At 43.6% G+C, this 143,852-nt stretch overlaps 1 protein-coding gene across 5 annotated transcripts; it reads left to right on the forward strand.

Moving 5' to 3' along the window:
* Positions 1 to 1,954: 1,954 nt before the first annotated feature.
* CDK5RAP2 (CDK5 regulatory subunit associated protein 2) lies at positions 1,955 to 71,032 on the forward strand. 5 transcript variants are annotated; one of them, XM_014256299.2, is made up of 39 exons: positions 1,955 to 2,102; positions 2,242 to 2,309; positions 2,951 to 3,018; positions 7,005 to 7,115; positions 7,923 to 7,999; positions 8,720 to 8,840; positions 9,744 to 9,895; positions 10,775 to 10,937; positions 12,252 to 12,305; positions 12,711 to 12,830; positions 13,423 to 13,515; positions 14,817 to 15,035; positions 20,429 to 20,599; positions 21,278 to 21,451; positions 26,223 to 26,320; positions 29,207 to 29,337; positions 30,913 to 31,028; positions 32,480 to 32,608; positions 36,667 to 36,762; positions 37,353 to 37,400; positions 38,001 to 38,188; positions 40,389 to 40,851; positions 43,495 to 43,759; positions 45,103 to 45,219; positions 47,354 to 47,930; positions 49,817 to 50,049; positions 52,149 to 52,197; positions 52,946 to 53,130; positions 54,255 to 54,380; positions 58,026 to 58,142; positions 58,410 to 58,599; positions 58,820 to 58,941; positions 60,321 to 60,569; positions 61,558 to 61,647; positions 61,747 to 62,006; positions 64,241 to 64,387; positions 66,310 to 66,448; positions 69,376 to 69,422; positions 70,388 to 71,032. In XM_014256299.2, the coding sequence occupies exons 1-39, from the start codon at positions 2,050 to 2,052 to the stop codon at positions 70,445 to 70,447; spliced, it is 5,886 nt and encodes a 1,961-aa protein (XP_014111774.1). In that variant the 5' UTR covers positions 1,955 to 2,049; the 3' UTR covers positions 70,448 to 71,032. The 5 variants fall into 5 exon arrangements, with proteins under 5 accessions (XP_014111774.1, XP_087921786.1, XP_087921788.1 ...); XM_088065660.1 differs by lacking the exon at positions 70,388 to 71,032 and adding an exon at positions 69,693 to 70,348; XM_088065662.1 differs by lacking the exons at positions 1,955 to 2,102; positions 2,242 to 2,309; positions 70,388 to 71,032 and adding exons at positions 2,390 to 2,460; positions 69,693 to 70,348.
* Positions 71,033 to 143,852: the final 72,820 nt, after the last annotated feature.

A 143,852-nucleotide genomic window follows, 5' to 3' on the forward strand; every position in this document is an offset into this window, starting at 1 on the left:
CATAAAGCTGAAAGAATTAAGCAGGGATGGGAAGCCCACCACGACTGTGGACATCCAGAGCTGGAGTGACTGCTCCCAGCAGTCTGGGGCATTTGACAGGGGAGTGTCAATCTAAACAGTGAGCTGGTGCAGGTGAATGGAGGAAATGGAGTTCACAGGGCACCAGGCCAACTGGGAACAATAAACTCACAGAACTGGGAATAATCTCACTGAATTCGTGACCTGTGGTCAGCCCTTATCTGTGGCCTAATTCCTGGCCAGGAAAGAGTCCCCTTGGGACAGCCTAGAGGAAAGTGAATGAAACCTGACCTGAGTTGGTACCAAAGAGGAAACCAAATCCAAAGGAGGAAACCAAATCTAATGCACAGGGTCACTCCCGTGGGTGAGCCAGGTGAGTGTCCTGCTGGGATGGAGCTTCTTTGTGTTACAGAGAATGGTGAGAGCAAGTCCCAGCATGAGGCACCACTTGATGCCCAATGCACTCTGGGGGCAGAGTGGCTGGAAGGCAGCCCAGTGGAAAATGACCTGGGAGTTGACAGTGGCTGAACATGTGCCTGAGAAGGCCAATGGCTCCTGGCTTGTACCAACAAGAGTGTGGCCACAGGACTAGGGCAGTGACTGTCCCCTGTGCTGAGCATGGGTGAGGCACCTCAAGTGCTGTGTCCAGTTCTGGGCCCCTTGTGACCAGAAGGACTTTGAGGAGCTGGAGCGTGTCCAGGGAAAGGAATGGAGCTGGGGAAGGGGCTGGAGCACCAGAAGCAGATGAGGGAGCTGGGAAAGGGGCTCAGCCTGGAGAAAAAGAGGCCTGGGGAGACCTCCTGGCTCTGCACAGCTCCTGACAGGAGGGGACAGCCAGGGGGTATTGGGCTCTGCTCCCAGGGAACAAGAAAAAGAACAACAGGGAATTGCCTCAAGCTGTACCAGGGAGGTTCAGGCTGGACATCAGGAGAAATTTCTTCACAAAATGGGTGATTTGACATTAGGAAGGGGCTGCCCAGGGAGGTGATAGAGTCACTGCCCTTGGAGGTGTCCAAGGAACCACTGGACATGACCCTCAGTGCACCGGGCTGGGTGATGAGGCGGGGATTGGTCAAAGGTTGGATTCCATATCTGAGAAGTCTTTTCCAACCTAAATAATTCAGTGACTCCGTGATGATGTAAATATTGCAAGGAGGTATTTCAGTCCTGCACACAGGTTCTAAATGAATTAAAGGAAGGCAAGGATGCTCAGCAAGGAAGGGTCTGGAGCTCCAGCTGTGACCGGCACTATTCCCCCGGCCATGGCCCTTGTTGAGGGGCCACAGCAGCAGCATCTAATCCAGCTCAGCTTCTCCTGCTGTCGGTGTTCTGAAATGTCCAATGCAACTGCATTTTCTTCCATAAAAAGGAGAGCCGACACGCTTACAACTTTGCTTTACAAAAAAACCCTCCCAGATTCATTCAAAATCCGCCTGCGTGGATGACAGCAGCTGCCTTCACCCCCGGCCCTTAGGGTGAGCAGTGACCAGAATGTGGAACTGAGACGCGTTTATTTCTCCTGCCAAGCCCAGAGACGGCTTTGCGCTGCGGGGAACATGGTAAACATCAGCTCCAGCGGCTCTGTCAGGCTCGGCAGGAGCTGGGGGCCTACTGTATCCCTGCAAAAGCCTGTCCCAAACGGGAGCAGGGCCCGGGGAGCGGCGGCGACCGCCCTGTCCCCGCTGCCCCCTCAGGCGCCCCGTGCCCTGGGGCGGTCAGCGCCGGGCTCCTTCCCTCACTCGAGATGGCGCCCGGCCGCTCTGTCCCCCTCGCCCGGCTGGCACCGCCCCGCTCTGCCCTCATCAAACATGGCGGCTGCCCTCCCGCGCGGGCCCGCTGCCCTCATCAAACAGGGCGGCTCCCATTCGCTTCCCACTGCGCCCGCCCCCCGCGCGCCCCACGGCGGCTTCAGCGGCTTCAGCGCGCCCGACGCAAAGATGGCGGAAGCGATTGCGGGCGGGTGGATTCCAGGGAAGCCGCCAAATCTGCGCACAAAGGCGCCGGGGGCCGCGGGAGCCGCGCGGCCGATCCATGGATTCGCTGCCGGGGGAGGACCCGACGCTGCCGCTGGCGTTGGAGGGCAGGTACGGGGAGCTGCGGGGCGGGCGGCGCTCAGGCAGCGCGGGCGCGTGTGGCGGGGCCGGGCCCGCCGGCCGCGGCCGGGGCAGGGGACGAGCCCCCGGCTGTTGTGCTCTCAGCGCTCTCCTCCTCCTTCTCCCCCAGCGTCAGCGGCCTCCAGCTGCCGGACACCTCCCGCGGGGACCCCCAGCCCGGCCCGCCCGGCGGACAAGGTGAGGCTGGATCGCGTCCGCAGCCCGCACATCCCTGCCCCGGCTCGGTGCTTCGCGCTGCTCCCCAGACCTGCGGAAAAATCCTCAAACTTGCGGCAAAAAGGCAAAAAAAAAAAAAAGCAAAAGCTTTTAAGTGATGCGCTTTTTTTAGGTAATTTAAGTGTTTTTAAGAGCACAGAGCGCCAGCAGCTGCTGCCGTCACTGCCCTGTGGTCATTAGGGCTCAGCCTTATATAAGGTGATCAGCGGTTTTGTGCAGCGTGTACTTAAAATACTTGGAATATCCAGTGAGGCTGTGCTGCCTGTTCATATTCTGCTCAGAGTTAGGGAACTTGCACGCTGTGCATCATCCAGTTCTTGCTCAGAGGATTTGTTTTTGACAGCACACCTCACAGCCTAATTCCAGCGTACATTGTAATTTAAATGGGTGATGGAATTTGGGAATTTAAGTGATAGACAGCTTGCTGTGATCAGAAAGGAATGTAGATACTAACGTGTAATGTAAACAGGGGGCCAAGCAGTGCCTCTCTCACTTCCTAAAAGGTTTTGTTATGTTTAGATTGGTGTAGACCTTTGCCAGATTGAAGCCCTACTTAGAGAGATTCTGCTGTCTGAACTTGTTCTGTCTTCTTAAATGTCTAGTGGTACCAGATGTGGCAGAAGACACAGTCTCACCAACTCGAGCTCGGACCATGAAGGACTATGAAAATGTAAGCAGAACTTTTAATGTAAGATTCGGTGACAGATTTATGGCCAAGATATTTCCAGCGTGCTGGATGAAGTGTTGACTCTGAGTTTGTGTCACACACAAACCTTTTGGAGGTGTGACCAGATGAATGTCCCTGTCCATGCTTTAAACCTCCACTTCTTAAGTGTTGCTTTCAAAAACTGAGGGAGGAATTTGCTGTTCAGAGCAGCCAACTCTTGTACTGAAGTTGTGAAATAAAATTGGCACCCTCTGCTCAAAAGTTCCTGCCAGAAACATCACAACTTGGTTTGCACATCTGCTGTTGATTTATTTCAGGGAAGCATCAAGTTTATTTTCATTTAGGTTAGTGTGGGATTTGGCTTTTTAATTCATTGACTACACTGTGATGCCTTTTAACTTTATAGTATGAGTGTGCTTGGAATGCTTGTGTTGTAGAAGTGTACTATCATTGTGACAATTTTGTAGACAGAAGTATTTTGGCACTTACTAGAATATAAAAGAAAACATTAGATTTTAAAAATATGTTAACTGTATTGGCTTTTTGAATTGAACCTCGGGAGAACCCCAGGAATCCCAGGGGAACCTGGGGAGCTTCGGGAGAACCTCGGGGGAACTCAGGAGAACCTCTGGAACCTCTGGAACCTCTGGAACCTCCGGAACCTCTAGAACCTCCGGAACCTCTAGAACCTCGAGAACCTCCGGAACCTCGGGAGCTTCGGGGGAGCCTCGGGAGAGCCCCAGGAGAACCTCGGGGGAACCTCGGGAGAGCCCTGGGAACTTCAGGGCAGCTTCAGGGGAGCCTTGGGGGAACCTCTGGAGCCTCGGGAGAACCTCAGAGGAACCTCAGGAGCACCTCGGGAGCCTCGGGGGAGCTTTGGGAGAACCTTGGGAGCTTCGGGGGAGCCCTGGGGGAACCTCGGGAGCCTCGGGAGCTTCAGGGAGAGCTGTCTCAGCCCAGGAGAACAGGGAAAATAACAATAACAGGAAAAATAGAAATAAATATCAATAGAAGTAACAGTAAAATTTAAAATATAAATAGCAGTAAAAATAAAAATAGCAGTAAAAATAAAATTAAAAATATAAATAACAGAAATATAATTAATATAATATAATTAGCAGTAAAAATAAAAAATTAAAATAACAGTAAAAATAAATTTCAAAATATAAATAGCAGTAAATATATAAATATATAAATATGAATATAACTATAAACAAGGTTCTCGAGGTTCGGGTGTGTTGCAGGACAGCTTCCCCGTTAAGGACTAGAGTGAAAAACTTAAGTTATTTGTTTGTGAAGAAGCTGTAGAGGGGAAAATGATCTAAAATCTCTGAGATGATTGCTGCAGATAAAGGCTGTGGCTGCTGCCTTTGGTCTGTGCCAAGTATCTGCAGTTTCAGTGCACTGCTGCTGTTACCTTTTGTGGTAATGCTGTGTGTGAAATGAATGTTTCTTACAAACTTTCAGTTTTTTGTGGCCTTATATCCCCCCTGAGGCGAAAGCTCTGCCATTTGCTCAGTATTCAAAGCTTGTTTTGGAAAGCCTGTGGTGAAGGATGTTGTTTGTAGTCTGTGTCTCTTTCCCTTTCTCTCTTGTTTCGGTGTGTCACTGGGGTAGACAGACTGCCTTGGCATTGGGATGTGCTTAAAATCTCTTCCTGTGATGTGTGCCAAAGACCTCAGTCCAGAATATACATTTTTCTAGTGGTTTGCTATCTGCAGAGTTCCTGGGCACAGGAAAAAAAGTTGCAGAAGGGAGGAAAAATCTTGCTGTTTGTCCTGTGTGATGATGAACAGGGGCCTCCCCACAGGTCTGCTGTTTCTGAGCATCCTGGTATGCTCAGACCCCCATGTTAAACTGAGCTGCAAAACTTCCCATGGGATGAGAACTTTTATGGATGCCAGCAGTGTAATGAAGCTCAAAGACCCATTAACATGAAGGAAGAAGAATATACATTAAACACCATTAAACTTACTTCTAAAACTCTGTAATTCTACAGGCTACAAGAAGGATGTAATGAAAAGAACGTGCTCTGGCCTTGTAGCTCAGAAGGAACAGGATGGATGTAATTCCCTTAAGTGGGCTAAAAGGTGGATCCATGTATGAAAGGTTCTTTAATGTTTGTACCTGGAGAAGGTGCTGAGCTGGATAATGCTGGAGGTGCAGATTTTTGAATTATTTATGGTGTCCCACTTTGTTGCAATATAGGGGTAACCATTCTATTATAGAAAACATGATTACATGGGCAAAGTGAAAAGCATCTCTAAGGAGGACCTTATGGGTAATGAGATGTTCATGAACAGAAAGGGCAATGGGTATCAAGTAAAGGAGCTGAACAATAATATTTGTGGGTTTCTTTCTTGTCTCTCCAAACCCACTTTGAGTTTTGCTGTAAATCTAAAACAGTCTTTATAGTTGAAAACTTGTGCTGTGAAACCACAGCCACTGCTGACAGATCCCTTTGAACAAAACTGGCTCCATGCAGACTTGGAAAGAAGCTAATCTGAGCTAAGATTTGTTCATGCTGTGGAATATTCTGTGCAGTATGTATATCATTGTCTTGGTTTTCATTATTTTTGTTTAAATACAGAAATCAAAATGCATAAAGGAATTAAGACTGAGTTTTCAAATGCAAAGTTCAGAGGGTTGCCATTAAAATCTTTTTGCAGTGTGAACTCTCACGTTTTACACGTTTCCTTTCATTAACCAATAACTTTTAAATTGTCTGTCTGCTCTTTCGTCCAAGAAGCTGAACATCAGAGATGACATTTGTTTCACTTCTTGGTTTATGATTGCATAGTCTGTTTCATTTGCCTTTTCAAAATATTACCCTTAAGCACTTTGGTTTATCTCTGTTGCCACTGAAATACATGTAGCAAGAGTTGTAAGATGCTGAATTCTTTCGAAATTGTTTTTTCCCTGTGACTCAGAAATATATTGAATGTATGGAGACTAATTAGAAGTTCAGCTGGTACAACTTCAGAGTGTTTTTGTTACTTGGATTTTTTTCTGAATGAGCAGGGACTGCTGGGGATGATTTACTGACAGGTTACTTCAGGGTGTGGGAATGAGCCACTAAGTTTATGTAGGATTTTCAATTGCTCAGGTGATTTTCACTTTTGTGAATAATGACGAGGCAGCTTGCTGAGCAGGGATTATTAAACTGAAGAATTGTTTGCAGATGCAGGTTTTGAGTGCAGTTACAGAAAATAATCTTGGGTTTCACAAGCCAAATATTTTGGAAATTGTATTGCTAATAATTTTTACAAATAGCACTGTAGTGTTCTGGAAAAGCCTACATAAATATTTTATTAGTAGCTCTGTTACATATTAGGTTTCCATTTGCTGAAAGCACCTGGCAGGGGACATGAGTCTTACTTGAATGAATGTTTTATGTTTAGTCTCTTAAAAAAATTTAGAGGGAGACTCCTTTCTCTAATGAAACCATCAACTAAGTTACAGCTTCTACAAGAAAGGTTAAAAGTGATAAGCAATTTTTCCCCAAAGAATTGCACTGTGAATTATGGGATGGGATAAAGGTTTTATTGGTGTTTGATTGGGCTCACTTGTGGTTTTTCTTGCTATGAATAAAGTTACCTGGATCCTGTTAATGAATCTGCCTTCCAAGGCTTTTGCTTAGCAAATATTTCTGTTTCAACGTGGTGTCTTGTATTTTGTTCAAGTTCTGTCATTTGGAAGAATGACTTAATGCTGTTAGATTCAAAAATCTCTTTTGAATTCTTACTGTGTCAAGTCAGTCAGTGTTTTTTTTTACTTTAGGGAATAGTTCAAAGGACACAAGGCTATGTATTAAATATTTAATTAACACCTTCACAATTGAATGTGTGTGTGACCCATGTGTATGTTCAAGATGAACTCGAATTATGTCGAGTGGGTGGAATTCTGGTCTTTCACCAAGCAAAACTGTTGCAGGTTAGGATTTTTCCTTTTTTGTTTTTCTTTTTCTCATTGTCTTTCTTCTTTCACAGCAAATCACTGATCTGAAAAAAGAAAACTTCAACCTGAAACTTCGTATTTATTTTCTGGAGGAGCGAATGCAGCAGAAGTTTGATGGTCCCACTGAAGAAATCTACAAAATTGTAAGCATTTTGAATCACTTCCTGAAGCTGTGTCTCTTTTTGAAGAGTTTGTTTTGTGGAAAGTTTGCTTGTCACGCTTGACTTTTAAGTCTCTTTTTGTTATTGGAAATTTTGGTGTGATTGTTTTATTCTGACTTTTTCCTTTTCCGTAATAACTAAGTTAAAGTGACCTAAACAGGTGCTTTCCGCAGGTCTCTTCTCCATAATGACATGGAAACCTGAGTCTCTCTTGATGCATTTTTCAGTAGTTAAGAACATAAATCAATGTTTGGGTAGATGACAGTTGCAGCTGAATATTGCTGCCTGGTCTTCTCCACTGGTGACTTGTTTGTAATTGCTGATGTGTTGAAATGGTGTTTGTCAGCTTCCTGGCCAAGGAGTTCTTTGTACAATTACATCCTTAGAAGTTTCCTCAGGCTATAACAAAATAATTCTAAAATTACTAAAAACCTCTGTAGTTGATAAAATGAGGTTTTGAAAAGAAAAGAAAATATTTACTATCTTAAAGAAAAATATGCTTGGAAACCCTAAAAATTCCCAAACTGAAGTGCAGTACTCCTTACTGGAGCAGTTAAGTGTGTGTGCAGGGGATTTGTATTGCTTGATTGCAATAGTCCTTAATGCTATTGATACTTCTGGAAGGCTTGAACCTTGCAAAATATGTCTTTTACAGCTAAATGTCCATTCTTATCCCAGGGACACTTTATATTTGCTGCTCCAAGCAAAAAGTAATCTACACACTGCCAATAACTTTTGGGGTGGGTGATCTTCCAGTTCTTTGCAGACGTTTTCATTCTTTTGTCACAGAACATTGAGCTGAAAGTTGAGATAGAAAGTCTGAAGCGCGAACTGCAGGAGAGGGAGAAGCTACTCATCAAGGCCTAGTAAGCACCATTTTATTTATTGATGTCCATTACTTGGGATTCGTTTCTATGTGTTTTTTTCCTAATGCTTTAGGAATTGGAAGGTCTAAAGAGCACTTATTTAACAATGTCTGGTTCAAAACTAATCCAGGCTGGCAGCTGTTGATTGCCCCCGGGCCTCGATTGCAATGGAATTTTCTTTGTTTGCCTGAGGACCAGATGAATTTTGCTTGATCTCTCCAGGTTGCCCAGAGGGTATTGCTGTGCTTTGATGGGAACCTTGCACATGCTAGGAAGCAAAATTTAGGTGGCAGTCATGAACAAGTGTTCATCTGGTGTTAAGTAAGGAGACACTGGCTGTTCTTTTCTCACAAGATGTTAACAAACACTGAAAAGGCAAATGGAGACATCTCAGCAGTTCCATGTCTTCAGTGCTGCTTCCTGTAGAAAGCACAGCTCTGCTGAAGGCTTTATAGTCTATTTGGAAGCTTTAGAAATAGAAAGGAAATTTTTCACTTTCTCGTCATACATCTAAAATGCTTCTTTATCCACTGTGCCAAGGCTTGTACATGGAACTCACGGACTCCACCCAAATTGCTGCATAATCTGTAGTTTGTATCTAACCTGAAAGTGATAAGCAGGTACAGAGAAGGTGGAAAATGCTTGAGCATAATCCATCAGCCACTGGCACTGAAATGTCTTCCACACTGGTATGCACTGGGATTTATGTCTGTTTTTCAGTAAGGCAGTTGAAAGCTTGGCTCAGGGTGGTGATGCTGAAGTGCAGCATGGGAAAGAGGCACAAAAGAAGATGCAAGAGATGGAGGAAATGCTGACTGGCAGAATTAACCTTCTGGAAGAGGTGAGTGACCAGAGCTGAAGGAATATTAAGGAATCACTGCTGTCTTTATACTTCTATCTGAGATTTGATACTGTGGTCAACCTATATTTTTTTCATGTCTTTTTTCATTCCTCACTATCTGTGCTTGAGACAGTTTATTCCTGTATTTGTTGTTGAGTTTTGGTTACTTTACAGGGGTATTGTAGTGTAAAGGGAAGGGACCCACAGGGATGATTGAAGTCCATTTAAGGTGAATTCCTTCAGGGAGGAGGAAAGGGGAAGCTTGCTATGGAAAAATGAAGATCAAAACAAATTTGATGTAGTATGTGGCAAGCTGTTTTCTGTATTTTTTTATTGGCATTCTCCGTCTCTGTGAGTTGGGTGACCCAGAGGAAGTTGACTGAAATCTCTGGCTGTTATCTCCATTTCTTTTGCTGTTCAAGAGAAAAATGTCTGATTCATACTTTATCAATTCCTGCATAATATTATAAATGATGTTGGAAAGAGTTCCAATTAGCTACAGTGAGCTTGGGAATATTAATTTTATTGAACAAAAAAGCCCTTCTTTAACATCTTTCCTTTAAGTGTAGCTATTTATTATGATAGTGGGAGGGCAGTGGGACAAAACTATGTTATAATTGCTATGTCTAAAACCATAGCATAGGGGCACTTTTGTTTCCAGTTCTGCTATGAGTTAGGGTATTTTTTATTTTTTTGAAACAAATTTCTCTTCTTTCTGCACCACTAAAAGTGGATTAATCTTGAAAATGCAGACACAGAGTTCAGAAGCATATACAAAGAACTTGAAATACTTGGTAAAAGTTCTTAAATTAAACATCCTGACATATGTTGGGTAGAAGAGTGGAAAAAAATTCATGAGCATTTAGTTCTTAGAGGCATCAGGATTGTGTGTTTTAATTTCAGAATCTTCAAGCTGCCCAAGAAGAGGTGGAAAAAGCCCTTGCAATGACAGAGAAGGAGAAAGCTCTGAGAATCGCTGCTGAGCAGAAACTTGCTTCAATTATGAATGCCCCTGCAAAGGATGTGGACAAGGTTACAGAAGCTGAGAAAGACAGGTCAGAACTGTTGCCAGTAATGTTTCTAACTGCTGGAATTCTTTATTGTTTAAGTGTGGAGAGTCAGCACAGGTTTGGGTCTGATTAGTTTGGTCCTACCTTTAGCTGCAGGGGAGTTACTGGCCATCCATGGAGTGAATGGCAACACAGCAGCCAGTTTAGTGCTTTGTGGAGCAAAGCCATTTTAAAAGTTCTCTGAAAGCCTAAAAGGGACAGGATGTGTGAAACCTAAGCTCATAGGTCAGGCTGGTAAATTTAATGGGAAGAGAAAGACTGTTAGAAATACTTTTACAATCCGGGTTGCAAAACACGAGGAATCAGGGATGGCATCTTGTGCTGTAAAGTTTTCATGTGTAACACTCAGATCTGTCAGAAAATGTCATTATTTTTCTTGGAATACTGGAAGTGTGAAGATGTGTATTGACAAAAGGCAACAGTACCCACCTGACTTGTTTTTAGTACTTTTTTTTTTGTTTTATGTGAAATGAGAACCGCTTAGATACAAATGTAGGTGAAACTGAATACTTGAGAGACACTTGATGAAGGCACATAAGGATGTGGTGTGTGGGCTAAGAAAGGAAATAGATTAATAAGGGTTTTGTGTGTGCTGTGAAGGACAGTGTGAGTAAAATATTGATATTTGAAGTGGTATTGGAGGAAAATAAGAATGAGCACTTTGCAGATTGCTCAACCCTGTTTGCTTATGTTAAAGTTACAGCACTTTTTCAGGTTTTTCAGGGTTATGAAAGTCCTTCGTTAAGTTCTGTAAGGATTGTCTTGAGTCTTCACTTAGGAGAGTTGTCTGCAAGATTTGCTGCAATGACTGGAGAATTGGTGGTAGATGGTGCAAGATTAATACTTAAAATCTTGTGATTTTAGACTTATAGAGCAACTGAATCTATCACTGAAAAGTAAAGAAGCTCTAATCCAACATCTTGAAAAGGAGAAGTCTCGAAGTGGATCTTCCGACGGGAACTTGCCAGCAGAACAAATCAGAGAACTTACCATTGCTTTGAGGCTTGAAAAGGATAGTGAGGTAGAGGTGAGGAAACTACCTGCTGAATTGTTTTTATGAATCTCATGCCTGGGGTAGGATTTTAAAGGTTTTGTGCATGACACTATGTGACTGACATCTGCCATTTTTTAAAAACATTATTTCCTCCTCCGTTTTCCAGTTCTTTTACCGTTCATGGGTTATATTGTGGCTTGGTGGGCAATATCCTTATTTATCCATTCCTTCAGTGAGAGGTTGTGTTTCCCACTGACTTGCTGCCTGTGGAATACAGTGCAATTCCTTTACAGAAGTATATGTTAGAGAAATCCTAGATATTAATAGATCCCTCACTGGATGACATAACTGCTATAAAAGTTAAGGATGTGACTTGAGAATTCATTCTTGGGAAGTGTCTCTGCAGTTATGGTTTGAAAAAAAAGCTGTGGTAAGGGAGGTAGGCATAAAAACACCATGAAATAAAGTGAAAATTTACCCTTTAGCTTACGAAATATACAAGAATTAGTCTTTTATTTCACTTGGCTCCTAAATAGGAAGACAGAGATCCTGAAAGCTGGAATGTAGAAACAGGTCCTGAGGCTTGTCGTCTTTTTTTTCTTTTTTTTTCCCTATTGGTTATTCAAAGACAAAATTAATGCTGGCAGAATTAAGAAAGTTAATTATGGAGGGTGTCAGGCATCTGAGAATTTTTCTTCCCTTTTGTTTTGGAACTTAATATTGCTCAGCTCAGTACAGACACACTTTTTTTTGCCTATGTCAATAATCTTTTATGATTGGATTGATTAGAGGTGGTAAAAGTTTTCAGTTCTGGGTGATCTTGCAATTAAATCAGTCTGTGCCAAGAAAAACCACCCTGGTTTCAAAAGAATATTTGTGTGTCAAGGTGAAAACAGCATCATCTTTAATCATTGCACAGGAGGTGGACAGAGTGCATATGATCATTTAGGGTGCAGCATTGGAGAAAAAAATCTGATTAATACCTTTGCACAACTCTTTTATGTTTTTATGGTTTTATGTATGATTACTTTTTTAGAACAAATAATTCTGTAACCTCCCCAGGGAAAAGTGCTAATTAAAATCTCTCTTGATGAAAGCATCTTGCTGACAATGATAAATGTCACATAAAAATGCACCTCTATTAACTCAGCAAGTACAGTTGTTCTTTCTCATGGAGGAACCATGTTTTGAGGGTTTTTGTTCTATTTTCTTTTTTTTTACCTTCTTAATTTGGATTGGTTTATTTCATGTCCAGTGTTTTTAAGCTCATTTTGCTTCACTTTAATGCTTAATTAATGTATTTGTGTTGAGAATGAATTGACCATAACAACTATTTTGTTCTTGTAGGCTCTTAGAATGGACCTTAAAAATGAGAGAAATTCCTTTGAAAAAAAAATTCAGGTAAGTTCCAGTTTTGCTTCTGTTTCCTTGACCCCTTACAGTGTGTGCTGGGCTCCCTCTGTTATCCTTAGGCACAGGAGACCTTGAATCCAAAGGAAGCAGAGCAGGTCCTCTGTTAAATTCTCTTTTATATGGGATGACAGGAAGACCCCTCCTGTTTTTGAAGCAGTTTTCAGTAAAGCTGATAGACATTCATCAAATATTGAAGCTGATGCTCGTGGCCTGCCCCCTTATACAATATTCCAGGCACATCTTTAAGATGCTGCCTCTCATTTTGGGGACTGTATTTTATGTTGGTAATCTGAGTAATAAGCTTGAAGAACTCTGAGGGAATGTACTTATTAATGTGCAGTTACAGTATCTCTTAGTGGGAAGTTAATGCAACTTTCACATAACCTAATTTAGTCACTCCAAGAAGAGCTACAAGAGAGAGAAAATGAGCTTGCTGTTGAAAAGAAGAATGGTTTGAAAAGGGACAAAACTATCCAAGGACTAACTGTTGCCTTAAAAGCAAAGGAAAAAGAGGTAAGGGTGATTGTGAGCTTGGTGGTTTGTTGAAGTACCATGGAGGGAGGTGGTGTGTGTGTGTGGCAGGGTCTGATCTCACTGTAGCCATGAGGAGGCTTAGAGTGGGTCCCTGTCACTGCTGTCACCTCTCTGAGCAGTTCTGCTTGTCTGCAGTTTGGGCTCTTGGACTGGAGGAGAGAGGAAAAAGTATCAGTTAAATATCTTCCTCCCTTAAGATCTTGAAAGAAAAATGTTTTCAGTTGCATACTGATTTTTATCAGCTCTGAGCACCACTTAGAAGATCCGAGGTGTATTTTATGTTGTTGAGTAAGTGGAGCTGTCAAAGGCAGCTAAAATGAGAGAGGTCAACATCAGCTGAAATTCAGATTGTGTGGAAGAGTGGGAAATACTTCAGTTGAGTGATAGGCAGTCTAGTGAGTGTATAAGAGCAAGAATTTCTTTATATAAGATTTACTGTGATGCATTTGGTGTTCTTGAAAGTGTGTTGTGTAGTTGGATGAACGTTTAATGATATGGGGTAGAAATTACTGCATCACCATCCATTGGAAATAACTCTTCCTACATTGCATTCATTTTACTTTATTTAAAGAATGAGGAGCTGGGTTCTGAAATTGAAGAGTTAAATGCTTCGTTGGCTAAGGCAAGAGAGGCAACTCACAAGGCACATGTCCAAAAATTCAAGGTAAGAACAAGCAATTTGTTGTGATTTCCCCCATTCCTGCTCCTCCCTTCTCTGATTCCTTACAACAGGCAGTACTTGCTATTGAAAGCAGAGGAATGGAAATTAGTTTAAAATGTTGTTTGAAAATTACTAATTTTTACTTACTTTGAAAAAAATGTCCTAAATCAAATTATTTGAAAAATAGAATGTTAAAATGTCACATAACTTACCTTGTTTCTCCTTCTTGTTTTTTGGGTTTTTTTGAATCTAAACCAACTGAGAATATTTAAGAGAGAAACATTTAATATCAGAATAAGTTAAAAATAAAGACAAAAGTTTCTTGGGGGGGCTGAGGTTATCTTGAGGTTTTTTTTTTTTCCAAAAGTATGGAGCCAGCACAGGCTTCCTATTAGCAGAGTTGAACTGGGTGTAAGACACCTGCTTGGATTTATTTATATAATAAATGTGAAACCACTATTTATAAAACAGTGGAACGTTATTTGTGAAAATGTGATTTAGTAATGCTTTTTGTGTGTGTGTGAAGCAGAAAAGGGACTTAATGATTTCTGAGACTTTTTAAAAGTTCTAAATTGAAAAAGTGTTCAACTGATTCCTCCTGTCCACAGAGTCCAGAGTGCCGAGCAAGTCCTTCTCCTCAGGACTCTGCTCCTTAGCCACAGCCTTGAGTTGAAGGCAGTTCTCTGTGAGTAAATGGTGCTGCAGAGCTCCTGACACCTCTGCTCTCAGCTCCAGGGCCTGTGCCAAGGGGAAAGGTGGAGTCACCATCCCTGGAAGTGTTCCAAAAGCGTGCAGCTTTGGCACTTGAGGATATGGGTTGGTGGTGAACACGGTGCTGGGGCTGGGTTGGCAGCTGAACTGCATCTTAAAGGTCTTTTCCAACCTTAATTCTGTGATTCCATGAAAGACTCAGTAACTTCCAGCCCTAGCCCAGATTAAAACTCTCCAAAAGTAAAGTTTAATGTAATTAAAGCTTTGTGAATCAATAATCCTGCCATGACCTTGTTTGCACTGTGGACTCCTTTGCACATCAATCTTTCTCTCATTCTTTGCTACCTCAGACTTCCTTGGCCTGCACTGGATGTCATGGAAAGTTTTGTTACATCAGTAAAGTAGCATTACATCACTAAAAATTGTTACACTTTCCTTGTTTTGTCATTTCACTGTTTCCTTGCACCCCAATTCTGAAATACTGGGCAGGAGGGGCTGGATTATGGCAGTGGGAGTAAAGACTCCCAAAAAAGTAAAGAGTAAAGGCTCTACAAAACCCCCTTCTGGAGCCTGAATGTTGTTTTGTGTTTCAGGGGGCTGCAGATTATCAGGCTCTGCTGATGGAAAAGGAGACCCTGCTGGCAGAGCTGCGCTCGGAGAACCTCACAAAGGATGCTGAGAATCGCAGGCTACAAAGGATAATTAAAGTTACTGGTCAAGAGCTGAGTGATCTGAATTTAGAAAGAGAGAAAATGGAGAAGGAGCTGGATGAAGCACAACTGCAGAAGAGCAGAAGTGACAAAACCATTAATGTTATTATCACGTTTTTGCTTTATTTCCTAAAGTCTAGAAATAATTCAGTGCTTTAGCAAGTCCTTTTCTAACAAAATTGGGTTTTTAATTTAAGTAACTTCTGGGAAGGAATTGCCTGGCACTGTTTAATGCTGTGTATGAAGATTCAGGAAAATTCTGGTACATAATCTGCACAGAATAATATTTTAAATATAATTTTGGTAGTTAGGTCCTAGGAAAAAAAATTGACCTTTAAAAGTGGTAAATGGTTACTGTTAATTCCAGTTTTTCTGATGGGAGAATCTGAACATGCATAATGATATGTTTACATTTCTGCCATATTTTTCTTGTTGCATGTCTGTAGATTATCTTAAATTTCACTACTTAAACTTTCTTCTAATTGTGACCTGGAGCCAAACCTCAGCCTGCTCTCTGCTCTCTTAGCACTGTAAAGGCTGTATATTAAATAACTTGTGCTTGTAAAAGACCCAAGATACAGCATTAATTGATCACAGTTTAACATAAATATGAGGTGCTGTTCATTAATTCTGCTGCTTCATGGTCTCTTGAGAGTTTTTACCTTGCTGTGGTCATTCAGATAAGCTTTCCTGCTCCCAGCACTCACAGCTAATGCAACAAAATGAATGACCAGGTTTTTCCTTTTTTTCCTTTAAAAAGGGATGCACCTTCTGCTGAGGCTTTGACACAAAATGCTTCTCACCTGAATGCTGTGTCATGTGGATTTTGCTAAAGACTTCCCACCATTGCTTCCACGAGGGCAGCATTTGCATAATGAGGAGAGACCTGCTTGCATCCAGAGTCTGATCCTCCTCAGTTAGGGATTAGTCTCCTGCTATATTAAATTACATAAAAGATTTAATGAGCATGTCTTTATTCACTAGATGTTTTGGTTCTATTATTAAATAAGGACCTTAATAAAGCAGGGAGATGTGGAAATTGCTGCTCCTGCACTATTCCTTAAAACCAGCAGAGGGGTCTCTTTACCTACAAATAAATTAAGTTCCTCTCCCCCTCCTACTCCAAATTTAACGCATTTTTGTTTGATTGTCAACTGTGGTTTGGCTGCCGTCACAAAATCTCTATCTTTGGTGTGCTTTGAGATTTCTTCAGGGTGTTGAGGTTAAGGAGAGTGAGAACAGATCGCTGCTGTCAGTGAACAGCCACAAAGAACATTTATTGATTTGAAGTATTTTATATTTAACTGTCTGCTCTATTCAGATTTTTTTTTTCATCTTTCAGGGCAGCTAGAATATAACTGTAGAGGAAAGACAGGAAAAATAGGACTGAGTAGGGAGTTGCCAGGGATTTGAAGTTAGCTGGATTACAGAAGCCCTGTTTGACTCCATTATGTCCAAGTTTTTCATGTAAATGATGAGCTCCTTGGGAAAAAGCATTCCTGCCAAAAGATGAGCAGTCTTATAAAAATTATATCCCTAACCTATTTTCTACTCCTTGCAGAACAGCTGCTTCAATTTCAGAGCTGCAAGTACATTGGATAGAGCCACATTGCCTGTGAAGTGTTGCCCATTAAGTAGTAGATATGTGGGAGTTAGACAATATGCTGTGAGATTTTGCTCTTTGACAAATAGGAAACTGCTTCGGTGATCTGCTGCAAACTTTTTATGAGACAGCCTTAAAAACTCAGTTCTATTTATGCTCCAAGATGCCTATTTATCAATATTTCTGTTTTGTTAGAATAAAGTTAGCAAAAAAGTGTATAAACTGTAGTAAATGCCCTCGATATCTGTAATGAATTGCTGCCCTAGCTCTTCACTCATTCACAGGGAAATTTGCAGTGACTTTCCATATACTGTAATTGGTGTAATGCTAACTTTTCCATATATTCATTAAAAAAAACCCCAAACACCCCAAAAAACAACCTCCCTAAAATGTATTTCTTGGCCTACTATAAATCCAGTTTGCCTGGGCATGAATTGGGCATTACTGTCCTGGAAGGGAAGAAGGTGAAACTAAATCAAACAAGATTGTTACACGTGAGCTGATCATCCAGTTCACAGCCTTTGTCCAGGATTAGGAGTTTCCTGGATTACTGGGTTTAGATGTTATTGAACCATGCTCCTGCCTTAGGGTGGGCAACTTTAAAAGGTATCTGAAAGAGCTTTTAAAAGCTCTTTGAGTTCTGTACTTTCCAAAAGATGTTGTTAAGCATCACTGTCAAGATGCTATTAAACATCACTTAAAGCTCTTTGAACAAGAAACTTTGGAGTTTTATTTTTACACACTCTTGGTCAGGAATAAACATCTTGTCCTTGATGTTCATGGCTATCATGTTACTGTGCCTGTAATAGGGATGGAGTGCTTCTTCCTTGAGAAGTCTGTTCACATTTACATGATTAAACACTTAACATATCCATTCTCTCTCCAGGCCTAAATGTAGAGTTAACATGTATTTACTAGATATTCATATTTGATCAGTTGGTTGGGGAAATGCACAATAACTCATTAGGCAGAATTTATTATTTTGTCTTCCTACCTGTAGTTTAGCCTGAGAGGAAGGTTTTGGAGCTTCACAACTTAATTATTCACCAAACTGGTTTTCATCTGACAAGGAGGGGGAGGCATCTGCTCCAGTCTTCTATATTATAATGGTTCACGTTCATTTTTCTTAGTTCAGCTATCATTAATCATAGGAAAGTCTCTTGGGGAAAAGGTTGGCAAAGAGAATTGCAAAGTTTATGCTCTGAGAGCTGTAGGTACTATATTACCCTTGCAAGTCAATGTATAGAAACCAATAGATTTTTCTCCCAGACAATTTGAGTGGTCAATGAGTTCAAGCAACCTGCTACAGTGATGGATAGTTTGGTGTGTTACAGAATTCCAGCTCATGCAAAGAAGGTAATTTTCAGTCTCACCTTTAGCTTGCCTTGGGAAGGATTCAGAGAGTTCTGGGGGCAGAAAAAGTAGAGGCAAAGTCATGTGCAAATTGCAAATCTCACGTGGGCTGTTTTACTTTTTCCACAATTGCATCCCTTGTCAGCCCAGCTCTTTCCATAAACCTGGCCATTACAGTTTTGCTGTTTTAAGGCAGAAACCTGGTTTCTGCACCTGGCAGGTGTTGTGCACCAGGAAGACTGAGATAACAGGTGCAGTACAGTTGTTCCAGCAGCATCTTTCTAACTGCACATCTGTCATCTTTAAGCTGCTCATGGTTTTCATGAGGAGTCACAGTGTTGGTCACTCGAAGTTGCAGGCCAGATGAAAAGCCCTCTGAAATTTAATTACAGGTGACCTGTCAGTTAAAGCCTGTCAGTAATGTGATAGTATAAAAATAACATTAAAAAAAGCCAAGGAGTGAGTGGCCTTTGCAGCACAGGGAATGTGATAACACTGCTGTTGATCCTTTGCTTCCAATTCCAGTGCTGTGTGGGAATAGGCTTAACCTGACCCACTTGAAGAGCTGCACAACTTGGAGCCAAAAGCCTTTGCAATTATCAGAGCTTGCACTACTTCCCACTGCAGTTTGTATTTATAGGCAGCAGTTAGGGAAAAACAGGAACATATTGGAGAGTTTGGGTATCTAGACAAAACTTGGACCTGATTCTGCTGTTCTTCAGTTTTCTCAGTCAAGCAAGTAGTTCTTTTGCTCCTGAAAAAAAATAGTTCTAGAACTGAAGGTCGGGGCGGAGTCATTCTTTGAATAACATTTGAGGGGGTTTTGGGAGCTGTTAGGTGTTTCTTAGCTGGATCCTGGGGATGGAACTAAAATGAAGAAAGTAAACCAAAAGGCTTTGTAAATTATATTTTGCATTTAATGTGCAAAATAAACAGAAATAAAAGACTGAAGTAATAAAGTAATGTTAAGGATTTGCTGTGAACCTGCATGAAGCAAGGTAATTAAGTCAAGAAAAGGACATAAAACAGTTTGTAAAGAGACTGCAATTAAAATGTCACTAGTGCTATTTCTTTGGACTTAGAATAAGAAACAACTATTACATTTTGAATCCCAGTGGAGGTAAAAGTAAAATTTATAAGTGATTACCATATGTGCAAACTATTTAAAGGGCTTATACTACTTCACAAATGGGCCCTTTTGGGGAATAATTAGAAAACATTTATTTGAAGATGTAGGCTGTGTTACCCGGTTCTTTGGGTTTGAACAGAAGTTTAGATAGTATAAAGTCTCCTGTAAGTTTTAATTGTTTAATTTTAGGCAACTGCTCCTATGTTACAAGTCTTTACCTCTCTTTTTTCCACACAATTTGTGCAGTAGAGGTGGAGGAGAAGTTTTTAAGATGAGGCTGGTGTCTATGCAAGCTTTGCCCCCTTCAGCTGACAGTGTTGAAACTTCCCAAGAAAGCAGCAAAAATGTTGGAAGTGACACAGAACAAGTGGTGGTGGGAGAGAAGGTGGAAGGACAGAGAAGCCACATTGGAAATTTTTCTACTGCCTTGTGCTCTTAAATATTTTCTACTCTTAACTGTGCGCTGACTATAAATTCCATGCTAATAATCTCATATATTCACACAGATGTAGTGACTGTCCTGTTCCTAGCAGAATGAAAGGAATAGGAATTGTTTGATGTTACTCAGAACCCAAGGCTTTGTCAGGGGGCCAGATTTTGAAGCCCCACGGAGAACTGTGTTTTAGAGGTGGATTTTCAGCTGGAGCAGGGCAGGATCTGTAGGGTTGCAGAGGAGAACTGTGGCTGTGGTGCAGCCCAGGAGCTGCTGCTCTTCCATGGCAACATTCCATGTTGGATCTAACAGATCTCAGAGTCCTTGGGAATTGCTGCAGTGTAGAAGCTGTTGAAAGAAATCGGTTTAGGAGCAGAATGGACAGGGAGCACACATCTCTCTGATGGGAAGCTAAGATGTGGAGGTAATGCAGCTAATCTTGGAGCTGCAGGAAGTAATTTACGGAGCCAGAGTCAAGATCAAGTTCTGTTCATCCCTTCTGATCGTGAGGCTGACCTGATTGGTCATTTGAAGTTTGTGTTCTTGTCAAAAGAAAAAAAGTTTTAACATTTCTGACCTTTGTTTGATTCCAAAGTAACCAGTGTGCAACAGTTTTTCTGGTGTGATGAGAAAAAAGGCAAATGACAAACTGAATCACCTGTAAGCAATTTTCTCCTATTCCTAGCCAGGGAGTGAATTGACTCAGAAGTGAATGTTCATTTTGACAACTTCTATGTGCATAATATTCCCAACAGCCTTGGAGTCTAGCCATTCTGTATGAAAAGCATTTAAACAACAACCTAGATTTTTGGAAGAAAATGCTGACATCTTATCTGAAAGTTGTTCTTTCTTTAATTGTATTCATTGATGCCAAGAGAAAGCAGCTTCAGTATGTTTTTCAGTGGTAGTGTGGGTTGTTAGTCTTAAACTTTCTTTAAAATTGATTTGCTGCATATTCAGTTTCATTTGTTTTGTAGGACCTTAGAAATCAACTAGAGAAATTACATGGTGAAATGACTGAGAAAGAAAAAGCAGTTGAACACCATTACAATATTCTTTTGAGTGAAAGCAATCAGAAGCTGCAGAGCCAAGAACTTGTTATAAGGCAGCTGACAGACAGTGTCAATCACAAAGATCTGCTGCTTAAGGTAGGTATACTTACTCTGAAATCAAAAATGGAACGTTATCATTTGATTTTGTATGGGGAATTATTACAAAATCACGTTTGTATTTGGAGTTATTGTTGATTTTGATGATAATCCTTCACTTCTCATAATACTGTATTTGCAGAACAGACCTGTAATTACAGAGTGTGTGGCATTCACCAGGATTTCTTGTTAGGATTTTGTGAAGCGTGTGGACAGAGGGGGGAGAAAGCTTTACTAATACTTATGTAGGATTGTCACTGTTGTAAAAGCTCTGAAGTGCTCATGATTTTCAGTTTATTGTGCAGAAATTGGAAGTTGAGGAATAGGTACAAGTAGTGAAATGTTTTATCTTCTTTTCTGGGAATGGGAACAGGTCCCCGCTCAGTGTTCACACAGAGTAAAAAAAGTAGTGATGGTATTCACCAGCAGTGCAGAGTCAGAGTTAAGGTTGCTTTGGAGACAAAGGTGCATGCCTTGACTTCATTTTTTAATACTGAAAAGGTTTCATAGGTGGGAAAGCTTCTGTGTATCTTCTGCTGTCTTAAATTGAGCTCTTTTTGCAAGGTGTAGAACATGTTCAGGTCATCCTTGGATATTCTCCTGAATTTTGTTAGGTTTTGTATTTTGCAGTTTAAAATTAGAGTAAATAATGTAAAACTGCCTGTCTTCTTTTGTTAGAGGCTTGATGGAACAGTCAAAGAAAAGGATGCAGAACTGGAGGAGCTCCAGAATAAGTGCAAGAACCTTCTAAGAGCTAATGAAGAACTTGAACTGAAAAATGAGGGCTTAGTAAAGGAGAAATGTGCTGCACAGACTCAACAGTCAATTATCAAGATAGTCAGAGAGCTGGAGGTGAGTTTTGCATAAGTGTTCATTTGCAGGTAAGTACCTGACTTCAGATTGAAGAGAATTTTGACTTTGGTTTCAGAGCTGTGACCTGGTACACATTCACCATGTCTTGTGCTGTGATGAATTTCTATGGCATCACTAAATTCCCTACTTTGAGAAAGCGTGAAAGATGTTTTTCCTCCACAAAGAGGTAGAGGTTTTTTGGTTGTTAGGGCAGACATAATTCACTGAGTGGGAGGGTATCTGCATTTCTGCAGAGAAGAGTCTGTGTACTTTGGATACATAAGGGGAAAGATTGCACAGAGCTGGTGACCACAGGAGGTAAATAGAATGTGAGGGTAAATACAGGTAGGAGTGAAAATATGTCCAGAGCAAGAAGAAAATTGCTTTAAAGCAAATAAGAACTTTTTTATATATGTATTATATATATATATTATATATATATAAAAGAATGAGCAATATATGCCCATTATTTTATCTGATGCCATGAATTGAAGACTTGTACTTGAAGTGAGAGGTCAAAATTCAAAATTTTAGTTTTAGAAGTACTTTCTCCTCTTTTTACCCTCCATTCTGTTCTAGCATAAAGAAACCAGGTACCATTAGATTTTTGAATCACTGCCTGACTCCATCAGTGCATCATGGTGTACAGATTATTGAACAAATAAGCTGCTTTTGAAGGCACATTTCTTGTCTCTTTTTGTGTTGTTTGCAGCCTGGTGTGTCAAGTTTTCTAAAAGCATCAGGCAAAGTAAAAATAATTAGACTGGTACACAGTAATGGTAGAAAAAGCTTTTTCATTTCTTTAGTAATATGTCAGTCATTAATGAGACTTCTCAAGGAGGTTCAAAATAAAGGGAGCCAATGGCAAAGGAGCCTTAAGTGCAGTGTTTTGGGTCACAGTCTGAGCATGGTGGTGAGATGATGGGTGTGATGGGCACTATAATTAACCACGGGAGAGACAAGACCGTGTGCAGTCCTGCTGGTGTGACCAGCCCAGAGAAAAGCAGCTGCAGCCCTGCTTGCCTGGGTAGCAGTGAGGGTTTATCCCAGGATATGTGAGATATGAGAGAAAATGGTCTGGGAAGGGCCAGGGAGAGATTCCACTTCTGCACAACAAACTGCAGTGCATGCATGTAACTTCTGTCACAAGGGGACTTGGGATGGCAAATGAGAGGGAATTAATGGAAATCAAACACTGACTTGGCTGTGTAGCCCTCACTGGGTTCAGGTGGATAACCAGGGGAGGAGCAGTGGCAGCAGTGCACGGTAATCACCCAGACCCACCTCTAATCACAGCCCATTCTCTGCCGCTGGTGCACTGAGTGACTGAACAATAGCTAATCACAGCCCATTGTCCTCTCAGCACAACCTCTGTGTCACCTATCTCCTGTAAGGACCCACTCTGGCATATTAATCATCAGTTTTTGGACACAGATTATCCGGAGCTCTGCTCTCATTGGCTGCCTCTCATTGGCACTCTTGGGTGGCTTTGTGGTGCTGCACCGACTCTCAACAAACGCACAGCTGGATCCTCCCCACCAGAGGAGATAGAAACCAGGCTCTTCATCCTCACTGATCTTTTAAAGTTGAAGAAATTGATTGGAGAGATACAGAACTTTTCTCTCTTTCAGCATATCTTTGTACTTTATTTTAATGTAATGATAAATTTTAAAGCAGCCAACACCCAAAGCTCTGCTGGGTGCCTTGGCCAGGAAAGATGAATTATAAGTTCTAATTTTGGAGTCTGGATTTTTGAGCCACTGTCATGGTCTAGAGAGAGTGAACCAGGACATTGATAATTAGGGGAGTCTGGGAACTTCTGACTCTGATATCTCTGAAGTCTCATATTAAATGTGTTACACAGACAAGGAATTTAGAAGTTACGAGAAATTCTAGTGATGGATGCATGCGTGGATCAGTGAGGAGGTATAGCTAATATCCTTCTCTCAGTCATTTGTCCTTTAACCTTCAGAGATTTTGAAATGATCCTGAGGGTTGTTGGAAGCATGAGAACATTCAGTGAGGCAGCTGGATATTCTTGTGACATTGCCAATAAGTTATTTATTGTGGAGGTATAAACCTTTTTCTTTCATTGCTTACAATCTAAGGAACCTTTAATGAAAATAAGTTATGTTTTCCACTACTGCTGCTTAGCAATAGTATTTCAGACTCAAATATAGACTTTAACGTATTAGATTGCCTCCTTTCATGGGAATATAAATCATTCACTGCAATATGGTCCTGGATGTCTTGCAGCTATCTCCTCTAACACATTTTCCCTCACACCATGTGTCAAGGGGTTTAATGTTTCATTAACTCCCACAGCATTACAGTCTATTTAAGTTACAGAGCTGCCTTATGTTTTGTGTACCGTCGGGGAGTTGGTTGAAATAATTCACTCCTACACGTTATTTAGAAATGACAGTAATAATGTACAAAAAAAAAAGGGATGTTCATGCTGCATCTTCTCATCCTTATTATTCATGAAAGATTCTGAAAAAATCAGGAATACTTCCTCATGATTTTGCTAACCTTTACCTAGGTAGTTGAATTTAGAATTTAGTAATTTGCGTATAGCCTGTGACATTTGGAATTAAGAAACAGCTCGTGTCTGCTGTTACACAGAAAGAGTTGGGAGGATTTCATGAGCTTACCGAGATTTTGGTACAAATGGAGAACTCAACATGTGAATCCTAAAAGGAACAGGGGAGTGGAACAGGTTTTGTGTGTGGCATTGCTTTGTTCATGCAGCAGCCATAGACCCCGAGCCACGGGTGAAATTCCTTCCCTCATTTGTGCTCCCTAACTCTGCACAATGACAGTGCTCTGCCAGGGCTTCAGAAAGAGCTTTAATTAGGAGAGAGTTGTGTAGTGTCTTCAGTAATAATTGCAAGGTTTGTGTCAGACATATGGAGCAGTTCACTAGAACTTTCAACAGACTGTGAAACAACTAAATTAAGTGAAAGGATTAATTTTTTCCTATTGCTTTCTACGTCATTGGTCAGTCATTTGTGATCACACTTTTCCAACTTAAATTACAAGCCATGTATTTCATGTTTAATGACTTTTCTGGAAAGGCTGAGATTCCAGCACACTGATAAGACTCTTTAATTCAGGCTACAAGATGTACTTTTTAACATTTTTTTTCATGAGATTATTTTATTACAGGCCTCTGGATCACCCACCTCCATCTGTTTTTGTGTTTCTCCGTGCTCAGTCAGCAGCTTTGCTGGGAGCTCCTCCACTGCTCATCTAGATAATCAATTTGATGTGAAGCTCAGGATTTTGCACTTTGATGCAGAATAGTATTTAATGTCTAAATTGCACTGGAACCTGGAAATGTCTCTTAGATGCAGCCTTTAGATGGCAGCTGGACATGGTTCATGTGTCCAAAGGCAAGGCCACTTCTTCAGAGACTCTGGAGCATCAGTGGTAGAAGCTGCAGCAGGACCTGCCATGCAGGTTACCTTAACTGGAATCATCTGATCACAGCTTGATTACACTTGCAAAGTATTATTTAACATATTTGCTGGCATATTGTGAAATTTACGGGTGTAAATAATTAAAAGTAAACACCGGTTGTCCTTGCTTTTGTGCTGTTTACTTTGCAGCACACTGAATTGTTCAAATTAGCAGTCTTTGCATCTTTAGGGTGAATTAATGAGATTCTGTTGTAGCTGAATTTTTTTTGCTTCCAATTTCCTCCTTAGGAATTGCAGTTGGAATAATAACAGCTGCTTAAAACTCCTGGGTGTAGGTTTCTTCCTTGTTAATGATCTGTTCACTAATGATTTAGTATCTCTTAAGAGTTCCCTTAGCTCAAGTTCTCCCTTAGCTGTGGCACCTTTTTTGTTCCTCCTTTCAGTTTTCAGTCAAAATAGAAAACTGAGAGAACCAAAAATTCTTTAACAGGGGCAGAATTTGTGCTTGATATTAATACATCTAAATTTGCCATACTATTTCAGTCATTTTCTCTTTGGAAATGACTGATAGCTTAGATACTTTAACATAGTAAGTTCTAGAAAATACTCCATTAAATAGCTGCATTTTTTGCTTCCTGCTGAAAAAGTGACTGGTTGTTTTGGAGTGAAAAAAGTCTGGGGAAATTAGTGGATCCTTACTGAGAATGTACCATAAGTGTTTGTGTTTATTCTTATAATAATAATATCATCCTTTCTGTGAGCAAGACTGCAGAAAAAACATTTTCTTTTCTTCAAACATGTGAAACAGCAGCTTGTAGTGTGCAGAAAACTGACTTGTGGAGTGTCTGATATGTTCATCCTTTATGTGGAGCTCAATATAGTCCTTCTTGTTCAGAGATGGAACAGAACTTGCTGGATCTTCTCACCCCCAAAAAGCCAATTTTATCCAGAACACAAAAAGAACTGTTTGTAAAATGTGTGCTTGGAGCTTTGGCTTGTTTGCTGTCCCTTCCTCTCCTCTGGAACAGCTGCCTGCCAGGTTGTTCCTGGTTGTTGGAGCTTTGGAAATGAGGATGCTTTCATTGGGGATGGGAGAAGCTTCTGAGGCTGTGAGAAAAATGCTGAAGCACTGCTCAGGTGTGTGATTCACTCCTGGAAGGTGAAACAGCTTTTACCTCCTTCAATAAGAGCTGAATTTAAGGACAGTTCTCAGATCCATGTTGGGCTTTGTTGATCCTGTTCACAAAACTGAGATTTCAGCTTTTTCACAAATGCTTCAGGACACATGAGCATAGGCATGAAACTTAAAAATTACGTTGTAAGTGCAGTATATTCTTCTTTTAATTTAGGAAAATAAAGAAGCTGAATATGAGAAGCTGATCCTTGCTTTAAGGAAAGAACAGAATATTTATTCTACCCTAGTGAAGACCTTCAAGGAGTCAGATAGGTAAGTGCTTCTGTTTTGGGGGATAATCTGAACTCAAAGGACAACAGTCAGAAGTTGTGAAAAAAAATGTGCAGCTTTACTGGAGATTAGTTTGTCCTGGGCAGTTGTTTGTGAGCTCTCTGTAGTAGTTTCTAAAGAGAAATATTTATATGAGTGAGTTTCTATTATCTAAATTACTTAAATGTTTCTGCAAATGTTTCTTTTTAGATTGGAATCTCGAATGAGCTCTGTTTCCATTTAGGTACCAAAGTAAGGAGCTGGATTTTCCATTCTTAGGTCTTGTGTTTTGGCATATAGGAATAAAACCAAATTGCAGTGAACTTTTGGGCACTGGACAATTTGTCATTGTTTACTCCTAAAGTACAGATAATGCTTATCTTAAAAGTGACACTGTGAGAATTTTGATGAAAATATAAATATGCAAGATTTGGGAGAAGGTTAAACAAAACAGAATAATTGAAGTTTGCATAGTACACTTTCAGTGTAAAGCATTGAAAAGGGTGGCAGGAGCAACTGGTTTTTAACCTTTTAAAATCAAGGAACACAACAATTTGGAAAGAAATCTGCAGCCTACTCTGTATCCTGTTATTGCTTGGCAGCTGAGGAGGAGATGTTATGATAAAGAAAATTCTTAGTCTGTAGACAAATGAAATTTAAATGTTTTATAAAAAAATTTACTGTTATAATTGCAAATTTCTTAATGAAGTATTTAAAGCATTTGAGAGCCAGCTCCCGAAAGCAATGGCTTACACCTGGCAGCTTTGGAAGAATGTTTATTTATATTTTGCAATTGGTTTATAGACCACTGTAGTTTGGAAAGCATAAAGAGAAGTAGCATTAGAGTAGATGAGATCTGTGTGTGAGTTAAGCACTTAGCAGCAATGCCAGCTTGTGCTTGGCCGCAGCTCAGGACCTGCTTTAGCTACTAGAAAAAATACTTACGAAAAATAATGCTAGCAGTGAAATTATGGAGATTATTCTGATTTCAAATGAAGAGTGGCACCTGGCAGTGACTCCTGTGGTCGAGGAGAGGCTCCACGTCCTGTACAGGAATGACAACAAAGCAGTGAGCCTCTGAAACTGGATTGTCTTAGAATGCCTTTCAAATAAGGGAACTCAGACTGCAGGGGTGATCACTGGGCTTTTGCACTGAACTTCTGTAGGATCAGGATCATTAGTCCTGCTTCCCTGATGTGGAATTTTGGAATGATAGAGCAGCCAATGCCTGTTGTGCCACAATAGCAGAGGATGCACAATGAGTTAGGGCTTGGAGCTGCTCTTATTCCTCCGTCTCCCAGTTTTGAGGGCTGAAATGTGCTGGAAACTTCATCAACACTAGAATCCCAAGCTTCTGGGGAATGGGTAAACAAGCCCTGCAGATCCACAGATGAGGAAGCTGGGTTTAATTGCCATCAGCAGTGACATGGATCTTGGGCAAACATCTGTTTTCTTCCTGACATCTTGTTTTAGGCATTATTTATTTTAAGCAACCTGGGTGGTTATTTTTCAAAATGAGCTACTGGATGTCAGGACCAAGTTATTCATTCTCTCTCCAAGAGAGGAATCAGTGCTTGTTCTTATAAAATCTTTAACTCAGGAAAAGGAGAAAATGTGCTTACTTGGCTTCTAATCATGCGTTGGTCTGGTTTTACTCTTAATCTTTTTTTGCTGAGCATTTAAGAGAGCTCTCTCTTCAAAGAAGCTCTTGTATGAGGAAGAATTGGTTAAAGCAGTATTTTCTTGTGCTGGAACCCCTGACAACAGCACACTTGTCAGGAGGCAGAATGAGAGGCTTTTCATACGGGTAGCCTTTTAATTAATGTGCATCTGCAATACTCTGTTATTCTCATGCAAGTATGATGTGCTCTGTGTTCCTGTAGAGTCTCCCATCAGGTGGATTGAAATTTTTTTAAAGATCCCTGAATTCTCTGGCATTTAGTGCAGTGGCTTGGAAATTCTGCAGCAGCTTAATTTATCTTAAAACGCTAAGTGAAGTAAATGCAAAAATAAATAACACAAAGAGTTCAGTAACACCCTCTTATTTATATTTTATTTAATCAAATTTATTTCATTTTATTGCAATTTCAGGTTGGTTTATTTTCAGCACTTAAATCTTTTTGCAGATTGATCAGAACTGCCTTGTTGAGGTAGTTGAAGGGTGTTCAGGGGGGAAGATGGAGCAAGGGGCAGCTGATTCTGGGGCCTGAGGGGCAGCTGATGCTGAAGAGCTTCAGTAGCAAAATTGCTTAAAAATTAATTCACCTCAACAAATGATAAATTTTAAGTTGGGACATTTATGCCCCATTGTGGTAATTGATACAATTGAGACAATTTAGAACTCAAACGATCTTTTTACAGACTGTGGATAAATGAAGAAATAAAACACTTAGTTGTGTCTGGGTTCTATTTTCAATGAAACAGGGTCTTTTGATATTTTTCCTAAGTGCAGCATTAGATTATCTGCTGTAGCTCTGTGACAAGGGAACAAAGTTTCCATGGTCACCGCATAATGGAATACACAAAGCCATCAGCATTATGTGACAATGATATTTTTCTGGCATACTTTTTAGAAGTTAGTAATTTAGATTTTCCTTAAAAAGAACTGTTCAGAAAGAGGCTGGTAGAAGAGCTCTGTCATGGGGAAGCTGACTTAGGCAGCACAGCTCAAAAAAGCAGGAAAATGCTGTGTATGTAAACATTTAATCTCCTCTTTCTATGCAGGGATTTGTTTGTGCTTATGCATCAGAATGATGGAAGTGTGGGATGAAACCCAGCCATGGGGAAAGGGAAATGGGCTCTTGGTGCAAACCTGGGTGGAGGAAACACCAATGCACACCAAAATGTTTTGAATTGAATCTCAGAGATTTATTTATCCCTTTTTTCCAGTATAAATAGCTTGCAAGTGGAACTGAACAACATTTTCATGTTGAGAAAACAGCTGGAAGAAGATGTTTTAGGTAACAGGAATCTCCAGAAGATCTTACAAGATCAGATTAAGGACATGAAAAACCACCAAGGTTTGTATCCATGCCCAGCCCAACCCTCCTCTTTCACAAAAGGAAGATGGTTTTATTACAGTCAGTTTGCTCGTGTGGAGAAAAAATATTTGACAGTAAAATGGTGTGAAAAGATTTCTTTTTGACTTTTTATACTGCAAATGATTTGGTGGATTTGTAGCAGAATGTCTTGGAGCAATCAGGGCACATACAGAGGGACACAGTTTCTCTCTTTCCATGCTGCAAATGTTAGAAATTCTGTGGCAGTTCTGCTGCCAAGGATCATTTCATGCTGCCTGCAGCTTTGTACCCACAGAATTTGCTGTTTCCCACAAAAGTCAGAGATTTGTGATGTGGAATCAGTCAGTGGCCATGGGATCACTTTCTGACCATGGGGTGTAATTACTTCCCAAAGAGCTTGTGGCTCAGGCACTGGTAACCTCCTCCTAGCAGAGGTTTCCTATTTCCAGAGGAAGGAAAAATCCCCAGAAGTTTTGTTACTTAGTAATTCAGAAAAAGTAGAGCTTTTAAATATAGCTTAGCTTCTGGCTTTTTTGCTGTATGTCTTGGGAGGTGTTTTTAGTATATTCTTAGATATAGAAAAGAATAATATAAGTGGGTATCATTAAATAGTTTACTGCATACGTACAAGATGTTTCTTTTTTATCCCATAGGGGATATATAAATAACAGTAAAGCCTGTTCACTTCCCCTTTCAACTTAGATTTTCAATTTTAGCATCACTTGACAGCTCTGATAAGTGACAAAAGGTAAACTTCAGCTGTTTCAGAGTTTCCAACCTCGCAAGCCCTCGGATAATCAACAACCAGGGTGGGCCAAAGGGTCTTGTGGATACTCCAGGGTTCTCAGGAGCTGTTGTGTTGAGAGTGAGGCTGGTAGGAATAAAGGCTGAAAAATTAGTAATGATTTTTGGGTCCTTGCAGCAGCCACAGGATCAGTGTCAGAACTGGGAGTAGGATTTGCATGTCTCTTTTTTGTCCTAATTTAGTTATGCTTTCTCCCTGTCTAATGAGATTTATTTATAGAATTGTCTGTCATTTATATTGTAAATAAACAGGTGTTTATTGAAACATAAATAATTCCTGCAGTTATAGAGGCAGTGAATAAATAACTATTTTCAATCCAATTACTGCATTCTTTTGACCCAAAAGCAAAATAAGTTCATTAATTTTGTCTAACCTGGCTTTTTGCCTTGAGACCTTGAGTTCCTGCTCATAAAACTATAGTTAAATAGAATAACTATTCATGCCTAACTTATCCTTTCTGAAAATTATTTCTAATTGTAATGCTAAATACGTAGATTATAATTCAGAATTACATTCATAACTCGTGCTGATAACCACAGAAAATACAGCCACAGAAAATGAAGCATGTCTGTGTGACAGAAGCACAAAGAAATAAGAGGACAAAATTTTTTTCAATTAAACAGAAAGCTTATTTTGGGACTGAAACATTCTAACTGGCCTCCCACAGACTTACTGGAAGCTCCTTATTGGAAAAGTCCTGTGTGTTCTGTGCTGTGATTTCCTGCAAATGGAGTTTCTGAAATAATGTCTGTCCTTGGCTGTTTTGGCAGATGAAACACTATCTTTCTGTGGAGATCAAACATCTTATATGAGTATCTGTTTAGGAGAACAAGACCATTTAAGCCTTCAGATAGACCATCTGTCTCTGGAAGAACTTAAAAAAAAGGTATTGATCTTTTTTATTATTTACTCTTCCTAATGGCTTAATTTGTTTATAGTTTCTGTGTCTCTGACAGAAACATTTATTTAGGTACAGTTGAGTAGTTCTGAAAGGATTTGAAGCTCCCATCTCTGTGGTTTGTGACCCATCTTTTATGAACTATTTAGACTTTGTTACACCACATGGGCTTCAGAATCAGCTGAAAGCTGAGTGATTTGCAGCCAGGGTTTTGTGGTATTGGACACCTGGACTCAAGGTTTTGACTCAGTACCATGTTTCAGACATCATCTACATCAGCTCCCAAGAAAGGTTTTGCACTGAGCAGCCCACAATGTGTATTTCATGCCCTTTCATTAATCATGGAGGTGGTGGTGTCTATATTCTGTATAGCACACTCCATCCCAGGATTTGCAAATCTTTTGGTAAATAGGGCATGTTAAAAAATAACCCTGAGGTGAGTTCTCTGTTCTGCCTAAGGGGAGCTGAAATTCACAGAGATGAAATGTGCAGACCAAACAATAAATCAGCATTGGAGTTGAGAAACTTCTTCTCTTTCTCCTGATCCTGTGCAGTGACATCTGATCCATGCACCAGTTTATGACAATGAATAATTTTGAATATGGTTGGTTGGGAGTGAGCGTAAGTGAAGATTTCCTTTCTCAGGGACAGCTGAATTGTAGGCAGGTGCTCATGCCCTGGGGGTGGGTAATCTGAAGGAGGGAAGTTTGTTTTACTTGGAACAGGTGTCCCTAAAAAAAACCCCAGATTGTGTCCCAGTGCCATTCTGGGGTTTTACCACTTTTATCTCTGAGCATGTTCTCTTCAGAAGGCTCAGGGACACTCATTAGAAAAATATATTTATAAGTAATTTCTTACTGGAAAAAGGGTGTGACTCTAAGCTGACCTGGTTTTCCAAGTATATAAATTGGTCTGATAAAAAAAATTTACTCTTTTTCTCCAAACATTGCCTTCTTGATACACTTCATGGCTTTGTGGCTGTCAGAGTTTTGAGCCCAGGTGCCCAATAAGATTCTGTGTCTGTGAAACTGCTCAGAATGAGAGTGCCTTTTAAAGGGGGCTGGAGAGAGAACAGCTTGCTCCTGAATGCTGCTACTTTCCAGTAATGCTGTCTTTTCTTACATTAAATGTTTCTTCTCCAATCAGCTGTTCCTGTGAGGTGCCCTCAGGTTTGTTCTTGCTACTGAGTTGTGAAACTTGTTACCTGAAGTTAAAAACTGCCCCTGAACTACAGTGTTCCAAATGAAGGTGCCTTGAGCACTAATTCACAAATACAGAAGCATGTTTCCAAACCTAGGGAGATGAACACAGGAGCAGATACACAAACCCAGGCTTCCAACTCTGCAGTTTGTGTCCAGCTGGAGATTTATCTGTCATCATTTGTTTTCCTACTAGTTTGGATGTTACCAGTTCTGCTTGTTCTTCCTTTGGTTATTTAGGTTACTGACCTGCTCCTGATGGTCAAAGAGCTGCAGTCAATTAATCAAGAACTTAAGGCAAGACAGTGTGGATGCTGTACAAAGGATTCTCAAGGGAAGGAAGCACTGAAAATATCAAACCACAGAGAGGTAGGTTTTCTGTTTTAAAGTAGTGAGTCTTGCTCTCATATCTCATCTGCCTTGTGGAGTCATTTACATCAGTGCAGAAAGAGTGCAAACCCCAGGGGCTGAGGTTGCTAATTCCTTATAATAACTTTTTAAATTAATGATGTAAACAACTTCAACATGTTAGCACGACACAGAAGCAGCTCAATGCAAGTGTTCAGTGATGTGTCAAGTTGATTTTAGGGAAGCAACATACTCATTTAAATATTAATTGGGTCTGTGATCTATTTGTTTTGTCAATTGAAAGGGAAGGAAGTAGTTAATTTTACAAAGAAAGCAATATCTTAGAAAACATTTTAGTTATTCCTGAAAATATGTTTGGTGTTGTATAGTCATTCTCAAGCTGTCTAATTATTTAAGAGTTTCCTTCAGATCTCTGATGTGTCTTCAAAATATGAGGGTTCAATGTAGCCAAAAACCAGGGTATAGAACTTCAGGTCACCTAAACACGCAACTGTTTCTTCACACAGAATAGAGAAGTGCATGAAGAAGGGGCCAGCACTGCAGTGGGTTGCTGAAGGTGCAAGGAAATAATCCTTGCTGCGTGTTTCAGTCATTTCCCCAAAGCTGGGGCTGTTCTCAGCTGTGGGGAAGGAGAGGCCTTGGCAGAATACTTGCACTGAGAGAATTTTGGGTGCTGGGTCCCCACGTGTGTGTGAGTGGTGAGGGAGGTTCTGGGTGACCCTTTTAGCTTGGAAAGTGTTACTTGGAATGTGGCTGGTAGTGCTTGTCTTCATGCTCCTTTGTGGCTTTTGCTTTCAGTTCCATCGTTGTGCAGAGTGTCTTGAAGAGGAAGGAAAAAATATAAAAGGAATGATGATGGTGTTGATATTTTGTGTCTTTAATTTCTGAATTAAACTCAAAAGAACAAGATTAGAAATAGTTTGAATCAGTTACATGCAGAAATGGCTGATTCAAGAAGTAGGACTGTGGAGTTAATGCTTTTTCTGCAAGACTCAGGAAAAGAGCTCTTGTCTTTTCCTGGATGTGCTGCAGGTATACTGGGACAGTCACAAAATATTTTTGCTTCTTCAGTTTTAAGACATAGCCATGCTGTCTTTAATTGAAGTATATTTCAAATTAGCAACAGACCTTTAGGTGTGCCACAGTTTTATTGAAATGGTGAATTAATGTGTCACTGAGAGGTCTGGCAAAAACTGCTGGGTGATCCCTCTCTGGGTACCTGCACTTTCCCCAGTTAAGATTTTTAGCACTTGGTCTCGTCTCGTCATCCTGCAGAGGGCTCTGCATCCCCGTGGATGCCACAGTGAATTCCAAAGGAATTCCTGTGCCAGGATTATCCTGACAGGATGCCGTGTGCTCCTTCTTGTCTTGACATGACAGGGACGTACAGGGCTGCTCAGTGAAGAAGCTGCAGAATCAGATGGGGAATGACAAAGAGTGAAGCTTTAAAAACACAAACGAACCTCAGCATTTTGGGAAAAGAAATAGGAAAGTTAAATTTGGATTTTAACCAGTGCCAGAATGACTGTAGTACTGTGGAGTTCAAAAATGAAAAGCTCTTAAGTCAGAAGTTTTAGTTCAAAAGCTATATTTTTGATCAGGTGTGGCAATTAATGACAACCTGGATATTGGCTTATGGGTGTGACAAAAGTGTGTTTTACATATTAACCACCACTCTCAAAAAGCCCCTACATTATTTCTTCGCTTTTTTTTTTGAGCTAGAGCTTGTTGGCAGGTAGTGCTGGGATGATACTGACATCTGTGTTATAAGAGAGATTTGGATATACATGGGAAGAGAAATCTTCCTCAGGTTCTTAAAATGCTCCCATCCTGCTTTTCTTTCCCAGAGGCAGAGCACAGATCAGATGAATGTGCACACTGGTGCCTCTGCAGGGTCTGACAGCCCCTTGTCCTCTGCTCCTTGGCATCCTGATCGTGCTGGGAGGGAGAAGGAGGAGAGGAAAAGGTTGTTTTTGTGCTGTCCTCTGAACATCTGCCTTCTCAGAGAGGAGCAGCCTCAGTGATTTCAGCCTTCAGGGCTCTGGGGAGTTTTGCAAACCAACCACATCAGTGCTTCATTTAGGAAAAACATTCTCCTGGTTTTCAGTCTCCACAGAAATACTTTAAAACAGGCAGCTTATTTTTGGTACACTTACCTTTCTGGCCTTAAGACACGTATTTTCTTTTAATATTTTGTTGTACATTAGGTCATATTCCTTGGAGTACAGGACATGTCAGCCTCTCAGACACAGGACCATAGGATCAGGCTCAGCCTGCAGTGATTTATTGTCACAGTGTATTTATAACCTGTTGGTCTTACACAGTAATTTCGTTAATGAATCCTCACTTATTAAACCAAATACTGGCCTGGGAAAAGCAGATACTAAATAATGTTGACCCATAAAAGGTAGTTGCATTGCATGGATAAGTTATGTGTGCAAATAAGTTTATTTTTTATACACAAATGTAGGGTTTGTCCTTGAACATGGAAGATTCAACCTAAGTAGTTTTTTTTTTAAATATAAAATAATATTCAAATTATTGGACTTTTGGCATCCCATGATTACAACAGAAATTTTTTTTTGTGATGCATGCCCTTGCTGTATGCCCTAACCCCCTCTGTGTCTTTCACCAGCTTTCAAGTTGTTGTTACTCTGTGTTGTTCTAGAAAAAACAAGTCTGAGTGAAAGTACCAAGATAACCCAAACATGGCTTGGAAATCAGTTTTTCATATAGAATTCTAATTGTAAAAGGCAGATATATTAATACTCTGCACCATCCAGTTTCTGCCTTTTAAAATTCATACCTAAAACCATTCAACTTGCTTATACTGCAAGGGGGTGGGAGATAAAATGTGTTTTCTTGTTAATTATATATATATATATATTTATGTATACATACATTGAATGCATACTCAATTAAAAAATCAAAATCAAATCCCACACATACATTCAATTCCTGGTGTTCTGAGGAGGCAGAATTAACTCTGTCCCATGCAGGTTGGGATCCTCTGTGTCAGGGCTGTATCCCACCTCTGGGTTAGGATAATGAGGCTTTCCAGAGGAGGCCACAGAGATGCTCCAAGGGCTGGAGCCCCTCTGGAGCCAGGCTGGGAGAGCTGGGGGTGCTCACCTGGAGAGGAGAAGCTCCAGGGAGAGCTCAGAGCCCCTTCCAGAGCCTAAAGGGGCTTCGGGAGAGTTGGAGAGGGACTGGGGACAGGGGATGGAGGGACAGGACACAGGGAATGGCCTTAAGATGAAGGAAGACAGGTTTAGATGGGATATTGGGAAGGAATTCTTCCCTGTGAGGGTGGGGGGCCCTGGCACAGAGAAGCTGTGGCTGCCCCTGGATCCCTGGAAATGCTCAACAGCATCCAGCAAAGCAAAGGGATTCTGCTCCTGCTCTCAGTGATGCTGATGTCAGGGACTTGTGTGCTGCTCCTAAAAAAAGCTGAGCCTTCCTCCTCCTCTTTGCTCAGGCAATGAGAGATGGGTTGGGTTCTGTGGGAAACAGGGAGTAAAAGATGATTTGGCAGCATTTGCTACAAATGGGCAAATTTAGGCATAGACACAGCAGACTGTAACCTTTAGTGGCAGAGTAAATCTTTCTGGTGTACAGCAAGCCACATGTGCTTAGTTTTAAAAGCATCTATTTCTTGAATGCTGGAGAAGAGCCTAAATTATGTAGCAAATAAAAATAAATTCTGGAAATTGGAAAATAAAATAGGCAGAATGGGGACATGACTGAAGATACAGAGCTCCTTTGCCACAAGAGGTTAAATGGTTTTTAAATGTTCTATAAATTCTGAGGAGAAAGGGTTAAATAAAAATGAAGGAATGCATAAGATAAAGTTTCACTTTATTTGATATGATTCATTCCTGGGGTTTGTATTAATTTTCTTTGATCTTATTGAAGGAATCTAATTCAGTGTTTGTTACTTTGTATTACAGGCTTTTTTATTTTTCTTTTAAGACATATCACTGACTTATTTATGCATGTTTCATATCACAGTATTTTTTTTTGTGCTACATTTTCACATCATTCCATACTTTGTGTAGTGTCTTGAAACAACAGAGAAGCCTGTGATGCAGCCTGAAGATGGTGACAATGACAGGAAGGTGCAGAACAGTCAGTTTTGTGAGAGGGTCAGTCAGGTAGGAACATTATGAGCTCTCTTCTCCGTATGTCTTTAAAGTGTCTTCATTTTCTTAGAGCATAAAGTCTTTTGCAAACAAAACATGCTTTTCTTGGTATTGGATTTTGCTTTCAACTAACTGTTACCCTAAAGATCTTCTGGAAGCTTTTTCCTGTATTTCTTGGCTGGTTTTGCATTCAAGATTGCTTTCATTGTGGATCTTGTTTTCTGTGTTTGAGTACTCATAGTCACCCTGAATGGGGGTGACAGAGAGTCCCTTGAAATTGTGTTTCTTTCCATCCACACAGGTTGATCTCCTGCCCCCCTTGCAGTCAGGTCTGGAGTATAAATTGTGTGAGATTCACTTGCTGTGATTGAGGGAAAAATCCTGGAGCTCCTTCTTTAGGGTTGAAATGCTTGATAGCTTGGTAAATTGTAAACTGCATTTTCATACAAAGAGGAATCTGCTGTCCTCTCAATCTAATCAGTGTAAGATTAAGCATCATGGAATCATGAAATAACTCAGGTTGCAAATTGGTTTGTAATGTTGAAGAAGGATGATATTTTACTCTATGAAATCTGTAATTTCTGTGTTTCTCTGTTTACCAGGTGTGCCTTCAAGTATCTTTGGATTTTCCTTGTGAGGTGGATAAACGGGTAAGTGACGTATTTTAAAAACTCCCTTGGCTCTTGTTGCTGATGGGAATTGTACCCAAATGGGCCCAGAATTCTCATGTGATTGCTGCAGATTTTGGTTGTTTAACTGGGGTTTGAATGACTGTAGAGAGCCCAGGTAGAAATTCCCTTAGACACATCCATGATGTTTTATACAGAAAGTTGTCAGCTTGTAAATGCTTCCAAGTTCTGTCCTGTCCCAGCCATCAGGGCTTAAATTTGGAGATCCCAGGACAGAATCTGTACTGTAAATACACATGATTCAAAGCTGAGCTAATAAAATTGTTATCTTCAGCCTGCAGGCAACATTCCAGAAGTTTCATGCCTCTTGTTAGATAAAGACCTTCAGGGAAATCTTCTTACTCCTTACTAAACAACTGATCCCTATGAATTAATCATATGAAATAGATGTTAATTAGTTTTTCTATTAATAAATAGTCAGCAAAATGTCTGTGGGTGCTTCTTAATGTAGATAAAGAGCATCAGGAATTACAGAACCTGATTACAGAAAGATTACAGCCCTGAATTTAATAGAACATTACATACCTGTGTAATAAGACAATGTTTGCAATTTTTTAACAGATAACTCCATCAGGCTATTCAGAGAATTTCTGCAAAGACAGACATTATAGGAGTCCAATTAAGCCTCAATTTGAGCGTGATACAACTGACAAACACTTGGGCAGAACAGGAATGAGTGAAGATGACACAGAAGAGAGCTTGCTCACATCTCTTAGAAGAGAAAATAGAACATCTGTGCTGGAATCTACGTAAGTATGAGGGATATGCACTGCTTTAAACAGCATTTCTATTTGAGAAGAGAATAAGGTAATTTTGCTAAAGTGAATTTAGATAATTGCACTGTCTAATTTACCTGAGAGATTGGCAAGGCACCTTCAGAGCCATTTTAGTCTATCATGCAATTAAGTAATTAGGAAACATACTATCAGGAGAAATCCTTAAAAAAAAAACCCCATTGCAAGAAAGAAAGTCTCCAAAGTTACTGATCCACAGAGCTTTACTTCAGGGACTGATTGTTTCCAGGATGAGGTCTAACAGAGTCAGAGGGTTTAGTTGACTGTAGCTGGTATTTTTCTTGAGAAAACCAAAATATCTGAGAGGACAGGCCAGTGAAGGGTGATGTGGTGGAAGGGACAACACTTTACTGCTGTAAAAACAGTGTGTAAAAGAATCTAAGGATGGAGGAATTTGAGTTACAGTGACTTTTTACAGGGATAATTTTGAATGGATGGTGCTGCACACTGGGTGCCCTTCACCATTTCACCTGGACTGCCTGGACAGGGCTTTGCTGCCTTTCAGTTTAGGGAGTTTGGGGCTCATGTCCTGCACTTGACCAATGGGTTATTCCAGTGCAAGCACCTGCAGGACTGGCTGAGCTATGTTCTGAGTTCTTGGGTCACTTTCCTTGGAGGAGAAAACACTTGTGGACCTAAATCCATACAAGCCCTAGTGGCACCAGTGGAATTTGTGTGTGTGTGTGTGTGTGTGTGTGTGTGTGTGTGTGTGTGTGTGTGTGACACTGGGATCTGATCAATTCCCAGCTGAAATGCTCATTTCCATAGGAACTGGACAATGTCAAGCAAAAAAAAAATCTGTACAGGAAAACCACACACCCTGACTTACCCTGACACCCTGACTTACTGATTTACCCCAGTTTCATGCTTACACCACTTAATCTCCTGGTTGAGAACTGAGTTAGGGCTTTGCTGTAGATCATTCTCATGTTCCTTTCCTTGTTCTGTAGCTCCTTTTCCTTCTCTAGTTGCTTTCCTGGTTTCTGGACTGATTATGTACAGAATTCTGTGACTTCTCCAGTGCCTGTCAGTGCTGGGAGCAGAATCTCCAGTGGAGTTACACAAGTCAAACCCTGGTTTCTGTGTTCACCATGCTGCACTTGGCTTTACTCAGGCAATTCTGTATTTTCACATTGCTATTTAAAACTCCCCCAACAGGCATAAATTGTCTTAGTTGTCACAGGAGTAGTTAGTGGTGAATGAGGAGATACTACTCCTTTAGAAATGAAGAGAAAACATTGTTTATTTGTTATCTTTACTTAAAAGTTGGCTAATGAGTAATTCTAGCACCATCATCTTTACCACTCTAGTGTGCAATTTTTCCTGTGTTCAAGTATAAATGACCAGGCTGATGGGTGATGAGCCTGTGCTTTGCATAACTGAATTCTCACTAATGCCATTAGATACCAGAGGAAGCCATAAAAAGCCTAGTTAGCTTCTACCATTCCAAATGCTAAACTATACAAATGCAGTTGTTTAAAACTCTGGTTTATATGTTTAATGGCACAAACAGCTCTCTATTGGACACATGAAATTGTCTGTAGGATTTCAGAGCTTGCTTGTGCTTTAAATGCCTCTTATTTGGCCTCAGCTTCTCTTAAAACATTGCTTTCCAAACTGCTGTTCATGAACTGCTAGTTATGCACGGGGTATTTTGGTGGTCTGTAATGAGCTGGTGTTGCAGGCTTTTTGGCTGATTTCTCACTTTTCATCTTCCCTGTTCCATTAGAAATGTGTGGAGGGGTAGATTTGCACAAAAACTCAACATCAGGGCCAGGAGTTGCACTTTAATGGTCCTTGTGGGTTTTTTCCCAATTTGGGCTAATCTATGATTATATGGCCTAGAGTCTAGTATGCTTTTGGTATAAATTAACTTTTAAGGTAGAGAGTAAACTTTTTTGAGAATCCATTCATATTTCTTATATTTCTGTGTTAAATAGGAGAAAAGCCATGATGAGGCAATTTATGATATAATTCATGTTGTGAAAAAGTTCCAAAAACTCTGTTAGTGAGTAATTCATTAGTGAGTAAAACAGAACCTCCTGGGAATTTCAGATATGTCACAACACAGCAGAAGGGTTTCTTGGAAGGTATTTTTGTTTGCTTAAATAAAAATCTAAATTCATGTCTTTTCTCTCCTCTTTCCTGAGTGTAGCAGACAAGAACAAATGAAAATTGTAAATGAACTGTTAGATCATCTGAACACGACAGAGGAAGAATGTTCAAGTGAAGATATAGAGAAAAAGGATGAAAAAGATCTTAGGCAAATGATTATTCAACTAAGAGCTGAACTCAAACATTTCAAGCAGGTCACTAAATTCTTAAAGCAGCGAGTAGAATTGAAATCAACTTTTGATGGGGAAGAGAAGCTTTATCCAGATGCAGTGCCACAGATTAATAAGGTGGTTCAGTTGTTGAAAGTGGAATTGAAAGATGCAGCTACGCAAACAATGACTTTGGAGAGTAATGTCATGAGATTCAAACATGAAGGCAAAAAAGGAGCCTCAGAAGAAAAGTCAAAATATTCAAGATTAAATGCAGAAGCAGAACATCAGCAAGAAAATGTGTGTAAGAAGGGTGAACAGCATGAAAGACTTTCTTTTACTAGAACAAATGAAGTAAGTTTATTCTCTTTTTTGTACTTAGGGAGTGGATATATAAAAGGGAAAAATATGTTTCATTTCTAATATTAAATCTTGCTTTTGTATGACTTAATATTAGGAAAAGAGATGTAAGCCAAATATATTTTAGATAATTGTTCTTAATGTTCATGGCTTTTCATCTCCTACTTCAGGGTGCTTTAGAACATTAATTAATTGAATTTCAATCCTCCCTGGGACCACATACTCGTAAATATTACAGCTTTTGGAAAAAGAGAGTCTGTGCTTCTTGTTCATAATGTACAGAACTAGAGCATTTGGAACTGATGATGTCTAAATGGCAGAAGTGTTCTAGAAGATTCCAGATGTGCATCACAGCTGGGAGCAGGCTATGGAGGGGTCCGTGGGACACTTCCACAAACTCAAATCTTAATTTTAGGCTTTTATTACCATCCTGTCATTGTGTGTTGCTGTCTGAGCAGCGTGGCCAGTGCAGTGTTTGTGTGGGACTGCTCTGGGAGCACAGGCAGGCTGTGCTGGGGCCCCAGCAGGTTTGAAGCCTTGTGTCTGCAGGCAGTCTGTGATCCCGAAGAAAGAGGTGGGAAAACAGTGTCTGCTAAAGAGCTCTGTGTATTGTTTCAGCAACAGTGATAGAAGTGAAGTTGAAAACTCTTTGAAGATCTTGGCTCCTGTGGAGCAGACAAAGGGGAGCATTGCTTTTGATTTTGTGCACTGCTAACAGGGAATGTTGTAGCACCTTCTGCAAAGAGTGGTTTCCATAACTTTGGTGATCAAGAGATTTCTGAGAGGCAGCAATTAGGAGCAGTTCATTTTTATTCTGGCTTGTTCCTCTTGGGTTTGTTTTTCTGAAGGAAGTGGCTTGTAAATGAAGGGATGTTGACAGGGCTTTGTTCTGGCCATGAAGTGACAGGACAAGGGGGAATGGCCTGAAGATGGAGGAGGGCAAGATATTGAGATATTAAGGGAGATGGGATATTGAGAAAAAATTGTTCCCTGTGAGGGTGGGCAGGCCCTGGCACAGGGTGCCCAGAGCAGCTGGGGCTGCCCCATCCTGGCAGTGTCCAAGGCCGGGCTGGACAGGGCTTGGTGCAGCCTGGTGCAATGGAAGGTGTCCCTGCCCATGGCAGGGGTGGAATGAGATGAGCTTTAATGTCCCTTCCAGCCCAAACCATTCCATGATTTTCTGATTCTTTCTGCAATTTTCTTTTTTTTTTTCTTTTTTCCCTGAGTTTCAGTTTACTGTTCTGATTCATCATTTTCCAGATTCCTCTCTGGTTTAATCAGTAGCAAGTTCAATGCAGCCCTTGAATCAGCTGCTTTAAAAGCTTTCTTGTTTGGACTAATGCACTGTATCTTTAGCTTCGGAATGGCTTTTATAAATAATTTGATGTAGCCAGCTGAAGTGGCCTTTGGGTAATCTGGGTGACAAATGTGTCTGTGCCACAGCCCTGAGACAGCTGGAAATGGTTCGATGTTATTAATGCAGTTTAGTTAGCTGGAAGTCCTGGATTTATTTTGCAGCCTCTGAAGGATACTGTTCTCATATATGTACAAAAGGAATTGAGGATGGCATTAGGAAAATGGAACTTGCTTTTTATGATTTTAAATTGTGTAAAGACTGTAATTGCTGAGAAGTGAATGTGGAAAGGTATTTCAGAATACATTGGGTGGTGAAAGAAATTAGGGGACTTAACAGCAGTGGTGGAGCAAATGAACAGCAAAATTATAAACTAAATCTATCTGAACATGCCATTATTGGTTTTTATGATTATTACACACAATTCCCTAACTCTCATCAACATATGGCATGCTTTTATCTTTTTGGAGACAGCCCTGGTTTATGCTGTGTGGTTTGAAAAAGGAACATTTATTTTATGCAGAGTCTTCTGAAGGTGAGAGGCTGAAATGCAGTGACTTAAGAAATGTAGCTTCCCCCAACTCCAGTGAGGGAATGTCTGCTACAGCAGGAAATGGGAATCCTTCAGAAGCAATTTATAGAGTGGGTGGGCAAAGAAACTGGTTTTGTTCATAAAGGATTTCTCTCTGGCAGAATAAATGCCCTTTGTGGCTGATGCAAAGTGATGCTGATTTTCTCAAAGCTGTGGAAGTAGGGCTTGTTGGGTGGAGACTAAAGGAAGACAGGGAAATAAACTTAGGAGTTGTTGAAAAATGAGGAGGATCCTCCATAAAAAAAAACAAAACAGTGATTTTAAGGGAAAAGGTTGCTGGGCTGGCAGACATTTATGATATAAATGACAGTGGGAAGGAGCAGTTAGAGAGGTCAGGTTGAGTGAGAAACTGTTTTCCTAGGGCATCCACAAATCCAGAGGTAATTAATACACCTGGTGGTTAAAAGCCACTGCTGGATTTGCTGTCCTGCTTCAGGAGCTGGAAGTTTACAGGTGCATGAACAGCTGGGGCTTATAGAAAATTGTACCAGTGGAATGAGCATTTTGCCTCTCTGAATGTTTACTTCTCATGTAGCCAAGGGTATTGCAATTTTATTTTCAAAATTAATGTGACAGCTGCCTGATTTTACAGGAAAATTTTTATTTTTCCTGTAATGTTTGTTTATGCTTCCTACGCTTGACTGTTACACATGAGTCACTTAACTCCCATTTTCTTCCATGCCTTTTTCAGGCTGACTCTGCTTCCTTGCCCAAGAAGTCACGTCTGCCTGTGCTTGTAAGATCCTGCAGACCACTAGGAAATGTGCCTTTGAACTCCTGGCTGCAGAAATCAGCTTCAGAACCACAGCATCGTTCCAGGGCACCTCGTGAAGGTCTGAGAAGCTGTGAAGTACAAACCAAAGCATTTCAGGCACAACCTAATGGAGAGTCACTGCATGAGTTCAGAGCTGAAAACCTTCCAGAGGAGCCTGCAAAGGGAAACACAACAGGGAGAGGTAAATAAAGAACAAATCTGGTGACTCATGGTCCTGCCTGGAAGAGTGACAGCTTCTCTTTATACACCGACAATATCTTAATCTTGTGAGTTTCTTGAGGAGACAAATATGTGTAGTACTTGAAAAAACACCTTTTTTTCCCTATTTGCCACTAAGATATAAGCCAGCTTTTTGTGGGACAAAATGTGCTGTGTACACGTGTAAAGTGTACTAAAAGTGTAATAAATGGCAGATCACAGGCTGCTCACATGTGCACAAATATATCAATGTTTACATAAATAAAAACTTTCCTTAATAAGATGCCAAGTTTAATAAAAACTGTCTGTAGTGGAGACAAGAGAGTATAAAAATCCTGGTTTTGTTCATGCTGAATAATTAAACTTTTCCAATATTCCACTGATCAGTCAAGTCAGCCGTGTCTGTTCCCAGTGTGGCTGGGTTAATTTAAACTCAGTTGTTGACGAGTACTGGGATCAGCAAAGTATGACAAATTGTAAGATAGAAAGCAGTGGGTATTAGATAAAGATTTGGGGTGGTAGAGAAATAAAAATGCACTTAGCAGATGAAAATCTGAGTAGGGGTGTGAAGGATAGGTAAGGGAGAATGAGTATAAAAATAAGACTCAGTGAAGTGGTGGGTGAGCCACTGCCAGACCCAGAGGTTGCAGAGACTGTTGTTAAAAATAACATTGTTTTGGTCAGGCACAGATATGGTACAATTGATTGGAAATGCTTAAGGTGATGGGACTGGAGCAATTAATTCTGGTAGGTGCAAAATCCATGGAGAATCCCGAGAAGGGCAGGGCTGCTGAATTTGATCCTGAAAGGAATTGGAAGCTGTAGTCTCTGATTTCCTTTCCACTCTGATTTTTTCCCTTGGGTTACAGTTGTGCTGCACACTTGCTGATTCTGAGACTTGCTGCAGTGATTGCAGGAGATTGGTTTATGATCAATGCTCAAATTGGAGAAACTTTTAAGTCTTTTCTCTAACCTTGGCATAAAACATTTAAAAATGCACTAGAGATTGATTTACTGTTCCATTGCAAAGGGGACCTACAAATGTTTATCTTCATTTGTTAGTAGGAACCTTTGCAATTAATTCTGTGTAGCTACCCTTATAATTAGTTCAGGTATTTAAAAAAACTTATATTATCAATGAAGATTTTCCTGTTCCAAACTGTCAGAGAACCAGGCTTGTGTTTGTGGGGTGAAGTTTTTTTTTGTTTTTTTGATTTTATAAATTGGTTTGGTTGATTGGTTTTGTTTTTAACTATTTTTAACCATCCCCATATTTTTTTCAGTCTCTTACTGATTTCTATTTTACATTTCCCCACTGTTCTCCAGTTGTCTCATTGCTCAAACTGGATAATACTGAGACCCAGGTGGAGATGCAAGATGTTGATCCAGGTACAGGGGACAAGAATGAAAATGTAAAGGACAAAAATCAGCAAAACTATCAAGGTAGAGCATTTTTATGATACAGAATTAAAAAAAATGAAAAAAAAAAGAAATTAAAAACCTTCCGTTTCTTCTGAGTTGCACAAAATTGTAAATTGCTTCAGGTAATCATCTCCCTTGATGTTATTTGTGGATTTTAAATCTGGTTTTCTTAGCTGCTATGGATTAATTGCTGCAAGAATCCAAGTTTGTATTTCAGCGCTGTGCTTTCAGAAAGGCTGCAGGAATTTATGAGTCTGGTTTCCAGTAAAAATAATGAGTTGTATGCCTGACTCTGATCTCTGTTGCTAATGTCCTCACTTCTGAACTCCTCTCTGAATTAAATGTTTGTTATTGCTTCTCCATCTAGTTCTGAACTATTGGAATCAAGCAACTGAATGATAGAATTTTGCTTATCTGAATTATTTGAAGGCATTCAAGTAGGCTGAAACCTAATGGAATCATTTAATGAAAATGTAAATAGGCTTAGCGCTGTGTGTTCCATGTTTCTGCTTCATCCATTAGTCTTTTTTTGGGAGGGCTTGAGTAACCTGAATAACACTGGAGAGTGCAGAGGATCTGGCCAGTTCTGTAATCCTTTGGTGTGCAGGGTCCTGCTCAGTGTACCCTCTGGGGTTGTGGACAGATATGCACAGGGAGCTCATTAGTTCTCCTTTTTAATTAAAGGGCACTGAGGCATTAAAAACCCTAGCCAGTTCTCTGATCTGAAATATTCTTTGTTAGTATCTGTTTTTATTTTCTCTGGTATCTGGAATGGTGCATGGAATCAGGAGTTCAGAGTTTGAGTTCACCTGGTGTTGGGTTTTTTTGCCATCTGTGTTACTGCAGCAGAAGTTAATGAATGAAGTGTTGTGTTCCCTTCTTGTGTGCTCCAGAATTAATTCCCAGGCACTTTCTTGGAGGACTTCCTGCCTTTGGAATGCCACACAAAATGAGTAGAGTGCAAGGAACATCCTCTGGCCTTGATCTCAAATCAGAAAATGGTTTGGGTTGGAAGGGAGCTTAAAGCTCATCCCATTCCAGCCCTGCCATGGGCAGGGACACCTTCCACTGTCCCAGGCTGCTCCAAGCCCTGTCCAACCTGGCCTTGGACATTCCAGGGATCCAGGGGCAGCCACAGCTTCTCTGGGCAATGTTGATATCCCAGAATTGCAGCTTCATTTTATTCCAGCTTTTAGGTAATATTTATTTTTTATTCTCCTGGTCTTGGGCTTTCATAAAGAGCTGCTCCCCCTGAGTTTTTGTGCTGATTTGCAGCTTGAACCTGGACATTCAAATTCTCCATGGAAACCAATCTGAAAGTGTTGCAACCTGTCTGAAGGCTCCCAAAAGGGAAGTTCTAATTCGTAGTGGGAATCTTTTGCAGAACTAATAGGAGGGGATAATTTAATTTACTGGTAACTAGGAAATAATAATTTTGCTGACTACTTACACATACAGCCCTCAACATGCACAGAACTATAAACATGGATTATCTGTAGGAATATATGGGTTTTATTGGCCTGAATCTGAGGTGCTACATTACTTAGGGATGGCAAAGTCACCTGAGGGATGTGATGTTCAGATCAAATGTGTGCCAATAAAACTTTTAACCCACTTTAGTGGGCTTTGTTTAGAACAAAGTGTTTATAACTTTTAAAAAGAAGTTATTACAGCCTCCTTTTCAAATCTGACTGCTTTGTTGATAGTCCTTTTAAAATTCCACTGACTTTATGCTCCAATTGGTTTTGTATAGATTTTTGAAGTGAGGAGAAGAAGGATATTTAATTAGAAGCTTTAGGAGGAGCCATGTGAAGTCAGAATCTCCTTTGCCCATGCTTGAGGTTATCATCTTTATGGCTGCAAAGGGCTGGGCTTGATCAGTGTTGGATTCAGGAGAGCGTTTGGCAAAAGGAATTTTCAAGCATTTGGGAAGAGAAAGTTGGTTGTATTTTGAATATTGTTTATTTGAAAGGTAATAAAGGGTTTGAAATACTTGATGTGCAAATTGAATTAATGGCAAATCATAGAGAGCTTGTAATTACCTACATTTTGATTCTGCTATTATCAAATTGAAATAATTCATTCTAGTGCTGTTAAGAACAGAATGTCAGATAAAGAAATACTAATATTCACACACAAGCCTCCTGTTTTTCAGAAATGCAAAATCATCATAACATTATCAATGGGAATATCCAGAGTTCATTAAAAAAGGTGGATGAAGAGTTTTATTCCACGGGACATGGAGACATTGACTCCAAATGCCTGTGTGCTCACCAAGGGAGTGGAGCAAGAGCAGATGCACTCGATGGCTGTGAAGCCACAGAGGATATAGAGGAATTGAAGCAAAGAGTTAAGAATATGCAGTCTGAGCTTGAAAAGTACAAAATGTCCCTGCTGCAGCTGCAGGGCTCTGAGCAGCTCTTGTTTGGTGGTGTTTCCAGTGGAGTTGTGAGTGATGCAGCCCTGCCTGTGGAAGGGTTTGTCACACAAGTGCAAGATACAGCCCAGGAAGGAGTCCAGACATCCTTTGGTGTCCCTCAGCTGGATTACGAGATCCACACCAAAAACAGGGATTCTGAGTCTGTGGAAGCACCTGATACACGGACAGCACAAAACCTTAAGGAGCTACTGTTGGCCAATGAGGCAGAACTTGACAAAGAACAAGTTGTGAATGTGCATCCTGATGAAATGTATCCTCTTCAGAACAGCCTGAGAGCAACATCACCATCCAAGTGAGTAAAACTGCAATACCAAATAGCATAGGAAGGTGAGATGAAGATAAGTTTATTCACAAGCGTTGTTACAGTAAAGGCTAAATTTCACTACCATTGTGAAAGGAAATGTTTTGTTAAAAGACCCCTAAGTACAGAACTGATCAATTGGTGTTGTCATCTGTCCTGTGCCAGACACATCTGTCTCTCCCCACACCTCAGGCCCACAACTCTTTCTGCTGTGAGATCCTCCCTTGAGCCAACTCAGATCTGAGGTTACCTGTGAGACAGGCTTACCTCTGCCATCACAGCACGCAGCTCTGCATCACTCAGGATATTATCAGGTGCCAAGTGCAGGAAAATGGAACACCCCATTTAAGACAGAAATGTTTCTGTGAGCAATGGGCTGGCAGATTTGTGCTGGCCCTTCTGTTTGAGTGGCCAGATTTGATGTGTAAACATAAGATGTTCACGCTCTAGTTCCGATTTATTTTGCAGTCGAGGGCTGTAATGCCTTCCTGTGAAGGATGTGAGAGGAGATAAATATAGAAATTAATGAATGAAATTTTATAGCATAAGCTCATAAGCTGGAAAATCATTTATGGGAGGCTAAAAAGTATCAGTCTTGGATTTTGTATGAGACTTGGGGCAGCATTTTGGCTACATATGTATAAATTGGAAACATACAATAAGGGGATCATAAGAGTGAGCCTTTTTTAACATCCATCCCCTTTTTCTCCCTTTTAAATATTGTAATTGTCCTGAGGGCCTGGGGAATACCAGAAATTGTAACAAAGAAAGGCATTCAGCCTTGTGCCTTTCTTCCAGATGCTTGAGTAGAAATATTTGAAGACAGTGAGCAACCACCAGCATGGAGTATTGTGTGTGTCTCAGTCTCACTGTTGTGAAATACAGTGGTACAGAGTCCACAGAAATTTACATCCCTTGAAAATACACCTCATCCATTTTACAAAGGAAGATCTAACTGTAAATTAAGGAATGAGACCCTGTGGATCACTGTGAGGTTTTTATGACCACCGTGTAGGACAACATCATGAGTCACAAGTGACAGACCCCCAGAATGAGTTATGCATCTCTCCTTATACAAATGACAGTAAAAATGCTGTAACAACCCACATCACCATAGGTTTTGATTGATTCCCTGCATCTTTTAGCATCTTCTCTCCTTTTTTTCCCCGGTAATGGATGATTCTGGAGAAAGAACTCTGCCTGTGGTACAGACAGTGGCAGTGCAAAGGGGCTGCCTCCATTTGCAAGCATAAATTCAATAAATAAATTTTATTGATCTGAGTTGAAGTTTATATCCTGGCTTGTGGAGTACAGGAGTTTGGACACCACAGTGGTTGTCATTGTTTCCTGCAATACACATGCAGAGATGTAGAGAATTTTCAGTCAGGGTGAAACCATCAGTTCAGAAAGTCTAATACTGTGGTTCTGGCAGGAAATACATAAAGTTTCAGAGTAGGGACAGTTGTCTGCTTCCATAGGGAGTTAAGAAAACCACAAAACACCAAACAAAAAAAAATCTCTGACCAGTCAGGAAAAATATGTGTATTCTTGAAAATTCTGTACATGTATTCACTCTTACTTAGTTTAATTTGGCACCTCTCCTTCCATCCATGTTCTTTCCAAGCAGGCCATCAAGTCACCCTATTAGTTTTGGCCCTTTTTATAAATGATGCAGTTAAGTGAAGGAGAATAATCTCTAAATACCAAACTCAACAGTCAGAGACAATACATCTCTCATTGTGGCTGTTAAAAGCATTTTAAAAGCAAATTGAACCACATAAAATTATAGTTTAGGAATATAAGTTTAATTCCCTTTTTATTTATATTTAAATGTCATTTCTGGCCAGCAAGCTTTACAGCTAATTTCATTTTCTCAGATACGATTCATTAGTTCACTCACAAGTTCGGGAGCTGTCCTTCCAATGCCAACAAATCAAGGAGATCCGTTGTGGCTGTGTCACCTACCACCAGCACCTCACCAGCCTGGTGAAAGCCTTTGAGGAGCTGCTCCAGGCCAGTGATGTTGATTACAACGTTGCTGAAGGCTTCCGTGAGCAGCTGAACCAAAGTGTGCTGCTGTTTGAGAAACTGGAAATGAAATTCCTCTACGGTGAGCAGCAATATTTTGTGCTTGTTGTCAGATAGATTGACACCCTCAAAATGGGGAGGATTTTATTTGCTTGTTGATGAAAGGAAGCCTTCCTTGCTGTTGGTTGTTTTAAGATGGTTTATGGGAGGTGAAATTTTGATGATCCAGCAGGAATCACAAGGAAACACAGAGCTGGAAGATGATGCAGTCCAAGTCTCTGCCAGGGCAGGGTCAGCTGGAGCAGGTGCCACAGGAATGTGTCCAGGTGGGTGTGGAGTATCTGCAGAGAGGGAGACTCCACACCCTCCTTGGACACCTCTTCCACCCTCAATGTTGAGAATTCTTCCCCATGTTGAGGTGGAACTTCTTGTGTTCTAGTTTATGGCCATTACTCCTTGGCTGGATTTTGCTTTTGTAGCTGTACTCTATTGACACCTGCTGTTTGGGGTCATCTCAACACAAGCACATTTTAACTGTCCAAAATACAGTGGTTACATAAAGGTTTTGTTACACATAGCTTCAGGATTTCCTGTTTCAGGGAACTGTTGAAGACACCTGGGAACATGAGGCAGTGCTGGGGTAGCAGTTGAACTCAATGGTCTAAGATGTCTTTTCCAACCTAAATTATTCCATGATTTTTCTAAGGCACCTGCATCTTGCTGCCTGCTAGTCTGGCTGGTGGAGAAATGTACCCTGCCTTTCATAAGAGAGCTAAAATACAACTGTGTTTTGGAAAATGAGCATCACAACTGACATTTGGCACTTGAAGGAAGAACATAACCTGCATATTGCCTTCAGTCTGTAGTTTGAAGAAAGCTAGCAGGAGAGTGATGGAAAAGGGATGCTGTTGTGAGGAACAGCAAGCAAGACCTTTTCCTGGTGTCACAAGTGCTGCTCTTGCTGACCCAAACAGCCAGCAGTCCTTCACAGATGTCAGCTGCAGGAGTGGCATCTCCAGCAAAACACCTGAGGTGCCTGAGATAGGACCTGACCCTCACATCCTCCTGGAATTACCTCTGGGAGCTGCCTTTGTTCAGCTCTATTTTGGGCCCAGCCATAGCCTGATCTGTGCTCTGCCTTTCATTACAGATCGTGGCAGGATGTTGCAGTTTTGATTGCTCATATAAAGCAGCTGTGTATGAGAAAAAGGTATTACAGCCTTGTGTCATAGCAGGGTAATAAAAGATTGAGTGTATTCAACGATTTCGGTGGCTACAGAGATTCCTTGCATTGCAAATGAGAAGACTGTAGTGAATAAACATTAAATGCCTTTAAACCAACAGATGGTATCCTATATACTATGAAAAGTCACTGACAACTGAGACAATTCAATATATCTAACACAATGGTGCTGCATTGAATCACACATTAAAGTAAAATGATGTTTGTAGGGTTGTAAAGAACATCCAGTGTACTAAGAATTGACTGTAAAGAAGAAGCATGAACAGCTGTCTGTCTCTGCATTTCCATCCTGACCTTCGGTTCATTCCCCTGAAATTTCAGCTGTGCAACTCTTCCCTGCCACTTTTGCTTAATTGCACAAAAATTTTAAAATACGAGGAGCCAAGGTGACACCACCAAGCTCTTATTTCTTCATTCAAATTAGTGTCTGAGTCCAGATCTCTTGCACTGAATTGTGCTTGTGCTCACACACAGTTCCACAGAGAATGTTGCAGGCAAAATCCAGTGTGTGCTCCTTCATTAAGGATGACTGGTTAGCCTGACTCCAAAACAAGCACAAAAAATCCAAGTGCAGTGGAATTGTTTTTATATAAATGTTATTGAAGAAGTAACAACGTGTGCCCGTAATCCTTTTGCCATATAGCACAATTATTTCAAATTGGTATGCTAATTAAAACACCAAGGCTGTAAAATCTGGCACCTGTGGTCCCTGATAATTTTTTTTTTGTGAGTTCCAGAGCAAGCTATTGCTTTGTTGCTGGGCTATTAATAGTTTTGCTAATGTACAGCATTTGACATTAATACAAAGTGTGTTAATATCTGTTGACTCCTCTTAATTTCTCATTAATTTACCACTCTGTGTTTAAATACAGCAAGATGGAGGGGAGAAAATTGTAATTCTCAGTAGGTGTTTCTAATCAGCTGTTTCTGCTTTGCAGGAGAATCAATAGGTACAGAAGTCACTATACTTTATGAATTGGCTCAAAGGTAAGAGTGCAACTGAATGTTTAGCAAAAGTATGGTTGTTTCATAAGTTGATAAGGATACTCCATGTTTTGTAGCATGTTTAGCTGTTTGGCAGGGCTTTGCTTCTTAACACCTATTTTGTTAATAAACATCCACTGAAAACAGATTAAGGCTTTTTTCCCCACTTCTCACCGAGCAGGTGAGATACTGAAAGAGAAACATTGTGCCACCAGGATTGTTCCTTCTATGCACAAAAATAAGCCCGTCCATAATCCAGTGGTGCATGCTGAGACATTATCCTGGTGCAGGTGCCAGGGGGGACAGTCCCTCCCTGGCTGTGTCCAGGCCCTTGGGGCTGCCTCAGGGTCACTCAGGTGCAGCACTGCTGATGTTCATTGTCAGAGCACCTTGATGCTGAAGGTGAAGAGAGCAGGTGGTGTTGTGCTGTGTTTGTTGGTTTTCTGCCAGCTTGGGATTCTTCTGTGCTACAGAAAACCTCAGCTGCCTGTTCAAGGCAGCTTGAGGTCCCCTGAACACAAAGGTGACTGCCTGGTGCTGGAAAATACAAAGTAGGCTGGAGGGCCAGTGATTGTTCCTGCTGACTTCAGTGAGCTTTCAGTCTTGATACAGCTTCTGATGTGCTATGGTTTTTCATGCCCTGTCACATAAATTTACCTGTAAATTGGTGTCAGTTTGGCACCCTCTGTTCGTGCTTTCCGAAGTCATAGAATAACTTTGATATTTCAAACCGTTTTGTTTGGCACAAAAGGGATAATGAGAAGAATGCCACCATGCACCAGCATCTGCAGGATGAGACTCCTGTGCCTTCTGCTCTTCACAGCTCATCTGACTTTGATTTGTCAGAGAAGTCTCCTCTTGGCTCACCTGAGCACAGGCATGACCTGGGAGGCCAGCACAGCACGCTGCCACCTCTGCCAAGCAAGTTTCCTCCAGGTAATGTTTTTCCCACATAAGATTTTCTGGATATTGGGAAAAGCTGATAAATAACACACAAGGGAACTAATTAAGAAATAATGAAGAATGTTTGTCTGCCTGAGCTTTCCAGTTCCTCGCATAATCATTGCAATTTCAGTGATGAGGCACACAGAGATGGCAACCCTGTTTGAGGCAGTGTGTTTAGTTTGTGTCCTCATTGTTTTAGGCTATCAGCTTTTACAGTGCTCTAGACACTCTTTAAACAGACAAGTTATAAGGTGAAAATAGACAATTGTCAAGAGATTATGGTTTAGAAAAGGAGAGATTTTCCAATTTTATAGAAGCCAGTGTTGTGTTTCCTTGAGAATTGTTAAGTGCTGCATAATTAATAAGTGGTGTCATGTTTGACCTGGATAGTTCCACTGAACACGAGTGATGCTTGCAGTACTTTATCGGCAGCAATGAAAATTTAATAGCTGAGCTGGCACATCCTGTTCAGAGAGAAATATTGCAGAGTAAACCAGGAGTGTGTGACATGGATAAACTGACACATCACACAGTGGCAGGTAGAACAGATCGACTCCTGAGTAAGGACGAAACTTGCAGCCAATGGAAGAAAAATTATAGAATGGCAAAGCAAGAAGGAAAAGGTACAGTAATGAAACTTGATACAACAGATTTCTTTATTGTGGAGTGCATTGTGTAAGTCAAAGTCAAATTTCTCTCTGAGTTTCTCTGGGAGCTTCCTATTGTTGTAAGGAAGAATGTGTGCTGGTGATGTGCCGAGCCAGAATGTGGAGCTGCATTGCAGACCTTTGGATTCTTTCCTCAGTACAGGGAATGTTTAAGTAGATAAAATTGTTATCTATTCCACTTTTGTAGGAAGAAGAAATCTGAAGAGCCTTAAAACGCTGGACCATTGTTTAAGTTAGAATGTAGAGTAGGAGCTGTCACTGAATGCATGGTTTGAGCACTGTATAGGAAAAGAGTGTTGTGGAGTCAGATATTCAATATCTGACATTTTTAACAGCTCTGTGTCATCTTTTAGGATTAACATCCATTAGTTTTGACAGGAGTTCAGAGTGTAAAAGAATACAATCATCTACTCTAAATAAGAAGTGGTTTCTTGCTTTAATATTTAGAGTTATTAATGGAACACCTGCAAGAAATTAGAATCCTGAGACAACGTTTAGAATACTCCATAAAAACGAATGAGAGACTGAGGAAGCAGCTTGAGAGACAAGTAACAGACAAGGAACTAGATCAAGGTAAGAATTCATTTAATGAGAAACCAAATCCATCTTTCCTGCTGAGAGCCTGAGGGATCAAATGCCACTGGAAAGATTTGGAGCCACTGTTCTCTGTTGCTGGTGTTCAGCATCTCTGAAAGCCAAGCTCTGAGGTGGATTTAAAACTTCACAAGTAGCCAGCTTTCACTAAAGATGCTTTTGGAGCAGCTTTTGAAGCACCCTATCCCTGTATTTTTCTACACTTTGCTTCACTCTCCTTCCACCTTTCCCCCCATAGGAAAATTGATTAATATGTAATATTACTCAGACCAGAAGCAGGTAATAAATACAGACATACTTTCCTTTTCCTCAGTTCCACTGGTATTGACATTAGATTCATTATGTTTTACATCATCCCCGTGATCCATTTCTGTTGTTGTTTAAATGGAGGCAACCTGCACATGGCAGTTTGCTTTCAGGGATAATTTACAGTGATGGAAAGGTGGATAAAAAGCATCCATTTCATTCGTGAAGTATTTACACTGCTGGAAAGGCATTCTGTGCTCGTGAAATAACCAAACTGAAACACTTCCAACTCTTTTACAGCTTCATAAAGATTCTGGCAAGGGCATCCATTAATGCAGTGAAAGTATATTTTCTTTATAAACTGTCTTATGCCTTCCATCTGTCTTCTTGTTGCCTTAGCACATCTACCACTGCGTGCAGGAGAAATTTGGGAAAGTAAAAGAAAAAAGCAACTACCTGTTAGAACAGCTGCTTTTTGTCACTGTGTTTTTTCAGTTCTTGTTTCTCTCTGTATCAAAGATCTCTTTCATGCTATCAGATATGCACATGCTCTCTTGCTGGTGGTGCTCCTTTTTCCCTGATAGATGAACTTTCTTTGACTTCCAGTGTAAAAAGAAATTCTTAAATGAAGCTGAGAGGATTCCCAGGAGCATGTGGGAATGGGCTTAAGCTGAAGGAGGGCAGGTTTAGATTGGATATCAGGAGGGAATGTTCCCTGTGAGGGTGGGCAGGCCCTGGCACAGGTGCCTAGGGAAGCTGTGGCTGCCCCTGGATCCCTGGAAGTGCCCAAGGCCAGGCTGGACAGGGCTGGGAGCACCTGGGATAGTGGGAGGTGTCCCTGCCCATGGCAGGGGATTGGAACTAATTGAACCCTAAGGTCCCTTCCAACCCAAACCATTATGTGATTTGCATTGAACATTTTTGCTTTTAACTGAATGTCCTTAGTTTGTTTTCCTTTAAAACACAAGACTAAGTTGTAACATACTTCATTGTTTATGGCAACCTGCTAAATTCATGATACTGAATTGTTTGTTCAACAAAAGTTATTGCATAGATTTATTCTTGTCTGATAAATATTGTATGGATGTATATACACACATCTGCCCACTGTTCTTGCACTGTTATTTTTAATATTTAGATTCTTTAAGTATTTAAATGCCTTTGGGCTTCCAGTATCCTATAAATGACTCAAATGCTGGTAATGACTACATCATTCCTGTAGAGCTGAGGCTTGCAGTGCAAGTAGAACTAAAATAATTGCTTCAATCATTTCAAACGTTAAACTGCAAAATAAAATCAAAGGTTTCAGTTTGAGTGTCCTAGGTTTCAAACATTTTTAACAGCAGTTAACATTAAAAGGGGGTTTGTTTCCTTTTTTTCACCCACAAGTAGCTGATGTTTCTACTCAGACTTCTCTTCAGCTTTTGAATGCCTTTATTTTGCTTTCCCTGGGAGTGAATATCTCCTTCTTCATTGCTGTGATTTTCAATAGTGCCTTTCTTTCAGTCGGTGTTTCCTTTGAAACCTTCAAGGTATGCTTCCTTAGCACTCACTTTTTCAGCACAAAACAGAATGGAAACTCAAGTGTATTGCAATTGTGGGCCCTGATGCTCCACTTTCCTCTGGTTAGGGGGACCTTTGCCTCTGTGCAGAGAGTAATTGATGCCAGCAGGGCTCTGCACAGAAGTAGCAGTCTCAGTAGTGGGTCAAACTGTGGGATTGTGGCCCTATTACCACTGGCTCTACATTATCTCTTATTATGGAAGATAACCAATAGTTATATTCTGAAGCCTTTCAGTAGAACTGTGATAGCGTAACTTTTCAAATGGGATAAAGCTGGGTGATGGGCAATAAATTAAATTAGAATCAAGATGAGACCATCAAGCCTTGCCACTTCAACTTGGATTGCTTTGTTACAGTCTGAAAGGAGAAAGCCTTTTGAGTTCACAGAGCTGCCTCAACTCTTTAACATATAGATAGTAAAATGCCATTAGTGCCAGGCTTCCAGAGCCTTTGAGTCTTTCAGCAGTGACAAGAGGTTCATATCATGGCACACTACATCCCAGTTAGGTAGTGGGTAAAAGCTTCAATTGGGATTACAATAAAATGAGATTACTCAGAGGAAGTGCAGCACATCAAATTGAATTGAACTGCCAGAGCTGAAAGGCATCCTTCTCATACATTCAGCTAATTTTTTTTTGCCAGCTGGTTATTTCTCTATTTAACCAAATAGTTGACACTCATGTACTTATCTCAGGCTTTAAAGTGCAGGAGATAGTGGGATAACCAATCAGCTGAAAAATGCTTTAATTCCAGTGGCTCCTGAAGTGTTTTACTGACTATGAGAAGGTTAGAAAGGGCAGTAACAATGAGTTTGCATTTCGGAGGCAGCACCTTGAGAGTGGGATGTGGCACTTTGCAGGCTGTGCTGCAGCAGTGCACATCACTGGGGGTGACTAGCACCAGTACAGTGCATTGAGGATGGCCTGGGCTGGGATTTAACTGGCTGCATTGGGGATTTAACACTTAGATTCACTTGGCTAGTGCAGTAAGATCCTCAGAGCAGGATTCTTCACCTTTGTGTTTGTCCAAGTCAGACATTTAATCCGTGCCAGTTACCAGAGTTTCTTGTGGAGGCACTGGAAGGAAATCCAGCTCTTGGAGGAGAGGTGATCTCATCCTCAGAGATGTGAGGGGAGAAAACACAGGGTGATTGAGCTCTGGAGGGGCCTGTTCCTCCCCATGGCTACTGATGAGTGATCAAGACTGGCTCAGTTACCTAAATTTTAGAAACACTGATTTAAGAGGGATAAATCTTCATCCCTGTGATCATAAATGGGCTCTGAGTTTGTAATCTGAGGCCAAGACAGTGACTCCAGCCTTATGCTCTTGCCTGTGTGGTAACAGATCTATCACCAGACTATTTCCAAGCCTCCCTGCAGTAACCCCTGGGGATTAGCTGGTAGAATCCCACAGTTCTCTCACTAAGTACAATGGAGTATGAGCAGAGCAAGACTAAAATACATGGTAAACCCTCCTACAATTTTCTTTTCAAATCATAGCAATGTCACAAAATACTCCTGCATTTTGTCCTGTTGGGATTTTAGCTGATAGGTAAAGACTGCCAGGGATAATTCTGCAATTTTAGTAATGGTTGCCCAGCAATGAGAGGCACTTGTGCTGCACAGGGCTTTGGATTACTTGGCATTAACCTGAGCTGCCTTTTAGCCTGTAGTGATAACCTTCAAAATATATAGGGGAGAAATAGCTTTTATAGCATGTTTTTCTGCAATTTTTTAAATTGTTCTTGTCTGGAAAGTTTAATCTTTAATGACCTAGAGATGACTCATAAATCATCTTTTATGTATATATTTATAGGTTCTGCAAACATTTTTATCCATGGCTCAGAGCAGCATAATTCCCTGACTTCTGAAATACATTTCCTGAGGAAGCAAAATCAAGTTCTGAATGCAATGCTAGCAAAAGGATCTAGAGGTAAAAATGTAAACTGTTCTTTACAGAAGCAGCCTGCAACTCATCCCAGATCAGAAAACAATAAAATATTCACAGTCCACTCATTAAATTGACTTAACCATTCTTTGCACCCCTGAAATTCCATGCTCAACCATCAGCATTCAAGCTGGGATTAGCAGTAATGGAGTAGCAGCTGTTTTTTTGCAGATAGCCTCTGAAAAAGCTGATTTAGTTAAAAATCATAGCTTTAGTGCATTGTGGGCATTGCAGTTGTGGTTCTTGTTTCAGATAAACAAAAGGAAAATGAAAAGTTAAGAGAATCTCTTTCTAAGAAGAATGCAATCATTGAGCATCTTCATGAGGACCATGAATGCATCAAGAAAGAAAACGAGAAGTTGCAAAAGCAAATTTGCCAAAAGGAAGATGAAATCAGATACCTGACATGTCAAATTTACAGCAGTCGCAATGAACTGAACAGGTATTGATTCTGTCCACATTTAAAGAGTCATTTAGAGAAGAAGTTGTCAGTAGTGTGACAGGCATGTGTTTAGCCATAGCCATTAACATTAATGAGGGGCATGGATATATTCAAAAGGCAAGGGAAGAATTATGGAGGGAAAGAGGAATGGATTTTAGATTTGAAAAAAAAAATAAAAAAAAATCAGAATTTAACTCAGCTATTTATTGGGACTTAACAGGTTGCAAACAGAAATTAATGTCAAGCAGCATCAGATCTCTGAGAATGAGAAGTTGCTGCAGTCGCTGCGGACTGAGATCAAGGTTTATGAGAAGCTGGAAGAAGCAAGGAGGAAGGGGACAGGTATCAATGCACAGTTATCTCTGTACCCGTTGCCCTTGCACCTCTTCCCTCTGAACATGCTCTTGTCAAGGGCCAGGAGGGCTGGGTCACTGTTCCTTGACTTCTGCTTGTGGCTGCTCTGCAAAGAGAACTGACAACAACCTGCTGCTCAAATGCTTTCTCCTTGTGGTGACTGCAAGCCTGAGATGTGTCAGATGTTGACTACACACCCCCAAGTTTCCTGCATCTTTTTAGCTAAGTTAAAAACCAGAATTGAAGACTTAATGGCTCAGGCTGGATGAGTTTCCCGGGGATCTTAAAATTTTTCTTGTCATCTAAAAACCTGCTGCTGCATCCTTGCAGGTCCTGCTTACCCAGGTTGCTCCTGCTTTCTCTTGGTGGAAGGTGAGGGGAGAGGCTTTGCCTTGGGGCTAGCAGAGGTGCTGGGACTGCCTTCTCAGTGAGCTGTCTAATAATTTTCATGTCCACTCTGCTGTCAGTAAAGGTGAGAGGAGGACTGGAGCTCACCTGAGTTCTTCCTCCCCCTTGGAAGGAAGCTGTGCCACCACGTAGCTGTTGGTGTGCTGAGGTAAAGAGTGGGATGCTGTTCATTGCTGGAAAGCTCTTACCACATCCCATTTCCCACTGGAAGTTCTTAGAAAGTTGCTTTTTTCTCCCTGCTGCTCCCAGTGTTATGCTCTGCTGCCACTGCTTTTCCTGGCTGGCTGCAGCAGAAGAGCCCTGCTGGCACAAGGCTTTAAGGCAGAGTTGGGCTGTAAGGGATTCTCCTTGCAGAGCTCCTGATGTCATTAGAGAGTGGCAGCACCCTCCTCATGCGGCTGAGCCCCTTCCCACTCTCTGCAGAACACCCTGAACAGTTGTATTTCAGCAGGAGAGAATGCATGGGGTTGTTTGTGTACTGATCTCTCTGTGAGAAGGCAAACACAGCCTTTGCTTTTCTCAGGTTCAGATTTGTTCCTCTGGTTGCCAGGTGATCACTGTTTTCCTTCAGTGTATAAAATTAAACTCCCAGTTCTGTTCCATCCCTCCTCTGCACTCTGATGTTCTCCATTCCTTGTCCTTTCCCCAGACTGTACATTAATGCACTTCACATTTTGTAAATACTCTTCATTCTCATTTTATCTATTTTAGCTTTTGGCATGAGACATTGTATCTTTTATGGACGAAATAAAAAACAATTTTCAGCTCTTTAAATCTTTCAAGGGTAGAAGCAATTAAGACATGCTTTTTGTTGTCAAACCATTATCTTTAATGCTGTTTGTAGTTAATTCTTAATATTGAGGATAACACTGGTTATAACTTACTTGCTGAGGGTTCTAGTGAGTAATACTATTTTAATTGTTAGAGATGTTTGAGTGTTTCTTTTGAAATGGTCTCAGATCCCAGATGTGATGCCTCAGAAGAATTCCGGAAAGATCAGAATAATCCACTGGATTTACACGAGCTGCTGACTGAAATCCAGAGCCTGCGAGTGCAGCTGGAGAGGAGCATAGACACCAACAAGTCTTTGCATGAAAAACTGGAAGAACAGCTTTCCAAAGGGAAGAGAGAGGAAGTGGGAGTGGTGTCAGCTGTCAATATCAACTGTCTGCTGAAGCCAGGCTCTCAGCCCCATGCAGGACTGGATGGTACTGTGCTCTCTGTGCTTTTGGGCTACTGCAAAACCTGGGTCTCATTCTTGAAAGATGCTCCTACAGCCTTAAACAACATCAGCTCTCCTGAAATCCCTCTGCTGGGATGTGAAGTGCACACTGCACTGTCCTAGAGCCTCCAGCTGGAGCTTCCTTTGCATGCAAGCAGAGCATTTGCAGAGTCTCTGGGATGGGAGCATGCCTGCAATAAATTGCTATAAATTTTTGCTTACCTGGGGGGTTCTTTTTTCACTGCTGAGCTCTGTAGTGTTTGCTAAGGGTGAGTGTATATTACTCAGGAATGATCAATAAGTGCACTAAATGGGCTCTGGATAAATCAGTTGTCCCCTCTTTGCCCTTGAGGAATATTTTACCTTTATTTCAATCACTGTTAAGTGATGCTGTTTTAGCAAATGAAGGAAAGTGTAATGTTTACACACAGGGTTAGGTTATGGTTCCAATATTGATGTACATGGGATAGAGAGGGCACCAGAATCTTCCTCCTTAAAGTAACAGCTTTCCATACATCCAGAGAAAGCCACATGGAGCAGAAAGATTCCTTGGAATGTCAGCAGCTGAGGTTTTTGGATGTGCTTTTCTCTTGGGTGCTTAATGGAAGTTCTGAAGGAAGAATATGGAGACAATCTTTAGTGTGCTACAGCTGTGAAAAGTGTCCTACTTCCTGTGGAGTTAACAGGAAGCTTATATTTGTTAATAAAACATGTTCATCAGGGTGTATTTTAGATTTTTTAACTATGGTTTAATTTTGGGAGATACCTATTATTTGGATAGATGCTCAGGTATAAAAGTAGATAAATACTGGAAGATCCATGGCATGATACTAGAAAAATGAGCTGGTTTTGCCTGCTTCCGGAGTCCAAGTGTAGCATCAGCAATAAAAGGAACTGAAGAGCTGGGAGGGTTTTTTTAAAACTGCATGTAAACATCTAATAATACAGCTTTCCTTCTTCTTTTTTATATGTAGAAAATCTCTGCAGCTGCCCTGCTGCCAGGAGGAACATTTGTGAGCTGCAGAAGCAGCAGCACGGACGCTGCATTTCAGCGGAGAAACCAGGTACAGCCAGCCCGGCTGTTAATGAGAAGTCAGGCGCAAATTAATTTTATTGGGGGAGGATAAAAAAAAACCCCCACTGAGCCGATTTTTCTGTGCCAGGTACTCAGGCAGCCCCTCAGGATGACGTGGACAGTGCCTCCCTGTGCAGCAGCACCTCGGGCTCCAGCAGGACATGCACCCCACGCCTGGTGCCCGGCCATCGGATGTGGGCGGACAGGAACGGCCGGCACGTCCTGGGCCTCATCGAGGACTACGATGCCCTGAGGAAACAGATCTCAGAGGGGCAGCAGGTGCTGGCAGACATGGAGATTGCACTCAGGGAGGTCACTGGCACCAAGCTGCAGGAGCCTGGAGTAAAGGTGAGCGCTGAAACCCTCTACAGGAGGGTGGGTTTTACCCAGAGGCGCAAAATGGTGCCAAGGGAAGAACCGACCGAATAACTCAGGACACCTCAAGCTTGGCACAGTCAGCAGCTAGATGGACTCAGTGTGATTCTGAGCTAGTTAATTCTAGGCCTTTAAGCAATGTCACTTTCAGTTTTGGCTTTAAATGAGGTAAAACTGCTTGGTTTTGCTATGGAAATCGGTGTTTGTTGCACTGGAAATGATAAAAAAAGCCAAACAAAAGAAGCAGCAGAAAACCCCAGGTAAAAATCTAAAATGCTGTAGAGAGGGTTTCAACTAGGGGTGTGTAAAAGTAACCTAAGAATAAAAATAATTACAATTTTCATATAATGAAGGCTTGAGATGAACCCAGGAAATATAAGACAATTAAAAAATTGTGATACAGAGCTGACAAAGTTCTCCCCTTATTTGAATTCAGCCTTTTAGTAACAACAGGTTATAACTGCACATTAAAGATTGATGTATGCTGATGAGGCTTGTTACATATTACATTCAGATTTCAGGGAAGATTTTTTTGTATTTTTCCTCTTCCTCGTTATCAGTTGAACATTTAACAATATCATAAGCTAGTCCAGAAACTTGAATATTTCATTAATAATCAAACACTGTCTTCTAGGACTCACTATCATCCTTTCTTCATTCTCTGACAGTGTTAGCCACTCATGGTGCTGCAGTCTTAGGGATGCTTAACCAATAAAATGTTTATTTTCTCTTGAATAACCTCAGTCCTTTTTGTCTAGAATAGGAGAACTAGTTAGTGTTTACTTCTGCTAATTTTCTCTTATGTAATATTAATTTTTGGACACAGTTAATGATGGCATATTTGGGGTGATTTGAAAAGACAAATTTTCCTACAAGCTTCAGTTAAAGGGAAGGAACAATCTGTGCACATCTGTGGCATCTAACAGGGAGCTAAGAAACTTAAACCCCAGCAGGAAGGGCCTGGATCAGGCAGGGAAAACAGCAGCCAGTGGTAAAAATAATGAACCACTGGCATGGAGGGTGCTCAGGGACACTGACTGCAGGCAGTTCTGAGGATAGATTATGCCAATGCTTAAAAATTCCATGTGATGCTTTCCTGCCTTGGAGAGGGAAAGGAAACTAAGTGTCTAATGAAGGTCCTTTTCACCCCTATGATTTTATGATAATATAAATGCTGTAAAAACCATGCTTACTGCTCTTCAGAAAACAGTTCTTAACTTCAGGGATAAATTAGTGCTACTTATTTTTGCAGTTATAATTAGTGAAGCTGTTGAAGGTGCAGTCTGCAACAATTCTGAAATTGTTTTTGTGGTATCACATGTGTGCTCACACAGTCAAATGATGCCTGAATGACACTTAAGACTCTCTGAAGTATCATATATTTCCCAATGACCTAGTTAACATACTGATAATGACTGAAAAAGTAATCTCTCTAAGTTTTTAACTTGTTTTGTTGGTGTAAAGATAAAAGCAGTAAGTTTCACAATTTGCAGTTTCCTATCAAGCTTTACATCACTGAAGTTTCAGACTACTTAGCAAATGGGCTATTTTATGTGACAGGAGGATTCTGGTTTGATAACAATGCTAAATAAATATTCAGATTATATCCTGCATGGGGCAGGAACTGCAAATGCTTTTCTTTCATTACCCTTCCCCCTTCTGTAGCACCATTGCTTTGGTAATTCATTTCCTCCCCTCACATTCTTTTCCTCCTTTATTTCACATTTATGCAATTTCTTCCATTTGGTTTTCTCATCTGTCAGCAGAGGAAAACATTTTATGTGTACCCTGATAGTTATTTTAGCATTAAATGGAACAGTTTAAAGGGTCTGCTAAGGAAGAAACATCTATAGTGCTTAAATTGATGTCTGTAATCATTGACTTTCAAATAACATGACACAAAATGCAAATGAAGAAAGAAGAGAGTTGCCAACTGTTACCATGTGGCATAGCAAATCTAGTAAATATAATCTATTGTTAATCATGGTTATTGATTAGGATAAATCCCCTCCCTTGCTGAAATTCTCAGATGATACATAATTCAGCAGCCTTTGTTAACTAACAAATTAGTTTTTATGGCACACAATGGCTGTGTACATTATCTGAAATATGAAATCACACCAGCTGGATTAAACCCATTAATTAAGATTACACTTTCATAATGGTTTAAGTATAAAATATGAAATGTCTCTAATCTTGTGATACAGGTACCAGAACAGGCATCCCTGCATGGCTTTTCCACCAACACTCACACAGTCCAGCAGATTTTAGAAGAGGCTGCACGTTCCCTGAAGCTTCTCTGGAGAGTTTCTCTTCCCCTGAAAGCTGCTCATGGTACTGCTCAGGGCATTCAGGTACTGCTGGGCTCCATCTGGTCTTGGCTGCTTTGGTTGGGGGTTTGGGGAGGTTGCTTGGACTCTGGGAATGTCTCCAGGAAGATGCACCAGTTGCAGATGTGTCAATTGGGAACATGTTGGAAAATCATGACCCCAGGCTCTGGAGACATGGATTCAGTGTAAGGCTGGGTGTGTCCTGGTCATGTTGTGTGGCCAGGTGTTCATTTACAACATACTTTGTAATAAAGATGAAATATCTAATCCTGTTACATGAGATTCAGGGAATCCAGGGAGGTGGCAAATGCTCCAGCTCAAGAGGAAAAGGTTTGGGCTCCCTGTTACTTGAACCAAATTCAATTTGATCATGTGTATATTGGTAAGAAGAGAAACATCAGCAACTTCAGTGTAATCTCAGCTACATTTTCTTTTATGTTGTTGATGCCAAAGCTGTAAAGGAAGAAGCTTTTGTAAAAGTGTGACAGAACCCCAAGACAAGTTTTATAACACTTTGACTAAAAAGGATTGCACTATGTAAATGAATAAAAGTAAACTAAATGAAGAATGAAATATCTCTGCTGTGAGAATACCACCACTCAGCACTGACACTGTTTCAAACCCTGGCTCTAAAATAAATCTAAAGTGATTTCACTGAGGTATTTGTATGTGTTTATTAAGGGAAGCAGGATATTTCTGAAAAAAAAAACCCTCAAACTTTGGGAAGACAAACATTTTCTATATAATTTCATAACATTTTTGGTGATAATTTTTTTGCATCCTTAAATATATAAAATCACAAAAGCAGTGGGAGTGAAGTTTGCTGCCTGATACATTCACTGATGTTTCAGCTCCAGATTTGGGATGCCTTGGCAAGGGTGTGTACTTCCATTTTTATCCTCATGTGTGTAATCCATGCAGGCAGCTCCATGCTGGCCTGGATTGCAGGGACTCAACGTCCCTCACCCACACAGGGCTTTCAGGATGTGGGGGATGCATCTCCTGCTTTCCTGACACTGATCTGAGCCTTGCTTTGGATAACTCATTCCTGAAAGGCTGATCTTAATGTTTGTGGGGATCTGAATTCCCAGGATGCTCCTCATTAGAGCCCCATAGGATCTTTTCTGGAGTTTCTTATCCAACATCCCCTGATCCTAAGGATATTAGATTGCTCCTGATGTCTTAAATGCAGAAATTGCTCCTGACGTCTTAAATGCTCTCTCTCTCTCTTGAAGTTTGGATTCTGAAATACTCTGAGCATTCAGTGCCTTCTGTGCAGCCCCACAGCAGTTGTGAGTAATCAGTTCTTCTGCAGAGATAACTAGTGGGGGCAAATTTCAGAAGTTTTATTACTTAACAAGTGGCACAACAAGGAAAAAAGGTCCAAGCTTAAATCTGCACAAGGACCCAAATCAGTGACACTGATGTGCCAGGGCTTCTCACAGTCCTGTTTTACAAGTCACTGAGCAGAACTTTGTTGGGATTGGTGGTGAAAACTGAACCTTCACAATGATACTGTCAAATAATTTTGCAGTTAAACTGTCCCAGTGCCTTTTAGCCCTGTGCTAAAGGCAGCATCAGCCACTACACAAGGAGGAAGCTGGAATTCTGAACCTGGCAGACAGGGCACTGATCCCTTGGCACTGGCCTTCCTTATCTCTTCTAGATTAGAACAAAAATAGGCACCTGTCTAATAGACTTTGCTCAGTCTAATAGAAAAATGACTTGCACTAAATTCCAGCTAAGAATTGTAGTGTCACAGAATCTCATATCATGGGGGGTGTGAAGGAGGGAAGGGCAGGACTCAGTGGTGGTCCTCCACTCCTTTGAGTTGTTGGTACTCCAAGGAAGCTTGAGGGTCCTTGCACCAAGGTACTGAACAATTCCCAGTGCAGAAAATACTTTCAGCAAGTAGTTTAATATCTTACTTTCTTCTCTCAATTTAGGATGAAGGAATGAAAGCAGAAATATTTAGGTTGCGTAAGAAACTGTGTGAGCAAGAGAAGAAGTTGCACAGTACGGTGAAACGCCTGCACTCCACAAACCAGCTCAAGGAAAACATGGAGAAAGTCATCATTGACCAGTGTGAGTGTGTGCTTTAATAATGATTCTGATTTTATGTCTGTAGAATTTTTACCTTTAAAATTGGTGTTCCCTCGTGTTCTCCAGTGACAAACAGGCTGAGGCTGTGCTGGACTGATGGAGCCTCATTCCAGTGGGCAGAAGTTGCCCAAAGTACAAAAGGCTGTAGAGGATATCATGGGAAGCTGATCATGTGTTTACACAAACCATAAAGTGTAATAAAGTGATAAAATGTCAGTCCGTGCAGCTGCCACTAATTCCTACTTGGGTTATTCCATTTTAGATACTCTTGTTTCTCTTTTACAGCAGTTCTAGACAGAGGCAAAGTTACTGTTTGCTGTAAACATTTTCAGCCAGAGTTTTTGACATTGTCAAAATTGTGATTTTGCCTCAGTGTTAATAAATGTGGAATTAGGCTTTTACATTTTTCTGAGGTACTGCCCTGCAAGGAGCTCTGTCAGTGCTCTGCAGCAGACTAAGAAGTGCAGGAAAACAAGCTCAGGATAAGAGAAACAAAAACTTGCTATGAATAATTTTTTTAAAGAAAAATTAGGGCATGCTGTGGAATTCTATTTCACCCTTAGTGGCCACGTCTAGAAAATTATCTGGAAACATGAAAACAAGTGGGACATAGGGAGTATTGTAGCTGTGTTAAGCCAGGTGTCTGTTTGAAGAGATCCATCTCTGCTGCTTTAGACTTTAATCACTCACCAGAAGAGATCTGAATGGAACTCTCCTCTGAAATATGAGAAATTGTGAAATTGTGGGAGGAGGAGTTCATTTTCATCTGTAAAAACAAAAAAATGCAAAAAATCCATTCTTGTCTCCTCTGAAGTGGTGGGACTGAATGGCTCATTAGTCCGTGATGGAGTGGCACTTGTGCTATCAGTAATTAATCTAGACTGGAAAATTTTCCACACCATACAAGGTTATAAAAATATCCATAATATTATATGTTACTCAAGTCAGTTAAATGCAATGTAGAGTGATAAATGCTATTTTGCTCCATAGCCTGTAATTTTTATATCTAAGGCCCATATATCTTCTGCCTGCAGATTTTTGTTGTTTCAAGCATTTATGGGCTGGTGTTTGGTCACTTCTTTCAAAATTGCTTTATTATATGTGTACAAATTACTTGTATTAAGTCATAAATTGTGTTTCGTTCATGTTGTAGAGCCAAATAGCTCAGTTTGGGGTTGTCATGTGAAAATCAAAGCTATTCTATTACATCTTTACAAATAATGTCCCTGAGGTAGATTGACTGGTCTGGTTTGTCCAGTTCCAATGTCATCTCAGACACACTGGGTAATTTCAGAGCTAGGTCCACAGAGAATTTACCCTTCTAGCCAGAATTTACCCTGAGCCACTCCACCCACACTTCCCTAAAGCAAACAGTGCCTCTTGCCCTAAATGTGCTCACTTTTTTATCAGAGCATTCAACCTCCTCTGAATGAGGTGCTGAGAAACTGAAACCTGCATTTTCTGAAATCCCTGTAATGCAAATCTCTGCTTGGAGAGCAGCAGCTGTGCCAGCAGTGGCACAGCTCCCAAATTCTCCTCATCAGCTGAATTTAATAGTTTTGATTTAGAAAAATGTAGTTTGCCAGGTGAAATGGGTTTAGTAGCAGAGCTCCTCTGAGCAGAGAGCACTCTGCCACACAAAAAGACCTGGATGTGATTTTCTCCAAGTTTCATTGATTATGGGAATTATGGATGCCGAGTTGCCTTTGTCTTAAAAGAGCAATTTCAGAAATGTTTCTAATTTGCATCTGTACACAAATTCCTGGCCAAGCCTACAGCAAAACTGGGGGACCACCTGAAGCTGCTGGATTTTATCAGGTTGCTTACACTTGGTTTTGAGATTCCTTCCCTTCTTCTTTCTCTAGCAAGAAATGGAAAGCACTGCAGTAGGTGACCTTGCCTGCCTTCATTCTGCACACATCCTGTTACCTGCCTGCTCCAGTGAGGATATTCAGGTTCCCTCTGTTATGTAGCTGAACATTCCTAAATATATTTAGAGGCAGAGACTGGAACATTCTTGTGGCTCAGAGTCTTCTGTGTGCTCTCTCTGGCGAGAGAGCTCATTGCTTATAAACCTCATCTGAACCTCTGAGCATGGAACAATGCAGTGCCAAATTGCAGTAATCTGCCAAGGGTGTAATTATCTCGTGACAGCTTTACCCTTGGAGTTGTTGGCTTCTCGTTGTAATGAAAAATCTTTATTATGGCTAAATTGTTTATTTTTGAGACAGAAATATCAAATTGGTGCTTGTGAGTGGTGCATTTCAGCAGTTAGAGAGCTGACATAGATTAGAGACTCACATATTTAACCTGACATTTCTAAATACCACTTCTGTTTGGAAACACCCCCTCCTCCATTCACAGGTCTCCTGCTGGCCCCACAGAGACAGACTGGGCTGGATGAATGGAGGAAACCTGGAACCCTTCAGAGCAGGCCACTGGTTTTTGATTTCCCCGTGGCACAGAGAGGTTGCTTTGTCCTTGAACTGACTCCTTTTGCCATCTATCCTCATCTCCCCCTCCTAACTGCCCTCCCCAGCTCAAAGAGGATACTTAAAGGATCAAACTGGAGTTAGACCATGCACCACCTCCCTTTAAAATGAACAGAAAATCTTCCTGTGTGACTTGGATGGAGGGATGAGCGTGGCAGGGGCCGTGCAGATCTGGAGTGGTACATGCAGTGCTGAGCTTTGCCCATTTCACGTGGCAGAAAAACTTCAAAACCACTTCCAGGATGCTTAAGTTTGAAAAGCAGATTGTGGAACACAGGCCAGCAGCAGAAAATGGCATTCCAGGGGTGGCACTGCTCTGGACCTGCAGTCCTGAGGGAACCCTCCTGCTCAGACATGATTTCATATTTGGTCATTTAGAAAGATTTGCAGTATTCTTAATCTCCTCTTTCTTTCCAGTGCTTTTAACACATGATGTCTTGAAGAAGGCTAGAGGAAACCTGGAAGTAAGTAAAATTTTTGTTTGCATTGTGTTCCTCGGTCTCTGCTAGTCAGAAATCCACAGTGCTGTGTCAGGAGTATTTTGCAGAATTAGTCTGGTTTGCTTTAGGTTTGCTACCTAATCAAGCCTGGGTGACAGCAGTTTAGTGTGATAAATAGCCTGCTGTGTTTGATGGCTGAATTAAGAGTTTTATGACTGACCACATAAACACCTAAACCCTCTCCTTTCTGATGCTTTTCCTAGATTAATATTCATGTCTGTCATCATCTTCCAGCAGTTCATTTCCAGGAGATCACAGCCTGATACCCTGCCTGCTGCAGGAGTTCACCCTTGTTAAAAGCTGGAGCCTTTGCCAGGCAGTGGTGAAGCTTTTGTTTTCAGACCAGAGACCCAACAGGGGAAGCTTTTGGAAGCAGCTCTCTGCTGGTGTAGGGTGTTCAGTGTTTCAGGAATCACTGCTCAGATGTGATTTCTCCCACAAGGTTCAGATTTTACTCCCAGAAGGATTCAATGCATTCCTTGCCTCTGAAATCCTCTCCTTCTCCTCACACCCCTCCCCTCTGAATAATTGTACAATTCCCAGCCCCTCCTTAAATTTTCCTCTAGCCTTTTCCATGCATCCCTTCTCCCTCATCCCCATCAGCATCAGCATTTCCCTCTGCAGCTGCTGTGCTGTTCTCAGCCCTGCCTGAGTTAGAAAGTGATGACATAAAACAAGCTTCCTGCTTACAGAAGTCTTATCACTTTAATTTATAAATTTATTTAATTAATAAATTTATTTATTTATTTAATTTATAAATTTATTTAATTAATAAAATCTGATGAACACAGGAGCTGCTCTCTGTGCATCCTTGTGCAGCAGGATGGGGTAGGGACAAATTGAGAGCACTGAAGTACTGTATTAATAATAATAATAATAATAATAATAATAATAATAATAATAATAATAATTAGTGCTTTTCTAACCAGGTTCCACCAGCTGAGAATCAAAAATCACCTTCCTACACCAGCAAAAAAAGGATTCTCTGAAGGAGAAAGTTCTGCTAACAGAGACCGGTTTTTTGAGTGTTGTTTGCTTTGTGCTGCCTTACTATTTATTGATGTAAAAAATGTTTGTTCAGCTCTTTTAACGGAATCAGCCTTTGACCAAAAAAAAAAAAAAGGATGAAAAAGACACCTTTTGGTAAATAACTTATTTAACATTTTCTGTAATGTAAAGATGGTTTTTAATATTTATTACAGAAGCAAGGTACTGCAGGTATTGAGGAAAAATCCAGATTTTTTTAAGTTGGCACATTTGAAATTTTATATTTGTACTTGTCATGTTATAAAACTGTTGTTGTAGTTAAACAGATCCTGAAAGAAATAAGAATGTGATCCACCTTCCATTGTTTCTCTCCTGCTAAAAGAATGTAGGTTAAAAAAATACTCTGCCATTTGTCATTGTTTTTTAGCAATGTGAAAAATGTTAAATATTTTAAAGCATTTTAACCATCTCTGGAAGGTTCTTCTGGAAGCTGCCTGATGCTGGACTTTGTGTTAGGTACTTAGATTGATGCTGTGTCTGAAAATGTTACTTAGAATCAGACAATTAAAATGAAAAATCATCACAAATGTGTTTGTGTTATTTTGTTTCAAACCTCAGACTTTGGGCATTACTGACCAGAGCAGCCACATCAGATCATTTATTTCCTGAGTGACACAAAGTGAACTGGGAAAACAGTTCAGTTTAGCATTAACAAGACCATAATTTGAAGTGATTTTTGGTTACAAAAGCAGAGTCTGTAGTGCAAGCATGACCTTATTGAACTGATTTCACACAAACCACGTTGTTCTCTCCCCCTCAAGCTGCTGATATCCCCCCTGTACAATGAAATTTGCCCTTGGCATCCGAGCACTGGGAGATCCTAATACAGGATTTGGGTTATATTTGTCCTGGAACTTCACCCATCCCTGGAGCTGGGGCTGATCCCTGCACAGCACGTGGGGCTGCAGGCTTGGACAGGACCTTAAATCCCATGGCAGCCCTGGCTGGCAGGGACACCTTCCCCTGTCCCAGGCTGCTCCAAGCCCTGTCCAGCCTGGCCTGGGGTACTTCCACAGCTTCTCCAGGCACCCTGTGCCAGGCCTCACAGGGAACAAATGTTTCCTGATATCCAGTGTAAAGCTCCTCTCTGGGTTTAAAGCCATTCCCCCATCTCCTGGCACTCAAGGCACTTGTAAATTGTCTCTGTCCCATCTTTTCTCTTTGCTCCCCTCTGGCTCTAAAAAGACCAGGATCAAATCACCCAGAGCCTTCTCCAGGCTGAGCAGCTCCCAGCCTTTCCTAGGAGGTGTCACAGATTTTCCTCAGCGCTGGGGATGGTCTCTCTTGTTCCTTCCTCCCCTGTGGGTTTCTTTTGGAGAAAGCCACCCTAAATCCTTGCACTTCCAGGGTGCTTCTTCCTGGGCTCCCTGCTGCTCCTGCTGTTGGATTGCCCAGCCCAGGCTGCCCCTGAAGTCCACAAATGGATTTATTTTGGGTCCCACAGCCTTCCTGGAGGTGTTGTGTTCTGGGAGCTGCTCTGTGCCCGTGTCCCGGAGTTTTCCTGGAATTAATTCCCAGGGTTTGGGAGCTGCTCTGTGCCCTGCAGAGCCCGTGTCCCAGAGTTTTCCTGGAATTAATTCCCAGGGTTTGGGAGCTGCTCTGTGCCCTGCAGAGCCCGTGTCCCGGAGTTTTCCTGGAATTGTGTCACATTCCCGGAGCTCGGAGCCAGCAGGGGGAGCCAGACCCTTTCCTGTGGATTCGGGAAAAACGGGAAAAGTTAAAAATAAACTCGACGATTTGGGGAAAACGGGGGGAGGTAAAGGAAGAGCGTGCAGTCAAACTTGTTCTTCAGTCTCTTCACACATTATTGTCCTCACAGCTCGCTAAAAACGTCAAGTTAATTTTACTAAGCAGCTAAATTATAGACACTCAGATGTAATCAGAACCCGCTATACATTTCAACTTTCAAAATTAATCATCCTGCGTTTCTGAGTTATCACACCTGAAGGAACCAGCTGTACAGCTATATATAGCATTCCCATGACTCTTGGTCTTCTTGCAGCCTTTTATTCCCCCCACACCATCTGCACTTCAAAATAAATAAATAACCAGGTCAAACGTTTCCCTTTCCTGAGATGATTTGCTGCTTATTTCTTAATGGTCCCTGTTGTTCCCTCTCAGAGATCTTCTCCTGACCCCTTTTTCTCTCCTGATGGGCTCTAATTGCTGCACCCAGTTCACACCTGGGCAGGTCTCACCACTGAGATTGGTTAAAAAAAAATAAAAAATAAAAAAATGCAGGATATCATTACCTCTTTAAAAACAGATGATCCTACAAGATCAAAGTATTTCATCTTAATGAGAAGTGCCTCTTAACCACACACAATTTACTGGGCTGGTTTAAAAATAATTAGAGAAAAAAAAAATCCAGGAAAAAAGCTCACCAGATGGTGGCTGTGGAAGACAAAGCTTACCAAGTGTTTAACTTTGTTCCCATTAAACAAAATTAAATTTTCCTTTAAAAATAATTATGCAGGAGAAAAATAAGCAGCATAAGCAAATGGAATTATAGGAGGGGCTCATTTGCTTAGTGAGTTGCTGCCTGTGCTTTCACTCTGTGGGCAAGGTGAATGGAAACATTGCTGAGAGAGTGGTTCAGGAGGAGCACTCCGGTGGGAGAGGGGAGGCTGCAGTCATCACCTGTCACCTTGAACCTCCTGCTCCTTCCCCAGGCTCACAGGCAGGGAGCAGGCTGAGGTCTTTCTCAGAGAGGATGCTGAAGGACAGCTGAGGTTAAGGAAAAAAAAAAAAAAAGGAAAAAAGAGTTAAAAAACCAAAGGCAAGAGTTTTCCCAGCTCTTTAGGCCCCCTGCAATATGTGCACTGAGAAGAGGCAATATTTAGTGCCCTGAGGGCAGAGCAGGGCCTGTGCCCACCACTGAAGACCCTCCTCTGCCAGAGGGAACAAATAGAAATAATACCCAAAGCTCACAGGTCGTTGCTTGTATTAAAAATAAATCAATGCAAATGCATCCAGGCATTCTGAAAAACAAAAACGCAGCAGATCTTGTGGTATTTTAATCTCCACCAAAGCTGCCCGTTCTGGTTTTGGGAGGCATTGCAGGGTGAAGAGGGGTGGGCTTCCTGGGGCTGCTGTGGGATCGTGGGGAGATCTGGGGAGAGGGCAGAGCTCTCCCCTCCTTCCACATCACGGAGCAGTTTGGGTTAACTTTTCCCACTCCAGCCTGGCCCAAAGAGCCAAGCAGAGGCGAAAGCGCCCTCTTGACATTTCGGGTTTATTTTAAACACTCCTGAGCTAAACAAAAAGCAAATCCTGTCATCACTCCCAAATTCCACAGAAATGACAATGTGGGAAGAGAAACATAAAAAGAGGAAGTGGCAACACTGCAGTTCTATTGGTACCAAATTCCCGAGGTGCAAAGAGCCCAAACCTGACCCTGGCTATTTTGGCCACCGGCTCCTTGGAGCTCAGAGCTTTCCCAGAACAGGCAGGGGTGGGACTGGGGCATGAGCCTGGAGGGAGCTCAGCTCTGTGCTGTGGGGGACACCAAAGTGTCCTCCAGTGCCGAGGAGCTCAAGCTGCTCCTGCTGCTAAACCCCAACAGCCACTCTGGGTTTGGGGGTGCAGGGGGGTTTGCACCTCCAGCACTGGGTTCTGCTGCTGGCAGAGGGCTTTTGGGTTCTGCTGCTGGCAGAGGGGTTTTTGGCCTCTGGATGTTGGGAGCAGCCAAGCACAGCCATGTCATGCTGAGGATCCCACACAGCAAGGCATCCTCACAGCTTAACAACTTGGAAAATACTGCTTGAATAGCACAAACCCCCTCCATACATTGCTTCTTAGCCCCTCTTCCCTTCCTGACCCCATCCTGGCTCCTCAGGGCAGGCTCAGCCCTCCTGGGGCGATCAAGCTGCTGGCAGGAGCATGCTGTGCTGGGCTGTGCTGGGCTGTGCTGGGCTGTTCTGGGATGTTCTGGGATGTTCTGGGCTGTGCTGTGGCCGCAGCTCCCGAGCACTGAGCCCAGCTGGGTTTGGGCTCCTGCCCAGCTCCTGCCTGCAGGGAGCTGAAATAAACCCAAACATCCCTGCTGGATCGGGCCTGGGCTTATTAGACTGAGTGACATGAATAAGATGAGATTTGGAGGCTGAGTTATTACTGGAATTAGGAAAAAAATCCCCAACCAAGCCTGGTCTCAAGTTGTGCCCTGCATGGATCAAAGCGATCCAGGAGCCGTGGGCATTATTGTCAGGGTGGGATGATGAGCGAGTTTAGTGCTTGCTGAAGTTTTGGGGCTGCCTCTCTACATCCCTAGAGGCAAATTCCTTCCTCTGACTCTTTTCAACAAGTTTGGCCTCCAGACTGGGCAGGTTTGGCTTCCAGAGGAGCAGACTCAGAGGGTGCCCTGTCCACCAAGCCCCCCGCATAGCCCGGGGCTGGGGACCCCTCACCCTCCAGGGTGGATGAAAAGCAAACCAACCCCTGTCTGCTCCTAAAATGCCATTTCCCCCAGCACAAAGTTGGACCCCGGACCCCCAGCTCAGCCCCCACATTTCACCACAGCCCTGGCTCCTGAGGGAAGCGCTCTGGGAAGGGGCAGTGGATGCTCCCGGTCCTGCGGGGAATGATCCAGGCTCAGCAGGGGCTCAGGGAAAGGAATGTGCTCCCTTACTGTGGCACCTGTTTGCTGAAAACTCCTCTTACAAGGAGCAGAGGCCTCATCCTTGTCTTGTCCAGGCTGCAAAGGAGCAGTGGGGGAAGCCAAGGCTGTCCTGGGCTGGTGACACCAGAGGAACAAGAAAGGTTTTGGTGACCTGTTCCCATCTTTCTGTCCCCCTCCTCTTCATCCTCCACACCTAAAATGACCTCCCACACATAAAATCTGTATTTTTATGGCCTCTGTTTCCAGAGAAGCAGCACAAAGTCCAGTGTCACACAGCAGCACAGAGGTGCAACACATCCCTGCAAGCCCAGCACATTGAAAGCGATAAAGAAACCAAATAATCCCTTTTCCTACCTCTCTCCATGGGAAGTCACTCCTTTAATAAGTTCCCAACACCAAACCAAGCCCTCAGAGACCTCCACAGGTAGCTTTGGGCTCCCTCCTGTTCTGCAGGAGCTCCAGGAGCTGCAGCTGCCCCTGCCCCATCCCCAACCTGCTGCTCTGCACTCTCCAGCCACATCATCCTTATCTTTAATTTCTGAATTGAACCCCTGGAGAAAAATCTCTGCATGCCTATTTTTTATGTGTTTATCTTGTCATTTCTTTAGAAAGATACTTGTTACAAATATATTTTTCCCCTCCTTCCCCCCAGCCCTGTTGGAGAAATCTACTTGGGTAATTTGTTGAGCGGGTTGCTGGGCCTTGCATTATGCATGAGATGCAATCTTGATTTTTGCACTCCACTGTGTGCATTCTGAAACAGGAACGGCATCGTGCCTGCACGCAAAATTAACATTAACAGCTCAAAAAAAAAAAATAAAATAAAACAACAAAAAAACAACCCCACAAAAAAAACAAACCAAAAAAAAAAAATCCCACCAAACCCAGGAAACAGAAAATGCCCATTTATTTAAAGGAAAATGAAAAACAACCTGTGCTTTTCCAAGCTGCTTTCGCTGGGATTGCTCAGAGCAGTTGAGTTGTTCCCGTGTCAGCTCTGCTGGGGAGTGCCCGGGCTCAGGCTGCTCGCTGGGACACGGCAGCGATGCTGCTGCGGTACCCAGGGCCTGCCTGGACGGGGGAGCAACCCGGGCTGCTGGAATACGTCCCTGCCATGGCAGGGGGTGAAATGAGATGATCTTTCACCATCTTCCAGCCCAAATCACTCTGGGGTTGTGTGTGAGCCCAAAAGGCAGCATCGCCACCCCCCTGCAGCACTGGAGCTGGGGTGGAACAACTCAGAGGAGGAGGAGGAGGATCACCCTGTCCCTCCCTCCTGCTGCCCACACAGAAACACCAACACGGGCCCTGCCTGCTCCCAGACACCGATAAATCCTGCACCAGCCCCTCCTGCTCACGGGTCTTGTGCTGCAGCAGCTTTTGGAACACGTCACGGCCCCAAACATTTTGGGTCAGACTCCAAAGGCCACCAAATTCACCAAAGCCTCCAGCCCTTTTGCCAGATGTGCCCTTGTTAATCCAGCACTCCCCCACCCCCCTGTACCTTCTCCTGGCAGGGCTGGGGGCCCAAATCCCGGCCGGAGCAAATGATTTGGGGACGTGGTGGGAGGTGACACGAGTGAGGAGGGTGCAGGCTGCGTGTGCCAAACCTCCAGGTTAAAGATGTAAAGCACAAACACAGACACACACACACACACACACAAAAATAAAGATGCAGACGATTCACAGCCCATCGACCCCCCCCCCCCCCCTCCCAGCTCTGCCCTGCGGTATTTCATGCTTGGAGGCCACCGAGTATTTCAGAGCAATCACAAGCGTGGCTCAATTTGAAGTCCATTTAAAAGCCAGCTGTGCCAGTGATGTCCTTTTCAGCCTCTGCTGAGGCTCCTCTGCCACCTCCCGTGGGCCCCAGGTGGGACACAGACTCCTGTGGCCGGAGCTTGGAACAGCTGCAGGAGAAAACAGAGGACAAGAAACCACATCTGCTAATCCCAACAGTTTGAGTGGTGGAAAAGAATCAGAAAGTGGCCCCGAGAAGGAATTGAGAAGGGAAAAAAATGTGAGAGAATGAGTAAGAGGGAGAGAGAGGACAGGTGGAAAGGAAAAAGGAACAGGATAAAACGGGGGCCAAGATATAGAGCCAATTATTTTTGATTCTTTGGCTTAGGGGCTAATTTATTACAGCAGTAAATCATGCTTAGGACAGGTAATACAGCAGCCAGAGCATGGACATTATTTAGACAGTGTGATCACGGTATTAACGCTCAAAAAAGTGGAAAAATTTAAATTTTAACTGCCTCCAGGCCACATCTCACCCTTCACAGTCTCCTCTTCGCTCAGCACGAAGAAATATGGTACTTTCCAGAGCCAGGAGCTCCGTGTGGAGACAGAAGGGGTGGTGGGAAAGCGCAGGCTGGGGTTTCCTCGCACCCCACAGCATCCCTGGGCTGGGGCTGCAGCCCCTCATCCTCCTCTCCTGTGCTGCTGCCAGGGCTGTGCCCACCCAGCCACCGACCCCGGCAGCCACCAGGGCAGAGCTGGAGAGGTAAAAAGATGTAAAAAAGGTGTAAAAAGAGCTCGCAGAGAGCTGATGTGTGTCCCACGCAGCCGGCAAGGGGGGAGACGGGGATGCGAGAGCTTCAGCCGTGATTCCAGGGGGAATTTGGCTGCAGGAAGGAGCCGGGAGAGGCTGAGCTTCTCATCACACCTCAGCAGCGTGGCTCGGCTGTCAGGGGAACAGCTTTGTGTTATCTAAAGGTGGGGCCTTTGCAAAGAAACTTTGCAGGGGTCGGAGAGGGGAGGTGGTTCTTCACCCGCCGGGAATTGCGGGAGCAGCCCCATCCTTGCATCCCTCCTGCTCGGCGGGAGGAGCGCACCGCAGCAGCGCTTTGTGAGGGCTTTGTGAGGGCTCTGTTCCCACACCTGGGGCTGGCAGGACTCCCAGATCTCGCCCTGAGCCTGTGCCGGGCTCTGCAGCACTTTTTGGGGCGCTCAGCCCGTGTCCCGGCTCCATCCCGACCCGGTGCGAGCACCCCGCAGGCTCCGAGGCACGGGCAGGGAGCCTCGGGGCAGCAGGGGATGGTGGCAGCCTTGAAAATCCATGTCAAAGACGCGAAAAACCCCAACCTGCCTTCCCTCAAGTCAGCGGAGCAAACCGCGCCTCCTCAGTGCGAATTCCAGCGGCTCCACCGTGCTCCATTGGGAGGGGAAAACTCTCCGCTTCCCCCGGGCACAATCTGAGCCCTTTTCCTCCTGGTTTCACCCCCTGGGAACCCCCCAGGGCTGTCCCAAGGCGCTGTTTGACCCCACCACAGCCTCTGGAGCTGCTCCCTGCTCCCTCCAGCCCCCAGGCATGGAGCTGGGACAGATCCACCACCCTCCCACACCCAGCCAGGGCCACACTGACCCTCCCCACCGAGATTCTGCTTGCCCAAAGCCACAGCAGGAGATTTGTCTTTTTGTAGGTGGGGATATATTTAAGAAATGTGTTTACTTATACCCTGTAAAAGCACAATAAACTTATCTCCAGACATTGAGTGATTTTAAAAGCTACTTTGCTCAAAAACTCCTCCAGGCAGGAAAGATTAAAAACTAGCAAGGTAGTGGTGGTTAAGAAGAAACAGAACCATGCTGTTGCAATTTCACTGTCCCTAACACAGTGCACACGTGGGGTGATAAGTTAAAATAACTTGGAGAAAGCTATTAACTCCTAATAATGGCAAACAGGGACAGCAGAGGTGTTTTAAAGCACTGCTCAAGGTGGCGAGCCCAGCAGATGCCACAGTGGCTCTTTGAAGTCCTAGGTGGTTGGAAATGCAACACAGATTGTCTGGTGTTTGATCTTCCACACCTGTCTCGCTCCATCACCGTCAGCAGCTCTCAGGATAACTGGGGCCAGCCCTTGATGGGGGTTTGTGTCGATGTGAAGGCACAGACACACATGGGCACAACACCTGACATTTCTGCCTCTTCTGTGGGAAAAATGTGACTTGGAGCAGAAACAGGGCTGACTTCCACCCCAGAGCCAACCTGTCTGATGGGATTCAGGCTGCAGAGCAGGAAGGATATTTGTATTTCTACCTGCCTGACTGCAGGCTCGCAGCCACCCGCTCCTTGATTGTTTTTAGTTACAGCTGATGATAATGCAGAGGGAAAGATCAATATGAAGTGTGTTGGCCTGGTAACCTCTTCAAACTGCAGAACTTGCACTGAGTGACATGGGCAAACTGAGAAACAGCATGAAGATTTTATGAATCCAGAGCAGCTCTCTGATGACCTGCTCCCTGTGGGCCCCGAGGTCTCTGTGCTGGGCTGGTTTTCCTTACTTCTCAGGAGGGATTGTGCAGCAGCTGCTGGAGTTTGTCAGCAGTGACAAAATGCTTGGAGACCCAGAGCAGAGTCTGACCAGTGCCCTGCACGATCTCCTGCATGGATGGGAGCACTCTGGCCTCAGGGCAGTGAGGCCCTGGCACAGGTACCCAGAGCAGCTGTGGCTGCCCCTGGATCCCTGGAAGTGCCCAAGGCCAGGCTGGATGGGGCTTGGAGCCACCTGGGATAGTGGGAGGTGTCCCTGCCCATGGCAGGGGTGGGATGAGATGGGATTTAAGATCCCTTCCAACCCAAACCAGTCTGGGACTGCATGGCCTAAATGCACCCTTTGCCTTTCAAAGGGCTGGGCTGCCCCACGCTGCAGCAGGGGCCACCCTTGGCACCGCATGGCCACCACCTCAGGGATCATCTGGCATCACCCCTGCTGCAGCTCCTCCCCCAGAGATGCACCCTTCACTTGGTATTTCTAGGAAATAGAGTTTTCCCAGAAATCGGGCTTTTCTCCTCAAAGCAAAGACCAAAGAATCCTCATCTTGTGAGGGCAAGAGCACACATCCAAAAATGAAACAGTCCAAACCCAAAATGTTGCAGCTGCACTGGTTATGGGGTGGGGGCCTGCTGAGCCCACCACAGCCCTGCCTTTTGCAGGGGACATGGCTGGGGGAGCCTCTCGGAGCCTGGCTCCATCCCCAGGGATCAGTCACCCGGCTGAGGGCAGAGGGATTTGGCTCAGGAGGCTGAGGTGATGTGGTGCCAATTAAAGGTTTCATTAACACAGGCTCCTGTGGGGACTGCATCTCTCACCAGTGACCAATGAACCCCTCACACCACACCACCAACTGCTCCATGGATGCCACATCACTCTTCTGTAAAATACTTCATAAAGCGGCTTAAATTTCTCTGCTGCCTTTTTTCCCCTTGTACCTTTTGGCCATAAATCCAGGCTGGGTTTAACAAAGCTGGCTGGGACAGGAAAGCCATCCTCACCTTTTCACTTGTTCCTCGGTCTTAAATATTTTTTCTTAGCTGGGAAAGCATGAAATGGAATAAAATTATCCAGTGTGTAAATGATGTGATGTATACGGCATCCAAAGCGATTCCACAATTTCTCCTGAGCCTTGTGCTGAACATGGAGACTTAGGGTTTGGGGCTGGTATTTTGGGAAGTTTTCACAGAATAAGGCAGAGGGTGCTCTGGCAGACTGGGATTTTCAGTCTATTTTAACTGAAGGCTCCACAGGACAGATTTGAACACAAGGACAGGTAGAAAGAGAAGGACTCATCTCCATCAGTGATGGGAACTGTTTCCAAAATGGAATCACACCAAAACAACCCCCACACCCAGCCCAGGGCTGGGAGCACATGGTCCAGCTGACTGCTTTCCAGCTTTCCTCAGTGGGCATTTAATTTTTGGAGAATCTGGGCATGAGGAACCCAAAACCCAGCATAAGGTCAGAGCAAATTTGGCTCGTTCTTGAGGGATGAGGAATGAATTGATATCAGGACAAAATATGTTCACTTTAGCCCAAATCTCAGCCAGGATGGTTTTCTGTTGATGTGGGAAAAGATTAACATTTGGTCACTCCTAAATCTCTGGGAAAGGGGAAGCTGCACAGGGCTGGCAGTGAAGATGTATTCCTTTCCAAAGACTCAGTTTTAAAACACTTTCTTTTTGTAACCTTGAACTACCATTCCTAGTGTGTTGTTTTAGCTATTTTTTTTTCCTTTTTCTTTCTTTTTTTTCTTTGTCCCTTCAGGAGTTGACACAGTCGAGAGAGCAGAGAAATTAAAGTGTGCAGGACTGCTTCCTGCATTGATAGACTCGGATTCCCATTCATGCAGAGACTTAGGAAAAAAAAAATGTTTAAAAACATCACTGGGATCTCTCTTTGCTCAGAAATCTGTATTCCATTAACTCTGACATAAGGCACAAAGTAAACCACGAGAAAGAGAAGCTCACCCCGGTGGGTGGCTGGAAAACAGAGCAGAGCCCATTAGCATTCTCTGTGTGTGCAGGGAACAGAGGGCTTGGGCACACAAAAAGTGATCCTGATGGAAGGAACAGCTAATCCCTCCTTGTAGCTGCAGTAAAAGCCGATGGCCAAGAGAGTCTGCACGGATTTGGTAGCAGAGATAAGAGGGAGCCAAATTCCAGCGAGCATCCCTTTCCTGCAGCTGATCAGCAGCTCTAGTCCAAGCTGGAGAACGCACACCCCACGCTGTGAAAGCTTGGAGTGGAGAGCACCCTGACAGCAGAGCCCTGTGCACAGACACAGACACCTGGAGAGCTGCAAACAGCAAAATCACAATAATCCCATTTGCAGGGACTGAGGTTTGGTTCTGTCCCTCAGTGGGCAGACACAGGAGGAAAGCAGAGCCAGCTCCATCCCTACCTGAAGAATCCCTGAGCTTCTCAGGGAGCTGGAGAGCCCAGGAGGGGCTGAAGGAGCACCCCAGGAACATTCCAGAAAACCCTGCTGCACCCTAAATCCCAGCCCCACTGGCCCTGGGAGCTGTCTGTGCTGATTTATTTAAATAATTTTAAAACTAAGGCTTTAAAGGTACCAGGCTTGAACAAGTACAGGTGAGTTGTTCATATACATTCATTTTCCAGAGAAGCTGTGGCTGCCCCTGGATCCCTGGAAGTGTCCAAGGCCAGGCTGGATGGGGCTTGGAGAAAACCTGGGATAGGGAAAGGTGTCCCTGCCATGGCAGAGGGTTGGAATGGGATGAGCTTTAAGGTCCCTCCAATCCAAACCACTCTGTGATTAATGAAAATATATTTAGGACATCTCTGTCGAAGCCATTCAGATGTGTGTCCATACAGGTGGAGACTTATCACATCAGCCTGTTTCCTAAAAACATTTGCCTGCAAAAGATCCTTTAAAGACCGTTCCCCCAGGCCCTGCAGAGCAGACCTTCCCTGCTAACAAATCCCCTTCATGCACAGCACGGCAGGCTGCGGTACTTCAAGGGAATTCTGCACGGGGGTGGATTTCACCAGGAGAAAAAGGAGGGAGAAATACTCCAAATCCCAGAAGAAAGGCTCCCTCAGCCCCAGCAGCCCTTGTGGGAACCCTGTCAGAGCCCAGCCAAAAAGTAAAACCCTCACAGAAGCCAAATGGTGCTGTCTGCAGTGGTCCACACAGGCAGAGGTGATTATGTGGTGCAGGCATGGATCCTTCCAGCTGGAGGTATTTTAAACACACAGGAAATAATGTCAGAATCACAGGACTGCAATCTTTAAATTATATTCAAAAAAGATGCTCAAAGCATATATCATTGAATTATGAACAGCTTTGGCAGCTTTATTGATGATGTTGAATCTGGTTGACAGATGCATTTACACTGCATAAGCATTCGAGATGCAAGAGTAATTGCTTATTAGTCTTGTTGTGAGGCAAAACACCAGATTGAAATAAATAGGAGCTCATGAACACAATTTTGCTGCCTCTTTGATTATTTTTTCAAGCTAACCATCTGCTAAGCATCTGGGAGTCTTAGAATCCAAGATCCATAGCCCCCACACAGGTGGGAATTCAGAAATACAAATAGAAGGAACTTAAGAACCCAAACAAACTATAATATGAAATTGTCCAAAATGACTGGGGAGGTTCTTTCACAGCTTGAACACAAATGTGGGGAGTTTGGTTTCACAGGACATGTGGAGAAGATGCACAGCCAAGGGACTCTGTCCACCTGGTGCCCCTCAGCTCAGGCAAAAGTGCTCTGTAGTGACCCCAGGGAGGGGTGTAGGGACCCCAGAGATCAACTTAGCAGGACACTCAGCACAGGGGTCTTCTCCACAAATCAGACACAGTGGGACAAGCCAAGTTCCCTTGGGGCCTCCAGGAAAACTTCCAGGACTCTCTGGGGCTTTGCTTCCAAGATTTTTGGTGACATCGTAAGACTCCAATTTCTCTGTCCCTTGCTACAGGTTTTTAAAACAGCTTTTACAGTTTAAAAGCCTGCTAAAGGTTTTTAAACTTTCATAAAAGTATAAAGACAACACAAGTGTGGAAAGAGAAAACACAACGCACAGGGATGAGGAAAAGAAACAACATAGGAAAGAGGAAAAAAACCAAAAAGAAAGAAAAATGTTGCCAGTGAGGGAGAGGCTGCTGTGTCTCCTCAGCTCTTTGCTCCAGTGGTTCCTCTCCTCTGGCCAGGAGTGCTGGGTGCTGGGACACACCGTCCATGGGGACAGATCCAGCCCTTCCCACCCTCTGCCCATCCCTGATCTCTGCCCCTCACATATTCCCCAGCCGTGTCCCCATGGGCTCTGTGTCAGCTCTGCCACCAGCACAGGACAAGGACAAATCTCCATGAGGACAGAGCCAGGAGCCAGAATGAAGTTTGCTGCAGGGTTTATTGCAGCCTGTGGGATGGCAGCTTTGATAAGAACATAAAATTGATATTTGAATTTTCCCCAGCTGCCACTGCACTTGGTGCTGAGAACACGAGTTAATAAAAACAGCCAGTTAAATAACTGTCAAACTCAGGCAAATACCCATAAAGCAAATGTTCTTTTAAAAAAGCAAATTAGAAATGCATTTTCCTCCATGAAAAAGGGCAATTAGAGAAGGTTTATAACTAATATTTGGTTTTGGTTCTAAAATATTAAGGATCTTTCCTAAACACAGCACAGTGAAGGGTTTCAATTAATCTCCTTTGAACACATACATTCAGGTGGTTAAAAAGGAAAAAAAGAAGAAAGAATGATTTGTGCATCAAGATCTGTCATCTCCAAAAAGCTGTAAACAGTGTCTTAGAGAGCAGAGTTTGTGTGACAAATTTGAGATTAGGTGGATTCTGATCTAAAAATTGACTTGCTTATCAGAGAAATAATATTAGAGTAAAATAAATTAGAATCTCTACTGAAGACTCTAAAAGTAATTTTTAAAATTAATTAGAATCAAAAAGATGGATCTCAAAGGATAGGACAACTTTAATTTAGACAGACGGTAATTAATTCCTTATTTCAGAAATTCATTAACAGGCTGTAAGAGCAAATCATTCCTTTGCTGGAGTTAAGCTCCAGAGGGAAAGATTCATCTGGAAGGGGAGACAGGAACTCCCCTGCTGCTGGAGGCAGGGGAGCCTCAGTGGCAGCAGCTCGGCCTAAGGGGGGTCCTGGGGGTTTATTTTGGGTCTGGACCCACAGCTGCTCCCACTGCAAGCACAGAGGTTCAGGTGGACCACGGCCCTCACAAGGCTTTGTGGCTGGGGAGGACAAATAAGTCAATAAATATTGCTCTTATTTGCCATTAAAGAGGATATGATGTGTCCCCCACTCCCTGTCTAGGCTGGGGCAGCAGCTTCCTCACCTTCCACCATCACCAAGCCCCAGCCAGGCCCATCACAGGTCCTCAGGCCCTGGTGTGGGGGAAAAAAAACTAAAGATTTGGGGAATTTCACCTTAGAACTCCATCACACAACAGCTGGGACCCCATCTCAGAGCAGATGTGTCCCCCCTTTTCCTCCGCTCCACAGCCCTGGAGAGGCCGAGACGCCGTCCTGGCCCTGCCAGCCCTGCCTGGCAGCTGGATCCCACAGATAACTTGGATAAGCTCGGAGCTTATCCTCGGAGCTGGAGGGCTTGTCAAGGGGAGGATAAGCAATGCAGGAATCTGCAGCCTGAACCCAGCTGGAGAGAAGCCCAAAACTAAATCCTGATCTGAAAAGAGCTGGGCTCAGGATCCGAGGAGCATCCTGCCGGCCTTCCCATCTGCAGCCCCGGCCCCAGGGCTGAGGGAGGTGGCACAGAGAGAGCCATGAACGTGGATTTATTCCTTTGGACTGAGGGCTGCCACATATCTCGTGGCACTGGTGGCACTGGGCTGGGATGGTTTCTTGGCCTGAGAACATTTCTCCTGGGAGGAATCCTGGTGACCCGTGCAGGGGATTGACAGATGGCTCCTGAGCTCTTCATCCAGGACGAAGGAGGCAGGAATACAATGGGATTAGCTCCTGCTGGCTCAAAACCAACCTCCCTCTAATTGGAAAAGCAGCTTCCAGGGGAGCAGACAGGTCACCTGGCAGCAGGACTTCACCATCTGGGACCAGGAAGGAGCCACACAGCCGGACACAGAGCAAAATGGGTTTAGCACAAGATCCTGCGTTTCACTCACAATTCCCTTCTTAAGGGCATGCTCACTCCCCCTCACCACGGTTCTTTCAAGCCCAGTTTTATTTCACATAAACTGCAGAGATAAGTGCCTGCAGTTTCTTTTTGCCTAAGTCACAAGTCAGCCTAAACATAAATTGTTGGAGAAGGGAGTTGCTTGGGGTTTCAGAGCGCTCAGCTCTGAGCCCCAGGGGCTGCAGAAAACAAAGACAATTAGTTGCTACCTCTGAAAAATTAATTTAAGTGACAGACTGTGAAGCTGCCAAAAACTAACAAGCATGTGAAAACTGACTTTAAAAAAATAAATTATAGTAGTCTATTTTTCTTTTTTTTCTTTCAGAAAGAGCCATTGCTACCTTGAAAGTCATTGCTCAAAGCAAAAAAACCAAAATCCAAACTACTGATTAAAAAAAGGAAAGTCAAGAAAAGATCTCTTTTCTCTCACATTTTGCCTCTGAAGTTTCCTGGGATGTTTTATCTGGAGGTAGGCACACTGGCACAGACTGGTGAGGATGCAAAACTGATACAAAGCAGGAAAATGAGAAAGTTTTGGGGACAGGTGGGCCGTTCCCATCTGCACAGCACTACGTGTTTGGAGCAAGGTCTGTGTGCTGGATAACTTCTTTTCCTTTCCAGTGGCATTAGCAGGTAAAAACACTCACATTATCCTCCTGATAAGCCTTGCATTTGTAGCTTTAGCAAGCCAGAGCTGCTGCTGGTCAAGTCCCTCTGCAGGGCAAGCCAGAGCTGGCCCCAGGCTCATCCCAAAACCCCACTGCTGCTTCCATCACCTGGATCCTTCCACAGCTGCCAGGGGGACAGGAGACCCACAGAACATGCTCCAGCTGGCAGAGGTGGATGGAACAGCAGCCCTGACTCCCAAGGGGAGGTTTCCAAAAGAACAGAGAGAGGAATTGGGTTCTGCTGTCGCTCAGGTGCCAGAGACGCTCAGGGCATTGCATGACACTGACGGTGCAGGGGCTGGCTGGGAGGTCACCCCTGCACAGCCAAAACACACCTCCATCTGTCAGGCAATGTGCTTTAAACAAGATCTGCTCCACAGATTTTTGATAGATTTCAATAGATTTAACTTTTAACCTCCCCTGATGCCCACCCAGCCTCTGGGGTATCCCAGCACCTGATGCACTGAGCAGGGTTGGGGCTGCCACAGCACTTCCCTCCTCTTCCTTCTCTTCCTCCTCCCACCAGCTTATTCACTCCATTTTCTCCCTAACAAGCCCTTGAAGGTGATGTTGTGGGCAGCTGCCTTCACAGCCCAGTGAGTCCAACACTGCCTGGTGCCACGTTGTCTCATTCACTGACTGTGACAAATGCCTGGCTCCTGTTTGGTTTCTGTCATTATAACCCAAGGATATTAAATTTACATCAACCTGACAATGAGAGCAGGGCTGAGGACATGAAATACTGCCTCCAGAGAGAGGAGAGGACACGCATCCGTTGGAATGCACAATGTGGGTGTGGGGCTCTGCATTTCCTCTTCACCATCTCCCAGGCTGAGCACAGTTAGATTTTCCTTGGAGAGCAGACCTGGAGGTCTGGAAGAAGAGATGGTGCTGCCTCCATCTCTCTCTCAAGTACCTTCCAAACCTGCATGTCCCAAAGTCCAAGGCACCATCCCCTGGCCAGCTCCACGCCACATCCCTGGTGACCAAAGGCACATCTGGGCTCTGTGACTCAGTGTCCAGCTCCCCATCTGGGGACAAACCTCTGGCCAAGCACAAGGAGCTGCAGGTGCCTGGTGCCTCCAGCACCCCCTGCTCCCTTCAGCAGTGCCCAGGTTGCTGCTCAGCTGCCTCCAGAGCCTCAGGAGGCCTCTGTGTCTCTGTGCTGATACCAAGAAGCAGTTCCACTGGAATGTAAGCTCATTATCTCACCAAAGAACGTGCTCAATGCCTCTTATCCCATTACCAAATAGGAAGAGCTCCCATTCTTTTCACCTACCAGAAAGAAATGGTTTTTTTTTTGGTGTGTTTACAGCTTTGTTACCCAAATACCTCCCTCCCACCCACATTTCCCCGATTGTTGATAAACACAAAAATCCTTTCCCCTCCTAGCAAGAGGAACAGACAATCTTTTATCCTCCCCTGATAAACAGTAATAAGCCTCTTATCCTCTTACCAAAAACCGAGAGCGTTGCAAATCCTGTATCAGACACACTAGGGTTAGGGTTGTTTGCATTACGTGGAGGGATTTTGTAAAGTGGTAAATAAAAGGCATATCATTTTGTTCTTTTATCTGAAGCTTCCTTCTAGGAGGGAAGGCAGAGCTGTTTAGAAGTACACTTAATTGGGTATTATTCAGTATCAGGTTGAGGCAAGTTCTCCTGTCTCCCACAAAGAACTTCTGCACTAATTTGTTCCTACTCGTGGATGAAAGGTCATTGTGCTGACTAGGAAGTTAAGTAAACAAAATTAGCATCTGATTTAAGAGACTTCTTATTCCCTCTGGTGTAAATTAGTGTAAAAATTAGCAAGACTTTCCGTTGCTTGTTTTCTGCATTTGAAATGCATCAGTTGCCTGAATTTAATGGTGTGGAGGCTTATTATTTCTTTACCTATGGAAGTGCATACAGATGGGTGGGGAGATGGAAGGGGCCCTCAGCTTCAGCATCAAAGACGTTCAAGGTCAGCAAAAGTGACACAGAAGAGCTCCCAGCAGCTCTGACACCTGGACACTGAAGGAGCCACAAGAACTCACAGATGGGAAAACATTTTAGAAAGACAATGTGGGCTTTAGCTGTGAAATTCAGCACCACACAAACACCACCATTACTACAGGGGATACAGGGAGCTTCTGGGAGAGATTTTTTTTTTTTTTTCTTTAATTTAAATTAAAAATAGCTTCTTGAATGTTCTTCCAAATCTGAGAATCTTCTAGAGAACAGGAAAAAACTCAGGCACTGCTTGGGATTATGATAAAAAAAAATCTCAACAAATGTCTTCCAGATAAGTTGTTTATTAAAAACCTTTAAACTTCATCCAAAACATCTATTCTTTATTATTGCTGCCCATTCTAACAAGTAACCTGATGCTGCTGCAGCTTTCCCTGATGAGCTTAGCTTGGTACTGCATTCCTGAAAACACACAGGGATAGAAGGAGGTAAAAGGTATAAAAAAAACATTGGAAAAAGGTAAAAACACATTGGACAACAACCTCATAGAAGGAAGGTGATGGAGGAATATTTTTCCATCCTGGGGTGCAAAATGGTCCTCCAAAGAGGAGTTGGACTGGCAGAAAGGGAGCACCTGAACCATGGTGCTTCCAACAGAAGTGTGGGAGAGATTTTTCTAATCACCACTTGTCTGGTGTAAAGACTTTTCCCAGCGTGCCACAGATTGCATTGCAGCTGCAGATGGGAGGGATGAAGGCACCTGTTGAATTGGAAGGTCAGAAAGAAAGCCCAGGAGGGAGTTTTTTGGGAGTCTCTTTGACAGAAATCCTCAGCTACCCTGTAATAGGGGGAGGAGCTGGAACTTTGGGTACCCAGAAAAACAGAAGATCTCTTCTAAGACATTCTTACTTGGAAAAGAACTGAAAAGGAAATCAGCTAACTTCCTCAAAACAGGATTGGCTTCAGATATTGGCCAGAAATGCTGGAAATTTTGTATTTTTTTCCACCTGCACCTGATTCTTTTCAGAGACCCACTGGAGTCCCATTGCACTGACTCCAGAGAAAGGGTTCTGCCTGCAGCCAGTCCAGTAATGGTGCTCTGACCCCACCACAAGCCTTCCCAAGGACAGACATTGTGCAAAGGGGGCAAAACCAACTCTCCCAGAGAGCCCCTTGAGCTGAGGGTTACACTGGTCTCTGGTGAGGTCCCACCATAGCATTTTTTTAATAATACACACTGCAAATTTGGCTGTTGATTTCTCCACTGCACAATTCAAACATATTTCCACTTTAATTGGTAAAACTCACATCCCCAGACCCCAAATAGAGGTGCAGCATTTGCAACCAAGCTCGTCATTTGGATTCTGCAATTGCTTGTTAAGCCAAAAAGATGTGGAACTGAGAGCAATATGTTAAACTTAATAACATGAATATTAATTCCCTGAAGAGTTATGGAATAAAACTATCTCACCAGCTCAGGAAAGGTAACACTCCTCCAGCCCCATAAGAGAAAGGCACAGAAGTAATAGTTTGCATTTCTCACTGATTCAGTTTCAAACACAAGCAGGTTTCTGGCTAAGAAGAGAGCAGATATTGCACTGACCATGGAGGGCTGGCTCCAGCAGAGGTTTGGGACCTCCCAGTTTTGACTGGGCACAGCAGGGAAGGGCCACTGATCCCTCAGTGAAGAGGGCAGTTCAGAGACAGCCCCTCTGCTGGAACCCCCAGTGTCAGAGCTGGCACTCAGGCCTGAGTGCCCAGACCTGCTTTCTGTGTCACCAGGTCCTTTTCTCCCAGGCTCCTTCCCTGCACAAGCACACCAGCTCCTCCAGGAGAACTCCACTATTGAATTTTCCCTCTGATTACAGAGGCAACACTTGCTGGGAACCAATATTCCCCCAGTCTTGTTATCCATGGTATAAAAACGCCAGCTTCCTCAGAGACTTAATAAACTCCCCAGGCCATGGGGTTCAGACACGTCTGGGCGCAGCTGAGCAGGGGTTTCAGGAAATAACCTCAAGGAAGTGGGATCTGCAGTCCCACCAAACCACCCCTGAGGATGTGTTCCTACATTGGACCCAACATCCACAGCCATCAGTCAAATAATTCCAGGCACTCAAATTTGTCTTCTCCCATGGGGAGAAGAGTAACCTTGCAGCAGGAATATTTTCTCCATGAAAATCTCTCTTTCATCCAGATCATGTTTGGATCTATCAGCCCCCTCCGATGGGTCTGGCCTTGATCCCACTCCGAGCCAGGACTTGCTGTCGTAGCTCTTTTCCTCTCCACTTTATTGCTCCTTGCAGCTCTTCAGCCAAAAGCAATGCTAGAGAGGAAGACAAAAGTTCACAGCCTGCCACCAAAGGCACCTCTCGCCAGAAGGTCAGCAGCTCTTGCTGGGCAGAGACAGTTTGTGACTGCTGTGGCCACAATGCCTTCCAAAAACAGAGAGGAAAACCACAGTGACAGAGATGAGCAGAAGAGCCATTAAGCATATGCTGGGCTCAAGCTCATAAACACATAAACAACGGCAATTGCTGGTTAACCACAGGCGAGAACTTTCGACAAGCCGCAGGTACCAGGCACAAATTGACAATAATGAGGTTTAATGGGGTTGGTTTACAGTCTCTCTGGTTTGCATGTTTTATTATTTTCTGCAGAATTAGCCAGTAAAATAAAGCCTCTCTGCGCTTGCAAATCTGTTGGGGTGGGAAAGTCCCAGATGTTGGAGGTGTCATCATCAAAACAGATCCTCAGGGACCAGGACTGCTTTTTCTGTGGTAGCACTGAGGCCTCAGGCAGAGTGTGAAAAACAGTAACAAGGAGGAAATTTGGATCCAGCCCAGCTAACAAAAGTTGTCAAGTCCAAGGAAATAAAGTCAAACTTTAGTTTCCACTCAGATGGAAAGACCTTTGCGCTGGAAAAATACAAGAGGTTCCATGCAGAGGGATGCGTGAAACACACTGAGTGTATTTTCAGCACAAAAGCTGGAGCTTTGATTGCATTAGAAATGGAAACAGAGCTCCTTTGGAGAAAAACACGGCGACTTCCAGCTCAAGCTCCCTGCAGAGGCACATGCAGCCCTCAGAGGCAGCACTCTGCCTGTGGCACAGGGAGCTGGGAATTTCTAGGGATCAGAACACACCATGGGGGTGGGAGTCAATGCCACAGACAATCATCACTGCTATTTGTGCAGCACCAGGGGTTTAATTTGTATTCCTCACACTGCAGCAGAGACCCCGACCCAGAGAACGGGGAAGAACACACACAAACCCCAAAATCCAGAGGTAAGAGCAGTAGGGAGGAGAACTAGGAAGGAGAAGATGGAGGAGCAGGCACTCAGCAGAACCTCAGGAGATTTCCAGCTGAGTACCCGTTCTGGTGCTGGACAGCTTTGCTACCTGAGTGCCCCTGGAAGCAGAAGGAAATGATGCCACAAATTTCCTGCTCCCATGAACCAAGGGCAGGTTTCCAGGTAGGTTCTTGCTCCAGGCCAACCCCAATAACCATTAGATGGAGGAGAACACCAAGGAGCCCCTCTCCCACAGCTAAAGAGCCTTTTCCCCACCTCCCCCTCCAACTGCTCTGCCCTTTGCTGCCTGATTGCCCCCAGGAACCTCACACAGCACCGTGTGGGGAATTAATTACATCCTCCTTAAAGACTGCTGATTAACATTTCCATCACATGCTAACGAGACACTTCCTGGCTTCAATCTGCTTTTCTTCATTATGGCTTTCTGGAGACAAACTTTATACCTTTATGAGAAGCATTAAATGCACAATGGTCTGACTACAATTTATCGCTGTCCTGGCTCTGGGGTGTTTGTGTAAAGACTCAGTATATTACAGTATGAAATCTGGAATGGGATCCTCAGAGCACACAGCTGTTCTTAGGTCACTTTGGAGATTGCCATCACAAAAAAAACCAGCAACCAAGCCCAGAGCTGTGGGTTGATGCACCTGAGAAAATGGAGGGGAATGCCCACATCAAAAAATAGCAATGAAGAAAAATGCCTTTACGTCATCCAGCAAAAGCACAGGGTGATCCAAATACTAACTGTACCTCCAATAGGAAGAGATTATTGAGACAAAAAATCAGAATTGTCATTTTGGCCAACAGTTAGAAATGAGAGAGAAAAATAAGAAGCCAAGGTGTGATGGAATAAAACTTGTAAAGATCAGAATGAAGGTGGACACCTGGAATATTTCTTGCTTTTAATACAAGAGAAAGGTTCCAAAGTTTGAATAAAATGTAAAGGGCTTTGCAATCACTGCAATGTTTATAAGCCTTCACATTCAGCAACCTGAGCCTCACTCCAATACATAATACAATAAATACACAGGAAGCTTATTGTAATAAATACAACACCACCACAAATGAAATTGTAATTAGAAGCATAATTCAGACAGATTTTAGTTAATACCTGTTTACTAGGAGGTGCTAATCTCCCAAATAAATGTCCTAAGTATACAAAATGTGCCTCTGTGCTCCCAGCTTCCCTCTGTCAAAACCTGTTCACCCCCCTAATTGGAATTTTAAAAACTGACCCATTTTCTGGAGCATGTGGGCAGCTTTTGGAAACCAAATGGAACTGCTCAGCACCTCACTTGTGAGAGCTGGTGAGCAGAGCAATCCATCTACCCTGCCCTGCTCCAGCCAGGTTGGGATGTGTCGCACCAGAGCTCCCAGACACAAAATGCTGACAGTCCTGGATCATCTTTCCCTGCCTGTTTCCCAGTGTCTGCCCTCTCCCAGCCAGGTACCTGCAAGCCTGGGGAGCTGGGGAAGATGCAGGGGGATCTGCAGGCTGGAGGGGCCCAGGGCAGTGTGGCAAGCACCCAGCACTGCTCCGCTGTAGGTGCTGCTCTGCCAGCTCCCCTGCCAGAGCTGCACCCTGCCTGGGCTCTGCAGTGAGTCTGGGAGCTTGATACAGCTTGGAGCAAGAGGCACTGGAGGGAAAATTGTTTATTGATAGCAGATCGGAGCCCAGAGGTCCCTGGGGAGGGAGATGTGTCTGCTCTGCCCCCACTGACAGGCCAGGACAAGGATGAGGACATTCCTTTGTCTCCATTTGCAGAAGGGAAGGGAATCCAGCCTACCTGCCTCGCTCAGAGGCACAGACAGCCAGCCCATGGCAGGCAGGGGTGCAGCTCCTCCAGGTTCCAGAACAGGATTCACACCTTGAAATTATTCAAGCCCTCAGTGAACACTGCTGAGCCAGCAAGAATGAGCTGCAGCTTTTGCCCAGAGGAAAGAGTAAAACCAGTAACAGAAAATCACTTTTCCGTCCCATTTTCATGTGGCTGTGGTGGCTCTGGAGCCTTGCCCTGGCTGGGGATGAGCACCCAGGGGTGTTGAGGGCACCAGAGGAAGGCTGTGCTGGCAGAGGTGCATTCCTCCCAGTGGGAAGAGAAAAGGAGACCCCAGGAGAGCTTTCTGGGCAATGCAGTCCCATGAAATGGTCCACCAGCCCTATCTTCTGTTCTCAAGATCTGGAAATAGCCAAATCCCTCAGGCTGGAGGTGGAGCAGGCTGGGCTGCAGGGAAGTCTCCAGATCCATGGGCAAGCAGCAATTCCCAGCACCCCTGGAGCTGGACCCAGGAGCACCTGCCAGCCCTTGATGAAGGTGAAGCACAAAGCACCCAAAACCCTGACAGCCCAGGACTGACCTGGCCTTGAGGAGACACACGGGGGAAAAGTGGAGAGTGTTTGCCTACAGAGACCATAATTCTGCAGCCCCAGGCTGTGCATTTGCTGTGCATTCATTTCTCCCTCCAGCACTGGGGTCATGGGCAGGAAGGAATTTTACCCTGTGGGGCTGCCAGCCTTTTATTCCAAGCTGTTCATTTTCTCCTTGGAATCCATCTTCTGGCCCAGGACACACTGTGAGCCTGCATTTCTGATAAAGACCACGAGACATAAATATTTTACACTGGTAATGAGATATTTAGCATTGATATAGAGCTCAAAGCCCAGTGCAATTCCAGCTTTGTTAATTATAATGAACTATTGTAGGGCTCGACTTCATCTGCTCCTTGCAAGTCTCGTGTTGCTGGTGCAATGTGCTGGTGGCTCCTTCCCAGGGGGAGGCTGGAGTTCACCCTGGGCAGTGTTTTGTACAATTTGGTGTATAATTTGGTGTGAGGAGCAGTTATTTGTATAATTTGGCGTATAATTTGGTGTGAGTGGTGGATGGGCTGTGTGGTGCTGCTGCCTGCTCCTTCCTGGAGCTTGCAGAGTTGGTCCTGTGCACAGAAATCCTCTGCTCTGCTCCTCGTGTTTTCAAGCAGGGATGGAAGCTGCCAGCCTTGAGGATTGTCTTCTGCCCCCTAAGTTGCCATGATTAGCAGGAGAGCAAGCAGCTTTTCTAGAATTTCACCTTTGGAAGAGGAGATGGCCCTCAGCCATCAGTGTTTTAAGTACTTTGGATGCCCTCTGTCAGCTCCTGGGATGGTGATGAAGTGTGGTAGCCTTCACTCCTCCAGAGCTGTGTTGGGCAGCTCTTCCCCCACCTCCTGCCCCTGCTGAAGCACCTGGAGTTGGGAGATATCAGTGGCAGGAACTGCAGAGAGTTAAAAATGGGATGCAGCGTGAAGCTGGCGCTGGGAAGCGCCGTGTGGGAATGGCACGGTGCCGCCTTTATTTGGAATTAGTGGATACTTGAAAAAGTAGCTGAACGTTTTGTCAGATGCTGAGCATAAATCTGGATAATAATTCACGCTACACTAGGCTCTTTATAACAGTAGTTTGCTAAAACAAATTGAATTCAAACCTATATTAATTTACTAACTTAATGCTTGGCATATCTGTGAATAATTTTTCATAGCCTAAAAAAATTCTAGGCACAGGCTTAGTTGGAAAAGGGCAAGGAGATCTAAAATTAATGTACATTAAAGCATAACTGGTACTCTAAGAGCATTTGTTATATGCAGCAAAAACTGCTTTAACTTTTTTTCCTTTTTTTTTTTTGGAGGGAGATGATTGTGTAAGGGCTGAAAGAAGTTTGGATCTGAAAATCCTGGGCTAGGATGAAAAATCAGAGCTTCTTACATTTCAAACTGAAGTTGTGTGAATTTGGGAGGAGGGAAAGACCCAAGCAATTTGGCACTTGGGAGATGCAGTGTTATTAATGGAACAACTTAAAGAGAAAAATTGCCTTTTTCTTCTCAAATTGTTGCTGGGAGTGGAGGGAATGAAACTTCTTTGCTTTTGAAGATGTGTTGAAACATCTCCACTCTCTCCTCACCTCTGCATCAGTTGAAAACACGTGAAAAGAAGCTTCACTTTCACGCATTACATCCCAAACAAGAAACTATTCCACTTTCATTTTATTTTACAGGTAATAGGGAAAAACCCACCAAGTTTTGTTAAAGTGGGGGCTCATTTCAGCAGCACCTGCCCACAAAGGCCGTGGTGGCAGTCCTGGAGCAGCGATCCCAGGCTAGGTGTGACATCCATCATTGAGCAGAGCCCTCCCCAGCAGCCGGGACACAGCTCCTCAGGGCCCCCCGAGCATGAAGGGTGCAAACACCCAGCAATTCCTCATTTTCTGTCCCTGCCTCCCATGAGGATTCATCTCTCAGGTAGCACAAGCCCTCCTCACACACCCATCCCAAGGCTGCCTTACATTTCACCTCTGTGTCATCCCCTCTAATGCGCATTAATATTAATTTCTTTTCCTCCCCCATCCCAATAATGATTTACTTACAGAGGATTTACTGTGACACTTCAGCTGAAGGCAATGCATATAAGCCCCACTCCTGCTGTACAAGAATTAATTTTTAGCATTCTTAATTTATTACCAATTAATTTATTCTAAATTATAAGAGAGACAACGCGCTGCAGATAACTGTTTCTTTCTAATGCCTTCCTAGAAAATCTCTCATTAATGAGCCCATTAATTTGATGGTGGCAGGGGCAAATCATGCAGAGAGGACCCTTCAGTTGCAATCTGTGTGTCCCGCCCCGTATTCTTGAGAACATGGCAAGAAGAAAGCTGGGTTTGTTTGCGATAAATGCCGGTATAAAATATGCCTGGATATGTATGTATGCAAATAGCCTGATCTAGCATCATTAAACCTCTTAAGGAAATATGAAGTTTTGAAGGCATTTCCCACTTTAGAGCTCAGGCAATGACTGGAGCATCTGCATTAAATGTTTAATGTTCAGCGGAAGTGCAAATCACTATTTAATTAACTCCTTCCATAAAATATGATAGTTTAGTGAAGTGAACACAGATGAATTATCATTATTCAGGAGGATGCTGAATGTGTTGGTGAATACCAGACTTTGCAGAGCTGACAACAGTGGATCAGGAGGTTCCTGGTATCTAAAACAGAGTGGAGTTTTTTTTTTCCAAGGGAACATTTATTATTCATGAAACTGCATTTTTTCCACAGCAGCCACTGTTATCAGACTCAGGCATGTGAATGCACAATTAAAAGCAAAGTAACTACTGCCAACAGCTGGCAAAAATAGCTTCCTTGAGCAACCATTCATTAGCTTCTGAGCTGGAGCCTCTGCAAAGGCACTGTTTGATGCTAAAAATGAGTGTCACTAATGCTGTCTTGGGGAGATCATTTGGGACCCGTCTCTGTGCCTGTGATGAGGGCCCAGCCATCCTCCACTTCCCTCCAAAGGCCACTGTCCCTCCAAGAGGGATCACTTGGAAAAGGCCAGCACACAGAAAGCAGAGCAGAATTTCCCCTTGGTGCCCACAAATCGCTGGGTCCCTGCACCAGGCAGAGCACGAGCTGCAGACTCCTCTGTGCAGAACCCATCAGAGGAGCCCTTGGAGGCCCAGGATGGATGAAAGGTTCCAGGAGCTTTGCCACTGGATTTGCTGGCCCTGCCTGTGTTTGCTGTGAGACCTGAGCTGCGCCAGCCTGTGCTGGGGGAGCAGGGACGTGTCCTGTCCCCTGAGCTCTGCAAAGGCCACGTTCCTCTGCTCCAAGAGCCCCCGTGCCTCCATGAGCTCTAAAGCTAAAGGGTGCTCACTGATTCCTCACTCAGACTCCAATTTTGTGGAATTCTATTCATCCCCCAAGCCATCTGGAAGGGATTAGCCACTTTGAATGGATTAATTTTATCTGACTACTGCCATCCACCACTATGCTGCTCATCCATGCCCCTCTACAGCCCGTGAGATGAGGACAAGTCCATTGAGCAGCCTTATCTCAGACATATCTCCTGTGAGTCACCCCCTTGGAATACCTCTCTCTGTTGATTACAGATGAACACCAGCTGCTCATTTTATTTGGAACAGCTATTTATTTTTTTTTTAAATGCTACTGCTGTACTACACACTGACAAACATCCAGACAGGGCCGTGTCTGGTTCCTGGGGACTGCAGAAGATTTCCTACAATATGTCAGTTTAAAAGGCAGCACGAACGTGAGCTAGTTCAGAGAGGTTCCCTGTGGAATAATGTTCAAAACAGAGGGAAAAAACCCCTGTGTGACGATGACTTGAGGCAGCTCTGATTGTTTGAGGAGTAATGAAGAGTAATGAAGCCAAATGTTTCAAAGTTGGAGCTTTCCTATTTTATTTCCAGTCTTCCACTAACAGCGATCCTGCACTTCATCTCTTGGGTTCTGATCTAACAGTGCCTCTGCTTGCTGAAATTTTGTGTTCCCTTTTGATAGATGTTTCCTTGCAACAACCCTTCTCAATATAAAAACACATTCCATTTGAGCAGTCACTAAAACTGTCTGCATGTCTCCACTCCTGGCTCGAAGACAAACCCCAGCCCCAGCGAGGTGATCCTCTGCTCACAGAGGGGTAAATACATCTGTGTCAAAAGCAGCTTAATTTAACGTCACTTCAGCAATCATTTAGCTCTGGGTGGCTGTCAGGAACCATCTCCTTTGCCTGCAATACTCCTGATTAACTTCTCATTGCTAACCCTCGATCTGAGACTGTCCCATGCTGTTCCCCTGAGCTTTGCACCAGCCCTCCCCGGTGGATGCTGAATGTGAGGGATCAGGCAGGCAGCACAGGCTCTGTGTGACACTGAGTCACATCACCTGCTCACTCTGGCCTCAGAAAGTGTGAGGAGGAACTCAAACAGTACTTGGAGAAGGAAAACAACCTTTGCAGGTGTTGTCTCGTTGTTTCCTTGCAAGAAACGGTTGAGGGCTGCTCCCGACTGTCCAGCGATGGTGATGTGTTGGTTTGATGGCCAGTGAAAGTTTTACCCTTTTGGACCTTTTCAGAACTGTCTATAAAAAAGGATTTGGAAGAACAAAACTGGCTCTCTTTGCAACTAAGCTTGAGAGTCTGTGTGGTCACCATCACCATTCCTAATACAGTGGGACACTCCCCTGTTGACACTCCCTGTCCCTCCTCAGGCTCTCAGTGATGCCCACCAGAGAGGGGTCACACACAGCTGACAGGGCTGACAGGCCAAGACTGAGCTGGCACTCAGCTTTTGGACCATTTTTTGACCATTATTTTGATCCTGTGTGCTGCTGACACATTCCCATGGGCACACACCTTTATACCCTGCTTCTTGCTGGAGGAGATGTCACCAAGCTGCCCTTTGCCAGCTCAAGCTGGGTTGTTCAATCTGAAGTTAGAAATGGTTCCTACTGAGAAAAGACAGCTGGCACACAGGGGGTACAAAAATTGTTGGTTTTTTTTCAGTTTGTGAACAGGAACAGATGGAAAGAGGGTTCTATACCCAGAAAATCAAGTGTAACAACAAATGTGTGTTCCAGTGCTTCCATAGGAGTGTCCAAGAGACCCCTGGGTGGAGTTTCCATAGGCACACTAGGCACAGGGACACTCAGCTGCTCTCAGAGGGGATTTACAAGCCCCAGCACACCAAACCAGCTTCCTGCTGCCAGGTGAAAACACCAAGATGCAACCAAGTGCAAGCCAGGGTTACCCCGTCACAGCAATTCCACAACGGACCATGAGCACCAGAATGAAGGGTGGGAATTTTCCACAAAAAGAACAGAAGAGTTTTTCAGTAGCCACCAGCTTTGGAAAAGCTCTGAAGATGCCAGAAATGCAATCGCCTGAAAAGAGCATGAGAGTGTTTATGCAGGTGGCAGTTTATCAATCGATCATCACTTCCATCAACAGATTTTCATTCCTTGTTCCCATCAATAGGGACATCTCTGAAGGCTCGTTCCGGTCAGGGCAGACTAATTGGTACTAGAAAGTTCAGTGTTTGAAGATCGTATGATTAGGGAAATGTACAAATTCAATTTCTTTCAACCAGATTCAATTCTAATCTAATCAGAGAGATAGAAAACTCCAGTGTAATAATGACAAAGAAAATGACTTTGGTTCAGGCCATTTAAATGTCCCTTACTGCAAACATTCCAACAGAAGAGACTGAGTTTAGAGTCAGAGATGGGGTATTTGCTTTGAATTCTACAGCAAATGGGCCATTTTCTGTGACTGAATTAAGATTCTCCCTTTTTGAGAGAGAGAGACAGACACCATCTAAGTCAAATGAACATTTGTGACATTTAATAAAGCAATTATATCTAAAGACCAGGGGCTTGAGATAGAATAGACTGGTTAATGTTGTCTGGGAAAAGTATCTCAATATAGGAGTCATTCTTCTCTTCAGGATCCTGCTGACCTTGAGCAGAGTCAAATTGCTACTGGAGAACATCTTCTATCAGCAAAAACCAGATCTGGACAAAATCAGCTTATTGTGTATTCCTGGGCAGATATTTCCAAAAACCCTGAAGGACTGGGGAGCCTTGTTGGCTTCCAGGCTCTGAAATGCTTTCCCAGCATGGCCAGAGAGCCGAGCCAAGGGACTGCAGCAGCTCTGGTTGTCCTGCTTGGTGCTGACTGTGTCAGAAGGGAGTTTTACACCTTGTACCGAGACCAAAGCTGTGCTGGATAACTCAATCCTGGCTCTGAGCAGCTCCAGAAGTTTGGAGACGGACATTCAAAGCACGCTGAGATTCTTGGTTGACCGTTCTGGAAACCAAAATCCTCAAATTGGTATGAAAACAGGGGCAGAATGATTATAAAATGAGCTTTAGTTCAGTTCTAGTGCTTTGTTGGGCCTCATGGATGGAGCAACTCAAAGCTTAAATGAGAAAGATTTTTTCTTTACTTCCTGGCCTATCCATGCACCAGAATAGGAAGCCTGCTGGTTTTATGGGTGCCACTGAGGTTTAATTTCACCCCAGATTTATCCTGTTGGACTGTTGAGCCCATGCAGGGATTTGTGACCATAAGTACAGACCAGCCCCAGGCTGCTGGTGGTGTGCAAACACAAGGAAATTATATCCTGGGCATTTTAATTCAAAACTTTGGGGAAAAAAGGCTTTTCCTGGGTGCCCTTGTTACCTGTTTGATGACCTGTGGTTGAGTCCTGCAAATCCCAGCAGCCAGAGGGTTCCATGCTTTGCAGAAGAGACTGAGCCACCTTCCTAACCCAAACTCATCCAGGGGGTCTCCAACTGTGTGAGATTTTTGCAGTTTGTGATGGAGGAGTGAATGCTGTTTCTACATTGAAAGTTTCTTCAAAGATATCCTGACTCAGTGGCACAAAAAAGCCCCTTCCAGTCAGAGGGCAATTTAAATCAATAAATATCACCATCGTTTAATGACACTAAAAAATCATTTCAAAAGAGAAGGTGAGCCAACACCAGAAGTCTTTTAAATTTAATGACCTATGAATAAAACCAGACAATCTCTGCATTTCACATAATCATTTCTGTTTGATGCCATTCAATTATTTGTTAATAAACACAGACCTCACTATTGTAATTTAATACTCTCAAACTATAGGTTAAGGTAGGGGTTACCTCTCTTTTGAAACACTAAATGATTGGCATTTTGCTTGTAGAGGATTTTATTACCCCAATAATACCATTTTCAGGGGAGGTTTTTATAAGCTTCATTTGCATGTTGATTTTTTATAACAATTATCAGTAAAAGGTCAAATATTTGCTTTATCTATATAATTCAATTTTAGAAATGCCTTTGGGATTCAAATTAACTCCCTTGTAATATCTTCATTGAAAAAGAAGATTAATTATGCTTACAAGAAACCTAATTTGGCTTATCAGACCTTTAATGTTACAGAGATCGTTAATGCATTTAAATTTAGGATTAGTAGAGTGATCTGGTTCCATTATTTTGGTGACTTTAATATCTGTCATTATTTTTATGCATACAGTTGCTTTTCCCTAAAGTGAAATTATAATGTCTGTTATAAAGGAAATAAACATTATATATTGACCTTGGTAATTATGCTTCTGGTTTTTCAGAGTGCATAAAAAGATGTATTTGTGATTCACATATAAATTCAGCATTCCTGTGTTGAGTCAGGGTGGCAGCACGGCCAGATCCATCTCTGGAGGAGGATTTGGCACGAGGATCCATGGCACTGTTACCAGAGGAGCCCCCAGGAGGAATTCCTGAGCTCCAGCCCCATCCCTGCACCCCTGCAGGAGCTGCTGCCCACCAGGCCCTGGCACCTCAGGGTGATGCTCCTCATGGAATCCAAAATGGTTTGGGTTGGAAGGGACCTTAAAGCTCATCCCATCCCAGCCCTGCCATGGCCAGGGACACCTCCCACTGTCCCAGGCTGCTCCAAGCCCTGTCCAACCTGGCCTTGGACACTTCCAGGGATCCAGGGGCAGCCACAGCTTCTCTGGACACCCTGTGCCAGGCCCTTGCCACAGGGCAAAATGATTCCCAAATATCTAATGTAACCCTACTCTCAGTCTGAAGCCATCCACCCTTGTCCTGTCACTGCACTGACTTTGCTGGGAGCAGAACCAGAGAAGCCATGAGTGTTTTGGACAATACTGCAGGCCTGGCTTCATCCCACCCACTTCAAAATACCCCAAACCCACCTCAATTCCTCCACTGGCTTTTGCTCCCTCCAGAACATCTCCCTGATTCTGTGGGGGGGCTGCAGGTGATCGCTCTGCTGCCTACACAGGGACAAACTGGGAGTGCCCCAAAGCAGGTTCTGCTGTATAAACCCGTGCAGTAATAAACTCATATCAGTGCTCTTCCACTTGTCTTCTTTCTGCCTGTGCTACACCGTGGTTGTTGGTATGGGATGCAATTTTTCATGCCATGCTGATTGCCAGGATTTGGGGTTATTTACGCCAGGCTAATTGCTGTGGTATCACATTGTTCATGCTAAGATAATTACCATGGTATTGGATTATTCATACTGAGCTCTCTGCTGTGCTGTTGGGTTGCTGCTGCTGAGCTCATTGCTGGGGTATTGTGTTATTCATGCTGTGCTTGTAGCTGTGGTGTGGGGCTGTTTATCTTAGGCTTATCCCTTTGATATCTGATTAAACTGATTAAACCAGTTGCTCCTTTAGTAGGCGATTCTGATCTGGTATCAGAGAGGAAAATCAGCCCCTTCTCTGCTCTCCAGAGCAGGCTCACATTGAGGTTTTCTTTTGGATGACCTTCCACAGAGCTTCCTGCACAGATCCAGAAGAGAAGCTGGATCTGGGGTTTGCACAGGCAGTGAAGTCCTGTCAGAGCTGTCAGGGCTCTTTTGAACCATCTCTGTCTCTCTTCAGACACTCCTTGAGTAATCACTGTGTCACAAGCCCATTTTGTGAGGGATGATCCTTTGGAAACCTCTCTGAGTGACCAGATTGTTACATCCTGGAGTAAACAGACATTTGACACAGTCATTTTTCTCCTGCAGCTCTGCAAATGCAGTGGTTGGAGGGAACATGGATTTGCTCTTTTGTAAATGGGGGATGATCTCTTGGTAAATGGCTTTGACTTGCAGGACTGTGGCTGGGACCTGTCTCATGCCTTGAGATACCTGCACAGAGAACACCAGCCCAAATCACTGTGGTCACCAAAAGCCACTGAAAAACCCCTCCTGGAAGACACAGATCTCTCCAGTCCTGCCCTCTCCTTGGCTTGGAAAGCCTCACTGATTAGCCCCAGCTCAATGCCTGGCTTTGGGAAGAGACTGATTTCTTCCCTAATTGATGTGCCCAAGGTCAAACAGCAAGATTCAACCCCTGCTATGCTCAGTGTCCCCTCAGCCCCTCACATTCCTGTCCTTTGCTCCAGCTCCTGCTGCTCATCTCTGCCAGTTACACACAAATAAAATGCTCACCTTAGTGGCACCTGCCTTTCTTTGTTTCTAGGGTTTATTTTGTGACTCAGTACTATCTGTGTTTCAATACTGCAGACTTTAAAGGTGCTTAGTACATCACAAAAAATAAATCACTGCAAGAAACAAGCACTGATGTTAGCTTAGGAGAAAATCTTTAAAGGTGTTTTTTGTTTTGCTACCAGAATGCTGCTATGTATTATTCATTACAGCCTCTGAGATTTAATTATTATTAGTGCTACTGATGATTGCTAGAAAAATAAACGGTAGCAGAAGGTGTCCGTCATTGTGTGAAGGGCATCTATATGTTGTAGAACTCACTGTAGCCATTTGCATTAATCTCATTAGCTGCTCACAAGGCAGCTCCTGAGCTGGGGAATTGAAGGAAGGGGACACACATGCCCTGCCTGTTCTGCCCTCTGTGCCCACCTGGACTCTGGAGCACAGAACTGAGTTTATCCACTCCATCTCTGGCTTTCTGCCCGCAGGTCTCTGTACCTGGGGTTCCCTCTGGGGCTGCTCGATCATTTTCAGCCCCCTGGGCTGCCCTGCCCACCCCTCCCAGTCCCACCTGCAGCCCTGAGCACTCGTGACAGGGAGGATGAAGATGTTCTGTTAGGAACGACGCTGAGATCTGCCTGGTGACTCGAGGCAAGTGCAGGAGAGACACTGGAGTGAGTTCAAGAGGAAATCTTGATTCAGCAGGAAGTGATGCCTTTTAGGCTGCCCTGAACAAGGCACACTGCAGGCAGATGAATGCTTTAACTGCCCAGGAGAACATCAAAAGAGAAGCAGGAGCTGAATGTTTCAGAAGAAAACAACACAGATCATGGAGCAGGGCAGAATGGAGCCAGGAATCAGGGAGCGAGGTGGGATATGGGAGAGGTTTGAGGTCCTTCATTTGCAAGGGGAACTTGAAGGCAAAGACAAGGATTGAAATCTTGGCCAGGTCAGTGTCATACAAAGCAGACACAAAGTTTGGAAGTATTTATTTTGGGTGATTATAGATACAAAGTCTCCACATACCCTATGTGCAGATGTGGAGGACACAGATTGTCCATTTCCTGCACTGGCCCAAATATTTGGATTGAGCTGTCCCCTCTCTATAGTTTATGTAGGTTGCTGTCTTGGCACTTTTGCCACTCCACTGGCAACATAAAATCTTTGCTGGGTTTTACATTACCCTTACACTTACAAACCAGCTGCTGTCTTCAGCAAAGACTGAATGAAGACCTCAGGATTTAACCCAGCAGTTCTGTACCGTGACTTTGGCTCCCTGCAGTGAGACACAGCAGAACTGGGGGTGGTTTTCCAAGGGGAGCACAGGAGGATGGGTCTCAGTGCTTCCCTGTGACAGCCACTCTGTCCTCAGAGCCACAACGCCCAAGATCCTGTCTGGGATTTGTGTGTTTAAAGGCTGGAGCTAATCTCATAAATGAATGTGTAAAGTGCTGGACATTTACTCTTGGATTGTTGAAACCATATGGTCATGGGGCCACGGAGGGGGTTTCTCTGATTGCAATGCAGAAATATGCATTACATCTAAATTGGCACTGAAAACTGACTGGAGCCTGGTATTAGAGAAGATTAAATTAACCCCCAGCAATAGCACCATATTACAAAAATGGTTAGATCTTAATAAATTGAAAATGATAACAATGGCAAAAGCTGTACATTTTCCCTCGTGTTCCTTTATTGCTGTAACACTTCTTTCCAGTTTGTTGCTTCCGTGGGTTTTATTAGCACATTTCAGTGGAGTAGATTTGCTCTGAAGTGATAAAAGCCGACTGTAATCAGGAAGCTTTATGTTATCTGCAGCAAACAATGGTAAATGCCACCTGAGAAGGGCTCTGCTCAATGCCTTCATTACTGTGATTAGTCTAAGATAGCAACAAACTCCAAAGCCGTCGATAACAGACTTTGTTAGGAACACAATAAACACTGAACACCCGGGAAAGTGACGGCTCCCAGAGCCTCCAGGGCTGTGGGATGTGCAGTCCTGGCAGTGCTAACCAGGTGTCCTCACCTGTGGCTGTGCATCCACCCAGAGCAGGGACAGATGATCCATCCAGTCCCTTCCAACTGGAGATCCTGCCAAGGTGTGGGAGCCCAGCTCTGCTTCAGCAGGGCACTGCTTCAGCAAAAGGATTGCTAAGAAAGGATCCAGGTTGTTCTGGAACCTTAAGGTGTCCAGTTTCCTGAAGTAAGAGAAAGTGGACAGGTGTTTCCTCACTCACCTACACAGCTGCTGGCTTGGGAGAAATTATCAGCAAATACTGGTTTTACTTTGGGGATAAAACCCTTATAGGGTTGTCTGTCTCCTTTAAACCGGTTTTCTAAACTAAATGTTGCCAGGTCTCAGCTGAAAGCTGAAGCTTACAGTGACTCAAGCTGGTGAGTCCTGCCAAACTTACCATTTTTTGCATATTTCTTTGACTTTTCTGATTGCAAGCCCCTGGATAGAAATTCCTGTCCTTTGCTCATCCTGGACACAAGGGAGGATGGAATTTTACTGCTGCAGGAAAGTTACTCTGTTCCTCTGCAAGAGGGAAAGTTTTACACCTGGAGATTAGGTTTGAAATGAAACAAGGTGTGCAACTATATAACCTTAATAAATGCTGTTTCTCCTTTTGTAAAACTTTTTTTTTTCTTTTTTAATAGCATCCATGTCAGTGCAGTAAGGTTTTCTGGTGAGGTTCTTCTTGGTGTGTTTTTTTTTGTTTGCTTGTTTTTGTGGTTTTTTTTTTGTCTGAAAACCACAATCGTTCCAGGTGAAAGCATTGTTATCTTGGCTTATAGCAAGTGTGGTGTGGCTCTGGAGGACAACAGAAATCACCAAGAGAAAAGAATCCTGAATGGACACACAGGTCCCTCGGGGCTGTGGCAGGGATGGGAGCACACCCAGGGTCTGGCACCTGCCAGAGTGGAAGCCAAGGCTTGGCTTGGCTGTGACCATAAGGAGAGGGAGCAGAAGCCAGCAGGTCTATCCCTATCCTCAGCACTGCAACAATCTTCCAGAATAAAAACACTCCAACTTCCAGTGAGAAAAAATTAATTTTGTGCAGAATTTCCAAATATGGAGTTAATATTTCCATAGAGCAGATAAATCTCATTGAAACACCCCTTAGAAAATCAGCAGTCAAAGCCTTTTAGGGGTAAAATCAGACAGAAATATTGTGCTCAGGCTTAGCTCTGAGCTGCTGGGAAGTGTTTTCCCTCAGCCCAGGGAGCAGCATTTTGTTTTCCAGGGGTTTGCACCCTTGCTGCCAGTGTCAGGGGCTGTGCCTACATGTCCAGCATGGCACATCTCCCCCCTGGAATACACTCACTCCCCAGCCCTGTGGACAGATGCAAAAGGCAGAAATCTTAAACAGATCCGGGAACAGCAATCCTGCTGCCAAAAGTGGTCTTGAAGTGTTTGACATTTTCTACCTGAGTTGAGCAAATAATTTATCTGATTAATTTAGCTTCCTCCCCATCCACGAGTTGTCCAGGAGCTGTTGCTGAGATTTGCTCCAATTCATTTGTTATCTCAAGTTCTTGCCTGGGTCTGCAGCTTGCTTATGGGCAGTTTGTTATACAAACAGCCACAAAATTCAGAGCTGTGCTGATTGCTCTTGATGGGGAATACGTGGCAGGATATTGTTCCAGCTCTCTGATGGGATGATCTAACCCTTAGAATTTGACTTCTGATGTGACTGCAAGTGAAATTTGTTGCCTATAAATAGTCTTTACTGTTTGCCTAAAGGTCATTGCAGCTGTGGACACTTCTGCCAGCTCCCAGAACTGCTCAATAGGGTGGCAAAGGACTGTAGAGCAGCCTGAGCACATATGAGCTGTCCTACAGACTGCAGGACTCCTTTTAAAAACCTACTCTTGGATTTGAGGACTACATTTCCAAATGTAGAAAACATTTCTACTCTCTGATGTGGTATTTATAAGTGGGGTCTTGGAAATAAACAATTGAGGTTTTAAAGAAGTAAAACAGATGAAGAAATATTTAAATAAAAAAACAAAACCGTGACTTTTTCAAAGGAGAAAACATTTTTCTAATTTACTCTTCTCCCACATTTTCACAACTACTAATTGATGGGCCAAATCTCTACCCCAAAAATAGTTTTCCATAACAAACTAAGCAGTAATGCCACGTGGTAGGAGGAATCACAGCACTGAACTTGTGTGCAGTACAGCCTCAAAGCGGGAATAATGAATCTGGGGTTTGTATAATTGAGATGTTTTATGCTTGGGCTGGAGGGCTCACCTCGTTCTTCAACACTCAGCAAACAATTTTATAACATTACATCCATATTTTTCTGCTTTCTAAGGATAATTTCCATTACTTTGTTGATGCTTTCAGTAGCACTTTGCAGGTCTTGCTGATCTGTGCATTCCTACAAGGCTCAGTGTAGGGGGGTCTCGGCTGAGGGACTTTGCAATAGAGACAGAAAGGAAAGGGAACTTCTGATCTGTGGAAAATTTTGACATTTTGAAACAAATAACTATTGCAGACCATGATGAATGGTCACACTTGTGAAGTTCTCTGCCAACTTATTTGTCAGGAGTCTTGGTTCAGTGCCATCAAGACATGTTTTTTCAATAATGTCCATTCGCTTTAGTTCGGTGCTACCAAACCAAAATGAACAAAGTCCAAGGGAAAGCTGCCGACCTTTTAATTAAGATATGATAGATTATATAAACCCACTGCACCAGCTGCATTACAATAAGAGTGCAAGGAGAAGCCACAATGGATTAAAAGCAGGAATGTTTTCCCCTCTGAGAAGTGAGTGGAATTTGGGTGATGCCTTTTATTGAGAGCAGTATCCCTGGTACGTCCATGTGCCCCAGGTGGCAGAAGCAGCACCTGGATCCCCAGAGCTTCACAGAGAACCATCATTAGAAGGTAAATTACTTATTTTTTTTCACCTGATTATTTTTTTTTTGTCTCTAATTTTTCAAGTTCCTATTTCTTTGCTTCCCTGACTGATGTTTTTCATGTATTCCCAAAGAAACAACATTAAAACCTGTCAGCTTCCAAAACACTGAGGAGCATCTCCCTCTTAGAGGACTTGACAGGACTTCATGGAGCCATGGGGCCTTTCCAGTGCAGCTGGGTTCACACCCAGAAGGAGAAAAGGTGTTTCAGGCTGGCCATGTGGGGAGGATTTCTGTGAAAAGTCACAGCTGGACTCATTCTATAGCAACAAGAAATCCTGCCTGCTGAACAAAAAATCCCAGCGTGCAGACAGGGTGTTACAAGCACAGTGTCCCTCCACCTGCTGTGTGTTACTCTCTTGCTCTCTGATAGCACTAATATCAAGAAATCTCATCTGAATTTTTTTATTGCTTGTGAGAGGGATAAAAAAAATCCCTTGAAGACTCTGCTAGAGGTGGATCAGAGTATTTAATAAAACCAAAGTCACTAGGCATTTAAATAATTTGGCATATATCTTAACTCATATTCACAGTCAATTATACAGAGGAATGGCACTTGTACTTATTGAAATCACCTGACACCTCTCAATAGACAAACACTGCTGGCAGTTGATTATAATTTTGCCAAACCTTGGGCTAGAATTTTCTGTGTCACCAGTTTTCCTGAGGCAGGTTTGCCTCTGCTCCTTTTGCTGTAAAATATCAGAAAATACACTTCTGAAATATAAATCAAGCAAATGCACCTCTGCTCCTGCCACTCCAGCAAGGAAAGACTGGGTTTTCCTTGTGTGACCATGTCTGTGAACATCCCAAAGATCTGGCAGAGCAGGAACCAAGAGCCCAAGCCACGGAGAAGGATCCCAATGTCACAGGGAGCATGATGTGTTTGCTTCAGACCAGTTATGGCTTAAGCAGGGCATGCAAAATGAGTGGGGGATTTTTAAAAATGCTTCTGTTCGGGGGGAAGCAGTGCTGAGTGATGGGATGGAGTCCAAACAGAGCCTTGCTGGCAGGGTGGGATGTGACACCCCACCTTTCCTCCTCCTGGGCCTGCTGTTTCTTGTCACACACAGGGGATGAAGGTGGGTGCAGAGCAAATACCAAGAAACACCTGGGAGGCTCTTTAGGAAATCAAACCCTTCTACTTGTCTGACTGCAATTCGAATTTAAAATTTGGCCTGTTTTTGAAGGGTGGTTAGAATGAAGTGCTTGGGAACTGATTAAGTCAGGGTAAATAATGCAAAGCCAAAACATTTTGTCTCACTGCGTTTGACTATTCTGGATAGAAATATTTTGATTTTGCCTTTAAAAACAAAATAACTCCTTCCCCCAAAAATATCCACCCAAAAAAACCCCCAACCCCAGAGCACTGTCTCAATTTCTCTTGTTTTCCTGCTCTTTTCAGATCCCCTTGCCTATCTGACTCCCCCCTGCTTGTTTCTGGAGTGGCTTTATCAAGCCAAGAGGCTCTGCCTCTTCCCTTTGAGGTCTTCACTGCCTCCTTGTTGAGCACACTTTGAACAATAGTTCTCTAATTGCTCTTCAGAGAAAATTCACGAACAACCTGGAAGGGCCCTCTAGCTGTTTCAGGGGGACTGTTTTCAGCAAAGGTTGTCTTTTAGCGCCGAGGAGTTGTGTCTCCACTTGTGCCAGTGGCAGCCTTTTCATTCCGAGGATGTGCAGCTCCTAAAATAGCCCAGGTGGAGCCACCACGGCTGGAGATTGCCAGAGGAAAAGGTGCCACGTTTTCCTTCAGCTGACCTTGGAATTGTTAAATGGAGGCACTCTGGAGAATATCTCGGGCACAGGATGTTCTCCTTTGATCAGGACATGAAAGGACACCATGTGTCTCTAATATCTGATGGGGCGATCAATCATCCCCACACAGACTGAGAAGTGCCACTCTGCTGCTTCATCACCTTTGTCTGACCTTGGAAAACTCCTCCTAAGTGCTGAGAGGAAATGTCACGGAGCAGCTGTCATTAGAGTTCCGTGATTAGGTGACCAAATCACAAGGAAAAGGGTTTTCGGATGGGAAAACCGAAATGAACCGTCTTTAACAATTTCCTGCAATGGAAAAGGGGAGTTAAAATTCCTCCTCAATCAATTAAAAAACCCCTCAGGCTGATTGATTTTGGAAAGCTCTATTTAATACCTGCATATTTAAATTTAAAGTTGATGAGGCTAGACTTAGACTGGGAACGTTATTCCAAACAAATCCCCTTACAGTATTTTAACATATTAATCCTAAGTATACAGTAATCTGTAATAAATTCCCTGATCCTTATATGAATTTGGTGCCTTTATAAAGCTCGAAACAAGGCAAGTTTTGGCTTCAGAGGGCTGTAAAAAAGCCTCTGCACTGGAATATTTCTCCCAATTCCACTGGAGGTCAGTGCAGCCCTACAGTTCTGTTGGCACAACTGTCCTTTCCACTCTGCTCTTGTGCTACAGCTGAACACAAACCCCTGTAGAGCTGTTTTTAAACTAGATTTGTGTAGTAATAAATACAGGCTTAAGAACCGTGTTTTGTGGTTATATTTGGAACTTCCTAGCAGAGATGTGAGAATCACAACTCGTTTGGGTGTTGGTGGGTTTTTTTCTCTTGTTATTGTGGCAGTTGTTTTTCAAGAGCTCGGGGTGATTCTTTTTTTTCCTTGTAAAAGTAAAATTACTTGGAATGCAAAAGTAGAAGATTCTGTGACATGTTTTCATAGCTCCAGAGAAAAACACATCTTTGAGTTCCCAGCCTGTCAGAGAAGTGAAATAAGTGTGGTCCAGCATGTGTCCTGTGCACTCATGGGCTCTGGATCACATTTTTTCTAAGACTGAAGTGTGAACTTGCTCAAGTCCATGATTTCTTCTCTTTGCCTTCCTGATCTTTGTCCCCTTTCTGGTGTAGGACATTCACACATCACCCTCACCCATCCTAATGGTGCAGATGCATCTGAGTGAGCTCCAAATCATCCCCTGTGGGAGAAGGTGGGTGAAAAAAACCCAACAAAACCTGGCCCAAGAATTTTAAGGTTATTGCAGAAGGGTCTTGGGGTTGTGGGTGAGCCCCCAGGCATGGCTGGCTCTGTGGGGAACACGCTGCTCCTTGGACATGAGCACAGAGCTCCGGGCACACTGTGGATGTCTGGCCAAAATCCGAATCCTACAGCCCTGCATGGCCAGACATCAGAGACAGAGCTGCTAAAACAGGAGAGCAGAGAGGAAGAAAGAAGGGAAATCTGAGTGCTGGGTACCCCAACACAAGTTTTGTGTGAATGGCCCAGCTCAGCTAGCTGGGCCAGGTCTGCCCCAGCAATCCCGGCCCGCCCAGGCCGGTGACAGGGCCCAGGCTCCCCTGAGCCCCGAGACAGCCACAGGCTTTGGCAGTGTTACTGATCTGACCTCGGGCTGTCTGCCTGCTGCCCAGGCACGCAGGAGGAGGAAGGAGGAGGAGGAAGGTTCAAGATGCAGGAGGAGGAAGGAGGAGGAGGAAGGTTCAAGATTTATCTGTTCTCTGCTCTCAGAGCTGCTGGGAGCGGCCTGGGCACAGCCTGTGGCTTTGCTGCAAAAGCAGAGTGCGAGGAGCAGGATGTTCCTGCCCTTGGGGGCTTCAGGCAGGTCCCCAATCCAAAGTTTTATGTTTCTGTTCCAGGTACTTTGTTCCTGCTCATTGATTTACTTTTCAGCTGTACTGGCCAGAGAGCTCATTAGGAGAAGGGGCTGCAAACCTCAATTCCTCACCCCCCCCAGGCAGAGGAATGACTCAAATCTTCCTGTTTGCATCCTTCCTTCCTCCCCTGAAAGGATACCGAGGAGGAAGCCCTCCCTGGCTGTGCTGCCAATGGAGGACACTGTGTCCAGGATGTTTAGGTCTCAGTTTAATTCAGTGTACATTTAGCTGAGTCAAAGCAATGTTGGCAGAGCATGAGATGATCAGGCTGGGCCTCCTCTATGCACTCAAACATAGAGATTTCCAAACACGCTGCTTCCACTGTGGAGGACTGCTTGTGTAGGAGCAATCTCATAAAGGAAATGCTGACAGCTGTACCCACTGGTTAATTTAAAACTCAGCTGGAACAAGACCTGGGCAAAATATTATTGTGAAGTGACTCTCATTCGCTGTTGTTCCATTACTGAAGCAACAAGTTTACCACAAGCTGCCCTCCCCATGTCCTTGTACCCTGACTTAATTTCCCTCTTGGCTCCTGCAGTAATATCCTTCTGCCCAGAACGTCACAGCCGTGTCCCCCCCTGCTCTGAGCCTGCCCTTGCTGGTACATTTTGCATGTACAGGAGGGCTGTGGGATGCCTCAGGAATGGGAATGTGGGGTGCCTTGGACACCTGATTTTGCAGCTCCCTTCCATCCCCACCCTCCCAGCTCATGGTGGGTGACAAAAAAAGCTCCCAGCCTCTCCTGCTTGTCCAGCCCAGCAGTGAGGATCAGCCCTCTTCTCTTCACAGCTGGGTTTAGGCTCTTTGGGGAGCTTCCCAACCCCATTCTTTACCCCTTCACTCCCTGTCTCCCTAGAACCATGCCACCCAGGGTCATATTTCCCCCAGATAAAGGAGCAGCTGATTAACATAACATTTCTGTTCTAAATCCTATGACTTCCATGTCTTCCACGTGCTTTCATTCAGAAAAAAAAAGGCTCTTTATAGCCCAGAACTAGGAGAGCTGGAAACTTTGCCTTTGTTTTAAGAATTAACAAGTCTTTCTTCCAAGTGATTTTGTACAATATATGCTTTATAGTTCTCTACACCCTCCATGACTTATTTTATGCTAATAGTTCCCTAAGTATTATTAATTAGATTTTTTTTTAAGTAAGAGAAAGTTCTTGAAAGTTAATTAAAAGTTCCACGCAGTAATTGTGCAAAAGTAGCTTTTCCGTTCTAAAAATTAAACCTCCATAATTAAAATCCGATATTCATTTAAAGATTCACATGGGGTGTTTATGACTCATTTGTTTTTATTTATTTTTTTTGCCACTTTGGGAGTGTAATTGCTCCAGCAGAGGAAAATCAATTCCAGCCCTGGTGCTTCCATGCCTTCTGTCCCCTCTCTGGGAAACAGGACACTCCCCTCACCCTGATTGTGTCATCCAGGGAATGACTGAGTCAGGAATGGAGGGACAGGGACTCGTGTTTGCACATATCTTGATCTCTTCCCTAACAGCCTGTCACATTTTTTCTTTCCCTAGGATGTAAAAAATTTGTTGTCTTGTTATCTCCAGGCTGGAATATAGATTTCAGAAGCTTATCAGCATCTCATATTTGCCAGCAAGAGGCTACTTACTGCACATTCAAATAACACCCAGGCTGGAAATCCAAACATAGCAGCTTGGCAGACCCAAAGGAGCACTGGGAGGAGAGTTTGGGTGTTGGTGTAAATCCCAAGGGACTCCCTTCACCACAGTGTGTCTGTCAGTGGGAGGTTTGGATCTTCCTCTTGGCCCTGGAGCTCTGGATGGATGGAGGGGGAGAAAACCCACACAGCCAAGGCTGTGTTTCGGTGTTGTTTCCACCTCTGGAATGCTCAAAGAGACATGGAAGAAGGAGGATCAAGCTTTTCAAAAAAGGAATTCTGTGTAATGATCCAATTCAGACACCAGGCAAGGGACATGATTTTCCAACTTTGCATTTCTTGCACACCAAGCCTGCTCAAGGAAGCCCAGGTGGCTGTGCCTGCCCAGAAGCGTGTTTGGAGTCCCTCAAAAATCCAGGTGTGACACCATACTGCACAAGCCCAATGCCCAAGCCCAGGCCATGTCCTCTAATTAATGGTAATTAATTAACACCTTCTTCTTTTGGCTCTAGAAGTGTCCCAGCCTTAGTGGCAAAGTCACCCCTTCATGTGCAGAACAAGGTGAAAGGTTTACGTAGGTCTTCCTTGTGTGTTCCAGAGCTCAGTGCTAAGTAGATGTACATCATTATCATAAAGTTATTAATTATTGTGCTCAGCAGATATCACCCACTCCTCTTGGAATGGCTTTTGCCTCTCTGAAATGCACAGCATGCCAATAGAACAAGAGAGCGGTGTAATAACCGGCATATAATTAATAATTATCAATAACGAGTGCATAATCAAGAGAGAACACCTCGTGCTGTGTTTAGGAAATGGCTGGGCCCCTCTTTGGGCCACAGGGTTATTAAAAGCTATTTTTACTGAACAACTATTTTGGGAGCACCAGAGTCACAAGATGGAGAAGGAATTTTTTCTTAAAATCTAAAAGGCTTCAATAGGAATTAATTGAAAACTTTTAAAACCTGAAAACATTTAGGACAACTGCACAAACAAAGGCTTTAGCAGCAGAGAGGGAGCTGTGAGCAAACAGCAAACTCCAGTTATACAAGTGTTTCCCACAGAAATAATCAAGAATAAACAAAATCCTTGTTGAATTAGCCCAGAGGGAGAGCTCTCTCCTCTTGTCCCTCTCCCATTTGTCCTTGGGCTGGACAAGAGGAGGAACTTTTCCACGGATATTACTGTTCCAAGGCAGCAGAGCAGCACACTGAGCCCCTCATGCAGAGGAGGGATGTTCTAGAGCAGTTTCCTAGGGTGGGATGTGGGAGAGCAGGCTCAGAGCGGGAGCTGAGCTCAGCTCAGGGGGACAGCGGCACCCAGGTCCTGACAGGAAAACAAAAACTGCGCTCCTCATGCCTTTCTGGGGCTACCCAAAAACAGAGACCAGACAAAATGAAGGGAATAAAAAGCAGTTCTATTTATTGAGGGGCCTGCAGGGACATTTTGGGCAGACAAAGCCCCCCCAGGTGCTGCACCCAAAATGGGCGGTGGCTCACGGGTTTCACACTTTAATAAGTTTGGTCCATTTGCACATTGGGGGTTCATCCCCCAATTCCAGCTGCAGGGAATGAAGTCATTTCCCCCAAGTTTGCTGCCCCCAACTCCCTTCTGTTTCCATCTCTGGGGGCCTGAGGCACTGAGGTGTCCTTGGTTGCCAGGCCTGGAGAAGAATTGGTGTATCTGCCCAAAGTGGGGAAGCAGCAGCTCCCAGTGTGTGTGGAGTTTGGAGTTACACACTGAAGAACTGCAGGACTACAAATAAATGGTAAAAAATAAAAGCTAAAACCCTAAGGCACCTCCCTGCTCCTGGGGAGGTTCACAGCAGCTCCCAGCTTCATTCCAAGGTGGCTCAGAAGCTCCCAGCATCATCCCAAGGTGGTTCAGAAGCTCCCAGCATCATCCCAAGCTGGCATAGGAGCTCCTTGCTTCATCCCAAGGTGGTTCAGAAGCTTCCAGCATCATCCCAAGGTGGTTCAGGAGTCACCTGTGCATGCTGCAGCCCTGGTGAAGCACTGGGGCTCTCATTTGCCCTGGAAACTGCCTCATGCCACCTTGGCTCTGGTGGTGGCTGGAAATGGGCTGAACCTGGACACTGCAGGGCAATGGCAGAGGCACTTTAGCCCAAATCAGTGCAAATCCCTGCAGCAGAACCCAGAGAGGTGGGCTGGGATTTACTACACCCAAATTTAGCCTTTTCAGGGCTGCATTAGCCTCTGAAAATGCCTGCAGAGAGTGGGAGTTGTCCCCAGAAAGAGTCTGCAGAGGTTCTTGAGGACTGGACACTGATTTTTGAGCATCCCATTTAGGTCTGCTGAATTAAAATCCTTAAAATCCTTAAAATCCCTCCCTAGGTGATTTTGGAGAAGTCACTTCATAGCCCTAGACCTCAGGACATCTCAGTGAGGCTGATATTTCTAAATTTTGAAAGAGATAATAACCATTCCTGAATATTAACCACTGTGCACCAAGGACTCTGATAAAGACAATTACAGAAATAAACCACTAGTTGATAATGAAATGCAAAAAGAAAAAAAAAATAAAAAGAAGTTATTATTCCTCCAGCATTATCTCTGTGCTCTGCACTAGCACATTTTAAGGCAGTCTCTGAAAAGATGTTGAATTGTCTGAAAAGATGAAGACATAGCCATCCTTATAAACAAGGATATTTCAGTCAATACATAGGAAGCTCTAAAGGGTTCCAGCTTTGCTGAAGCACTGAGAGACTGAAGATTGAAAGAGGTAGGGAGAATTAATTAGACTTCTGATATTATCCTGGTAAATAAAAGTAATAAGCAAATCTCTGAAAAGGAAGACCTGATTCATATTCAAACATTTACAGAATAAACAGCTGCTGATTCTCCTATCTAGCCCAGTCCTTATCCTTTAAGGCTGCAATAAGTGACCTCTTAATCCCAGGCAAAAGACTACATGAGCATGTGGAATTGAAAAAGAAAGCATATTTCCTTCACTATTCCAATTTCCACTCAATTTCAGTATAAAGTTGTGTCTCTTTTTTTTTTTTTTAAGTTTTTTTTTTTGTCCCTCCAGCAATGAGCTTTTGATGATGAGATTTTGTGCATCTGAACACTTTTGCAGCTTTCCCCACCCCCCCTTCTCTAAATAGGAGCACTGCAGTCCTTCAGCTGGGTTATATCTCCATTGTACTGGCTGTGCTCTTAAAGCACTTATAGCAGTAATTTCTGGGCATGATGGACAGACTCAGCAATAACCTGATCCTGCAATGCACTGAATAAACCCTTTAGCATTTAGCACATGGACGCTAATGTGCTGGGAAGTAATTGCTTAGAGGTTCCCAGCTTCAATATAATAATGCAGGGATTGCATTTATACAGCGGACAGCAGAGGAAAAAGAATTATTATTGGCCAAACTTCCTCTCTCCCATTTTTATTTGCTCAGTAGGAGGGAGGTGAAGGTAAACTCGAGGTGATCCCAGGTTCCCACGTCCCCTGAGCACCAGGGGCTGTGTGTGGATGCCTAAAACATGGAGAAATTCCCCTGAGTTCAGCCCTTTTACTCTGATTTTACACCAGCATTCCTGAGAGAAGGGCCTGGCCATTAATATCCTCGTTCACTACAGTAATGCTGAAACGAGTGAAAAATTAAAAAGCCAATGCTGGCTTGGCAAAAAAAATGTTAAAAAAAAAAAGAGTAGCTTTACAGTAAATACATAAACATGCAGGCAGCAATTCCCTGGGTGAGCTCAGCTTAAACAAAGCTCTGTGGAGTTAACAGGGGAACAAACTGTGTGGAAGCACCAAAGTTTTGTATTTCCACTTATGTGAATAATTCCTCCAGCCCTCATCAACATTTCTCTGCCTAAATGGCATTTATAAATTAAAGATTCCTAAACTTTAAATGAAAACTAATTTAGGTATTTATTATTAAAAACTTTTTTTCCTGGACACTTTGGGCTTGTAAATGGTTATTAAATTGTTTTGCTATATTTTTGCCATCACTTTTCCCCTTTCCTAAGCACTGCAAATGACTCCTGAGCAGGACACAGAGTGGGACCACCTTTAGAATACAGAAATGCTGCTTGAAGACAATATCTTTTTAAAATAATTGATTTCAGAGCTACTGAGAAAAAAAAAATATTCAGAAGGCCAAAATAAAATAAAAAGAACAGCTTTCCCAATCTATTATTAATACCAATAAATGGGAGCTGGCAGATTTAAAAGCCAAGATGTAATGCATTTTCTTGGAGCAGTGAGCCTTTAAACAAGTTCAAGTTATTGAGATTGTGTAGTAAAAACTGGTAAAACGAAATATCTTTTCAGATAGGATAATAAAGATGGGGTATATTAACATCCCCTTCCTGGGAGGCACGGGGACAGAGGTGCCATTGGCTGCTGTGCTTTATGGGCTGGGCAAGGCTGGCAGGTGACTGCACAGCTTCATCCTTTAAATTCCCTGCTCAGCCTGGGAGTTTGGCGGTGGGAATGAGGGAGAGCCATAGCCCTGCTCCTGAAAGGTCTCTCTCAGGAGGATTTTTATCCAGTACCTCCAAGTGGGTTATTTCCTCTGCCTGGATGGTGGGCTGAGCCTTCCCTTGATGTCTTAGGGTTTTAGCTTTTATTTTTTTCATTTATTTGTAGTCCTGCAGTTCTTCAGTGTGTAACTCCAAACTCCACACACACTGGGAGCTGCTGCTTCCCCACTTTGGGCAGACACAGCAATTCCTCTCCAGGCCTGGCAATCAAGGACACCTCAGTGCCTCAGGCCCCCAGAGATGGAAACAGAAGGGAGTTGGGGGCAGCAAACTTGGGGGAAATTACTTCATTCCCTGCAGCTGGAATTGGGGGATGAACCCCCAATGTGCAAATGGACCAAACTTATTAAAGTGTGAAACCCGTGAGCCACCGCCCATTTTGGGTGCAGCCCCTGCGGGCTTTGTCTGCCCAAAATGTCCCTGCAGGCCCCTCAATAAATAGAACTGCTTTTTATTCCCTTCATTTTGTCTGGTCTCTGTTTTTGGGTAGCCCCTAGAGGCATCCCCCTCGTGCTTCAGCAGGGCTCAGTGTGCTGTCAGTGCCTGCTGCTCGACAGGAATGGGAGTAGCAGCTCGAAGGAATGGAGGGAATGATGAACAAAGGGGTATCTGAGCAGGGATCCTGCTGGCTACAACCTCCACAGAACCCTGGCCCTGCTCCTGAGCCCTGCCACAAAGCAGGAGCAAAACCTGGCACTGCCTCCCCAGGGAAACTGAGGCCAAGGATCAGGGCACTGGGGCATGCTAAGGACTTTGAATTTAACTCTTGATAATCCAGAAGCTGTCAGAAGTCCTGCCAGATGTGCCCAAGGAATGCCTGGAGGATGGCAGAGGATGCTGTGGGGCCAGGCAGGAAGGAGGCAGCAGCCTGTGTGTGTTCTTATCACCTCTGCCCTGGCACACACTCAGATGCAAACTCCCCATTTGCAACGTCCCCAAGTACCTTGGCAATTTCTTACTCTCAAGTTTGTTAGTTCAAATGTAATTTATCTCAAAGAACATATTGTATTTTAGCTCCTGCAACCCCCATATCTTCATGATTCTCCCCCAGTAAAGACTGCAGCAACCCATTTTCCTGCCGGCCTCACCAGGGACCCTAATTCAGATTTGTTACTTCAGCAGAGGACAAACAATCTCTGCTAGCTGAAGTGTCCAGCTGAGCATGACTCTCCCTCTCCTCTGGGCATGCATGAACCTGAGATCAGCAGGTAAAGGGAGGTACCAAACTTAAGCAGCTGAAGTTTGGCAAGAAGTGCCCACCAGTATCCCTGTGAGACACCTGCTCTGAAGTACTTGGAGTACTTGTCAGAATCGTACCTGTGATTGCACAGGGAGCCTTCCTGCTGCCTCTGAGAAAATGAAATCCCTGCCTCTGACTTTAAAGACTTTTTTTTTGGGGATAAATTTCCTCATTTATTTATTTTTATTATTTTTATTTATTTTAGTATCCTTTATAAAGTGGTGGCCTGCTGCAGGCTTCTGCTCTAGTTTCATCTCCCGCTCGGGCAGGTGCAGCACCACTGCACTTGGTGGTGCTCGAGGTAGAGGGTCAGCTGAGCTGCAGCAGCTCCTTCAGCTGCATCCAGGATGTGGAGCTTGCCACGAGCAACCTCCCTCTGCTTACCGAGCTGCTCAGCTGCATGTTAAGAGCAAAACCAGCAATAATACATCTGTAACTGCTTGGGGAAAAAGTGTTTTAAAGGTAAAGAAAGAGATTTAAGAAAGCGAGAAAAAATGAGCAGAGATAAGGCTGAGACAGCGCCAAAGAGATGGAATATACATCTCAGAGAAAATCTAAAAGCAGATCATTACCCAAAAAATACTAGCTGTAAGCAACGGTTTGTAGTGCAGAAGGAATATTTACCCACCAAGCTTTTGACAGTCTTTCTATTTCTTTCTTTTTCTTCCACCCAGGAATAATTTCATTCAGAGGATGGAGGTGGTGGTGGTTGTATCTGGTGTCTGATCCTAATCCTGCCCCTGCTCTGGGGGACTCCCTGGCTCGTTAACCCCTCTGTGCCTGGAGGACTGGGGCTGCTGTGCTGGGAGCTGCACACCCCCGAGGGTTTGTGTACACATGGGAAAGCGTTTGGATAACCAAAGAGCAGCTGTTTGGGGTCAAACTCAAAGTCTCTTTGAGCATCTCCTCCCTAACAGAGGGTGCTTTGAGCAGGGTATTTACAGAGTGCTCCCACTTCTGCCTCAGCCCTCCGCTGCTCAGGGGCCTCTTTGACCCAGAAAAAGGATTTTGTGTTAAAAAGCAAGAGATGGGCTGTGAATTTCAATTCTGTGGCATCTTTTCTTCTGCAGTTGGCATGCCTTATTCCTGTTTAGTTTAGCTCACTTTCAAGCAGATTAAACTAAACTGGTACACAGCACTCTTATTATAGGATAAGTGCTCACAGAGAGAGCTATTCAGGAATAATTATTCTGATTTAAACATTTCTGAATAATTCTATGCAAAGGCAAGTCCTGAACAGAGAGACAGTGGGTGGATGTGACACACAGATGGGGGAGCACAAGGAGCTGTAATACAGAGAACGAGCGTTCGTGCTGGAGTCCGTCTTCCAAATGTTAACACATCCAGTCAGGAGCAGAAACCCTCCAGGTGATCGATACACCCAATGAAAACTGAGGTGCTCGTGCTGAATTCTGACCATTCAATACGCCCAGCTAGCTCCTCCTGAATGAGGCACAGAGCAAATACTCCCCTAAAATAATTTAGCAAATAGGTTTGAATAATAAACGCAATCCAGAGAAATCTGCTCGTGGACAATTTGCAAACAGAAAGAAGGAGCAGCATTCTTTTAATGAGCGATCCATTATGAATTATTCACACAGCTCTAATTAATGCTAAGATTCCTAATTTTGCCAGGAAGCCTTACTGTAAGGATACTTTATGATTCCTTTGCATTTTCCACCTCCTCTGAGCTCCTCCAGACATTCAGGAAGAAACCCCCACCAGCCTCCTTTGGAAGTGTCTTCATTTGGCAGGTGATGAAATGAAGACACAGCAAATAATTTGGTGTTTTTCACCTTCCACTCCTTCACAGCAAAGTGCACATCAGCCTCTGCCACTGTTGTTTGTGATAATTTTGGCAGTTTTTACACTGATGCAGAGCAGCCCCGCAGGTGAGTGAAAGTGGTGATTTAAAGTATGCTCGAGTGTCACAGGGACATGAGATTTTTCTCTTCATATCTTGTTTGGTGGTGGATTTCTTTAGCTGTAATGGCAAAATTATCACTGCAATGCTTAAAGTCCAAATTTTCAGTGATATTTTGGTGCTGGAACACAAAATATGTGCCCAAATGGCCATAGCAACATAGCACACTAATAGAGTTGAAAATAAATTCAAGGTAAAATAGAATTTTTCCAATTTTTATGTACACAAAACAAGTGTATCCACCTATATTCTTTTTGCCACTGCTTTCCTGCAAACACAGAAGTCTCAGTGCATAACTAATTCTCTCTTTTTGCAAATATTTAACTAAAGCAGCAATACCTTTTTAGTGACAGTATTCCCAACAATGGGAGCTGCACATTTTTGGTCTGGAATTACAGTGAGAATTATGAGTCAGCATTATCCACTTATTATGGTGAGAGGAGGTTCCTACATTGCTATTTGAGCACAAAGATTTACACCACAGCCAAAATCAAATATGTAGAGAACACTGAGGTTAAAGACAGCCTTAATTCTGGCTTTATGGAAATTAAATGTTAGGGGTTTTCATTACAGACGAGCTGGGCTAAAAATGAATCCTCATTAACAGAATGCTGTGATATACGGTTATGTCTTCCTTGTTGGCCAGAATGTGCCGTCTCTGAATTTAGCTCAACAATTTCATATGGCATTTTCCTGCTCCCTCCTCCTCCTTCACAGTTCAAGAATAGGAATAGCTCTTGCAGAAGGACAGAAGTTGTTTTTCATTAAAGTATCATAGTTCAGGGAAGAAACCCAACCTGATTCATCTCCTCTCTCCGCATGTCATTAAACGCACTCAGCGTGCAGCATCTCAGGTGCCTCGCAGGTGACATCCTCACCATCTTCAGAATCAAGTTTGCTGCTTCCCCCAGCTCTCAGGCCCCTGGCTCGCCAGCACTTCCCTCCTGCCTTCTCATTTCTATATCAAACACGTCTTTATTAACCTCTGACTTTCCAGAGTAAAGCCCGAGGTTTCCCTGGGGAAATAAAAATCAGAGCCATGCCATTATTGGAGAAATATGTACAGCTGGTTAAAACATAGGCATAACCTTGGACAAAACCAAGGAGAAAAGGTCAGAAAACTTTAAAACCTGGGTGTGCACAGAGTCACAGTGTACCTGAGTAACAGCCTTATTACACACGGCTGCCTGACAGGGAAGTGGAGGTGATTAATTCTGTGAGCTAGGATGGAGCCTGAAGGTTATGATTTGTAACTATCAAACACCTATCCATGCAGTCCTTTAATGGTTTTTATCTCTTGGCAAATCTGGGGCTCTATCCTTGCTGGGGACTTTCTGCACAGTTGAGATGCAGCTGGATGAACGGTGCCAATTAAGAAACAAAAGACTTCCCAGAAGAGACAGTATTTAGAGACCCAAAACAATTCTGGCAGAAGTCTGTTCCCTGGGCTACTGAGATTGTGTTCCAGCCTTACCTGCAAATTGAAATGATACAGAACCACCGTCCTTCCCCTTAGACTTAGAAAAAGTACAAGGGCAGAATGCAGTTGTCAAGGATGGAAACTTTTTCATATTGTCATCATTTTCATGGATACTTGGTAGCATGCATGAAATTCAGGGCAGGCTGTGCAGCCACTGCTGCCTTTTCATCACGCTGGGATTTTTAGGTGAGTGTGGAGAGCCTCTGTCTCTCACCTGTAACACATCTGGTACCCTTCATTTTTTGACTGGAAACACCTCTGCCCAAATTAAGCTGCAAGCAAGACCATACACCCAAGCCAATAGTATGGATTTTATTTGATAGTAAATATGAGAAAGAGTAAAAGCAGGAGAAAGAAAAGAGGTGGACTGGACAGAAAGAGAGTGACAGAGACAGATTAAAGAGAACATCACTCTGTGGATCCCACTGGTGTCCTGATGATCCTCTCCAGCTTGGAGGTGAGGGTTCCCTGAAATCACGGAATCCAATGGATTAGTAAATACTCAGGCCAGGTGGGAATGCCCAGGTACCTCCCTGGGGGGACAGCTGGACACTGTCTCTTGCTCTGGGTCTGTTTTCAGGTCACTTTGTGATCATGCAAGGTGCATGTGTGGTGCAAGGCCTCAGGAATGAGTCTGGGGAGCACTCCGGGGGTTTTTCATGGATTATGGCATGTGGGAACGTGCCATGGATGCTGCTGGGGTTTGGGGGTTTCACAGCTGTTGTGTAAGGGAGGATGGGTGTTCAGTGCCTCTGACAGAGGTTACACCCCACACCCAAAACCTCCAACCCCTGCCTCAACTGGGGGCAGCCAGTACAAACCTGGCCTCTGTGGTCTCCCCCTGCCCAAACCCAGCCAGAGATGATTCTCAGCACAGCTGCTGGCTTTGACTCTCTTGTGGGTGAATTCTGCTCCCTCAGCCCAAGATGAATGAACAGTAGTGTCCCCTTTATCTTATCCAGTCCAAAGTTCCAGTCAGGCCTCTCCGAGGAGGGGTGGGTTTGTGTGGTCGTGGCTTCTTTATGCAGTTTTTTCTGTATGGGCAGAACTCCATAACAATATTTAAGGCATGAGCCATTTCAGTCCCTGACAAAGCCATTGTAACAAGGAAGGCAAAGCATGAATTCAACATCTTAACTTCAGTACCTGTCAGCATTACAGGCCTTGTTTGCTCATTCTGGGACCAAAGACCAGGGCTGAGGTCAGTGCACACAGGCAGATGCCTTTTATAGTACTGGAGTTGTTTTAATTCCTTCCCATTTTGCTGGGATATCGATGTTGGGAGGCACTGGTGTCTCTGCTGCCGCATCTCCTCCTGCTGTAGTTCTGCAAGGAGGGACAGCTGACAGGAGCTGGGGCTCTGAGGGCCTGTCTCCCACAGCGACCCCAGGAGCAGGACCTGGGTTGATGTGGATGAGTGGCCTGTCCAAAACTGCCCAGGGAGGACAGACTGCTGCAGGACAGCGTCCCTCCTGTCCTGCGCTCAGATCCCAGCAGGACCCGATGTCCCCCTGCTCAGACACTGCAGGCAGTGGTGCAGAATCCCAGTGTTCCCATATCCTGTGCCTGTCGCTGTGATCTGACTTGCAAATAAAGGGGAAGAAATCTCCCCTGGCTCCCCAGCCCCTCCACCGGGTGTGCAGCCAGCAGGTCCTGGCTGAGCCCTGGCTGAGCTCTCCTCCTGGCTGAACTGCCGTGGTAAATCAGGATTAAACTACAGTCTCTGTTGCATCATAAAACCTTTAGCTCTTTAGCACCAGTGGAGAGGCAATAGCACTCTCAGCCTCATCAGGAATGGTTTCCTCTTACAGATGTTCACTGACTGTAACTCCCCACAGCTTCTTCCCTCCCCTGCTCGCTGCACACAGCCAGCGCTGCACACCGAGGACAAGTGGTGCTAGAAAGAGGATGGGTTTCTTTTTCCCCCTTTTTAAAATAAAATAGACAACAGTCCATAAATCCAGTCCTCCTGTCTGATCATCGTTCCCCTCTGTTTCCCCCTGGCATTGTCAGAAAGCGGCTCTTGGAACGACCTCTTAAAAATGTATCGGCGAGAAGAAGGGAAATTGTTCTCGGTGACAACAATGCTGTACACATATTTGTATATTTATTCTGACGATCAAATTGATAACAACAGGTCCCTTCATGGCTGCTGATTTATCTGCTGAGCAGGTATCTGTGCCGTATGCAGTGCATGGCCATAACTGTCATGGCTGATCCAGGGATAAGATGAATAACCTCTACAGATTCCAGGTACAAGTAGGAAAATGTAATCATAACTCACTTTAGAACCAAGTGATACATATTTATACTTTGCCTATCACAGACTAGCAAGCCTTTCCCTTTTATTTTGCATTCATGGACCTGTGATGCACATCAATCTTTTTTTCAGTTTGTTAATATTGTTGTCACTCAACTGAAATTTATTATCACATGACTTATGGTTGGGAGACAGTTTCATCTGAGGAATATTCACTTAATTTTCCATATTCAAATTTCCTCTCCTGGCTTGACTCTGCAACACAGACTGTTTGTGTCTTTGGTTGGTTCTAACCTATTCTCCAAAACTAGCAGCAGTAAATGTCACAATATTTATAAAGTGAACACGAGCAGAAGTCAAAATAGCAAAATAACATGGATATAAAATCCTAATCAGCCTCAGATGCTTTAATGAACGGCCCAAATGCCTGTGGGCTGATTTCTCTTGGGAGAACTGGCCTTAAAGGACCCTCCCTAGGTCATGGTTTGCTTCCTCACGGTAAAAAGAAACTATGAAGTGCAGCAGCCCTGTGCAAAGGCCATTAGAGAAGCAGCTTTGCCTACTCTGGGCAATTTTTTAGGACTTTAAATGCCTCTTGCACTTCCAGTCTCTCCAGGTTTCCTCTGGATTTGATGCCTGAGTGCAACAGCAGTGGGACTGGGCATGGGGACACCCCTCTGTCACCACAGCCAAGCTGGCAGGGCTGGGCTCTCTGCACCCCCCTGCTTTGGGGATGGGTGTTTTTTGGGGGATTGCTTTCCAGGGCAGGGCAGGGTGAGGCCCCTTCTGCTGTGCCAGCACAAGGGCAGACCTGGATGCTGCAGAGAAGTCTCCACTGTCAAACTTCACTGAGGGGAAGAATTTAACTTTTCTTTCTTTCAATCTTTTTTTAGAGGTCATAAATATTTATGAAGAGCCTGTCAGTCATCTTTAGGGTTTCTGACTGAGTGTGTCACAAGAGAAGGGCTTTTATGATGATTTATAGTAAATTGCAGTAAATTGCTTTCCTGCCAGGGAGCATGGAGGAGTTACACCATGGCAGGGGATGCAGGCAAGGTCTCCAGGACAGCAGTGATGATCTGGGGTGAGCTGCTCCCTGCCCGGGGGACATTGTGAAGCCTGGGCACTTCTCAAGTGTCACTTCAATCCTCAAACTCTCCTTAGGTGAGGCATGCCTGGGAGAAACTCCCTCTTCTTGGGCAGAAATCACAGCAAATATTCCTAATCTGGCAGGTCAATCCCTTTCCTGGATTTCCTCACAGCGAAACGTTCCCTGCACACAGAAGTGCAGTGCACAGCAACAGCAGGGCTTGTTCCTGTAGGTACCACACACTGCTCCAAGCCTCCTCTGCATCCAACAGGAAACACTCACAGAATCTCACACCAGCAGGATTTTGGGCCTTGAAAGGATGTAGAAGTGGGTCTGACATATCAATGTAACAGCAAGTGTTTAAGAGACACTTTCTGCACGAAAAAGCAAATCAAGACAGAGTCAGGAGTGCTTTGTTGCAGGTGTTTGAAGGAGACAGAGACTTCTGTAGAATCACATAACAATAGAATGGACACTAAAGATCCCATTTCAACCCCCTCTAGTAATGAAAGCCCCACTCCCACAAGCCACATCCCTGTTGTCCCAAAGCATAACCTGCTCTTTCTCTGCCTCTCAATGACTCAGTCCTGGCCAGTTTGAAGCCAATAAAAAAGTCAAGTACAAGATTTTTTTAAATGTGCTCCAATTTAATCTGATTTTGCTGCTCATTATTAGGACTACAAAAGATGAAGGGAAAAACTGATAGCACCCCAAGACTGGAGCAAATCCTCTATGGATCCCAATACATTAACATGGAGAACACCATTGCATTTCTGTCCCCGCTCCAGAGCCTTGCTATTATTCTTTGGCTGATTCCATCACTTTATATTTTACTCATTAAAGTAGGGGAAGAATGTCAAGTTCACGTTTTGCCCAACAAGTAAGAACTGTGAAGATGGGAACTGCTTTTGCATTAATTGAATCAAGGATGACAGTGCAAGCAGCTTTAAGCCCCATAAATCTAGACAGGCTCCTGTCAGATAAAGTATCAATGTGCTTTATCAAACTTTGTCCATAGATTTATAGAGTGCTCAGGCCACAGATCTGTAGTTCCTCAATGTAATCACTTCAGCATTTTCTAGCTATGGTAGCCAAGTTCCATGTGAAATAATGGAATTTATTGACAGAGGAGCAGGCACTGCAATTTTGCTGTTGTTTAGAAAAATTGCCCATCAATGAAGTGCTGGTGGAGAAAGACAAAAGATATTACAGTAAGATGACTATCTCCTGACTCCTGCTGAATTGGTAGATGAGCCATTAGCTTCCAAGGAGGGAAAGGAGTGGCCACTCTTCCAGACAACTGCTCTGGCTTGTACTCAGAAATTCAAGATGATAAAAAAACCTAAATAAAATCAAACTCCGAATCCTAGACTTTTTCCAGTCTGCTGAATTGCTTCAGTCACGGGTTGCAAGTCAGAAGCCTGGGTTTTGTCAGGTTTGTTTTGGTTCAGCTATCACAATATTTAATGTTGTAATTACATAGGTTTGTCTTTGCACAATTCCTGTTCACATTTCACTGTCTGTTAAAATGTGTAACTACCATTGATCACAAGGCAACTGTGCATCACCTTCCTTGCAGCATTAGAGGATGCAGAGTGTGTGAATTTGGGAACCCCTGTTGAAATGAGGATATAATGAGGATAATGTTGAATATAAGCTCATTTTTAGCTCTGCTCTGACTTAGAGGACTTGGTTTAAGGAAGGAAACAGAGGAGTCTTGCCAGGAATTTTTAACAGAAGAGGGTTTATAATTACCTCAGGTAGTGGGAATGCATGTTCACGTGGGCATCAATTTATAATGAACTGTGCTCTTGAAGCATCCTTTTCAGAGACGGCTGCAGGAACTGGCACATGGTCCAATGCTCTGGGAGCAGGATTTTGGGATCTTGCTGTGCTGAAGGTGACTGCAGGACGGGACTGCCAATGTTTCTCCAGATCACCTTGATTTCAGCAATTAGCATGACCTCCCACTGTAGTGACTGTCCTCGAGGAGTGCTCAAACTGTCTTGGAATCTTTCCTTAAAGAATTTCTACTTTCCACCTGTCAACACCTGAGAGTGTTTTATGATTGAATGATGGCTAGCAGTCAAATCAGAGGAAGAGCCCCCCAAGAACACCCCTGTGCTGTTGTTGTGAAGCCCTGATCATGCCATCAGCACATAATGATGCAGCTTGTCTCCCATTGGGTTCTATTAATCCTGTTCTATTAATCCTGCTTCCCCAGCATCCTCTGATGCCGATTCTTGCTCCAGTTGCTGGTGCAAGCTGCTCACACAGGTCCACTGCCTGTGCTGCTGGATGGACACCTTGGGACTCCAGACAAAGACTCTTCCTCATTTATTTCCAAAACTACAGGGCTGGTGCTCAGGAGCTGAAAGGCATCCCAGGTAGGCAGACACATCTCATCCCTCATTCTCCCATGACACTGATGGCAAGACAGTGTCACTTGCTCATTAACTTCATCCTGCTGCCAAATCACTTTGTGGGACACAGAGGTGGGAACGAGCTCTTTCTTCTGTGCTGCAGTAGCTCAGGCCCCCAGTGAAATCAGGGCTCTGTCGCTCCAGGCAAGATAAATTTTCTTGGAAATACTCCTGGCCTTGAGCACACACTGTTCAGGCAAAGGAAGGGAAGGTGGAAGGGGAAACAGGAATCCTAAAGGAAGAAGTGACTTGCCTCAGGCTACAGGGGAGGTCAGTGGCACAGGCAGGGCCCAAGGAGCTTTCTGAATGCTATCCTGCTACCAGGGACCTTGACCTCAGAGATAATCATGAATGAGGTATAAGCAGTCTCAAGCCTGTGTTTCTGGGCTGGGATGAATTCCTTACTTTGATACGACATTTTAAACTGCATGAAATTCCTGCCCTTCTCCTCGTGCCTGGGTGACCCTTAGGGAGCAGAGTGGGATGTGCAGCAAAGGGCAGCCCATGCCATGGGGGCAGGCAGAGACATAAAATGCTAGAATAAAGCATTGTGGTTTCGTGTCCTCAGCAAAACCCCAAATTCCAGCCCAGCCACACGTGAGACATTCAGTCACAGACAATAAATAGCAGAGAGGAGCATTGTGTAACTATGTGGTGGAGAGGGACAGGTACATCACACAGACAGGATGATTTCAGGCAGATAGCTCCTGGTGGAAGAGAATGTCTGGCTTGTAACATACCCCTGTAAATGGTCATTTCCCAGCTGGGAGGCCACTTGGAAGCACACTTGTCCCGGAACTGTAGGATGTCATGCTTAAAAAGACGTGGTGCAGTCAGGGCTGGGAGACCTGCTCCACCACTCACAAGGAAAGCCTGTTCTCACAAGAATTCCAGTCAGACTGAATTCTCCTGTGGTTCAGGGAATGTGCATACAATCAAACTCGGTGGATGTAAGGACAAGGCACAGGTGTCCTTCTGTGACCCTGCTGGGCTGGGCTGCTGTGCCCTGCTTCTGCCCTAAGGGGATGGACAGCCTTTCCCCAGTGGTTTAATGAGAGTAATTAAAAACCTATTATGGGCCTTCTCAGGTGAGCTGCTGTATCTGACTGCAGGAACACTCTTTGTGTCCCTGCAGATGTCCCACAGACCTTGGCGGTGGCAGTGTCCAGCAATGGAGCTGTCATGGAGTTACTTTACCTTTAAGAAAGTTTAAGTTGCTGGGAACTGCCTGGAGTCTTTTCTCCTGACCAATTATCAGTCATTGCTGAGAATTGACAGCAGTTTAGGCCATTGAAAAGTGGGATCAACTTGTGAACCCTACCTTAAAATGTAAAACCAGAGCTCTCTTGGCTCTCTTTGTTTTCTGGCTGGGAAGGGTGGCAGAGCTCCAGGCCTCCCGTTCCCTGCCCAGGCCATGCGGCCGGGCGGGGACTGGGCTGGGCCCAGCGTCTCCCGGCCGGGAGATGCGGGCCCTGCGGAAGGTTTTCTCCGGGCTCTGGCTGGGCCGGGTCGAGCCGATCTCTGGCTCGGCTGCAGGTTTTTTGCTGTAACTAAATTCACTAGAAACTGCTGAGTGAAGAAAGAGAGAGGCTCTGGACCTGCAGCGGGCTGGGCGCGGCGACTACACTTTCCAGAGCAGCCGTGAGGAACTTTCCATCGCAGACGGCTCCAGCTCCTGCACCGGCCGAGGCCACAGAACTACCTACAACAGCCTGGGCAAGATTTTAACTCTTTCATTACCCAGATGAGACTTGCGGATTAATCTTTTTATCCAGAGAGAGAAAAAGAGAGTGATCAACATGAAAAGAGACTTTATAAACTACCAGTGACAGGAAAGAAAAGAAGCTTCAGAAAAGGTAGAGAATTAAGAAGATGCTTTAATTAAGCTGAAATGTCTTTCTGTTAAAACTATGGAAATGGACAATAAAGTCTTGAAAACATTCCTTTAATTCATGACAGTATATAGGGAGGAATAGAGTGTTCAAAGTGTAAAATTTTGAGTAAAAAAGTAGAGTAATTATGGTACAGTGAAGTGCTGGAAGATTTGAAGCCTTGAGAGGCAATGAGAAAACTGTTTTCTAGTGAAGCTCACAGAAACAGATGAAGAAGACTTTTTTGCCTTTGAATAACTTATCCTTAAAAATCCCATCCCTAGACTCATGGCCCATACACACTTGAGAGTGATGTGAAAATGGGAGGAGTGGACTCTAATAACAGCAGCTCTGGGCAGCTAACATTAGAGCAATGGAAAACTATAACAAAAATAGTTTTTCTTATGGGAAACTCCATAAATTAACAGGAAGAAACTTCTGTTTCTCTATAAAGACTGGTGAAAAGACTGTAGCAAGAATTGGGACTGTTTTAACCATCAAAGTTCCAAAGTTTTTGTCTCTTTTGTCATGTGAACAAGGGAATAGTGGGTAGACGGGATGAAAAGGTTTTTCTGGAAGTTTATTCTGGTGTTCTTATTGTAGTTTGTCAATAAACTTTCTTTTTTTTTCCTTTTAAGTTTTATGCCTGTTTTGCTCTTGTTCTAATCCATATCTCACAGCAAGAAATAAGTAATTTTCTTAGTTATTGGTTTAAAACCACGACAGGAGCTGATAACACACACTCAGCCAGTGCCTTGTGACAGTCTGGCTGTATCAGAATTTCCTTTAAAGCAACATTTTTTACTCCACTTACAATAAGCCAGCTTGTCCTCCTGCTTCAGTACCAGCTGTAAACTCCAACCTGCTTCCTGGGGCTGCTCAGCACGGCCCTGCAGGCACCACGCCAGCCCCAGGCAGTGTCACAACCCAACTCTGAGTGACAGTGTTCCACAGCTTAGAAGGTATTTGCCATTTGGCCACACTTCCTGTGCTTGTCCTGATCATTCCCTGATCATTCATGTTCCTGACCTGGCAGCCAGTGTGTGGTGCTCAGGCTTGAGGGAAAATTAGCAGCGAGTGCCTGGAAGTGCAGTTGAGTCATGTTGTACCTCACTATTCCTGCTTAATATGCCTGGCCACTGGGAAAAGAGACTGATGGATCTCTTACCAGGAAATCCAACCATTCTGATTTTATTCTGCTCAGAATGATTTTACTTCACCTCTCCTCCACCTGGTCATAGCAAAGCAAAGATGTCTTTCTACTTCTCCACCTCCCATGGCCTTGCTGAGTGACACTCCAGTATGATTTTGTCTCTGTTTTTCCCCATCTGCAAAGATGGTGCTGGTGATGCTAGCAGGTATCCATGCCACAGTGTGTGAACCACAACTGAGATATTGCCAGGATGATATTTATGCAAAGAAACAAGGAGAGAAGGTGCATCTGGGGAGAAATGTGGAGAGAAACAACATAGAACAAGTTAGCAAAATTGTGATAAAGGCACTTACCTTTTTTCCTCACCAGACTGGAGGCTGCAATGTGCTTCCAGATGTTACTGCTACTGTCTTGGTTTCCAAGGTCTGTTATCTTTGTCAAACAAGAACTTCCCCTGTGGATAGTCCCAACAAAGAACCCAAATTCCAAGAAGTGGAGCAAACGTTTTCTGAAGCACTGCTAGCCCAGGACAGCTCAAAACCCACATGTGAGTATCACAGGAGAAACTGTGCCACTTATCTTTATGTGATCAAAGTTCCTTAGAATAAGGAATGACCAACTCATGACCATTCATTAGCCCAACATTCACTGAGCACATAAATTAATGTGAGGAAGTTGTGCAGTAGGAGTTAATTTCTCGATTTAGCTCCGGCATATAACTGCTTCTCACACTTAATGGGCTTAAAAGGCAGAGTCCAAAATACATATTGCAAAGAGCTCTTGCAGAACACAGGCAGTGCTGCCAGGCACATGCACAAACTCACTCAAACGTGCAGCAGCTCCCTTCTGCTTCGTCACAACCCCAAATTAATTTCTACATTAACTGTGCGCTTCCTCCTAAGTAGTCCAGTCTCTTAGAAGATGAGCTCCTGGCTGGTGGGGGTAACTGTGTGCTTCCTGACCCTTCTCCATGCCTGGAATTACCATCTGGATCTGTCCATCACTGTGCCCATATCCATGACGCCTCGTGCGTGGCTCCGTTTCAGCACAAATTGGGGTTAAACATGATCCAAACAAAACAAGAAGTGTGCAGAGATCACAGGTTGTGACAGTGCAGACAGGTTTGAGTTGGAAGACAGTTGGTGCTGGAACAATATTCAGAAGCTAAGGTCTCTTTCAACTTAATTTGTAAGTTTGCAACAGTGGGGATGAGTTAATTCACCCCTGACAACTTTATTTAACAATCAATGTATAGTCCTTGAAAATTAAGTAATGAGGACCAACGATGTCTTGTATTTGTTTTTAAGGGGATGAAAGACATCATCCAGTAGAGAAATGGATAGATTTGAAATGGATAGATTTATGTGATCAGAGACATAAGCAGAAATAACCAGACTCCCTGATGGGGTAGGAAACCCTCCCTGATGGGGTAGGTAGAGCTCAGCTGGGAGATTTCTTGTCTAACAGGGGAAACTGGCAATTCTGCAGGACTGTCTGAGCCCAAAGTTGCTGGAAAGAAACTGTGGAAAACAGGACAGTGATCATCAAAAATGTAATATTAGCACTTTGGCCAGTGGAAAACCTCCTCTCATGGAGATCTACATCCATGTGGTATTGGCAGACCAGTATGGGAGCTGGTGCCCGTGACAGGAAAATCAGGTGCAGTGCTCTGAGCTCTGCATGGGATCTGATCTCTGGCATGAAATAATCTCTGAACCTAACACAGGTCCTCTACCCCCCTGGACTCTCAGTCAAATGAATACTAGCACATCTTCCCACAAGAAAATTCCTCTCTCCTATATAACATGGTTCCGGGATAAATTTTATCCTCAACAATCCAGTTTTGGAGAACAAAAATAAAGTGAAATTTTATTTCTGTCTCTGAGGCTCTGCTCTGCCAATGCATGCTGTGGGTATCTCTGACATGCTCCAGAGGCTCATGTCCATGAGTTTCATGTCCATGACATCATGGCATTGCTCATGGAAGAGCCACATGTGCCAGGGAAAAAGCTCAGGAGAAAGAGGAGTTTGTGAGATGGGGAAGGAAGGGTGGAAATCTAACAGAGGTGTGATTCAGAAGTGCAAGTTGCAAAATTAACTTAATATTAAAAAAGGAAGGTTAATTAGTGACAGCTATACTGGCCCTTTCATACTAAGTCATGTTCTCAATGTCACTCTCTTCCACAGAGCAGGTCAAGCAGGCTTGGTCTCCTGAACAATAGAGACAGATGGATAAAAGCAGAGTGATTTCCATTAAAAAATTTTTAAAAAAGTAAAAAAAAGAAAACAAAAAAAAGGGCATGACTTTAAAGGGGATTGGATGGCTCAGGGGTCTGTTAATAGCTGTTCACCTTTCAAGGTCTCTGGTCTGATTGCAGACCAGGTCAATAGGGGGAAAGAAAGCCATTGCCTTTAATGGCTGGATATGGATGTGAAATGAATTGATGGCCTCAATCCAGTTCAGAGCAGACTTCATAAAAATACCTTAACCTGTCTTGCTTTTTTTTTTTTTTTTCTTATTATAATAGAAATGTAGAATTTTAAGGAAGGAAAACCAAAGACTTAAAATGCCCACTTGGGGCATCTCTTAGTCAGTTCCTACCTCTGCTCTGCAATTTCTCTCTGGAAAATCACCTGGGCCCTCATAATCTCAGTTTTCTTTATGTAAAACAGAGGTGACATTTGAGTGCCTGTAGTAAAAACTAAACACCTCAACTTTGTGACCAGGATATGGCAGGCTTGGGTATCTCCTGCATCCCAAGGGCATCCCTATCTCCAGTGCCCCTCTGCCTTCACAGATCACCCATTTCCCTGGAGCTCAGGCAGCAGAACAATAGTCCTGGGTGCTGCTTCAGAAAGCCTCAGTCCTCCAGGCCATCAATCAATCACCTTGCTCAAGTGCTAAATGAGTTTAAGAGAGGGAAAAATAAAATGTGGAGCCAAGAAAGAACTAGATTTCATCATATTGGAAGACTGTGAGGGGGAGTTTGCCTTTGAAGTACCTACAAGGGAATCTAATCAAGGCATTTACTATAAACAGAGAAAATCGATCACAGAACATTTTTAACATTTAAAGCATGTCTCTGTTTGGACAGCTGAGATATCCCATTACTGTGAATGACACCACTGGATCAAGGGTCTACACAGCTTGAGAGAGCTGTAAATCAGCCCCAGACCTCTGGGCACAAAAACATTTACAGAATTGCTTTAAATTATTTGTAAATAAAGGACCAAATTCAGCCTTGGGCAGAGCATGTCTTACATTGGGGCACACAGGGGTTTGGAGATGACACCTCCTCAGGGGTCTAATATCTCCCATGAATGACTTCATTCCCTGCAGCTGGAATTGGGGGATGAACCCCCAATGTGCAAATGGACCAAACTTATTAAAGTGTGAAACCCGTGAGCCACCGCCCATTTTGGGTGCAGCCCCTGGGGGGCTTTGACTGCCCAAAATGTCCCTGCAGGCCTCTCAATAAATAGAACTGCTTTTTATTCCCTTAACTCTGCCTGGCCTCTGTTTTTGGGTAGCCCCAAAAGGCATAGGAAGCAATAATAGGAAGCAGTGCAGGAAGGTGACACCACAGGACAGTATTTGTCAGCTCCTGGAGCAGCTGGGTGACACGAGTCATGGAAGCAGGTGACGTGGTGGAGGTGGGAAGGAAGGAATGCTGTGCAGATAATTGCTCCCAAACACACTTAGCATTTTCCTTAGCTGGTACTCAGGGTTATGTGAATAAAACTGGAGCTATTCAATGTCCTCAGAACACTCCCATTAATTTGTGTGGCTGAATTCAGGCTGCAGATCTTGCTAAAGCAGGAGGTTGTTAAAAGAGACAGGGAGCTTGGATAAAATGAGAGGGACAGGCCCTGAGCTGAACCTTGTTCACAGTGCTTTAGGAAGGTTTTAGTCTCTCTCTCTGAGTCCCTTGGTAAAGATTTGCTGAAAAGGTGATGGAGAAAAGCAGCAATGTGGCCATCAGTGCCAGGTTACCCAGGGCAGGTGTGCAGCTGTGGGGTGCCAGCCTGCCATCAGCCCAGGGCTCAGCACAGCTCTGCCTCTGGGCTTGCCTCCTCCTCAGGAAATTGCACCTTTCCCTGCCTCCACACCCCCTGAAGGAAACATCCAAACAACTGCTCAAGTCCTGCTGTTTGACAGCGCTGGGTTCCTTCCCAGAGACCCATGAGACCCCCCAGGAAAACCTTGTGCTGCACAGTGACAGGGTCACTTCTTCCTCCCAGGAGCTGCTGGTCAGTGCAGCATCCCCACAGAGATCTCCCTGTGCCCTCAGCTGCCCCCTGGGGCTGTCCTCATCCCCCAGGGGACAGGGGACAGGGAAGTTTGGAACCAGCCCAGGCTCAATCCCTGATGCTTTAATGAACCAGTGTAATGAGGATTCCCAGTTACCCAAAGAACCCAGCCTGCACCCCCCTTTCCTCCTGACATGTGCATGAAATACACGGCCATTGGTGGCCAGAGACAAAGCCCTCCAAAAAAAGCCATTTATAACCTAACAGCTGGCACCAGCTACACACCAAAAGGCAGTTTAGACTTAGTCAAGGATTATGATGCCATCAGAGGAAAAAAGGCTTTGTTGTTTCAGAGTCTTAACCTTGTCTCAAGACAAAATTAACAAAAAAAAAAAAAAAAAAAAAAAAAAAAAGAGAAGGAAAGAATAAAGAAAATCAATAAATCTAAAATTGTATTCAGCTGGGACAGATGGCAATGATATTAAATATTTTGGCTTTTAGCCAAGTGCACTTTTAATGCAAAAATTGATGTCAGCTAAATAACCTTTTCTCCTTTTAAAAGCCCTCTCCAAGATGATTATTATCCACTAAAAAAAGAAAAAAAAAAATGAAAAAAGGAAGAAAGGAAATAAAGGATATCTAGCTCAGAGGTACATTAACAGATCACTCTGAGTAACAGCCCAGCAGAGTTTATGGCACAAAACATGAAGCTTATTTAGAAAGCATTTGGTTGGGGTTGATAATGCACAGCATCACCAGAGAGGCTGCACTGCCTGTGCCTGAGCTGTCTCCCAACTCCTCCTAATTTAGTGTACAATTAAGACAATGTCTGTGAGATCTAAAGCAAATACCTGCTTCCAGGGGGCTGCTCCTAGATCTAGTTACTGTCAAGCCAGCAATGATATCTCCTCCCAAATAAGCACCCAGGCCCTGCTGAGAGTCTCCTGATGAAAGGAACAATCCTGCTGGGTGCTGAGGATCCCCAGTCCCCAGGAAGTTCACTGGAGGATGAAGGTGCTTCTTGCACTGGGGAGGTGTCCAAAGCCCAGCACTCAGAGCTCAGCATCCCTCAGGATATGCTCCAAAGCACATTTCCATTCAGAATTAACACCAAGTCAATTTAATTTTTTTCTTTTTTATTACAACTGAATCAAGTAAATGGACTGAGAGTTATTTCTCCCTTGAATATTTCCTGTGCTTTTGAAAGAGTCCCATGGCAGACTGATTGCTCTGGAATATTTATTTAATTTACTTATTTTCTAAATTTATGCTGTGTATTCCTTCACTGTTCTCTAGGTACAAAGATGAGAAAATACACACACATCTTTTTTGAAATATACCATGTCACAGATGTAGCCAGAGAAAAATGATGTGAAGGTGGAGAGGATGCTGAAAGGAAAGGCTGAGATATCAACCCAGCAATGCTGGGATCTTTCCACTGCTTGGAAAATGGGGTCAGTATAGAAGAGCTCCTGTTACCTATGGAGAAATGAGGCACAGAACAAGGCTACAGCCTTCCCAACATCTCTGGGCATCTGGAGCAGCATTAAGAGTACAGTCAAGGGATCTCTACTCCAGAGTGATGTCCCAAACCTTGTTTTCCCCACCCATTAGAAGCTGTGATCAAGGCCTCTGAAAATTCTCTGTGGCCAGCCTAGGAATTATCAACCTTTTCCAGAGCTCTATTACCAAATGGCTTTAAAAATGGAGCTATCTTTTAATTTTGCATTTGCTATAAAGTGTATAAATCATACAGCTGGAAATTTTTTGGCTTTGTAGCATAATTAATTCCATAGATGTTTAAAATCCATGCTTGTGCCAATCATTGATTGTCAAAAAAGAAAGAAAAGCAGGCTAGTTTGGATATCTAATTAGTTCTCCCTCATAAAAAAAAAAAAAAGCCCTTAAAAACAGCCTTCAAGACCTACTCAATTTAGCTCTCTAGTAAACTTTCCTTTTTTCCAGATAAAATTAGCAATGAGCCTATCGATTTTTTGTGTAGCTGGAAATGCATAGGTAGAGCTAAAATAAGGGTAAATAAAACATGATGGGCTCTCAGGGTTAGAGAAGGAAAGTGCTTATAAATGCAGAAGTCCAGGAGCAGAACAGAACCTGTGCAGGTTCAGGCAGGAGGCCAAGGAGGCGACTGCACACCGTGAGCTGCTGCTCATGTCAAAAATCTCCAGGAACTGAGTCTGAGCTTTCTTAAGCAACACCTTCCACCAGGATCTGTGCAGTTACAGTCATCATTTATATCACAGGAATTTCCCTAAATAGCATCTTGATCCTGCCTCTGCAAGCAGAGGGACCAGGTGTGCAAGGGCAGTTTAGGAAAATTGGGTGACACAAGGAAATGCTGTTGGTTTAAGTGATCTTTGATCAGTGGCATTCATGGAAACATCTGGGTTTTTTTTTTTTTTGTCCTTAATGCCAGGAGGCGTTTTAGTAGTTTTAGCACTCAAGTAGTTTTAAAATCAGTGGAGTGAGTCCAAGAAAATCAATATGAAAAGGAAACTCTTCCAAGTTCATTGTGGAATTTACAAAAGATGGAAGGCAAAACGATCCAAATCTCAACACGGGCTGGGACTCCTGTGCTCCCCTGCACCACCACCTATTCCTTCCTCCTGTGGAAGGGGACAGGTCACCTCTCTTTCCTCTTATCCTCACCTATCCCACCTTCAAGGCTGATTTAAGAAATTAGATGACCTGCACAGTTGCATCAGGCTGATCATACCGACTGAAGTAGTCAGTCAGTCCCAACCTACACCAAAAGCAACAGCTACACAGTGTAACAAATCAAGCCTTAAAATAGTATAGCTATTGAAATGTGCATGTGTATGTATTTAAAAACTGTAAGCTCCCTCCAGGCTGACAGGAGAGCTGACTGTAGCTCTCATGGATCAATGTTGCCTTGACCTTCACGTGTCACGTTTTTGATGCTGACACGTTTTTCACAGAATCAGAAAAGCCCCTGGTCCTGCAGAGGAATCTCCTCTATCTCAGTGATGCAGCCTGCATGGCATTTAACCTTCAGCTCTGATTTAAATGGGGTGTGCATGCGTGCTCCTGGGCTGCTGGGCCAGGGATAATTTCCACCTCTCCAAAGGGGCTCCGAAGGACAGGGCAGATCCTGCATGGAAAGAGCTGCAGAATCAGTGCACAAAGAGCAGCACAGGCTGTAATGCAGGGAGATTGTAAATTTGGTAAATGAATGCGATGTTAGAGTCCCATAATGAAAGAAATCCCCTCTTCTTACGTTCAGCAAGAATGCCAGCAGCTGGAATTACATGGCTTAGTTGGTGTTGTGGGATATGAGAACACAGGACTGTGAACCAAGCTCTCAGCACTGAGTGCATCACTTCTCTGCTTGCCTGTTCTGGCTTAGGGCAAGTTTGGGAGAGAACATCAGAATGGGGTCCCTCCAGAAGGCAAATTCAAGTGGACCCTCCTCCCCCGACTGGTCTGGGAGAAGATTTCCTTGGAGAAAAGTGGGAAAAACGGTTTATTTAACAAGCAAAATATTTACAAGATTAAAAAATGAATAATATTAAACAATAAAACCTCCTGCTGTTTGAAGAGACAGCAAATCCAGAAAAGTCCTTGTTGTGGGTAGCTAAGCTCACTCAGACTCTTATCCAGTGTTATCTGGAACTGGAAAGTGCCGAGCCCAGGCCCTGGTGGGCCACAGGTGTGAGCTCCTGGGGTTTGGCTGGGTTTTCAGTCCAGAGCAGGTTTGAACAGATTCAAGAAAAAAAGATAAAAAACACAGTCCAGGGAACTTTTCTGCCTCAGCTAGCTAAAACTAACAGCAAAGGAGAGCTCTGTCCCGCTGTCTGTCTGGAGCAGGATGCAGGGCAGTGAGTGCCACTTCTGAACACAAACTGAGGCTTCTTCTTCCCCCACTTCGCTCTCTCAGCAGTCTTAAAGGTGCAGAATTTAACATCAGCATGAGCAGAACAGACAATTGGGGATTCAAGAGCCATAAAGTCACCCCAGGACACTGCCCTTGTACCCTTTCCTGGGCCATGAGAAGCCTCTGGGACACAGACTGTGCCCAGCAAGGACTGCATGAAGGATATCTTGAGGTGGGTCCATTCTTGGGACTCTGGTGGCCACTGTCATGCAAATAACGGCTAAGACCATGAATAAAGGTGAACTCGAGCAGACAGATGAAGTGGGAAGGGGGTTGATCCTCAATTCTTGCCCTTAGTGTGCTGCAGACTCACGGAGTGATGCTGTACACCCTCGTTCAGATGCCTCAGCTGTCACATCTGAAGCTAGGAGATAACCACACCAACCAGCGTGCCCTAAACACTTTGAGATGTAAGCGTTAGGGAAGTCAAGATGTAAAATTTGTACAGTATACTGCAGTATTATTCACCACCTAGACATAATCAGCAAGAAGGATGACTCAGATATGGCTCTCATTGCTCCAGAGCCATAAAAAATACCTTCCAACATAAATTTTAAAAATTAGTTTATGTCTTTTCTGAGTTACTGGAAAAGTAACTTTGCTTGTTCTTTTCTTATAAATAAAATGTCATCGTATTATCAAAACCAGCATGAAACATGATGTTCAGCAGAGGCAATCCATAGCAAGGGGTCTTTTTGTGCCCACAGATTTGACTACGTGGCACCACAACTCACCTGTGAAAGGAAGCACTTGCAATTAACTTCATGCTACTATAACCAATGGCTGTTAAATCCACCCATCAAAAGCATTTCCTTATGCAGAGTATCAAGTGTTTAATCTCAGACCAGAACAACAGCACCAGAAGGTTTTATTTATCAAATCAAGTCACAGTGTGTAAGTGTCAAAAGAAAGAGTGAAAATAAGGTTTTAAGACTATCAGGAGAAATTGGAGCGTTCCAGGTACAAATAGAGAAACACAGGCTGTCTGTCACATGGCTAGCAGCAGAGAGAAATGCAATCTACAAGAACAGCACCGCTTTCTCTTGATTTTCACTTTGCTCAAAGGGCACTTTTCACCTGCAGCTCCCAGCACGGTGGGTGGCAGCTGTGACCCAGGTTCAGAAGTCACACCCCAAAACTAATCCATCCCAGCCCAGTTTCAGCCCATGGGGGCCAGGCTCACCTAGGAGCTGGCAGGTGACTCCACCTGGCCTGAAGCAATTTACAGCTATTTGAAGGATAAAAGTAATAAAAAATTGCAGTGTCCTTGCAGTGAAATCTGCATGAGCCAAGGCTGGGCTGTCCCATGTGAGTCCTTGGGCATTCTGTGGTTACACAGGAGGGACTGGCCCCCTGAGTCCAGTGGCTGAGATAAGGTCCCAAAGGCAGATCAGTTATGGTTCTGGACACTTAAATATGTTCATTTATTCCCTCTGTTTTATTTATTCATTCTTATCACAGGAGGGAAGACATAGTTATATCCACCCTTGGGTGCTGGGACTGATTTTCCTACCAGGTCAGAATTTAAATAAATCATTCCCCACCATGCTGTGCTCCCCTGCCAATATTTAATAAAAAAAAAAAAGATGTGGGGGGAATTGACTGCCTTGCAGTCCTGGCGCTCACCCCAGCTTTACCCATTGTTCCACAGTGGAAGTTGCCTCAGGTTCAGCTCATTCTAAAGGCCAGGACAGAACATTTTATTTTTTTTTAAAGTTGTGCGTGACTTTCAGGCTGAAGCTGCTGTTTGGTTTGTAAGGACAGAAATAGGACTGTGGATATTAACTGCTAACAAATAACTGTCTGATACAACAAAGCAGATCATCACCTCCTCCCTCTGCAAACTTTTGTTTTTTTCCTGGTGCCATTGAAAGTAGGCTTTTTTCCCCCTATTTTTGACAATGCAGCAGAGAAACTAAAGGTTTGCTTTCCTTGGGTGGATACCAGATAGGATACTGTAGGGAGTGGGGTGCTGGACACTGCTGATCAATTTGAATTAGCAGGCACTTTAATTCTGAATTCGCAATTTATTTGCTGTGCAATCAGGGCAAGAACATAAGTGGAATGAAATAAAAATTGAGGTCTCAACAGTATTCGGTAGTAGATTACCTATGGTTATGTGCATAATTTTCAATTCCTTATCTGTCTTTCCCAGACAGGTGACCCAGAGTTATTAGCACTGTTTATGTCATTAAGTACTGGGCTGGGACCATGGTCCAAGTGACTGCACAACACTGGATGTGAAATTCAGATCTCCTGAGCACCCTCTAATCGAGTTCATTTGGGCTGATCTCCCATCTCTAGTCCTGGCTAATCTAGGATTTGATAAAAAAAAAAGCAGGAGGCAGCCTTCTCCAACTCCTTCACAGTTTAATCTGTGTGTGTAAAGGTCATGCAAAGCAAGCTGACACTGTGAGGGAAGGGGAAATATCCCTGGGACAGCACAGATCCACCTCAGCCCCACTGAGAGGAATATTTTCATTGTTATGGAGCTCAGCTAGGGGCAGAACCATGCAAACACTCCGGGGTGCAGGGCAGAGGCTCTCTCCAAGCAGAGCAGAGCAGCAAGACGTCCTTTTGCATGTCTGGTTTATGTGTTGGAGGCCAGTAAACAGTGCTCATCAGCAGAGATTCATTGATGGCTTTCCCTGCTGCCACAGGGGCTCCAGGGCTTGGGGCTGTCCCCATGGCCAGGAGCTGAGTGAAATGCTCACAGTGTGGGATGAGATGAGGTTTGCTCTCAGCTGGGTGTGCTGTGGCACTGCTGCTGCTCCCAGGGGTGGCCTTGGCTCCCCATCTGCTCCAGCCCATTGCTGGGGACAGGGAAGAGCCTTTCTGTCTCCAAGGGACCTGCCTATGCACCTGCACAGGGTGTGAGCTCAGGAGAGCAGGGAGCACAACAGGTTCCTACTTTGGACAGGTAAATGTGGCTCTTCTTCTGCTTTTACAACAAAGGGCGTCACCTTTGGACAATAAACAGCCTGAATTGCTCACAGATCCTTGGAGCTGTAGTGTGGCAGGTGGAGAATTCTGGTTCAGTGACCCAAAAAGCACTTTGGACTTCACCAGGCACCACATCTCTGATCACTCAGTGCTGGACCAGGGCAGTCAGCACCACCCAGCCTGTTTTATGGATGACACCACTGCTTTCCTTGCAAAGGATAACCAGTTCTCTTTTTGTTGTGAATAAATCCCCCAACTAGCAGCTATCTTCCTCTACATCATGCAGAGATTAATTTAAAATAGAATAAACACAATACTACTGTTACTATAGTAATACACCAACATGAAAAATACAACAGAGCATTGATATGCTTATTTGAGGCCAAAAAAAATCTGTATTTACTAACCAATGAAATGTCAACTAACGTATTTTTCCAGCAAGTCTGCTATTTTGCAGTTCAACCTACTGCTGATGGCTGAACTCTGGTGTCCTCCAGCCACATTAGGTCTCTCACTTTTCAAGGAAAACTACACCCCAGCATGTCCTCGCTGGTCTGAGCACCCATCTCCATGCACAAGGACAGGGTGACAAGGAGGGGTTTGCTTGTGCCTCTGCCCAGCACAGAGCTGGGCTCTGACTGCAGCCACCCTCCAGCTCAGTTACCCAGCAGCACTTTGTAAGAAAAGAAAAAAATGCTTAGGACCCCAGATTTCAAGTATTTTGGAAGCTCTGTCCTGGGCTTCCTCCCTTCCCCTTCATGATTGCCCTCTCCAAGAGAAGCTGGAATGCCAGATCTGTCTGAAATCAACCCCCTCTGCCTGAGCTGGAAGGGATGCCTGGCCATGGAGAAGGGCTTCCCAAGGCAGTGATTCCTTGGAAATGAGGGGTCCAGGCTGGGGGCTGCCAACACCCCTGGCAGCAGAGCCAAGGGGCTGGGGAAGAGTGCTAAGGGTGCTCCCTGCAGCCTGGGATGCCCCTCTCCCTGCCTGGGGCACCCCTGCTCCCCCAGCAGCACCTCAGGCATTGCAGGAGAGCTTCCTCACCCCCAGGTGCACCAGGGGTTTGAGGTGAACCAGGCACAGACTTGCAGGGGGGATGGATGCTGGTTAAATAAAGAGATGTGCAAAGCTCAGCTGTAGATGGACACGTGTGGGAGAAATTCCCCGCTTGTCTCTGAAGTTAAATAAATAAACCCTTGTTCTTGCCTGAGGCAGGTTTCTGCTCGATGTACAGCCAAAAACCTTCCCAGTTGATTCACTTAACAATTGTGAGTATGATAATAGCAATAACAAAAACACCCAGAC

Source organism: Pseudopodoces humilis, chromosome 22, assembly GCF_049639895.1.
Source record: "Pseudopodoces humilis isolate 2021_Gansu_Grassland_sample_001 chromosome 22, ASM4963989v1, whole genome shotgun sequence".
Taxonomy (NCBI): domain Eukaryota; kingdom Metazoa; phylum Chordata; class Aves; order Passeriformes; family Paridae; genus Pseudopodoces; species Pseudopodoces humilis.

Bases quoted from the DNA above. Each gene is read 5' to 3' on its own strand.
- CDK5RAP2 (XM_088065660.1), top strand. From the start codon at position 2,050: ATGGATTCGCTGCCGGGGGAGGACCCGACGCTGCCGCTGGCGTTGGAG. The intron at 47,931-49,816 runs GTGAGTAAAACT...TCATTTTCTCAG, and splicing joins AGAGCAACATCACCATCCAA to ATACGATTCATTAGTTCACT. The intron at 66,449-69,375 runs GTGAGTGTGTGC...CTTTCTTTCCAG, and splicing joins GAAAGTCATCATTGACCAGT to TGCTTTTAACACATGATGTC.